We start from the raw sequence: 111,977 nt of genomic DNA, 5'->3' as shown, positions 1-111,977 counted from the left end.
CATAAACCACTTTACAATGTAGATTTTAAGCAAACAACACCTAGTTCTTGTTCCAAAAACCAATCTAATCTTAACTAAACATATTACAAACATTAGAGCACCTTAAACAAAAAAAAAAAACAACTGATTGTTCAGTTACCGTTTCTCAGACACCTATTTTAGCAAGAATCCTCTTTCTGCAGTATTCACTATTCTGCAGGATTCCTTCTCCTCGTTCAAATCCATTTAAGACATCAACGCTCTTCATTGTAGTTTTAACGTTTGAAATTTTGGCATAACATAAAAATGATCTGAGAAAGTCTTCAAGGTGATGGCGAAGGAGTTGGATCCGAGTCGTCTATTTTAAAGTCTCACTACAACAGCGTGAAACTCCTGCTCAAGAATTACCTCCAGTACTCATTTAAAATATGAAGTTAGGGCTGTTCGTCTCCTTCAATTCATAATATGGATTAGACAAAGTTATTCAAACAAAGTTCGATTCTATTTTGTTCATTTGGTTGTAAACTGTTGTATCTATAAGATTCAGTAAAAAGTCTTTTCCGACAAATTTATATGATTTCTTGATATTAGGTCTAAAGTAGGATGCATACATCCCAAATATCTGATTCTGATACTAATAAGACCCAGTAGGAGGTCATTACATAAGAAGAATACATAATATTCTGGATTATTTTCTGCCTCCGATAAAATTAAGAAGGATGTTCCCGTGCCATATATATCGGTTTCCAATGCTTACTAACGCTAAGCAAGCTCTTTCAGATATTGGAAAAATCATTCTTTGAGCTTAGATGCAAAAATGTCGCACTACATATTTTATGAATAAAAATTTTCGCCATGGATCTAAATAAATAGTGATCCTAGAGTACGAGATGCGTACTAAATGCTGGATGGGATTGTATGGATGATGTAGTTAATAAACAGATAGAAAATGATTGAAAGAAAGAGAAGCGATTGCATTCTACAAACAGTTAGAGATGTTTAAATTGAGACGTAGGATTTTTCGCATATAAAAACTGAAAGAACCCTCTACGTACATTTCTTTCTCGTTTTTTCACTTTCATATTCTTAGTGGTGTAGACAAAGATGTGTAAAGTATTTTCCTTACATTGTTGGAGGCCTAATCATCATCATCTTAAGAATCAGGATATAATTTTATTTCAACTTTCGTAATCTCATTGCCTCTTCAATATATCAATATTTCAGAATTTCCTGTTAGATTTTTTTATCAAAATAATTGCATGATTTTTGCCATTGGATATTATTAATATTACCCACATGGTACCGCTTTATCAGGATCAAACCTAGATTATAAAATTCAAAAAGGAAATAAGCTTGTTATTTGATAATTGCGGATTTTTTGATAGTATATAAATAGACTTTGTATCCACATTTTTCGTTTACCCTAGCTCTTCAATATGAAATGAAAAAGGCGGTAATTATACACTTTCACGGTCACCTGGTTTTTTGGCTCTAGAAAATCGAAAAATGGATGGATTTTAATGATCTTGGTCTCAAAATGTTCCATTTTACGGCGGATTTATAAAAAAAAATACGAAAATTAAAAAAAAATAAATATTTTTTACAGTTTCATGACTTTAAATGCAAAAAAATGACTTTCTACATATAATCCTTCGTAACGGTTTCTGACGTCGTGGATTCAAGATCGTATATTTTTTTTCGCAATTTACATAAAAAAATGAATATTTTGAAAAAAAAATTTCAAAAAAGTTAATTTTTTTGAATAATTGTGAGTTGTGGGATTTTGTTAATAATAAATTGAAATATATTGACAATGAGTTGCAACAATTGTGAATTGAATACATTTGAAGCACTTACAATATTCAGTGATACAAAACAACTTAACCTAACCTAACCTAACCTAACCTAACCTAACCTAACCTAACCTAACCTAACCAAAATTATAAAATTTATCTATTTTTCGATTTTTAATGGTCCAAAAACTATTAACATTGAAGAATATAGTACGAAACTATTCACGAAAATTGATTGTTTTTCATCGATTTTATTTTAAGCTATAAAAACTGAAAAAATCATTCTTTTTGGATTTTTTTAAAATCGTTTATTAATTTATGTAGAATACAAAAAAAAATATAAGAACTTTATTTGATAATGAGATAATTTTTTATAAGGGATTATTTTGCAAAACCGTTTTTTTTACGATTTAAAACAGTAAAACTATGAGAAATTTTCATTTCAGCTATTTCTACCATTTTTTTTTATAAATCCGCCGTAAAATGGAACATTTTGAGACCAATATCATTAAAATCCATCCATTTTTCGATTTTCTAGAACCAAAAAACGAGGTGACGGTGAAAGTGTATAATTACCAAAAAGGCTTCCAATGATAAAAACAAAAAATTATAGTGGAATAGTATATTGAAATAGGGAAATTACATCGCAACGTAGGTCGGTTGGTAGCACTTATTCACGTTTGACAATTGACTTTGGAAATATTTTGTGAATCTAAAGTTTGCTTTAGTCGGATTAACCCTGTAAGCGGAATTTTGGGTGAAGAACTTTAAGTTACAACCATAAAAAAGTTACTAACTGTTAAATAAAAAACGATATGAAAAATTTATGGCTTGGTGTTCGGACAAAGAGGCCTCTATTGTCATAGAAAATGTGTTAATCGGTTTTTTTGATGCCATGAGTAAAAATTATAAATTCTGAACAATGCGGAAGGCTTATCCCATGTTAACGTTAAAAATTCATCAAAATATCATGCATCGTCCACTCAGCTGTCAAAATGAAACTGTTCTTCAGGGGCACCAACTCACTACAGTAAATTACCAAAAATCGTTTAAGAACGGAACCCACTACCCTCAAAACATCGATGTTGAAGCTCTGACCGGTACTTTTGACAAGACCTGCTCAAACGCTACAACATGAGTGGTATGGAGAAAAAAAAGTCCTGGATCCTAAGGTTGCCTCGACCTCCAACCTTCTTCACCCAGGGCTTCCAACCTGGAGGTTCAGGTAAGTTCTGTTAAGAGACAAAGAACCCTTGGTTCTACCCCTATCGAACAACGAGTTGGCTTCAATTATTGGCTCTAATTCGTCTAAAGCTTCAAGCTGAAGCACCTCATCGGCTTTGGTAATTATAATAATAAAGATGATAAATCTATAAAAAAAAATTTATTTAGGGTTGCAATTGGAGACGTTGTATTCCATATTATGCACACATTTCCGTAATATCTTTCAAATAGGGTGATTGGGTGCATTTTCAACGCAGCTTTCTCAGAATTATAAATCACGATCTGTTGTGATTAATCCTACAGAATACTATGAATAAACAAATGGTACAACTGGTAATAATCCGCTGACCCCGTTCAATGAAAACAATAAGCATGATATATAGTTGCTATTATTATAATTCTGTAAGTAATAAAGTATAGTTTATTATTTTATGACCTTGACCATAAATTAAAGCTTTAAAGATACTTTTTTTCTGGAAATTCCGTTACGATTATTAGTTATCTCTTTGAAGTACAGTGATAAAATTAAAAAAAAAACAGTGTAAACACTCTGGGGAAAACCCTAACGTAATTTCCATGCGTCTTTGAATTAACTTAAGATTATGCATATTTTCTCATTTTTGATGGTAATACATGGATAAAAAATCTCAAGAATGGGCTGAAGAGGGAGAATCTGGTCTAAAGAAAGCAAAGGCCGTTCCATCTGCAGGCAAGGTCATGACGGCGGTTTTTTGGGATACGCGTGGGATAATTTTCATTGAATATTTTGAAAAACTATCGACGACAAGTTATTATGTAAACTCATTTCAACGTGTGAGCGAAGAAATCAAGCATTTGGTTAAGAAGAAAGTGTTTTTTCATCAAGACAATGCACACACATCTGTTATTGCAATCACCAAAATTAATGAATTTAAGTTTGGATTGCTTTTAATTGCGTTTAATGCACCCTATTCGCCGGATTTAGCACTCTCGGATTATTTTCTGTTCCCAGATTGAGAAAATGACGGCTATTTTGAGAAGCTTGACGATTTTTATTATAAAAAGGACATTGAAACATCGCTGAGAAAAGTGTATGGAGCTAAAAGGAGATTTTTTTCCAAAATTTTCGTGTTTTTTATCTCGTATAACAAAATTTCACTATTAGATGATATCCCATTAAGAAGATTTATTATTGCAACAAAAGACGACGTTACTAATTTCTTAGTTATGCTTAAAATGTTGATAGTTGCTTGGCTAGGTCGTCGTCTTGCAATAAAATGGTCGCGGGTTCAAAGGAAATGCTCAATTTTGCGTTTTATCATTCTACATTTGTTGTTTTTATCAAATATATATATTTAAAATGGTGTTACGTGAAATAAATCATTTATACGATCATACTTGATGTTAAAACTATGTTCATTTAACGTTCAACTATTTTTTTGAACTATTTTTAATAATTCTGACGTTGTACTTTAGTAGTATCATTAACATTTCATATCTTTACCTATATTTACAATATACTTTTTCAATTTTGTCATCATCAGCATCAGTTTGTGCATGAAAGTTCATATTTAAAATTTTTATCGATAATAGATAATCGGTCAATATTGTTACATATTATTTATAATTATTAATAGATTACAATGTTCGTTGCAATTTTACGACTATACATTCATACCAATTATTTTAGTTTATATGATAAAACAATAATAACAAGTCGATATTATGGAAAATTTTCAATTCACTTCTATGTTTATATACTTTTTATACCATGATAGATTGTACTTGTTGATATTTCTATTATTTTTTTGCGGTAGCGTTGTCCAACTGGCGGCCCGCGGGCCGCATCCGGCCCGCGATGCCATTCGTTGTGGCCCGCGAAATGTTTTACGGAGAGGATTATATTTTCTTTATCCTTGCATACCTTACAACATGAAAATGCCGTGTCGCTTGAGCTAGCAAAGGCAAAAAAACCTTTTACTGATGGCAATTTAATTGAAAAGTGTGCCGTTGAAATGGCCAAAGCTTTTGAAGATTCTAAAATGGCGGAGAAATATCAATCAGTGCCACTTTCACATCAAACCATACAAAGAAGGATAGTTGATATGGGTGAGCAAGTAGAAAAGTCTATGCTTAGCCTAGTTTTAAAAAGTTTTCTAACTTTGTCTGGATGAAAGCACTGATCAATCAGATGTTAGTCAGCTCCTACTTTTGACGATTTTACCGGTAAAGAGGAGTTATTTGATATCTGCCCTCTTTATGGAACGACTAAAGGAAACGACATCTATGAGGCTGTGAAGAAAGAGTTGATAGAATTGGAGGTTTCGATCAATGTTCAGCCATAGCAACAGACGGGTCCCGATCAATGACAGGTAAAAAAACTGGATTAGTGGTTCTGCATTAATTATACACTTTCACGGTCACCTGGTTTTTTGGCTCTAGTAAATCGAAAAATGGATGGATTTTAATGATCTTGGTTTCAAAATGTTCCATTTTACGGCGGATTTATAAAAAAAATTAGTAGAAATAGCTGGAATAAAAATTTGTCATAGTTTTACTGTTTTAAATCGTAAAAAAACGGTTTTGCAAAATAATCCTTTACAAAAAATTATGGTAATTATACACTTTCGCGGTCACCTGGTTTTTTGGTTAGGTTAGGTTAGGTTAGGTTAGGTTAGGTTAGGTTAGGTTAGGTTAGGTTGGCTCTAGAAAGTCGAAAAATGGATGGATTTTAATGATCTTGGTCTCAAAATGTTCCATTTTACGGCGGATTTATAAAAAAAAATAAATATTTTTTACAGTTTCATGACTTTAAATGCAAAAAAATGTCTTTCTACATATAATCCTTCGTAACGGTTTCTGACGTCGTGGAATCAAGTTCGTATATTTTTTTTCGCAATTTACATAAAAAAATGAATATTTTGAAAAAAAAAGTTTTTCTACTATTTAGGGTTTAAAACTATTAAAAGCCGCAAATTCAGCCACTACCCCCGTGTTTTTCAGAAATTCGTCGAAAAATGGAACATTTTGAGACCAAAATTATAAAATTTATCTATTTTTCGATTTTTAATGGTCTAAAAACTATTAACATTGAAGAATATAGTACGAAACTATTCACGAAAATTGATTGTTTTTCATCGATTTCATTTTAAGCTATAGAAACTGAAAAAACCATTCTTTTTGGATTTTTTTTTTAAATTGTTTATTAATTTATGTAGAATACAAAAAAAAATATAAGAACTTTATCTGATAATGAGATAATTTTTTGTAAAGGATTATTTTGCAAAACCGTTTTTTTACGATTTAAAACAGTAAAACTATGAGAAATTTTCATTCCAGCTATTTCTACTAATTTTTTTTTATAAATCCGCCGTAAAATGAAACATTTTGAGACCAAGATCATTAAAATCCATCCATTTTTCGATTTTCTAGAGCCAAAAAACCAGGTGACCGTGACCGTATAAATACCGGGTCTGCTTCGAGAGAATGGTGTTACTTGTCCCGCAATCCATTGTATTATACATCAGGGAGCTTTATGTGGAAAATCAGTCAAGCAAATTTTTCAAACCGCGAGTAAGATTATAAATAAGATTAGAGGTGGAAATCGATCCCACACAGGCAGTTTTTAGTGGAAACAGAGGCTGAGTACGGAGACTTGCTAATGTACAACCATGTAAGGTGGCTGAGTGCAGGTTTTTTGCCATAAGGAAGGAAATCCCTGCATTCCTCAATGATTACGTTTCATCGGACACAACTGAACTGGAAAGAAAGCTTAAGGATCCAGAATTCTTAAGACAGTTAGCTTTTTTAACAGATCTGACTAACCATCTTAACAGTTTATACTTCAAGGAAGAAACCAGACGGTTTCAGATTTAATCGGAAAAATAAACGGATTTCGGAATAAGCTGAGCGTGTTTAAACGTGCTTTGGAAAAGAACTACCTGACATACTTCCCTAGCTGTCTGCAACTAGCAGAAGAATTCAATAGTGAGGAAAATATTGAGTCTTCATGCTGCAGTTCACAAATTCAACAAGCTATTGATGAATTCAATATAAGATTTGAAGAAATCGAAAGTCTCAAAAGCAGTTTACTGCTTTATAATAATTCTTTTGGAGCAATCATTGAAGATCAACCACCCGACTTGAATTTTTCAAATTACTGTCTAAAGAGAAATTTCCAAATCTGCGAGATTTTGGTCTGAAGATTACATCAATGTTCGGAAGCACATATACACGTCAAAGTGCCTTTTCCTCCATGAAGTACATTAAAAACCACAACAGAAGCAACCTCGCCGATTCTTCCTTACGTCATCTCATGAGACTGTCTACAACTGAACTGGAGGTGGACATTTCCTCATTGGTGGATGAAGCCGATCGACCACAGTCTTCACATTAGATATAACTTTTTATTATTATTGCAATGTTTCTCTTAGCTCTCAAAAATTATTATATGGCCCGCAACCATATCAAAGGTGTTAGTTTTGGCCCTTGGTGCCGTGCAAGTTGGACACCCCTGCCATAGACGGTTTATACAACAAGAGAAACTTTTATTTCCAGTTTTATAAATGTTCTTAGTGAAAATTTGGTACTAAAAACCAAGAAAATTACTTATATTCGAAAAGAAATTATCAACAATACAATATTTTATAGACCCTTTACGACAATTATCATTATATTTAGATTTGATAGTGTCCAAGGATTTATATTCAACAGACTCATTGGGAAGCAAAATATTTTACTATATAAACGAAAACTTTAATTAAAATCTAATACGTAATTAGTAGAAAAGTTACAAGTCACTCGCTTATCAAAACTTAACTTTTCTGCAATAATACAAACATACATTTTGCGCAAGGAATGATAATTTCAGATATTATCATCAAAATTATATAAAATTTGTTATTCATTCTTTCTAAATCTACAAATTCATTGCATACTTTCTCAAGGGAAAGAAAAATCATATTTTTCATAGTTAATAACCTTATAAAAAGATTATATAACAAGTTTTGTCACAAATTTACAAGAATCAATATTCGATAATAGTCGTAGATATAATTTGACTCGATTCATGTAATACAACGCGCATAAGGTAACATATGATTAACGTTGCCAGACTTTCAAGTATGGATATCGAGAAATAGGTTATGTTTGTACGCTTTGTACAATTTTCGTGTGTTTGTGGAATTGACAAAATGCACAGTGATGAAATAAAAGACGTTTTAGAGTTAAATATTTTATTGTAAAACAAAATGTTACAAATAAACATAGGTGAAGTATAATGCTCTTTGACAAAGCGAAAAAATATAATTTTCATCTAACGTTGTAAATATAAATTAGAGAGTAAACAATAACAACAGAAAAAATGGCAACATAGCTGAATCTATAACGTAATTTACAATTTTACATGATCTTTTACAAATACTAGCCTTGTTGCCACTTTATCTCAAAAAATATTACTACTTTGAAAGTCAGTATTGTATTCAAAAGGCACTCCTATAATTTAAGTCTTATACAGGTGGGGGTTAGAAACTAGAAAACACGGTCAATCTACAGAAGGTACATTATATATTATTTGGGGAAAAAATTAATCGACCGACATCTCGGTAGATTATTCACACATTTATATAAGTAGATAATAATTCAATTTTTCATGTATACATATATATAATATCTATATCTACAATTACGGAAGAACAATGTTCAAATATTGTCCAGAAATGACTATTTTCTTGTGTATTTATCCCACACTACTTACCCTCTATTTCAAAATCTACCCTGTGCCGAGGGCTGGTGAAACATTTTTCATTGGAAATAAGTTCGTAAATCCATAAATTGATTTATTCTAAGTAACTTATTCTATGAAGTTTTTTCTGCAAGTCAATACTTTTCGAGTAATTTTCAGGTGAGAAAAACACGTTTCCGAACGATTGTTCGCGAGTAATTGGCGAAATATACATTTAATCGAACAATTTGTAGATAATAAGATTATAGTTTATATAAAAAAAATGCTTATTTATGATATTTGCAGACCCAATACAAACGGAATTATTGTTTGTTAAAAGTTGATTGGCATTTTCAAACGCCAAAATGAAAAGTTTCTATGCAAAATAACTAAAAACCAATGCATTTTTCGTGGAAAACTTATGAGACTTTTTTAAAGTACTTTGACAACCTTTATTTTTATTTATTACAGAAGTTCCTAGCATCAAAACTAAACGAGTTATGTAGAGAATAATTTCTATTTTTTCGTTGGAAAAAAATCGTTGCCACTTTACAATTCACTTTCTTTATGTCCTTCTAATATGTTCTTAGTGTTTAAGTAGATTAAAATACTTATTTTTGGGAAAAATTGAGCTTGAAGTGAGAAAATCATTTACGTAATTTAGAGAAAAATCGCATTTTCTTCAAAATAACTCAAAAACTGTTAATGGTACGTAAAATTTTGTATACTACAAAAAGTTTTATTTTCTGAAAATTTTGGCGTTTAATTTTTTTTTATATGGTCAAAATTGAATTAGATATGGCCGTTTAAAGTTTACGTGAGTTTGCGCAGAGTACCTTTAAACATGAACCTTTTCAAAAATCTAAAAAAAAAAATAATTTATATGACCTTATAGCTCTAAAAACCACCTACAAAATGCTTTTTGTTAAGAATTGATTGCTTAAAAACTAAGCGAGTTATGGGGAAAAACCAAAAGCACATTTTTGTAGAAACTAGAACATGCATATTTGTATATTGATGAATAGTTTTTTGTACGACGTTAATTTGAGGTATTTACAGATAATTACACGCTAAAAATTAGTATTTTATGAATTTTTTCGAATGGGGGGAAGTTTTCACCCCTAATAAATAAAAATCAACCCCCGGCATAAGCTTAACTTTAAAAGAGAGAGTACATAGAACCTAAATCCAAATTTTGATGCAAATCGATATTATTTAATCATTTAAATAATTGTTTAATAACATGATAATTATTTTTTAATAATAATTATTATAAGGGGTGGTTGTTAAGGACCGAAAGTGGTTATAAATTATAATATAAGATAAATACACTTTTTCCAGTCATTCACTGGACAAGTAAGACTCATAAGCGCTTTTTGGTGCAGGGTAAAATATTATAAAATTTAAGCTCTTTTCGAGACGCCTCGTATATACTACGCTAACAAATTACCTTTTGGCTAGTGACTAGAATGCATCTTTATGAAAACTAAGATTTTTATTAGTTAACCAAACTGTTAGTTACCTAAAAACTAAGTTAGTAATTTTTAGTTATTATTGTGATAATATCAAGAAAATATGACTTTTACTTAAATTCTAATGATATACGTAAAATTTTATATTTTTTTCTCTGAAAAGGTAACGCTTTTCTTTGGCGGAAATATTAAAAATTGTGCTCAAATCATTACAGAATCCAACGTATTAGTTACTCACAAATCCAACTAAAACTCATTCCATCATAAAATTAAAAAAAAAATCTACACCTCTACTTTCATTAAGAACCACTAATTGACATACTTGTTAAGATGTAGAAGTTATTAGGAATAAACAAATATATAAATAAAACAGCGCTTCTAATCAAAATTATTAAAACAACTCTGCCATGCCCCTTGGTACGTTCCTTATAACGAAAAATTACACAAAGAACTTCGAATTACAATGATAAGTTGCTTGTGAAGTATCAGAATAGATTATAAAACTATCCCAATACACTAGCAAACGATCTGTACCTGGATGATTACAATAAATGTCTAAATTATTTCAAGTAGTGCTTATGGACCCACCTTGTAGATAAGCCACTGAATGTACGACTATGACAATAATCAAATTAATATATTTGTATGCAACAGAGTACGGTAATAAAGGATATACAAAAAAATGGATTTTTTGTGTGTATAAATGTATTTCAAGTTTTGTACATCTAACAAATGATAAAATGTTTCGATTTTCTAGGTTATGTTTAAGGTGTTACTGTTTTTTTACACTTATTTCCTTAAATATCGTTTTGGAATAGTTTTCGATGGAATAATATCATAAAAGGCTTTTGTACTTTGGTAAAATTAGATTGTATAATATGATAATTATGAGATTTGATTGTTTCTAGGTATTATTTGTTGCAAAACTATACAAAACGTATATCAATTGACTACTCGATGTATAATGTGCATTTTATTTCATTTTAGTGTTTTATTCTACCAGAGCTCTCTAAAGTAACTTCGGATAAAGTTGGATTCATCGCTTTTTAACTGTTTTTTCAAATATTTCAACTGTTTTTTGATAATTTCTAAAACTATACTTGTAGTATATTGAAAGGAGCTCCAGTACAAGCTTATTGATGAATATGAAAGTTTAAAATTACAACTAGGTTCAAATTCTCTGTAAATATGAATAGTGAATTGAAAATTTTAAGTAAACAGAAACAATGAAGACACACAATAGTAGTTCAGCGGATCGTCATTAACCATAGACATAATATAACTAGACTGGGTATCGATAAAAGTCGCGTTCCAAAATTATAATGACACACAAAGAAGGTTTCAGTATAGTTATTTCTATCAAATGTTATAGATGTTTTCTCTAACTTCTATTTATCTATTCTTTCATCTCATTTTACCAGTAGAACAGAGGTAGTTACTTTCTTGGCACACCTTTTCAATACAGAAAGTGCACGAATAACGTATGTCTATGTCATTACTATGTCTATGTTATTGTCGCCAAACGTCATTTTAGGGAAGACGGTCGAAATAATAACATAGGCGTTCAGATATATTTTCCAGAGGGTTAAATTATGTCTTTTTGCTGTGGAAATTTTGGTAATTTTTCGTAATTTGAAGATTCTTTGAATATGATGGTGTAAATTATAACGTGTTGGATTTTTTATGAAAAATTTGGCAGTTGATACACACATTACGTCAATAGTGTTATAACTTTGATTAAAGTGATATGATTGTACTGGAAAACAAAATGGAAGAAAATTTCGTTCATATGAACGAAATAAATTCAAAAGAATGTTATTTATATGTGATGTACTGAAAATTCAATTCTATGTTTTGAAACTGTTCTTAACTAAAAGATTAATTGAGAACAATCATAATTATTTTAATCAAATGATTGATAATTGAGGCACCACATATGGTAGCTTATTACATTTACACGAGATAGATTAAAGGTTTCTTCTGCTATATTTTTTCTACGTAGTTTCCTGGGAAGGTACCAAAAGCTCCTGTTCTTTCACTAGAACCGACGTACCAACCGTCGTCGCATTTTTCTAAAACGTAAACCGTATCTCCTTCATTCAGTTCTAATTCGTCATCGTTTTGAGGTTTGTACTTATATAAAGCTCGATATCTACAACAAAAATTTTCATCTATCAAATTTTTCGTGGAGACAAAAAAAATGACGATAGGATTAAAGTTATGGAAGTGGTAAGCGCTGGTGAGGCATATAAAATGTTTTTATAAGGGTAAAATGAATTGAAAATGTGAATGGTTGCAATAATGCTGTATGAATGGTTGCCTACCAAATAGGCTCGGTTACCAGGCGTTGATTTAAAAGTAAAAAAAGGAGCGACAGATATTTAATTAGTTGACAAGGATGGCTAATGCATATGGCGGACGGCAATATCCGTTTTACCATAGGCGTGCTGTATAAACATTATTTTGTATATAAAAAATAAAAAAAAAACAGTGAAAGTTGAAATAACTATGCGAAAAAATGGAAAGAATTCTAATACCATATGAATTACAGTTATGTTTTAAAATAAAATTCAATCTACTTACGGTGTTGGTTCACTTGGAGTTTCTATATGGAGCGCTTGACTGAGTAAGGAATTTTTGTTGGTATTCAAATTTCCATACGAACTGTTGCTAAGAACTTGAACCGGTTTAGCGTGATAGCTAGAGCTTAATTGTGTTCCCGATAACGAAGGAGTATAGCTGTGAGAACCCATCGATTCCTTACCGCCTAAAGAACCATTATGTAGAAGAGAATGGGCCGCTGGAGACGCTACTGGTTTCGTATTGGAAGGAGGTGGCGTTTGAGGGTCGATCAGAACCTCAACGTAGTTAGCAGGGAAGATACCTGTAAAATAAAGTTATAAGACTATTAGTTGTTGAATTTTACATTGGAATCAACGTTTTTTTTTTAATTTATAATATAAGAAAATTAATTTTTCCACCGACTGCCGCTTTGCCCGAAAAAGTAGTAAAACATCTGAGAAAACTGACGTCGAAATGATTTTGTACGATTGTATATTCCTTTGTATGCTTTTGATGATTCCAAAAGAAACGAAAAGCGTTTTTATAGTACAAATATTGTTATTAATTTGTTTTGGGGGACGTTATCTGTTAAGGCATCATGTATAATTTCCAAAAACCCAAATATTTTCAGCTTGATAAAACTCACCTTTCCTTCCACCAATTTTACCTTCAAACCAATTATCATCTATTTTTCTCGTTATCACTACCAGTTCACCTTTTGCAAGTGACAGTTCCAAGTGGGTTTGAGCGACGAAATTATATTTAGCTCGGGCTTGTCCTTCGTGTGCCTTTCGAAGAGTAGATTTCGCCTTTAAACCTTCAAATGGTATAATCTAGAAAAAATTAATTACCATTATTATTAATTTAATATTTTTATCATTGTTGTAACATTGAGAATTGCCCTTTGGTCATGTGGGACTTATACGACGATGATGATTATGATAATGATGAAAGCTCAATAAAATTTTTAATCGATAAAAAAGTGGAGGATTAAACTTTGTCAATAGAACGTAAAAACGTATACCTACAAATGAATTCTATTCACAAATACAACAAAATACTTAGTTATGCTCACTGGAAATCTCAAAGTTAACTGTGGGGCTGTGCTAGTGAAAATCAAAGATTTCAAAACAAAGTAAGTGGACGCACCTTGGTACATTCAAACCAGTAGCTTCCATAAGGATCTGAATATAGATACTGTTGACCAAACTAAGACGAAAACTAACCTTCCTTGCTCTGTGATACATCTAACCAGAAAGGAGTACATAGTTAAGAAAATGATCTGGAAGTCTGGAAGATCTAACTTAACTCATGAAAGTTTAAACTCTATAGTTTAACCATGACAGAATGGAAAATCATCCAAACGCCTTAATACAACCACTATTTCAATCAAACAACACTAGGAGACTAAAAAAGAAGTTGGGAATAATCCACCAATAGATGGAATCTTATCACTCCAATCATCACTTTTTGACTGCTGTAGTAATCGAAAGGAAGTTTGTATTTGCAAGGATAAATCTAGTAACGAAATTACGGTCAAATCAGCTGGAATTATATTTTTACTTACTTCTACATAATTAGCTGGAAAAAGTCCAACCATGGCGTTCAGTTCACCTTCATACCAATTCTTGTCGATTTGTCTTCTGAGATAAATGACGTCACCTTTTCGGAAAGTTAGTTCTCTAGACGACTGACCGACGAAATTGTAAAGGGCTCTAGCGCAAATACGAGGATCTGGAAACGAAATTTTTGTTTATAGAACATATTGTGATCGATAGATTTCATTGAGGTGGTTTATGGTCTATTCCACTGCAATATTTTTAAATCTATATTAAGTTCTTCATTATTCTTATGCACTCTATCAACTTTGACAATTTGAGTGACTGTCCATGAATATAAACCATATAAATGAAATAAAAACCATTAAAAAAGTTAAATTTCTTTTTTAACTACCAATTCTTAAATGGTCGACCTTTGGAATCTGCTCCTAAGTCTTCTATTATGAACAACTGGTGGACAAAAATAATTTTTTTTTTAAATGATAACCTTGAAGACTTACCTGGAGATCGAGGTCTTTGTTTCAACGAAGGGCTAAGATCGTCGAAGTCGTCGTATCTATTTAGGGATATTGGAGATTTTTGGGAGGGAATAAAATTGTCTGTGTGTCGTCTGGAATTCATGTCTTGAAGTTCCTGTCGAAAGATTTGTTATTAATAATATTTGGAAAATAACACAAAAAAAGTTGAAGCAAGTATTTTTTTTATTATCTGATAATTTAAGTTGTGGCAGATTGACATTCGAATAAAATATAAATCGACAAATATAAATTAAAATATTTTGTTACGTGAAGTGATTCATTACATACCATTTTCGAATTATTATCAACACAGCGTTAGCTTTCTCTGCTTCGGTTTGTTATTCCAAAGCATTCAGCCGCCACACCCGCCAAATTTAAAACCTATTTACGATAACTTACTTGAAGTGACTTGCTAACCTGCAGATATTTCTTCCGCCTCTCTTCTTGATAGATTTTCTTCATGGCCTCTGCTTGTCGATGCGCCAGCTCGTCTTCGCTTACGTATTCTTTGATTTCTTGACGAACGGGCGTCTTGTAATGGATCGTTACTTCGTTTTCCACATATTTCCTTGGCGATTCTGTAAGAATCAAACACATTTTTATAATCACAATATTAATTGCGCACAATATTTTTGATTTTCTCAGTTAAATTTCCTCAAACCGGGCCTGGCATAAATCGAGAAGGTCGCGCGAGCTTCCTGTTCAAGTAAATAGATAGGAAATTACACTACAAGCAATTAATTTGTGAAAGTATCGTCTTTAGTTACTAATGATAATGAGACAATGAACTAATAATAAATTAGTAAACAATACATTGAACGTGATGAATGAAAAAATATGCAGAGCTGTCAAACTCAATTTTGTAGAGGGCCGTATATTAAATTTTGAATTCTTAGGTGGGCCAGATTGAAAATAAAAAAAAAAAATGAAGAACTGAATTATTATAACATATATAAACATCCATAGACTTGAGAGCCGGAATATTTGAAACATCCGTAGAGGAAACCAAGTCTATAAGCTCTAAAAAACATGATTTTTCTTTTTGTGACACATTGAGATCGCGGGCTTTATTGATAATGGGGCCGGAAACGGCCCGCGGGCCTTAACTTTGACATGAGTGTCTTAGAACATAAACTCCTTAATCAACAAGTTAACGACGTAAAAATCTAATTTGATTATCTATAAAATCTCTTCACACTCCTGGTATTATATAATAGATGAAGGTATGTTTACTACTATAACACTTCCGACGTTTCGATAACCAAATTTTCGTCTTCAGACATCGTCAGACAATTAATAGTGAATGTTGTTGGTGTAGGATATTATAAAATTAACAGATATGAAATAAATACTTTTTTTAGCGCATACTTAATCTGATTGGACACTTTTAGTTATCTTCGTGTTTGATTTGTCATCAGAATACTAATGGAGTACTTTGTATACATATTAATGAGGTTATTATGTAGGTTAACAATGTTAACTTAAAACTTAAAATATTTCTATTTGTATCACATTTATTTAATGGTTTTTTCTGTAGTCTGTTTGGATAATATAAGTTTCTTTTGATCTTCGAGGGAAAGATACGGGGCTGTCTAAGAAAATAACGAGTGGAGACATAGATATAACTCGGTTATGCTTCGGGTATAATGACGCGCAGGCCAAAAATTCAACTTTTGGCCTTTACAGTGAGTAAATATTGAATCTTATCTTAACAATTTGTCTAGGTCAGCATTTTAATATTTAATTTTCAGAATCAGTGAATCATTTGAAAGTATAGATCGACAACAACAAATAAAACCGGTCGAACTAAATCGAATATTACCGAGAAAATAATGAACGTGAATATTTTTTCATCTTTGTATTTAATTTTACTGAAATTATCTTCGCTTGTTATATTAAGTACAACATCTATTTGTAGTACGTACGTACTTTCTAGCGAGGTATGAAATAAAAATATTCGTAATACATCCGGTACTAAACGGGTAATTTAAACAGAAAAAATATGACCACAGCTGGCAATAGTAAATGAATTTTTAGTCCTCTGCAACAACTGAATTCATATGGTAATGTTTACATAAAACTACCTCCTACTTTTGAAGCCGAAATGCGCGGAAAGTAACTTTATTTTATTCATGTAAAGATTCATAATCCCCAAAAATAGTTATTAATTTCTAGACTAAATAGTTTTTGAATTATATCTTTGACAAATCAATAATCATAATCGACATTAGGAAGATGTAAATTGTTTATACCAAAATTGCAAAGTAAATCTCAAAGTAGTAGTTAATCTGTGTATATATCGCTTATGTTAATCAGAAAATGAAGCAACGAAAGCGATTTTTGGTACACTGTTGACGTCAATCTCAAATAATAGCGGATAGTCCGTCTTTTGAACCAAGAACAGAGAAATCATGCTGTTCCTAAAATCCATTGTAGAAACTAAAGTATTCTGAACATACTAGCTGACCCGGCGAACTCTGTTCCGCCTTAAAGGCAATAAATAAGCAGATTTTCGAATTTATTGAGTTAATTTTTTTATTATATCCGCTCCTAGTTCCTCTCCAACTTAACCGATTTAAATGGTCAAAAACTCAAAAGAAAGAAGGTGTTTCAGCGAGTGTTCTTACACCAAAACGAACTCTGTAACTATATTAGAACCTGAGATATAGATCTTTGAATGTAGAAAAATTGCCAAAAACCTACAAAAATCCAAAGTCCGCGCCTAGCTCCTCTCCAACTCAACCGATTTAAGTGTTCAAAAACTCAAAAGAAAGAAGGTGTTTCAGCGAGTGTTCTTAAACCAAATCGAACTCTGTAGCTATATTAGAACCTGAGATATAGATCTTTGAATGTAGAAAAATTGCCAAAAACCTACAAAAATCCCCAACTCCACATTGAATGTCCGCGCCTAGCTACTGTCCAACTCAACCGATTTAAGTGTTCAAAAACTCAAAAGAAAGAAGGTGTTTCAGTGAGTGTTCTTAAACCAAAACAAACTCTGTAGCTATATTAGAACCTGAGATATAGATCTTTGAATGTAGAAAAATTGCCAAAAATCTACAAAAATCCATAACTCCACATTGAATGTCCGCGCCTAACTCCTCTCCAACTAAACCGATTTAAGAGTTCAAAAACTCAAAAGAAAGAAGGTGTTTCAGCGAGTGTTCTTAAACCAAAACCAACTCTGTAGCTATATTAAAACCTGAGATATAGATCTTTGAATGTAGAAAAATTGCCAAAAATCTACAAAAATCCATAACTCCACATTGAATGTCCGCGCCTAGCTCCTCTCCAACTCAACCGATTTAAGAGTTCAAAGACTCAAAAGAAAGAAGGTGTTTCAGCGAGTGTTCTTACACCAAAACGAACTCTGTAACTATATTAGAACCTGAGATATAGATCTTTGAATGTAGAAAAATTGCCAAAAATCCATAACTCCACATTGAATGTCCGCGCCTAGCTCCTCTCCAACTCAACCGATTTAAGAGTTCAAAGACTCAAAAGAAAGAAGGTGTTTCAGCGAGTGTTCTTACACCAAAACGAACTCTGTAACTATATTAGAACCTGAGATATAGATCTTTGAATGTAGAAAAATTGCCAAAAATCTACAAAAATCCATAACTCCACATTGAATGTCCGCGCCTAGCTCCTCTCCAACTCAACCGATTTAAGAGTTCAAAGACTCAAAAGAAAGAAGGTGTTTCAGCGAGTGTTCTTACACCAAAACGAACTCTGTAACTATATTAGAACCTGAGATATAGATCTTTGAATGTAGAAAAATTGCCAAAAACTTACAAAAATCCATAACTCCACATTGAATGTCCGCGCCTAACTCCTCTCCAACTCAACCGATTTAAGAGTTCAAAAACTCAAAAGAAAGAAGGTGTTTCAGCGAGTGTTCTTAAACCAAAACAAACTCTGTAGCTATATTAAAACCTGAGATATAGATCTTTGAATGTAGAAAAATTGCCAAAAACTTACAAAAATCCATAACTCCACATTGAATGTCCGCGCCTAGCTCCTCTCCAACTAAACCGATTTAAGAGTTCAAAAACTCAAAAGAAAGAAGGTGTTTCAGCGAGTGTTCTTAAATCAAAACGAACTCTGTAGCTATATTAGAACCTGAAATATTGAGGATAGAACGTGTGTATGTGAAAAACTCCCATAAGTAATGTACAGGGGGAAATCGCATTTGAGTATAACTTGAGAATGGTGAAAATTATATGAAATCCGACGGTTGATGGCTGATCTGTGCATCAATACCTTTCATTGAAAAAAAAATGAAGCAAATCGGTTGGGTAGAACGCCTGAACGGACTCGGAATAGAAATCATCAATTTTTTTACGTGCAAAGTGTCAGTTGAAATTGACTGGTCTTATATTTTTTTCGATTTCTACTCAAATGAATTAATTTTAATAGCAAAACTCGGGTCAAAAACACGTCATATGTAACAAAAACTGTGCCTTTAATGGAGGTTCAACAGCCTTGATTGAATTTGAATATGAAGCAGTGATTTATTATACAATTTTTGAACAAAAACGTACCTTTTAAAAATCTAATAGCGTTTCTAACCATCATTTTCCTTTCAACTTTCCATCAACACACTTTTATTACCAATTCACACACATTTTCTTTAACGCAAACTTTTCTTTTATAAAATATAATTGATCGAACGAACAACCATTGACTATGACCGACGAAGAAAGTATCATAGTTTTAAGTTTCCCCATTTACAAATGAAAGAAATGTCTATAAAAGTGTCACGTACTTTTTCTTTAAATGCCCAGCGTCGTCAGCTGCTCATTTTAAACTATTCGTGACTGTGCACACTACGCCAACAGCAACATTAATAAAACGAGGAACATTTAAATATGTAATCTTATGAAATCAACCGCATAGTACAAGGAGAAATGACAAGCAAAACAAAACGCTTAGTGAAAATATCAAAATAAATAAAAAAATACTCGGTATAAGTGATGTTTTCTTATTAATTACACACACAACAGAGTTGTCTTAAAATACTGGCTATTTATAAAGTTTCAATTTGATATTGACAGACACACACAGTTATGATACAGCCTGTTAATCAATTTAAAGCTTTCTGGTAAATCATATTTTTTGTTTTGTTGTGACGCGATGTATAATTCTTCATAGGCGAAACAGGTAAACTCCAAGTTGATTCCGCAAACTTCCACCGACTAGCCTTGCGATTTATTTATGGTCAACGCAAAGGCCAGACGTATGGAATCATCTGTATACGCGGGATATAAGTCATCCTTTCCTTTGTATTTTCCTTTTATGATTGTTGCCTCATTCATATTATTCATCACCTATTTCACAGTCAGTCTTGTTCCATTGCACAGTCGAGGTTGATTGATGTTACGTAGCATGATAACAACTGATCCTACTTTTAACTGCAAATTGTGAGGTGGTAATCCAGGCAATTTCTACGTCATCTTGGGTCATAACGATCTCGACTGATTTGAAGGAAAGCAACTGTTCCGGAAGAAAATTCTGAATGGTCGCATTGAGATCCTTGACTACATCATTTTGGGTCTGTGGGTAATGTCATGAATCAGATCGAGGTGTCCACTGCGACTTTGTTATTTCCAATGTCTAACAACTGCTTTGCAAACACATTTGCAGTTTCATATTGTTGCAAAATACTTTCATGTTAACAGTAAAGTGTCACGATAACAAAAGATCAACAAAAAAACAGCACATAACTTGAAATGACACTACCATAAATGATCATCGAAGTAAAAAAGTTCTCGCGCACACTTTGTCTGAGGTATCGATCGACATATTAGTTGATTGTCAAATGTCAAATGTCAAATGGTGGGGTTCAGAAATCTAAGTTCGGAAGGAAATCATACTACTTATTTTAATCACTTCGTAATGTATGATTGAACGGTACGTAAAATTCCGTCCTGCACTTCAGTGACGGCTTTTTTGCATGGAGTTTATCAAAATAGTGATATTGGAATAAGAAACCAGTATTCAATTGTTTGACAGTGCTATTGTTGTTTTTATATTCGTTGTAACTTCTAGAATTCTTTGTTAACCAACAGCTGAGGTACTCGAACGGTTTGGTTTGGAAATTATGGATTAAACGTCACCAATAATCATTTATTATTTTACATATAGATACAAAATAATTTTATGTGTACTCTAACTATGAGGTTACTATCATCTGTCACTGGATTTTATCAATTACCCAAAAAATTTGGCCAGTAATTTGTTTGAGGGCTTAAAAATAAGTATTAACACTGAAAGTAATAAAAATAAAATGTACAACAGAAGATTTAAGATAGTTCCGTTTAACTATTTCTTATATATATGTTAAAAAGTTTTTATAAATTAAAGAAAATACAGTCGATGTCATGTTTATGTTTGTATAAAACAAAAAGGAAAGTTAACATATTTTGCTGAAGGCTAAATCCACTTTTACTTTCTTGAATAAAACATGTGATAATTTAGAATTTTGATTATACTAAGTATCTTATTATACAAAAAATAAGTGTTGTTGAAATCTATTTATGAGAAAATTTGAGGCGACTATAAAGAAATTTCTCGAAAACCTGACGAAAAATTTTCAAAACCTACGGAACAGTATTGAAAACATTCACAGGACGGAACTGTCTAATGTGAGAAAAAAAATATGAAAAAATTAATGAAATGAATGATAATAATTCAAAGCTTTGGAAGATTAAACAGCTAAAAATAAATTCAAAACAAACTAAAAAAATGATTTACTTACTAAAAATTATATTATTGACTTGTTTTTTCTTGTTACGAACTTCCAAATAACAATTTTACGACTTAATAATTTTTTTGAATCTACTGGTTATAAATTTTTGAATAAACGCGCGAAAAATTTAGTGACTGTGCTATATGTTAGACTGGTCTGTTAGGAAGCGTAGAGAACAGCCGCGACCACGTGAGCACACATTTTAGAGTACTTATAGCAATGAGCAAGAAGGATTTACCAGTGTCTATTGCGCGACGCATCGTTTTTCTTTTTTGATCAAAGATAATATAAAATCCGCGCAAATTTATCGGAAATTACTTGAGTAATTCGGGGATGAGTGCCACTCCTAGACTCAATTGTATAATTGGCTTTCCAAAGAGGATAACTTGCCATATGCGTGCCATATGCCCAGAACAAGTTATACCGATGAGATCGTCAGCGCTGCGCTATAGAAAACTCGTTTTGGGGAAACCAAGGCAGTACTGACCGCGATATGGCTCAAGAATTGGGGATCAGTGTTGGTAGTATTTAACTAATGATTCACGAACGGCTGAGTTAACGCAAAATTTCAATAATGTGGAGTAGAAATTCGCACGCGATATTCCAATCTGTGGTGTTACAAGACAACGCCAGACCACGTTTAGGTTTGTCCACGATGGAAACGATGATCGAGTTCGGTTGGGAAACACTTGAACACCCCCCTTTATAGTCCAGATTTATCGCAATGCGACTATTATTAATTTGTTTCATTGAAAGAGGCACTTGACGGACAGCGATTCGAAAGCAATGCGTAGAATATTACGTGTGTGAATGGTTACGTAAAAAACCGAGAGATTTTTACGAAAAAGGCATCTGAAAGCTTCTGGAGAAGTGGTTTAAGTATGTGAGAAACTGTAACAAAATTTCAGCCCTCTAACTTAATAATCAAATTTTTTAAAGCAAAAATCCGGTTTATACTTGAACCACCCTCGTATTATTATATATTTATATTTTCCAAATTTTCAAAAGTTTGTTTTGTGTGTATATATAAAATGGGCTCAACATAACGACAAAATTTTTCGACAATTATTTGAATATCCTTATAGTTTGGAACGATGAAGCAAGTTTGGGAAATTTGTTAATTAATAATCGTCAAGTTTGTTACAAAATTGATTTAAATGAAAAATTCTAACGGTAATAAATTCTCTAAAGTGTTTAGATTGTACCTTAATTTTTTTAGATATTCCAATTTACTTCAAGTACGTTAAAAAAATTTATTTAATTGAGCGACGTTATTTTCAGCAGTAAATTCAAATTATTAATAATGGAAGTATAGTTCTAATAATTGGAATTTTTCTTAGTTAATTTTCTCGTCTTTAAGGCACTTTTCTTTACATAAAAATATGTATAATCTCAATGATTTAGTGCTCAATTTACCACCTGGTACAACGTTGATAAATTGTTATCATCCCCATGTATGTAACGTAATAATCTGACGTCATAATTTTTTTTTTGGTATTTTTTAATTGATATTCTCAATTGTAGTACGAAAACGATTCCTCAAGACCAACCCGTCTTTTAAAAAAGAGAGAGATAAGGGAAATTTGTGTTAAGAGGAAGGTTTGTTGAAGTTGGACCCGATATAGGAGTTGCTCCTCTGCAGAGCTGGGATTTTGGTGGTTGCGTGGGTTTGTGCTTCGCTAATTTAGGCCGTTTTATACCGTATGTAGTCTGAGAAAGATTCCTCAAACCAACACGTTATTTGAAACCATTCTTTCAGATACTTTAAGACGTTTTATACGGGATGTAGTCTAAAAAAGATTCCTCAAAACCAACCCGTCTTTTAAAAAAGAGAGAGATAAGGGAAATTTGTGATAAGAGGAAGGTTTGTTGAAGTTGGACCCGATATAGGAGTTGCTCCTCTGCAGAGGTGGGATTTTGGTGGTTGCGTGGGTTTGTGCTTCGCAAATTTAGGCCGTTTTATACCGTATGTAGTCTGAAAAAGATTCCTCAAACCAACACGTTATTTGGATTCATTCTTTCAGATACTTTAAGACGTTTTATACGGGATTTAGTCTAAAAAAGATTCCTCAAAACCAACCCGTCTTTTAAAAAAGAGAGAGATAAGGGAAATTTGTGATAAGAGGAAGGTTTGTTGAAGTTGGACCCGATATAGGAGTTGCTCCTCTGCAGAGGTGGGATTTTGGTGGTTGCGTGGGTTTGTGCTTCGCAAATTTAGGCCGTTTTATACCGTATGTAGTCTGAGAAAAATTCCTCAAACCAACACGTCATTTGGATTCATTCTTTCAGATACTTTAAGACGTTTTATACGGGATGTAGTCTAAAAAAGATTCCTCAAACCAACCCGTCTTTTAAAAAAGAGAGAGATAAGGGAAATTTGTGTTAAGAGGAAGGTTTGTTGCAGTTGGCGCTGATATAGGAGTTGCTCCTCTGCAGAGCTGGGATTTTGGTGGTTGCGTGGGTTTGTGCTTCGCTAATTTAGGCCGTTTTATACCGTATGTAGTCTGAAAAAGATTCCTCAAACCAACACGTTATTTGGATTCATTCTTTCAGATACTTTAAGACGTTTTATACGGGATTTAGTCTAAAAAAGATTCTTCAAACCAACCCGTCTTTTAAAAAAGAGAGAGATAAGGGAAATTTGTGTTAAGAGGAAGGTTTGTTGAAGTTGGACCCGATATAGGAGTTGCTCCTCTGCAGAGCTGGGATTTTGGTGGTTGCGTGGGTTTGTGCTTCGCAAATTTAGGCCGTTTTATACCGTATGTAGTCTGAAAAAGATTCCTCAAACCAACACGTCATTTGGATTCATTCTTTCAGATACTTTAAGACGTTTTATACGAGATGTAGTCTAAAAAAGATTCCTCAAACCAACCCGTCTTTTAAAAAAGAGAGAGATAAGGGAAATTTGTGTTAAGAGGAAGGTTTGTTGCAGTTGGCGCTGATATAGGAGTTGCTCCTCTGCAGAGCTGGGATTTTGGTGGTTGCGTGGGTTTGTGCTTCGCTAATTTAGTCCGTTTTATACCGTATGTAGTCTGAGAAAGATTCCTCAAACCAACACGTTATTTGAAACCATTCTTTCAGATACTTTAAGACGTTTTATACGGGATTTAGTCTAAAAAAGATTCCTCAAAACCAACCCGTCTTTTAAAAAAGAGAGAGATAAGGGAAATTTGTGATAAGAGGAAGGTTTGTTGCAATTGGCCCTGATATAGGAGTTGCTCCTCTGCAGAGCTGAGATTTTGGTGGTTGCGTGGGTTTGTGCTTCGCTAATTTAGACCGTTTTATACCGTATGTAGTATGAGAAAAATTCCTCAAACCAACACGTCATTTGGATTCATTCTTTCAGATACTTTAAGACGTTTTATACGAGATGTAGTCTAAAAAAGATTCCTCAAACCAACCCGTCTTTTAAAAAAGAGAGAGATAAGGGAAATTTGTGTTAAGAGGAAGGTTTGTTGAAGTTGGACCCGATATAGGAGTTGCTCCTCTGCAGAGCTGAGATTTTGGTGGTTGCGTGGGTTTGTGCTTCGCTAATTTAGACCGTTTTATACCGTATGTAGTATGAGAAAAATTCCTCAAACCAACACGTCATTTGGATTCATTCTTTCAGATACTTTAAGACGTTTTATACGAGATGTAGTCTAAAAAAGATTCCTCAAACCAACCCGTCTTTTAAAAAAGAGAGAGATAAGGGAAATTTGTGATAAGAGGAAGGTTTGTTGCAGTTTGCCCTGATATAGGAGTTGCTCCTCTGCAGGGTTGGGATTTTGGTGGTTGCGTGGGTTTGTGCTTCGCTAATTTAGGCCGTTTTATACCGTATGTAGTATGAGAAAAATTCCTCAAACCAACACGTCATTTGGATTCATTCTTTCAGATACTTTAAGACGTTTTATACGAGATGTAGTCTAAAAAAGATTCCTCAAACCAACCCGTCTTTTAAAAAAGAGAGAGATAAGGGAAATTTGTGTTAAGAGGAAGGTTTGTTGAAGTTGGACCCGATATAGGAGTTGCTCCTCTGCAGAGCTGGGATTTTGGTGGTTGCGTGGGTTTGTGCTTCGCAAATTTAGGCCGTTTTATACCGTATGTAGTCTGAAAAAGATTCCTCAAACCAACACGTTATTTGAAACCATTCTTTCAGATACTTTAAGACGTTTTATACGAGATGTAGTCTAAAAAAGATTCCTCAAACCAACCCGTCTTTTAAAAAAGAGAGAGATAAGGGAAATTTGTGATAAGAGGAAGGTTTGTTGCAGTTTGCCCTGATATAGGAGTTGCTCCTCTGCAGAGCTGGGATTTTGGTGGTTGCGTGGGTTTGTGCTTCGCTAATTTAGGCCGTTTTATACCGTATGTAGTATGAGAAAAATTCCTCAAACCAACACGTCATTTGGATTCATTCTTTCAGATACTTTAAGACGTTTTATACGAGATGTAGTCTAAAAAAGATTCCTCAAACCAACCCGTCTTTTAAAAAAGAGAGAGATAAGGGAAATTTGTGTTAAGAGGAAGGTTTGTTGAAGTTGGACCCGATATAGGAGTTGCTCCTCTGCAGAGCTGGGATTTTGGTGGTTGCGTGGGTTTGTGCTTCGCTAATTTAGGCCGTTTTATACCGTATGTAGTATGAGAAAAATTCCTCAAACCAACACGTCATTTGGATTCATTCTTTCAGATACTTTAAGACGTTTTATACGAGATGTAGTCTAAAAAAGATTCCTCAAACCAACCCGTCTTTTAAAAAAGAGAGAGATAAGGGAAATTTGTGTTAAGAGGAAGGTTTGTTGAAGTTGGACCCGATATAGGAGTTGCTCCTCTGCAGAGCTGGGATTTTGGTGGTTGCGTGGGTTTGTGCTTCGCAAATTTAGGCCGTTTTATACCGTATGTAGTCTGAGAAAGATTCCTCAAACCAACACGTCATTTGGATTCATTCTTTCAGATACTTTAAGACGTTTTATACGGGATGTAGTCTGAAAAAGATTCCTCAAAGCAACCCGACTTTTAAGACTGTTTTCTGGGGTGTTAATTTTAGGCTAATTAACTTTTTATCTATCATTCCAGATCGAATGAGATAATCAGTAATAGTATATCGAATTAACACTGATTGTCGTCAATATTCTCACTCGCGGAATTTATAACTTTCTTATTTAATTATTTATTATACTATTGAAAATAATTGTTCAACTAAATCAATAATAGATTTGTTCTACTTTCTTGTAAAATATTTTTATTCATTTCAAAAGAATTTGATTGTTTTGATAGTAATATTTTTATGATAAAAAATACTGACTGTAAGGCATTGGTCCGTAAACCAAAGGATTGGCGATGGTATGTCTATAATATCCATTCTGTTTCTGCTTCGCTATTTGTTCCGGTTGTTTTGTCCTCAACTTCACATCCATCACAATGAAAATCTCACAAGTATCACTTCACTAAAATTGTCACACAACATACGACGACGTTTCAGTAAAACACACCTTCGTACAATGTTCGTTTATTATTATTTTTTCAATTCGAGTATTCAAAGTAAATATTTTGTTACATAAAAAATTATATTTAACTTTTGATGGAATTATGTTATTTGAACCAATTTAAATCGCGTTAAAAACCGTATTACTTTTTTCGAGTTTATCGTATCAGATTAGATACGACTATTGATTTGCCATCAATGAAATAATCGTATAAAGTTTATTTATTACCTGTAAGGACATAATTATTATTATATAACTAACAATATTATCTTACGGTAGTAATGGCAAAGGTCGCAAAACGTATTGGAGAAAAAATTTATACAGGCAATCAATTATCAGTTCGTTTTTTTTTGATTCCTCTTCAACAGTTTATATAAAAATTCTTTTAATATTTTAGACTAGTCTTGCACAAACGAAGTCGTTTTGGCTGGATCCCTAAAAGATTGACCCTTGAAACTTGAAACCTTTCCCACAAAAACCTAGCAGAGTGTTTCTAAACTGTGTAAAATAGAAAGAAGTCAGCTGTTGATACAGAAGCAACAATTCGCGCAGTACAGCCGCACTGATAACCAAAGAAACGTAAAAGAATGCTTACATTCACTGCTCTGGAAATAGATGATATTTCTAGTGTTTGCTATGTGTTTTTTCTGTTCTATTTGAACTTACTCAATCTCGATGTTTACCAGCTAGTATATTACGTAGAACTTTGTTTTTACCAAACCTTGCACACAAGTGCAAGTGTTTTCTAAACTTAAAATAGCCAAAAATCAACTTCGACGAGTTAGTTGATAGCGCTAGGGTCAATTAATCCCCTTCTATTCCAGAATGAAGGATAGAGAAGAAAAACCAGCAAGCACAACATTCCAAAAATCCAAAAATGATATATGGAATTAACCGTTCACTAAGAAAACACAGTTTGAAAATAATATTCAAGCCAACTAGAAAAATCTGTGAAAATCTAAAGGAGTTTACCGCATTCCGTGCTCATGTAGGCACTACAAAACGGTCTCTAAATACCAGAACTAAAGAGCACAAAGACAATTGCCGCCTGGAAGACATTAGCAGTAGTAGAGGATGCGTTAACAAAAAACGACCATCAAATCAAATTTGTTGTTGTCACAATTTACCGCAGTAGACTGTACAAAGAAGTTATTGGAATTTATAAATACCAAAACAACTTTAACAGTATAGGAGGTGGCAAAATAAACTTTAGGTGGATACCGATGTTATGGGATACAAAAATCGCGCATCAAGCGACGAATCTTCCCCAAAGTATCCCTCATCCCACATAAGTAATGTCCACAGTCCAAACCCAAACAAGCCAACGAACCTCATTCTCTCGATCTTTCACGCACAGCTCAGAATCGGTCGGAGCAACAGGTAAATTTTGAAGATGAGAAAAAGTCAAGTAGCAGTAATTTTATCCATTACAATTTTACAGATTGAGTTTTGTATTGTTTCGATAACTTAAAAACACTAAAAATTTCTTATGTTCTTAAATTATAGAGTCATAAATTCGAAGTGTACAAAACTAGCTGATTTTCTTCTTTATATATGCCGTAATAGTTCGTTTTCAAACAATTAATTTTAAAAAATTTATCGTGTCCCCTCTACAGTTTTAAGGGCTCCAAATGGTCCGAGTCCGGACCTACTTTTGAAATTAATTCTTTGAATTTGAATTCTATTTCTACTTCGCTGGTTTTGATAATGATATATATCAGATATCAAAATCTACCTGACTTTATATATATTTGGTTTCAACCAAGATATTGAATTCAAATAACAGAAATTATGGAAGATATTTTTTGTAAAATCGTTGTTAATAACTATTTTCGAGAATTCAAACTTTATGTTGGTATAAATCAATTTTTTAATGTGTAGATTTTGCTACGGAAGTTTCCTTTTTTCTTTCTGTCTTTTTCTTTTTTAGGCATTAGATTCAGACCTCGTGTTACACTCAACCCAGTTTTTCCCTACTTGTAAAGTACCCTAATTTCTTCTAGAGTGTTCAATTTACTTCGTCCAATTTTCTCTATCTCCCAAATAAATTATATTTTTGCTATTCCTCTTTGTTTGTTTCTTTATCGTTCAAATTGATTTCTCTATCTGTTATCTACATCATCTTCTTGATATTCCTCTTTCCTTTTTGTCCTACTGTTCAAATTGATTTCATTCAATTTTCTCAATCTGTTCAATCCGTTATTTCTTAGTATTCCTTTTTGTTTTGGTGTTCGGATCGATTTCGTCCAATTTCCTCCACCTGTTCAATACATTATTTCTTGGTATTCCTTTTTGCTTTGGTGTTCAAATTGATTTCGTCCAATGTCCTCCATCTGTTTAATCCGTTATTTCTTTGTACTCCTTTTTGCTTTGGTGGTCAAATTGATTTCGTCCAATGTCCTCCATCTGTTCAATACATTATTTCTTGGTATTCCTTTTTGCTTTGGTGTTCAAATTGATTTCGTCCAATGTCCTCCATCTGTTCAATCCGTTATTTCTTTGTACTCCTTTTTGCTTTGGTGGTCAAATTGATTTCATTCAATTTCCTCAATCTCTTCAATCCGTTATTTCTTAGTATTCCTTTTTGTTTTGGTGTTCAAATTGATTTCGTCCAATGTCCTCCATCTGTTCAATCCGTTATTTCTTTGTACTCCTTTTTGCTTTGGTGGTCAAATTTATTTCATTCAATTTCCTCAATCTGTTCAATCCGTTATTTCTTAGTATTCCTTTTTGTTTTGGTGTTCGGATCGATTTCGTCCAATTTCCTCTATCTTTTCAATATATTACTTCTTGATATTCCTCTTTGCCTGTTGCCTTGGTGTTCAAATTAATTTCGTCCAATTTTCTCAATCTGCTCACTAAATTATCTTCTTGATATTCCTCTTTCCTTTTTGCCCTAGTATTCAAATTGATTTCGTCCAATGTCCTCCATCTGTTCAATACATTATTTCTTGGTATTCCTTTTTGCTTTGGTGTTCAAAATGATTTCGTCCAATTTCCTCCACCTGTTCAATACATTATTTCTTAGTATTCCTTTTTGTTTTGGTGTTCGGATCGATTTCGTCCAATTTCCTCTATCTTTTCAATATATTACTTCTTGATATTCCTCTTTGCCTGTTGCCTTGGTGTTCAAATTAATTTCGTCCAATTTTCTCAATCTGTTCACTAAATTATCTTCTTGATATTCCTCTTTCCTTTTTGCCCTAGTATTCAAATTGATTTCATTCAATTTCCTCTATCTGTTCAATACATTATGTCTTGGTATTCCTTTTTGCTTTGGCGTTCAAAATGATTTCGTCCAATGTCCTACATCTGTTCAATACATTGTCTTTTAGGTATTCCTCTTTGCTTCTTTCCGGATGTTCAAGATTCATAATGACCACATTGGTAAAAATAATTTGAAAAACTAGAAACTGTTTGATGAATGATATATTTCGGTTTCAAAACATTGTTCCATATTTTTTTCCACTTGGTAAGTAATGTAGTTAATTTTAGTTCTCCGAAGGTATGTGCCACTAGCCCTACGGAATGAAGAATCGTCCATAAATGTTAAGAAATTGATATTCAGATAAGGAATCAAAAAAAAAATGAGATATTCATAGTTTGAAACGCAAAAACTTCTGCAAGGTTTTAATATATAATAAATAAAAGAACAATCATCAGTATCACCCACATACTACAAAACAATAGTTATTAATATCCAAAACAAATGATCGTCATAATTGTAAATAAAAACTAAACAATTTCGCGCGCCTCGTGGGCGAGGCTTACCACGATCCGAGCTTAACTAAAGTGCGATTAAAATGTGTCGGGGATCTAGATTCTTTTTTATAATTTTAGGCCAGTAAGTTACATATCAAGAAAAAAAGAAACAATTTAAATAAAAAATTAGTAGAGGAATTAAATATTAAGAATGTCACGTAGAAAAATAATTAGCATAATGACACGATTCGAAAATTGAAGGTTACCAGACGAGATAAAAAAATTGGCTTGATGATTTATTTTTATACGGTATAAAAAAATTAGTTTTTGACTAACAATTGAAAAATATATTTAATATTGTTTCTTAATCCAAAACAACAAATAAAAAATGTAATTTTTGATCTATCTCCGAATAGAAGTTTATTTTCATTTAATTGTCTTTGTACCGGTCTATTATTTAATTATGTGGTTCAAGGAGTTCCACTTATTACCGCGATTAAAAATTTCATTAATTATTCTTAAGGTGCGAGATGAAACAATAGTGAATTTATTATATTCATAAGGTAGAAGGAAGTGGATATTGTTCGCATCCTTTTACGAGGGGCCTAGAAAGTGTTCTCTTTTACTCGGACATAATATTGGAAGAAGGCAAGTACAAATATTAAAGGTTATTTAGAACGAACCGAAAATATACAAAATTGCACTGCAATTTTTGTGTCCACAAAAATATTTCTAAAGAAATGGTATGTTCCGAGAGATCAACAAATCAAGAGGACCATGTGATTGAGGAAACTGATACATATTATGTTATTAAGCTTAAATAGTATGGACTAGAGGTTTGTTTAAGTCATTGAACAAGTGGCGTTACTTAGGGTGGTATAGAATGTAGATTGTTCAATGACTGGATTAAGACGAAACAAATTAGAAATAGGACACTACGAGAATGTAAAAGAGAGACCCAATTACATTGAAAATGAAATAGGATGCCTATATAGATCGCGAGTTAACTGTTCTCTAATTACTAAACTTGGTATTGACTATAGATTTGTTCAACGAATGGAATGAGGTCAAAAAAATTGAGAATTGGACACTAGAGGATGTGAAAAAGAAGCAGAACTACATTGACAAGGAGCAAAGAAGACGATAAAGATCCAGGGTAAACTATTATGGGTTGTAGATTATAGATTTGTTCAACGAATGGAATGAGATCGAAAAAATTGAGAATTGGACACTAGAGGATGTGAAAAAGAATCAGAACTACATTGACAAGGAACAAAGAAGACGATAAATATCCAGGGTAAACTATTATGGGTTTTAGATTATAGATTTGTTCAACGAATGGAATGGGGTCAAAAAAATTGAGAATTGGACACTAGAGGATGTGAAAAAGAAGCAGAACTACATTGACAAGGAACAAAGAAGACGATAAAGATCCAGGATAAACTGTTATGGATGGTAGACTATAGATTTGTTCAAAGATTGGAAGAAGAACAAACAAAATGGAGATTGGACACTGTGAGAACATAAATAAGAGACAGAACAACATTGAATAGAAGATAGGATGCGGATAAAGGGCGAAAGCGAACTTTTTTCGGCTATTTAAAGTGGTACAGACTATAGATTCTGAGAAAACACTGTAGATTATGATTCGGAAGATATCAAAAACTATAAATATGAATAAAACTGAGTCACAAAACAAAAATTTTATTACAATTTGAACCTATAGGCAAATATATTAATACTCACTATATTTTATTATTAATGATGTCACTTTATATTATATTTATTGCTCTTTTTATATGAGAAGTCAAGTTTTTTGAGTATACGTACATCTAAACGTTACCCGATAAACTAACAAAACGACATCCAGAATAAAATTAGGATCGATTGCGTTTCGAGGGATCTTTGTAATGAAAATTGGAGACTGGCACGAAACGCATATAATTGAATTGAATTTGTAAACCATGTATATTTTATATACCGTTCACAAAATTTATATGCATACACCTATTTTCGGATATCTCTAACACAGGTTGTTTATTCCACTTTTAATATAAAAAGCTGCATATATAATTTAGTCGATAATTTGAGCTGAATATAAGTTTTATTTGTTCAATATCATTCGAATTCATTTGACTTGATCAACAGTGTGAATACCCCATTAGAATTTTTCCAGTGACGTTAAAAGGTTCAATCTAAGATACCATGATTAGATATTCAAAGGATATGGGTCTTTGGTAGTTTCAAGTGGGACCAACGGGCCTGTTAGAAGGCCTATGTCTGAAACTATAATTGAGATGTATACATATTATACTTACGATGATATTTCTTCGGTGATTTTGACCAATGAATATTTAGAATAAAATTTTACTCACCTGGTGCCAGACTTCTTGAGGATACTCCTTTGGGTGGCGGAACGGGAGGTTCTGGGTCTATTGAATACGTAAAAATTTTATGCTAATTGATAAAAAATTGTATCTATCTATCGTTATTAAAGCAAACGATTGCAATGTTAAAAGCGATTCAGGCGTGCATTATAAACTTGATACATTTATTCGAACATTTAGAGTTAAGGAAAAGATGATAAAAAGGTTACAGAAAATGTTTTAATGTCAGACTCAGTGTACGAATGGTTTAAAAATTGCGACGTGTCAATTGATAACAAACCTCGTTGTGAACACCCATCAATTATCCGAATCAACTAAAATATTTAAAAAAGTTCGAGATCTTCCGCTCACAGAAAGTCAAGAGGCAGTGTGAATGAGCCTTTCTAATTTCTCACTGAACCTAGTGATTTTCACAAGCCTCTGCCCCGCTGCTTTTTGAAAGAACTGTTCACTTTGAACTTTGAACGAAACCGTCGGTTTCGAGCAACCACTCCACACATTTCTGAACCTGGATACATCTTTCGATTTGAATCTAGTTACTGATGCTTGTATCTTCGACGATGTTACAGGATTGAGGATTCTAATCTAATCTAACTCAACCAGATTTCTTCCTTTGTAGAACTTTTGAAATTTTTTATTGAACCTAGTGATTTTTACAAGCCTCTGCACCGCAGCTTTTTGAAAGAACCGTACACTTTGAACTTTGAACGAAACCGTCGGTTTCGAGCAACCACTCCACCCATTTGTGAACCTGGATACATCTTTCGGCTTGAATCTAGTTACTGATGCTTGTATCTTCGACGATGTCACAGGATTGAGGATTCTAACCTAATCTAACTCAACCAGATTTCTTCCTTTGTAGAACTTTTGAAATTTTTTACTGAACCTAGTGATTTTTACAAGCCTCTGCACCGCAGCTTTTTGAAAGAACCGTTCACTTTGAACTTTGAACGAAACCGTCGGTTCGAGCAACCACTCCACCATTTTGTGGACCTGGATACATCTTTCGGCTTGAATCTAGTTACTGATGCTTGTATCTTCGACGATGTTACAGGATTGAGGATTCTAATCTAACCTAACTCAACCAGATTTCTTCCTTTGTAGAACTTTTGAAATTTTTTACTGAACCTAGTGATTTTTACAAGCCTCTGCACCGCAGCTTTTTGAAAGAACCGTTCACTTTGAACTTTGAACGAAACCGTCGGTTCGAGCAACCACTCCACCATTTTGTGGACCTGGATACATCTTTCGGCTTGAATCTAGTTACTGATGCTTGTATCTTCGACGATGTTACAGGATTGAGGATTCTAATCTAACCTAACTCAACCAGATTTCTTCCTTTGTAGAACTTTTGAAATTTTTTACTGAACCTAGTGATTTTTACAAGCCTCTGCACCGCAGCTTTTTGAAAGAACCGTTCACTTTGAACTTTGAACGAAACCGTCGGTTCGAGCAACCACTCCACCATTTTGTGGACCTGGATACATCTTTCGGCTTGAATCTAGTTACTGATGCTTGTATCTTCGACGATGTTACAGGATTGAGGATTCTAATCTAACCTAACTCAACCAGATTTCTTCCTTTGTAGAACTTTTGAAATTTTTTACTGAACCTAGTGATTTTTACAAGCCTCTGCACCGCAGCTTTTTGAAAGAACCGTTCACTTTGAACTTTGAACGAAACCGTCGGTTTCGAGCAACCACTCCACACATTTCTGAACCTGGATACATCTTTCGATTTGAATCTAGTTACTGATGCTTGTATCTTCGACGATGTTACAGGATTGAGGATTCTAATCTAATCTAACTCAACCAGATTTCTTCCTTTGTAGAACTTTTGAAATTTTTTACTGAACCTAGTGATTTTTACAAGCCTCTGCACCGCAGCTTTTTGAAAGAACCGTTCACTTTGAACTTTGAACGAAACCGTCGGTTTCGAGCAACCACTCCACCATTTTGTGGACCTGGATACATCTTTCGGCTTGAATCTAGTTACTGATGCTTGTATCTTCGACGATGTCACAGGATTGAGGATTCTAACCTAACCTAACTCAACCAGATTTCTTCCTTTGTAGAACTTTTGAAATTTTTTACTGAACCTAGTGATTTTTACAAGCCTCTGCACCGCAGCTTTTTGAAAGAACCGTTCACTTTGAACTATGAACGAAACCGTCGGTTTCCAGCAACCACTCCACCCATTTGTGAACCTGGATACATCTTTAGGCTTGAATCTAGTTACTGATGCTTGTATCTTCGACGATGTCACAGGATTGAGGATTCTAACCTAACCTAACTCAACCAGATTTCTTCCTTTGTAGAACTTTTGAAATTTTTTACTGAACCCAGTGATTTTTACAAGCCTCTGCACCGCAGCTTTTTGAAAGAACCGTTCACTTTGAACTTTGAACGAAACCGTCGGTTTCGAGCAACCACTCCACCATTTTGTGGACCTGGATACATCTTTAGGCTTGAATCTAGTTACTGATGCTTGTATCTTCGACGATGTCACAGGATTGAGGATTCTAACCTAACCTAACTCAACCAGATTTCTTCCTTTGTAGAACTTTTGAAATTTTTTACTGAACCCAGTGATTTTTACAAGCCTCTGCACCGCAGCTTTTTGAAAGAACCGTTCACTTTGAACTTTGAACGAAACCGTCGGTTTCGAGCAACCACTCCACACATTTCTGAACCTGGATACATCTTTCGATTTGAATCTAGTTACTGATGCTTGTATCTTCGACGATGTTACAGGATTGAGGATTCTAATCTAATCTAACTCAACCAGATTTCTTCCTTTGTAGAACTTTTGAAATTTTTTACTGAACCTAGTGATTTTTACAAGCCTATGCACCGCAGCTTTTTGAAAGAACCGTTCACTTTGAACTTTGAACGAAACCGTCGGTTTCGAGCAACCACTCCACCCATTTGTGAACCTGGATACATCTTTAGGCTTGAATCTAGTTACTGATGCTTGTATCTTCGACGATGTCACAGGATTGAGGATTCTAACCTAACCTAACTCAACCAGATTTCTTCCTTTGTAGAACTTTTGAAATTTTTTACTGAACCTAGTGATTTTTACAAGCCTCTGCACCGCAGCTTTTTGAAAGAACCGTTCACTTTGAACTATGAACGAAACCGTCGGTTTCCAGCAACCACTCCACCCATTTGTGAACCTGGATACATCTTTAGGCTTGAATCTAGTTACTGATGCTTGTATCTTCGACGATGTCACAGGATTGAGGATTCTAACCTAACCTAACTCAACCAGATTTCTTCCTTTGTAGAACTTTTGAAATTTTTTACTGAACCCAGTGTTTTTTACAAGCCTCTGCACCGCAGCTTTTTGTAAGAACCGTTCACTTTGAACTTTGAACGAAACCGTCGGTTTCGAGCAACCACTCCACCATTTTGTGGACCTGGATACATCTTTAGGCTTGAATCTAGTTACTGATGCTTGTATCTTCGACGATGTCACAGGATTGAGGATTCTAACCTAACCTAACTCAACCAGATTTCTTCCTTTGTAGAACTTTTGAAATTTTTTACTGAACCCAGTGATTTTTACAAGCCTCTGCACCGCAGCTTTTTGAAAGAACCGTTCACTTTGAACTTTGAACGAAACCGTCGGTTTCGAGCAACCACTCCACACATTTCTGAACCTGGATACATCTTTCGATTTGAATCTAGTTACTGATGCTTGTATCTTCGACGATGTTACAGGATTGAGGATTCTAATCTAATCTAACTCAACCAGATTTCTTCCTTTGTAGAACTTTTGAAATTTTTTACTGAACCTAGTGATTTTTACAAGCCTATGCACCGCAGCTTTTTGAAAGAACCGTTCACTTTGAACTTTGAACGAAACCGTCGGTTTCGAGCAACCACTCCACACATTTCTGAACCTGGATACATCTTTCGATTTGAATCTAGTTACTGATGCTTGTATCTTCGACGATGTTACAGGATTGAGGATTCTAATCTAATCTAACTCAACCAGATTTCTTCCTTTGTAGAACTTTTGAAATTTTTTACTGAACCTAGTGATTTTTACAAGCCTATGCACCGCAGCTTTTTGAAAGAACCGTTCACTTTGAACTTTGAACGAAACCGTCGGTTTCGAGCAACCACTCCACCCATTTGTGAACCTGGATACATCTTTCGGCTTGAATCTAGTTACTGATGCTTGTATCTTCGACGATGTTACAGGATTGAGGATTCTAATCTAACCTAACTCAACCAGATTTCTTCCTTTGTAGAACTTTTGAAATTTTTTACTGAACCTAGTGATTTTTACAAGCCTCTGCACCGCAGCTTTTTGAAAGAACCGTTCACTTTGAACTTTGAACGAAACCGTCGGTTTCGAGCAACCACTCCACTATTTTGTGGACCTGGATACATCTTTCGACTTGAATCCAGCTACTGATGCTTGTATGTCACAGGATTCATCAATCTAATCTAACCATATTTCTTCCTTCGTAGAACTTTTGAAATTTCTCACCGAATCTAGTGATTTTCAAAGGACCTCAGCGCTGCATCTGTTTCTCCTCGAAAGTAAAAGGGGGAGTGAAACGTTCTAGAAACTTCATTTTCAAAGCAGAGTGATTTTTGAGTGAAATTTCCTACGGAGTGCAAATTACTAAATACCTTATAGCAAGACTTTATTCAATAAGTATTATGCAGTTATTAAAAAGAAACTAAATTATTTTTTTCCCAACCTATCATATTTATTGGTACATTTTCTACGACTGATGTTGAACGTGGAGGGAATGCCGGGTTGGTCTAAATTTAAGAGCTTAAATAAGAAATATCTCAGATAAAACTATACCATATGTGAAAATACTGCACAACATCGGGGTGCGTCTGATGATATTCACATCTAAAATTTATGTACTTTATCATGCTCTATAAACGAAAAATGAAACGTGCAAAGTGAAAGAACCTTTCTATTGTTTGCTTGGTGCTATTGTTTCGTGTAGTTTTTAACCTAAATACAACACCTTTGAACGAAACCGTCGGTTTCGAGCAAACACTCCACCCATTTTTGTACCTGGCTACATCTTTCGGTTGAAATCGAGCTACCGATGCTTGTATCTTCGGATCGTACTTCTGATTTCTAAAAAAATCCGTAGACCGACGATGTTGTTGAAGAGGTTTCAGAATTGAGGAAGATTTGATTGGTTTCGGAGTGGGTGAGGTCGATTTAGGTCTACGTTTGTCTTTTCGAACTAATGATGTATCTCGGGATGCTACTGAATGCTCCGGAGACGATAAAGATCTTGTGTTATCTTCTATTCTCGGGTATCTATGAGCCGTCCAATCGGCTGTTAAATAAGGAGCTATATCTTTTAGTTCGTGTATAGTTGGGGAAGACGTGTACATGTGACCCATTAAAGATATATCTTCTTGACTATCGAATTTCTCACGTAGTTTTTCTACTTCTCCTAAGGGACAACCGAGAATTTCGGCAAATTCTTCCATGCTTTTTTTATACTTTTCATTTCCGTTTTTGGTATTTTTTCTGGTATAAAGACTCGCTATTTTACTTATAATGTTGATGTGAGGCATGAATCTATCTTCGGCTCTTAAAAATAACGGGGATACAACGCCACCTTTTCTTGTTCGACTCCTACCTCTTCCCGAATACGCAGGAAACTCGTATTTCCTTCTTAAAGTATCTACGTAACCGAAATTGTAATTTGATCGCATATTATGCATATCTGATTCACTTTTCGATCTTCTTAGGATAACGTTGCCGTAAATATCTTCGTATTCGAATTTGTTTCGAAGACGCGATACTTCGCCTGTTTTGATTGGGGGTTTTTCATTTATTTCATTCGAATAAGGTGAAATCGACCTACTTCTACAAAGACTATCATTGCTTATGGTGTCGATTGAAACTTCCGAACGAATCGGGCTGATTTCGATAGCTCGGAGTTCGGGTTTTTTCGGAGAAAATTTTTGTTTTCTACTAGCCGATAACGGTATTGTCGCAAATTTCATTAAATTTCTTTCGCCGAAATATTCTTTAAAACTCTGTACCGACTTTGATTGGGATAAAGGTTTATTTTGTGGCATTTCCGTTGGGGAATGGTTAGAGCAATCATCAGCAGGTTTATAAACAGTTGGGATGTATGGTTGGTGTTCTTTTGCTTGTTCGAAATATTCTACTTTCTTTTTAACGTCCTTATTTTGTTCTGTACAAATAACTGTTTTTGTACTTTCATCTGTGCTTCCGCTTTCAGTTTCACTAAAAGATATTTTAGCGTTAGAAAGAGCATTTGTTTTTACTATAGGTTGTTTGGGTTGTTTTTCTACTTCTACTTCTTTTATATTTGCGTCTGCTGTTGCGACTGCCCCTAAAACTTCTTTTCCAACAACTAATGGTAAGGACGTTTCTTTGCGTTTACCAATTTTTTCTAAAATCTCTCTACTTAAAGTATACGAAATCATCTTTTTATCATTTTCTGTTATACTGTTATTTTTATTAATATTAGTTTTGTAGATACGATCGGATGAATCTGAGTTTCTTCTAACTGTTAATGTAGGTACATACGATGTTTTCTTTTCTTTTGGAACGTGGATGATGTAATCGTCGCTGTTTTTCGGGGAGTTATTGTAAATTTCGGCTAATTGATTTTTTAAAATATTAATTTGTTCCATGGAAAGACTACTCCACAGTTTAGTGCCTATTCCATGCGGAAATATATTTTCCGAATCGTTCGAGTTTTGTTTGGTTGATTTAATTCTTCCTTCGGAATGCGATCGACGATCTGTTATATTATTAACCATATTTACAACCGAATATCCTCTCCATAGAGGTTTATATGTGTCTTTTATTAGGGCCATTTCTTTTCTTTTTGCATTTTCTCGTGTGGATTCTTCATTTTTTATTTTTTCAAATTCTTCCTTTATATCATCGACTGATTTTTCTTTAATTCTAAGTCCTCTATCGCATTCTTTTTTCCATTTGTAACGTGCGACGTCTTTGGGAATATATAAAAATCCTTTTTCTTTTTCTTCTTGCTTTATTTGGTTGTAGAGTGAATCTAATTCTTGTTCGGCACGTTCGCGCGTTCTTACTTCTTTCCATCTATCGAAATCAATGATTTCGGATTCACACCTTCTTCTCGGTTTAACGTTGAAAATCTTTTCCAATTCACCGACTTTTTCTATTTCCGAATAAAAATGATTTAAATCTCTGAATTTATCGTGAGATTTTGGATTTTGTTCGGGAAAATATTTATTGAAATCCTCACTTTTGAACGAATCTAGTGAGGTATTACTGTAATTTAAACTCGGACACATATACAGTGAAAGATCCGAATTTTTGTTATCAGTTTGTTGACTCTTATATTGCATTATTTTTCTACAAGATGGCGATCTACATAATTTTGGAGATGGAGGTGGAGACAGTAATTTCTTGTGCTGTATTACAGGAGATATTGGTCTACTAGTTTCCGAAAATATCATTTTTTTTCTCGGACTATCTAATTTGACCGGTAAACTCGAACTTCTTTTGGGAATTTCTCTATTTGCACCCTTAGAGGTGTCGCTAAATGTAACGGATTTAGGACTGACTGATCTAGAGCGTATCGCAGCCATATCTAGACTCACAAATTTAGATTCACTAACTGGTTTAGTGTGTTTAAGATATACTTTCATAGCACTGATACTCGGTTCTGGAAATGAGGATCTTCTTCGGTGCAATTGGTTTGTTTTTTCCACAATCCACGAACTTTTGGTGAGGTACGAAGGTGTTGGGGAGGAATCTCTTAAAAATAGATTCTGGAAGAAATGATGGCTTTCAATACATTTCTTTTGTTTACGAATATCATTCAGTATTGACGTAGAGGCATCTTCTTCTTTGGTTTTATTCTTTTTTTGACTTTGTATTATTTTTGGTTTAGCAGATTTTGTATCTTTTTTTATTTCTCCGTTCATTTTTTCCTTTTTAAATTTTTGATGTTCTTTAGAGTCTTTTACTTTCGCCGGTTTTGTGGTAAGCTTCTTTTTTTGTAGTTTTGGAGATAATACTGTTTTTGTCGATGACGAAGGTGACGAAGAAGGTGATGCTCTTTTTACTTTGGAAGAAGACGTGATACTTGTTTTTAATATATTTCTTCCTCTTTCAGATACTCCCACCTTTATAGGTATATATTCTTTGGTTTTACCATTCGTCTTGGACGAAGAAAGAGGCGCGTTCGTTTTTTTGTAAATAGTTCCTTGAGTTAAATTCATCAAGGAAGCTTTTTTGACTTCAGTAGGTGAAACGAGATCGGGGGATTTAGCTAATTTAGTTGTTTGTAAATTGAGATTAAATTTCTTCTTTTCAGTTCCGAAAGTTTTTGTAGTACCTCTCGAAGCGTTTAAACTTTCCATCGATGAGGTTAGAGGACTTCTTTTGGTTGAAGTATTTCTCGGGTAATCGGATGATTTTGATCTACCAGTTTGAATATTTGTTTTACTGTGAATTCGTCTTATTGAATTCGTCGAATCTCTAGAAGTTGTAACAGTAGATGTAATTTTATTCTTGAGATCTGATGGAGCTGTAATTTTTTTGATAACCCTCAATTTTGGACTTGGGCTTCTTTTATTAGGAGTTGGAGATAATTTGCAAGTTATTTTATCTCTGAGATAGTTAATTTTGGATTTGTCGATGTTTGAGTTTGTTGTAAAACAAGTTTCGTGCCTTTTACAAATCGGCGATTTTTCAGATTTAACTTTCAATGTGGATACCAATCTTAAAGTCGGATTATTTCTGGAAGATTTCCTTCGAGGTGGAGATGGAGGTGGAATTGGAGGAGGAGTAGGTATAGCGGTTGAAGGAGCTGTTCTTTTATAATTGGAAAACGTATTTTGCGTTCTATGTTGAACAGTAATCGGATAGCAAAGTACTTCTTTTTGAGGTATTATGTTTTTATGGAGTCTCACTCTGGTTAATGTCGATGATATTGGGAAAAACTCCACAAAATCGGTTTCTGCGAAGAACGTTTTTATTAAAATTTGTTTTTTTGATTTAATATTGTGCTTTGGTGTTCTGGAAAAATATAAAGTGATAGCTACTGTGACAGTTATAATGTAGATAACAGATTTTATTACAAACAAGAGGAATATTCGATTTTATTAGTATCGTTACTGAAATGAAATGAATAAGAACAAAATTAAAACAAACCTTTTTATTAGCTTCCATCACCGCTGGCGCACAATGTCACAGAACAATCACATATCAATGAATATGTACCAAATAATGAGAATTGATACAAAATAATAAAGAAAAATTACTCAACGCACTAAATAAAATCTTTTTCTATTAATTCCAATATTTTTTCTTGTAAAATTCAATCTATCAGTAATTATTTTGCGACATCTTGTATATTTGACCATAGCAAATAATTCATGCATTACCTTCACCAATATTTTTAGTAAATTTAGATGAAAAAAAAAAAAAAAAAGTATTTCGTTTCAAATCGTACCTTTTGGTCGTTCAGGAGCAGGTTTACGAAGACCTTGCAAAGGAACATCGCCGCCTTTTTGAATCACCTTGTAGGCTTCTTTTTGTTGGTTAGGATTAAGTTGCTGCATCGCTTCTTCTCTTCTTTTAAATACCAACGTCGAGTCACTTTCATATCCAGATTCTTTAAGGGCTCTGTAATAAAATACGTAAGCAATCACATGTGGAGATCTCATCAACCAATATGGCGAATTAATTTTTATTGCAGCTACATCTTTTCGAACTAGTTTCACTCGTTTAACGAGATTGTTTTAGCAGTTGATGGATCTTGAAATTCGACTTGAAGTGCTAAAGAAACGTCACGAAATGTTGAAGAAATCTGTCTACAATATGTTTACGAGAGGTATGAGGGATTCAAAAGTGAGTTGGGTCCCGTGTTCAAATTTTAATCCAGATTACTGTAAGGGTCGTATATGAATTGCGTCCAGAAGACCTTCCAAGAAATGTGGTATTAAATACTTCTGTAAGCTGATTATATTTCCCAGGATTATCTATATCTAAGGATAAGGAATAAATTTGAAGCGATTGGTTAAAATTTTATGACGAAAAACATAACCTAACCTCACTGTACAGGTTTGTTTCTTTATAACAACATCCGTACAACAAGTAACTTTGTATCCCGGCGTTTTTGTCTGATTAAAGTTGTACTATTGTTGATTTGTTGTTCAATTCCACCTTACACAACAGAATGAATCAAAAGACAAACGTTTTGAGTCCATCTTGAGGTCCACGATGAACCTAATCCGAAAAAAGGATTCCAGTTATGGATTCCATGTACATTGCTAAGTCAAGGGTGGAAGAAGAGTTGAAGGAGACTGATTTAAGGTTAATATTAGCTTTTTATTTGGTTTCGATCATACCTCGTATTATTAAATTGTTTCTAATAAAATGATTAAATAAAAGATTGTCCAGGATTTGAACACGAGTCGCTTGGATATTGGATGGATCCCATAATTTACTATAAGAACCACCAAATAAGTGTTTTATGGTTAATTTTCGATCATCTTTCGAAATATTTTTCATAGATTCAAATAAATAGATATCAGTCGTTGTTTCTGTATACTTACTGATTAATGAAGCTCCTCGGATGAGACTGGATTCTTGACTGTTGTTCTAAATGCTAAAAAAAACTATCCGTTAATACTTTATTCACCTACAAACTTGATTAATTCGAAGCAGTTGTGTATAAATCCAAATTCATGCAAGTGTTGTAATCTGGTACCATTTAACCACTTCCTTCATGCTGGAAAACATGCTATGGAACGATTTAAATATCAAAGTATCATTTCAAAGGAATCGTGTAGGTGTAAGTAATTCACAGAAAGTATATAATAAAACATTTAATAATGTGAAATACACATTTCTTATCAATAAATTTTCTACCTCTTCAAGTATTTGACGGGGATTTCGTTTCTCTTTTACTTAATGTTCCTAATCTTTCCTATCTCTTGTTAATACTTTCAGTTTATATAGAATTTTTCCTTCCTTATCTCTCATTATTCTATTTGGTCTATCTGCGTTCTTCTCGGTATAGTATTTCTTCTATGGACAGTCTTCGCCTCTTCTGCTTTCATTGGTTTTTGGTTTTTTTATTTCCGCATTTATTTCATTTTGTTCCTTCTCTATTCTTCTTAGGTGTTCAATTTTTTTATTGTATTCATCTTAGCTTTATTCTACTGCCTCAATATCGACTTTTATCTTAGATATTTTATTATTTGTATCTTCATCGTCATTTCAGTCATCCCACATTTGTTATTTTGTCTCTATCTGACAATTTAGTTCTTACTTTTTCCCGTATCTCTTACCTGACTTATTTCGTTAGTATTTTCATTTTGTTTTCAAATTTATGATCATCATCTGGTTTTGTTTCCTAATATAATAAAACAGACACAAGTTTTATTTCTTTCTTAATCAATATCTCTTTCGATTTCAGCGTACCATGGTAAGTGTTTTCTACCTTTGTTTGTTTTAGTATTCACGAACAACTTTCTACCAACGTTTTTGTTATATAGTACCTGGAACTGGCGTAAATTCGTTTTTACAAGCCGTTGGTTAATTTTGTATTATTTTTAACATCGTTTATACGTTTTAAAATAATTCTTAAGACGATTCCGTAAGAACAATTAAGTGAACTTTTTATTAGTGAGTAGTTTTTATCAATTTAATATGTTTTATTTTCTACTTTCTGTAAATTGAGTGATAATAATCTACTCAAAATAATTTATTCATTAAATCACACATTCTGAGGTCAAGAATGATTCTACTGATTTTAATTTATCTGAATAAATATTTACTTTTGTTAAAAATCGATTTCTAATTATTTTCATCTGAAAATATCAATTTTTAAAGACATGTTTAAGGGGGTCCTCTTGTTTGAGAACTGTTTTTTACGGATTTTTAAATTTTTTTACGGACAAACCATTGAAATATTCTATCTCATTGTTTTTGCATAATCTTTATTAACATTTAAATAATGTTCACAAATTTTTTGAAGTCAAAATGTATTATAGAATAAAAGTTATAGTGATCAACAGGAAGACATCCAGTATAAGTGCTTGATGGTGATCAAATTGCGGCTGTTGTGGTTATTCGAAATCAAAAAACTAAACGACATTTTAATCTTCATATTTTTGACTAGCGATGAATTCTAAATTACGAAAATTGACTTTTTTATATACTTTTGAAAATTACATTCTGTTTTTTACTAATTTTTCGCTCTCTAAGATATCTGCGACCCAAAACTCGAAATGACATCAAGAATTGAGCAAGCGCGAAAAACTCTGAACAACATAAGGACATTTCTGGCAAAACGCAACCTCATCCTGGAACTCCGGACCAGAATGCTTCGCTGTTACATCTTTCCTTTCTTCTGTACGGATGTGAAAGTTGGATGCGGCCACAGAGAAGAAAATTGATGCGTTCGAAATGTACGCCTACCTGCGAATGCTGCGGATATCTTGGACGGAACATAAAACAAACATACAGATCCTACAGCAAAACCTCCTCTTGATTATAAAAGGGAAGATCAAAGGAAAACGGTTGGTCGGCCGTAGACAAAATTCGTGACTGAAAGACTTGCGCAGATGGCTGAGACAGACGTCTACAGAAATTTTTAGAGCTGCGGTTTTTCGTGCGACAATAGCCATTTGTAACGCTAGCCTCCGTAGGGAGATGGATCCAGTAGTTTCTGGTCACCGTTTAGAGAAAAACGCATGCGATTTATACTAAAACTTTTCATATAGCACGCTTCGCAACTGCCACACCAAAACTGCACGAACCGACACTTCCTGGCGTCTAGGTCAATATTCGAAAGCGTCTGTGAACGGTCTCGGTTCCCCTTCACAAAAAGTTCAGGCAGTAGTTAGATTTAGGGATATCAATACAATGATCAGCGCCGCTTGGCTTTTAGAGCAGCCCAGCGCACGCTCTGTATACCTGCTTTGTTCCAACGCCGATTTATGATAAAAAATCGATTTTTTTCGACCCCCTTAAGTTATTGTTTCTTCTTTTTCTAAGAACTTAATTTTTGTGATAGTTCATTCTTTAAACCTTTAGGAATTATTTCATTTGAGTATTTATAGAGTGCTAGAAGTTTATACTGTTCAAATTTCATATTTTCTTTTGTTTTTTAATACTTTTGATCTACAATTTCGAATTATTAAACATAAAATGTGAAATATCTTCATATTATTTTGAATAGACGAAATAAAAACTGCATAAAATGTATCGGAGCATGCTTCTTTTGCCTTACAGATCTCGACAGCGCCCTTGCGAACATGACTTCATAACTGGGAAGAGCCGTGTTATCGTCTAGCCACTTTTTGCGAAAAAATAAGTGTTAGTATTAAAAAAAAACCCTTCTCCGCGTTATATAAAGAATGTGTAAATTCATCTAGAATTTCTTCAGATAATCTCGAATAAAAACCGGTTATGTTCCAGGAATAAAATGAATCCAAAACATACATCAGAATATTTTTGATATTGTCGTTTGTGACCTATTGAACTACACTAGAATTTTACAGTGAAATGTATAAGGAATTGAGGTTTTAAATCGGGCAGTCTCCTATTTTTCCCCCATAATGAAAATAGAAGCGTTCGATCAATAATTTTTTGTTTTAAATAATAGTTTTTATATCTGAAGAAGTTTCTATATTTGTTAATAAAAAAGTGTGATGTAAAATTTATTCAAAAATATCGTACCCCGTCAAATATGTCCATGACCTCGTCCCACCACTACAAAAAAATTCAGTATAAAAAAAAGTATTTTGGAACCAGTTTTACGGATGAAAACTTTATCTAAGCTATTTCCATTCCACCAGTGTTAATTTCAATCGAACCTCGCGATTATTATATCTGTTTCACTGGATTTCCACTCCCTTTACTTTGTTACGAAAACCTAGATTCATCTGCAATCAACATTCTATTCGTTTGATATTGTTTTAGGTAAATATAGTTGATTGTACTTAAAAGAAACGATAACCATTTCATTTCAATACAACCCGAGCACTTGTGTTAAAACTAATCGATTTTTATACTAATAATTGAAGTTCTATTGGAATTAACACTGGGAAATTGCGAGCGAATTGGTGGAAGTTCCTATGTTCCGTAAGATTTCAAAAATAGAATTTTTTATGTAAAAAAATGTATTCGATTACTCAATCTCCTTATTTTTAATTTTATTTATTTATTTTATTTAAGTTTATCACATTCACTACAGGTACTAAGCTTACTTTAACATTTTTTTAACGAAATTTCATGGGCAGATGTTATTGTTATTATCAGTATAATAAGTGAATATTTTGTTGTAAGACTTTTCACTATTAATAATATATTCTTTACGATTTTTTTGCAAAATATACAAATTTTCCCGTATTTATTGTTCTTAATGGATATTAGATTAGAAACACCTCTTCATATAGTTGTAATTCTCCTCATATTTCTGTCCCACTAAAAAGAAAACAAGAATTTATAATAGAAACTAGTTGAATTATTCTCCTTTTAAGATTAATACACTTTTCCAACCAATTTTCCAAGTTCTTTTTTCGATTACGATATGCAAAAAGCACCTTTGTACAGCCAATGATAAATCAATCTTCTAGCTGGATTAAAATTAAATTATTTCAGCAACATTTGTCATGTTGAAGAATTATTCATCTCGTTTTCAACAACTTTTGGCAGGCAATTTGTTATCTAGTATTCCACTGACGCAACTGTTGTTACATGACGGGTAATTCCAAAGATACAATACAAAGTATTGGACTAACTTTAACAAATGTTTTTCATTGCTTTCAATGGTAGGTTAGTGTTTGCATTTACCTAACACTTTTCATGTAAACACACCTTTAGTTATATTTACATTTTACAGTTTCCTTGTGAACTTACGTTTGTAGTTGTATTATTGGCCGATAGGTGGCGTATGCTTTAAATTTATTAATAATTTTAACTTTCGTTCAGGAATTTTGTTAGGTTAGAGTAGTCTAGAAAAATTGAAATTTTATAATGTCGTTGTAATATTGTCAGTTGTGCAATTACATAATTTCGAAAACGAAATGTGTTTAATTATGCCTTAAATACTTTAAAAGATGTCAGTCACATTAACGTTCAAAGATGCCTCATTCTCAGGTCTAATTTTAATAACTTCAATCACTATCTCGATGTTTTCAGACTTAAGGAACTTTTGGAAAGCATTTTACACTGGAAAAGTCAGTGATCGCGCTAACGAGAAATCATATCGCATTACATAATAATGAGAGAGAGGTATGCATAAAATATAATAATAAAATTGAATTTAGGGCCTCATAATTTTTCCATTTGGTTTCTCCAATATTTAAATCATTGAGATACTCAATCTAATAACATCTGCTCATGTAACACATGCCTACATTTACAATTGATTAGTACATACATTGTTTTGTGCCAATTTAATCATAATTATACCAATTTCTATCATTTTTTTTAATTCAATACATCAAAAATAAAACAAATCTTTAAATTTTGAATTGAGATTGACACTTGGAGAAAAAGCTATAAAATGTCGTGACTACAACTCAAAATAACTTTCGTTTTATATTTTGATGCATAAATATAATTATTTATTGTTATATACTTGCCTGTTTTGCTTCTTTATCTGATATAGAGGAATGCCCTGGAGTATAGTTTTCTATCTTACCCGGCAGATTTTTATAATCTGAACTTGTATTTCTAACAATGTCGGAGGAAATCGATCTAAAATAAATGATATATTTATAGGAAAAACTTTTTTTAGTGAATAAAAAGGTAGAAAATAATAGAACTGTTCTTGAAATCAATAAGAAAGTATTAAGATTTGAATCTTTATAAAAGTATTTACATAACTGGTATTTAGATGATTCAAAACAGATTTAAATCCTTTAATGTTGATTTAAAACAACAATAAACTTCGAATCATGTAGTTTTTGTTTATTCCTCAATGATTCAAATTCTTTTATGATACAATTTTTGTAAAAGATATTAAGTAAACAATAATGAGACTCCTAGACCATTCAGTTATTATTATTATTACTACTGTTTCTTGTACTTATTATTTATTATTAGATGAAAATAATTCAAATACCAGAAAGAAAACGCAGTTTCCAAAAAAAAAACACGCCTGCGATAAGATAACAAATGTAGTCTGATGGGTTCATAGGAGAAGTCAGATCGGCCGACGACAAAAGCATTCAAAGAGAAGCGAACAAGAAGTGAACCACTACAAGAGAATCATCGACCTCGACATCGAGAAGCGAACCTCTAGAAGATCAGCAGGTAAACCTCCATATAGATGAGCCGAATCATCGACCTCGACATCGAGAAGTGAACCACTAGAAGACCAGAAGGTAAACCTTCATATACATGAGCCGAATCATGGACCTCGACATCAAGAAGCGAACCACTAGAACCATTAATTTCGATTCTATAGAATCCATCAAAACAATGATATGTAGTACCCAAAAAAACTCCTGTTCTTAGGTGACCAGCTATACTGTATAACTGATATTTTCCAAAAAATATTGATTCACTTAATTGTTTTTGAAAATTTTAAATCATCTAAAAGGGTTCAAATTCTTTCGATATTATTGAATTAGTTTTAGAATATTTACATCGCTTTGAAACGAATTAAATGTATTAAAAAATTTCCTAAAAGATTCAAAAATCGTAAATTATCGATGAAAAAAAAAATCGATATCAAATGCTTTAAAGAGGAAAGGTATTTAAATAATTTGGAAAGTTTATTGAGAATCTCGGCTCTGGTAAGCTACAGGCACAGATTAAATACTACGGATGTCTTAAACGATAGAAAAGATACAAAAGGTAATGGCTTAGCAAAGCGCACGCGTACGAATATCAATTGAAAACAGCTGTGGGATTTAATTTCACGGCCGGCTAGTGAGGCAACTACTAACACGTTAAATAATTAATTTTATCTGGCCTGCTATATAATAATAATAAATGTAGAGTAATGCTTGATTTATATAATTGTGGTGAGATTCATTTGGAAACTAAAAAGCAATCTGTATATTTAGTGACAATAGAAATGAGATGTTTGTGAATCCCATGGAGAGGTTTCGGTTATTGTACATCTGGACATAACCAATTTAAATGACCAGAGAAGCGGTGGCGTTTCAAGAGAAAATAAATCAATGATATATCTGTAGTATTTAATCTTGGCTACAGGGTAGATAACTGTTATTATTACAAATTATTTAGCCCCGATTATGAAAGGTAGAGGTAACGTGGACTCTATTTGTGCGTTTGTGAAACTTCCAAGATGGCGTGTGGAGGTTAGACGCGCCATTTTTAGAGCATTTCTTTTTTAAATCAACCTCGAACTACTTCCAATAACAGAGAGTTATATTTACCCCTTATCTCCATAGCTTTTATAGAAAATAATAAACGAACCTATTTACAGTTGGCCTTGGCATTGTTGAGGATATGTAGTTTGCAGATTTATCTTGTGGTGGAGGTCGTCTTCTATCAAGTGTTTGATATTTGTAGTCTGCGAAGTCGCTGTCGTATGCTCCTGGCTCCGGCTCGGAAAGGTAACCAGAAGTATAAGGGTATTGTGCTACAGAAAAATTAAATAAAAACGGAATATTGTTAATTGTTTACAGCATATTAATTATTAGTATTGTGCATTAAGCATTTTTAAGCAGTTATTATACGCTTCTCCAATTAAAGAAAGAAGGAACGCGGAGCACGACCTTTATCTACCTACTCAACGTTCACAATTAGTTAAAGGCTCAATATTTTACAATGTAAAACAATGCACAATCACTTGCTAATTGAAATCAAACCGATATCATATTTTGCCGTATTCCGCAATAATTTTAGGGCGGACGTGGTCACAAAATGCGGTATAATCATAAAGAATATGTGTTAGTTGTGGAAAATTAATAGATTATTGGAGAAAAAGTTTGTAAAGATATCTATAATTGTTTTAGTTATATTTGACGATCTTCCAACGCTCTGATTTTCACGGTTTTTTTTTGTACAATTTTTACTTCAATTGGGTGTTTCTGGAAACCTTCCCTATCGATAAGGGTGTTGTGTGAAGTCTACCACAAAATGGAAAAACAAAAATTTCAGTACTTGATTTATAAATAATCAGATTCACTACAATTGTACTACTTGATGAAATAATTGTTTAGCCATAATATGAAAAGAAAACTATTCTGGATGAAAAGGATGTGTGAAAAACTAATGTAGAAATAGAAAATATTTATAATGATATAATATATTACGGGAAATAATAATATTTACTTTAGAAAAATAGCCTCACCTTAAAAACTTTACTGATAATTCCAATGTTATTTTTAATGTCATTCACCATAACAAAAACATTCAATGATTGCATTGTTTATAAATAAACTATATATATATATATATGTTAAAACTGAATAATGGCATTACACAATAGTGTGATAACAAGCTTTACTTTAAATACATTTTTAGTAAAAAGGTCAATGTTTATCTAATCATTTTTAAATTATACAAAAAAAAACGTAATATACAATATTTTCTTCTAAGATAATAAACTTGAATCCAATGGCGGATACTATTAAATATTAAAAAGGGGTTTTTTCGAATTAAAATATATAAAATTAATTATTTCATTTACAATATACAGTCTAATGGCTAGGCCCCTCAACTTTTTGGAGAAGATATTGATTAAATTTTCTTTTTATACAAAATACAGATCACTGAGTCAACGAAACATTTGTGTAAACTTATGAAAAATGACAGTACACTTGGATGTTGCATTCTGAATTCTAATTGAATGAAATTTCTTTAATTTCTTATTTTTTTAGACCTTTTTAATATGTTTAAGTTTTTCAATGAATCTATTTTGTTATAGAGTTAGTTTTTTAAATAATTTTTGAAAGATAGATGAAAATTTTGACGTTTCAGCTTGTATCAAAATATAAAGCCGCGTCCACACCGCGTCGACATAGTGTAGACGTGTCGATCGACTTAGTCGATCGACATTTGTCGAGTCGAATGTAACCCGAATGAAGTGCATTTTTATTTTCAGTCGAATGGAAATAATTGCCAAGTTTGGACCTGTTGAGCGTGATAATAAAGTTTTAAATCATTAGTTTTGTTAAAACCTGTGTGCGCAACGGGAGAAGTGCTTCTATAATTGTGTTTTACCAAAGTTAATTGTTTTATCAAAATGAATTTCACAGAAGAACAAACATTAAATTTAAATATGGCAGTAGCAGCAGCAACAAGAGCATCTGCATCACTCATTTTGTTTCTTGTTTCACTAAAGCACAGCACTCAACTACTCACAATCGACTGATGAAATACGTCCACATAGCAGTTTATGTGTGGACGAGACGAATGTCGCCTATGTCGTTCGACATTGTCGATCGGCATAGTGTGGACGCGGCTTAATATTGACATTGACAATTTGCTTATTTGTATTAATCAATAGATCATGGATATCGAAATAAAAATAAAATTAAAATTGAATTATTTGTAGTTGTACTAAATTTACAAAATGGGGTTATAAATTTTACATAATGTATTTAGGTCATCTTTGACAATTTTCTCGCTGTTATGAATGTGTACTATTTCTATAAATTATTTTTTTCGTGTTCAATTCCAAAGAATAGAAAAGCTATAAATGATTAAAAAGACCCAAATAATTTAAGTTATATTTGTAGCCCCATTTTGTAAATTCTAATACAACTACAAATAATTCAATTTTGATTTTATTTTAATTTCGATATTCATGATCTATTTATTAATATAAATAAACAAATTGTCAGTGTCAATATTTTGATAAAAAGGAAAGTAGTCGAGTAATTATTAAAAAAAAAACTAATTTTATAACAGAAGAAGAGATCTAAAAACAAGCCGATTTAAAAAAAATATAGAATGAAATTTTAGTTGTTGAATATGGAAATTACTTGTGATTTTTACTGTAATAAATATACAGGGGTTAACTATATTTTAAATTGAAGTTTTGTTATAATTTTTAATTATGAATCTAAACAAGTTAAACAGTTTTTTTTAGAAAAACTGTTTAGATCCCAATTGAAAGCAATGTATGTGATTGAATTAATACTTTTTCATTGTGCATTTATGATTATGATCTAGTTTGTTATCGGTTGGCATCAAAACGTGAATTTTTTTCAAAATCATCATTTTCTTGTTGTATTTTTGTAACGATATTTCGATTATTCCTCCAAGAATATTTGATTCCAACACTGGATGGACACTTTAAATAATTCCCAACTAAATTTCGTACCTCTGCAAGTTCAAATACATTTCCATTTTTATGCTATATAATTTATATTTTATTATTTTATAATATTTGCAGAGAAATCTCAAATCGCTATTTGAACACCCACAGTGCCGATAAACTGTTCTACCAGACTGTTAAGTCGTTTCCTAGCAATACCAATAAATAAATTTTTGTTCAAAGGATTTCAAGTGACTCAACCTTTCTATGTTAAGTGATTGGTTGTCACACAAAATATATTTTTGTGAACAGAAAACTGATAATTAGGTCAATAAATCTTCTAAATTGAAAAGAAACTGCCTGCAATATAAACGATTTGTTTTCTATAGTGTTTAATATCGAAATTTCACGCGAAAAAATAATTTCGCAAAAAAGGACGTTGATTTAATAGACTTTTTCTTATTTCCTGATAACCGAACATCTAATTTCGAGTTATTAACTTGTTCCTCATCGATACGTGATCTTTACTTTGTTTTATTGCTTCCAATTTATTTATCAGAAAGTTAATATTGAATTGATCTAGCTGAAAGCGTTGTGTTAGCTGTGGCAGTTATAAGAAAGCGAAGCAATCGATATATATTTTTAAAAATTGTACCTCTTTTTTGTTTATATCGAATTGTAACATATTCGTCTGCAAAAAAAAAACAAAAACAGTGTTAATACGTGAATGAATGTAAGTGCGGGGAAATTATAACTGTAAGCACATATATAATGTTTCAATTTTACTTAATCTATCAAATGAAATCAACAATTCGCTGCCATTTCGAACGTGAAACATTAAAAACCTTAAAAGAGCAAAAACATCAAGTATTCTATTATTGAAATAAACTATAAAACTCATAACAATTAGTTAATTACATTATTTTTATCTAATATAATTAACTATTAAGCCTGAGTGTTTCTAGTCACATGATTAATTATTACCAACTCGTCTACTGACTTAGATATTTTTTTATAGTATCTAGCCATCGTTTTCGATGTTCCTTAGACAGTTGGACCATTTATAATCAGTATCTGAAGACGGTAACTCGGCTATCGAAACGGTGTGTTCAAATAAATTGGTATGTTAAAAATAGTGACATGAATACAGCTAAGAGACTAGGTGACATGAAAGTGTCAGTACTAAATGCCAAATTGGAGAATGGAGAGTTGGAGAAGACTCAAAGTGGCACTGGTAAGTGACTGTTTGGATCCAGGAACATTTCTGTTCAAAATTCAACCATGGAGAAGTCTTCCACCTTGACCTTGTCAATTTCTGAAATGAAGAACGATATTTTTACTGAAATAGACGAGAAGATTTCAAGTATGAAGAACGAAATTTCGGCTAATATTAACAACAAGATTTTAGCGATGAAGAACGATATTTCCACCATGAAAAAGTGGTATTTTTACTGATTTTTACATCACTTATGTCATCCGCCAAACTTTAAATTCTATTATCATAATAAAACAGGACTGGTTTCACAATCTAGGTCAGTAGAAGAGTTCGTAACGCATCCATCATCATGATATCGTATTTTGAAACCTCATTTCTGCATTTTCTTCAAAATTCATTCAACTCCATTCAACGTTGGCTGGTATCTACATCTAAAGATATATCATTGTACAACCTTCCCGATTGTAATATGGATAACTAAATCCTAGCAGCTCAGCTATAAAATTCGCATTCTTAATTCAGGCACTAAGTTCAGCTACTTTATGACTCGTACACGAGTGTCACTTTATGAATCACAGAGAAATTATTCGAGTATCGAACATTTACTTACCATTATGGGGTTTTTGTTTGTGAATGGTATCGTACATCCGTTTGTACCATTTCGATTGATTTTGATCTTTCACCTCCTTAAAAAATATCAATTAAATGGATAACAAAATACTTACGATTCATTTTATATAAGTAAACATTACAGATGTTGAATTTATACTTACAGATCTAAGAACCAAGGGCATGCCGTCTCTACTGACAGGTCCAATTCCTTGGAATTTCCTAGATCCTACATCCGTCATTTTACGAGGTTTTTCGGTATCGGATTCGCTCGTATGTTCGTTTTTAATTTGGTATACTATAAATGTTAAAAAAGTACAATTCCACATCACAAATTATGTTCCATTATTAAATTTTCGATTTTTAAGTTTAAAAAAACTACTTACATATTTCACTGGGTCCAGCTACGGGTGGCCTATCACTTTTCGGTCTAAGCTGAAATTGTCTTTGTTCTTGATCAATATAATGAGCCCCTTTGGGTAGCTGGCCTTCTAAAATCGAAAAAAATATTGTTATCATCAAATTAACGATTAGTATTTATAAAATCCTTGTACAAATACTTTTTATATATACCTCGTATCTATATCACCCGATTACATGATGCAGTCGCAGCTGTGCCCTCCCTCATCCCATTTAAATTGATAATAAATAAAAAAACAAAAATAAAAAACAAAATATATTCCCAAACCGAGAATCATACCAACATTTTTTTTTTTTGGAGAAAATTATTTACGGTTCTAATTCAAAAATGGTTTTTTTAATGATTGTAATTACCTCTAGCTTTCTGAAGTAAAGTTATAGTAGGATTTTGTGCTTTAGGGAGACGAGTGGTACCAGAAAAGTCGCTAAATCCGGTCGCGGGAGTGGAATAGCTGGTGGTTAATTTTCGATCTAAAATTGAAGACGCCGATCCTGTGTCGCTGTTATAATCCAAGTTATTCCAAGGTGGTACCTGAGCTTGTGACTTCGATCCTAGGCTCTAAATACAATATAAATAATATTTATTATAAACAATTCAATTAGTATTGTTAATAGGGGGTATTTCTAACTGAATACGTCGTTTTAATCATTAATTTATTCTTAGCAATAGTTTTATTCCTAAATTAAAACAGTCCAACATTGAATTTGTTGACTTTCGTGAACAAAGATCCCCAAAGTTATCGTATTTCTTGTTATTAGTTTCAATACATATCAAACACTGGCACACCTCAATCGATTCTGTGTATACAGATTTGATAAAGATAATAAAGTTTTTACCTCTGATGAAGTTCTGTTTCTTCTATTTAGCACAGGAGACTGGAAACTAATTGGGCGAAACTCTTTTCGTTCGGCAACTGGACTAGAATTAGCACTCTTCGGAGTCCAAACCGGTGGAATAGATTCATCCTGTCTGTCGTATTCTTTGTGATTTGATTCTTTAATTGGAGAGAAATCTATTTTTTGCCCCGGCGACCAGATACCTATAATAATATAACAAAATATTTTTTTTAAATGGGAAAACAATAATGGATAGTGATGACGTTCATCATGCAATGAAAATAACACAAAACAAATGTTTTTAATACATTTTCAGGAAAAGAATCCATTTGTAAAACATAAATTAATTGTTTTTTTACTTTTGGACACTTTGCTTGATACCCAATTTATTAGAAACGAAAACAATACAATTTTAATCGACTGGTAAAGGAAACCAATAAGTTCTGGAAGAACATAACTTTCATACGTATCATGCATGGCAATCAAATGTTGAACGTATATCTGAGTATCTTCATCAAAACATTCTACCTGCGAGAAGTTTGAAGACTGTAAAATTCGCGGCGAAAAACTGAAATTATATTCATCGTTTTTCTTTATGAAACTCCAAAAACAAATGAGTAAAGTTTATCCTTGATATTCGTATTTATATTGGTGAAGAATCAAACAAGTTGATGCAAGATTGCAACCACATACAACCCAAGTATTAATTTGCACGTCTGAACAAAACGTTGCGGAAGGGACGGCGGCCAGCGCGGCAACGGTAAGTCCCGACGCGTTGTACTGAATAGGAGGTAACAGAGAATTTTAAAATATTATCTGTCTTTATTGAACTCTAGACCAAATAGTTGGTAATTATTGGAGAGGAAAGTAGTGCAGCTTTACCAAGAAAATAATGATAGTGAAACATAATATTATTTACTTGAGTACAAAGTTGTGAATTTTAATATACTTCTCATGGTGTTTGGCGTTGAAATGTATAGTTAGATTCATAAATTGTTTGCGCAACCATTCTAAAAATTGTCACCAAATATTGAAGAATTAATCCAGGAAGGACATGCAATAGAAGCTGCCTTATAGCCGGAGTAAACATTATCTTATATTGAAAATATATAAATTTTCTTGATTCTGAAAATTATTAGCGAATATTCTTTCTTTAATTGACAGTTAAAAAACTTATTTATAATGAAAAATTTGTTAATTTTATTGAATTGTAACTATGATATCCGATTGAAATATATTTCCTTTTCTATCACCTCAATAGTTGGTAATTAATTAAATACCACTTTGCACGATTGTGTTTGGTTTTTATAAATACCTAATATAAGTTTTTATTATTCGTTTCCATGTTTATTAACAAATACACTAAATCAAGAAATTTCGGTAGATTTGACAACGTTTTTCAATACAATCTAACTGTACCTGACTATTTTATGACTTAATCAGTTCAAACTTTCATTTCGTACCCAGTTTTCGTTTTGTTTGCATAATTCCAATCCGGCATTCCATACGGTATATTATTTTATTTATAATGATTCACGAAAATTGTTAGTCAAAACATCTCATTTCCAAGATGTATATATATACGTTTTTAATAGGTTACAAACACCCACAAACCATTCAATTTCGTATGAGATTTAATATAAACATGTCGATAAAATTAGACAACTCATAAATGTATCATTAAATGATTAAATTTAGTCGAAACTGTTGACATTGAAGCTGAAAGGTATTCATTGATAAGACTCTGTATTATATTGTTATGAACAAGTTCGCAAAATGGTTCCTTACGTCCATCTACTATACTTTTTATTATAGCGGGCGGTTTATTCACAGCATTTCTTTCAAATAATTTCTAGGAAAGTCTATTTGTTTATTTATTTTTGCTCTAGAACTTTGTAGAATTTTATTTAGGTGTATAAATGATTTGTGTAAACGCAGTTAGTTAGTTTTAAATAAATAGTCGTAGTGAAAAGATTGAATTAGTAAAAGCAATCGCAGAAATTGTTCAAGTGATATTTATAAATAAATTATTGTAAGTTAAGTGTATTGTATAGCTTGTAAATAAATTAAGAACGTAAAAGATAGAATAGAAGGAGTGTCAATGAAGCGAAAGCTTTTCTAGAAACCACCACAATCTCAGCCCTGCAGAGGAAAAGCTTTCCTATATCTGGGTTTCTTGTGCTACGTGGTTCTCGCAACAAGTGTTTTCTTAATTTTTTTTGTGAAAAAATGGCAGTTGAGAAGTCGATAGAGGCAGAAAAGGAACACAAGGAACTTTACGATACAAAACATGCTAAATTAAATTTTCCATTTTTCTTTCTCCAATATTGGTAACAATTTTGAATACTTGTATTATATGAAAATTATAGTTCAAATTTTTAAGTTTTGGTGACAATAATTGAACAAAGCATAATCAACTCAGTTTTTTGAAAATTCTCGCTATGAAAACGTTTTGTTAGGTTATAAAAAACTCTGGGTTGTGTCAATCGTTTCGGAAAGAAATAAAAACAAATCCAAATAATCGATCGTAACGTTCTATTTTAGCATCAAAAACGTTTGTTTTCAAAAACATAAAAATAATCACACATCCTTAGTTTAATGTTTTTTGAAACTGTCACATTTTAAGGGATACTTAATTATGCGAATAGTTTACTTTAGACACGTATGGAAGTGGGTAAAAATTCAATTATGAGTTGAGGCTATTTTCATCTCAACTATGATTCATTTGAAGGGAACATTGATAAAAATAACTGGCGTAGAAATGTCGGTGTAATAATAAAATCAAAGTTAATTTTAGGAAAGGTATATCACGATAGGTGAATTTAGAAGTCGATATTTTAAATCAATCACTAGTTTGTTAGTAATGACAGTTTTACCACATTTTTAGATAGTTATAATTTCGAAAAACTTTTGTGTGTAACCAGAGAGGTCCAAGAAAAGTTCAGGTCAGAAGAATTACCAAAAAAAAACTATAAGTACCGATTTAAACTTTAAGGAACAGAAAAAACCCTAAACCGGTGAGCCACCACGTCGAGTCGTAGAGAAAAGTGCATAAATATACCGATTGTCCCTACTTATCGTAGTGATATCAATTTTTTTAAATTAAACTAATCATTAACTCAGTGTTTTAATTTGTTACTTCGATAAAATACCATGAACGTGCTGTATTGATTAAATATAAAATAATTTTTAATTTAAAGGTCGAAACTCACTAGCAACACGCCACGCCACGCCATGCGACGTCGGTTCACAAATGTTTCTCTTCGCATATATATTGAAATCATCTCTGCGTCAGATTTATATAAAATTTTGACATAAGTTGTGATCTGAGCTTTTATTACTAAGTATATTTGCAACAAATAAGCCTATTTTTATTTAATTCTCATTTTTCTACGAAAAATCTGCTAATTTTATTATGTTTATAAAGTTCAAAAGCGATATTCTTGATGAAACAAATTCAACTTTTAATCTATCACTCGTCAGATATTTTTTAAGTTTATTTTTTTCATTTCTGGAGTAGAAGTTATAGACGTCAATCATTTACTTTAGTTGAAAAGCTATAATTAGATACATTTCCAAAAATAAATTATATTTATTTATAATTGTGCGGAAAGAAACATTTTTACACAATTTACCTTGTGGAAAATCCCTTTTTATCACTTCACCTTGACATTCCTGTTATATATGACAATAATTATGTTGACAATACTTTAGCTATAATGACTATAGTGTTTTTAATACTTAGTCATATAAAGAAAACTGTTTCCGTTGTAGTAAATATTTAAAAATGTGCTTAACAACAATTAAAGAAACCAAGAAAAAGTTACGTAAATATCGTGTGTCATGAAATGATTTTGTGAATGGTTTTCTAGGTGTCAACTTTTGAAATTTCTGCCACATATCAAGTTTGTGTTAGCCACACAATTATTCATTGCTCTTTTAGCAACAATTTTTCGTCAATTTTCGTTTTGCTAACGGGCGTATGCAGCATCTCTTTCTTTCCACTAATTGTCAAAAAAAATATTCAAAAAACTGTTATTTCAAAGTGGCAGAAATAGATATTCCCATCTCTACACCTCGAAGTGAATATTACTTGTAGAATAATTTGAAGTATTCAAATATTTAACTTTAGATAATCGGTTTTGAAATTATGCCGCAAATTGGTTTACGAGGCTGTGTATTAATTTGCGTCATAAAAAATATTTTAAAAATACATAATTTTGTTGTTTGTATTGAAAATTCTGATTTGGTGAATCGTTTTTCGAATTAAAAAATGATATTTCGTTCCTAATAAGTCAAAATACCATGATAATATGTATATATACGCATTAACAAAATCTGTGGACTTTATCAACAAATAATATTAATTTGAAATGTCTACATATAATTTAACAAATTTTTATATGGGCATTCGTGAGCTATTAAATCCAAAAGACTATTGAAACCAACTATTAGAAAATGATCTTTTTATACAGATGATACGAAAAATATATTTTACGAAATCACATTCGACCTAAACTGTTAATTATTTCTATCGATGTATCCGCATTTACGTAAGACAACATCCTTTCACGATACGAAGCTATTTATGAGTTTTGTTAAAAACTGAGCCATATAATTTATGAATATGTGCCAACTTTCTAGTATTTATTTATATAATTTTGATGTTACGGGAGCCAATACCTAGATCATTTGTCACCGGAAGCTTAAGTTTAAATTATAAATTTGCACACTTTACTTCTTCATTGACTTCGAAGTGTAGCGAATCAAAAAGTCTATGGGAAAAATGCTAATGATTACTGGAATCTTTCACAATGATCTGGGATATTCGACAAAGATCTGTAAAGTTCCACAACGATCTGGAATCTTTCACAAATGTGGGATATTCGAAAATGATCTGTAAAGTTCCACAATGATCTGGAATCTTTCGAATATCTGGGATATTCGACAATGATCTGTAAAGTTCCACAATGACCTGGAATCTTTCGCAAATCTGGGATATTCGACAAAGATCTGTAAAGTTCCACAATAATCTGGAATCTTTCGAAAATCTGGGATATTCGACAATGATCTGTAAAGTTCCACAATGATCTGGAATCTTTCGAATATTTGGGATATTCGACAATGATCTGTAAAGTTCCACAATGACCTGGAATCTTTCACAAATGTGGGATATTCGACAATGATCTGTAAAGTTCCACAATGATCTGGAATCTTTCCAAAATCTGGGATATTCGAAAATGATCTGTAAAGTTCCACAATGATCTGGAATCTTTCACAAATATGGGATATTCAACAATGATCTGTAAAGTTCCACAATGATCTGGAATCTTTCACAAATATGGGATATTCGACAATGATCTGTAAAGTTCCACAATGATCTGGAATCTTTCGAATATCTGGGATATTCGACAATGATCTGTAAAGTTCCACAATGATCTGGAATCTTTCACAAATGTGGGATATTCGACAATGATCTGTAAAGTTCCACAATGATCTGGAATCTTTCACAAATATGGGATATTCGACAATGATCTGTAAAGTTCCACAATGATCTGGAATCTTTCACAAATATGGGATATTCGACAATGATCTGTAAAGTTCCACAATGATCTGGAATCTTTCGAATATCTGGGATATTCGACAATGATCTGTAAAGTTCCACAATGATCTGGAATCTTTCACAAATGTGGGATATTCGACAATGATCTGTAAAGTTCCACAATGATCTGGAATCTTTCACAAATATGGGATATTCAACAATGATCTGTAAAGTTCCACAATGATCTGGAATCTTTCACAAATATGGGATATTCGACAATGATCTGTAAAGTTCCACAATGATCTGGAATCTTTCGAATATCTGGGATATTCGATAATGATCTGTAAAGTTCCACAATGATCTGGAATCTTTCACAAATGTGGGATATTCGACAATGATCTGTAAAGTTCCACAATGATCTGGAATCTTTCACAAATATGGGATATTCAACAATGATCTGTAAAGTTCCACAATGATCTGGAATCTTTCACAAATATGGGATATTCGACAATGATCTGTAAAGTTCCACAATGATCTGGAATCTTTCGAATATCTGGGATATTCGACAATGATCTGTAAAGTTCCACAATGATCTGGAATCTTTCACAAATGTGGGATATTCGACAATGATCTGTAAAGTTCCACAATGATCTGGAATCTTTCCAAAATCTGGGATATTCGAAAATGATCTGTAAAGTTCCACAATGATCTGGAATCTTTCACAAATGTGGGATATTCGACAATGATCTGTAAAGTTCCACAATGATCTGGAATCTTTCACAAATATGGGATATTCGACAATGATCTGTAAAGTTCCACAATGATCTGGAATCTTTCGAATATCTGGGATATTCGACAATAATCTGTAAAGTTCCACAATGATCTGGAATCTTTCACAAATGTGGGATATTCGACAATGATCTGTAAAGTTCCACAATGATCTGGAATCTTTCCAAAATCTGGGATATTCGAAAATGATCTGTAAAGTTCCACAATGATCTGGAATCTTTCACAAATATGGCATATTCGACAATGATCTGTAAAATTCCACAATGATCTGGAATCTTTCGAATATCTGGGATATTCGACAATGATCTGTAAAGTTCCACAATAATCTGGAATCTTTCGAATATCTGGGATATTCGACAATGATCTGTAAAGTTCCACAATGATCTGGAATCTTTCGAAAATCTGGGATATTCGACAATGATCTGTAAAGTTCCACAATGATCTGGAATCTTTCGAATATCTGGGATATTCGACAATGATCTGTAAAGTTCCACAATGACCTGGAATCTTTCGCAAATCTGGGATATTCGACAAAGATCTGTAAAGTTCCACAATAATCTGGAATCTTTCGAAAATCGGAGATATTCCACAATGATCTGGAATCTTTCGCAAATCTGGGATATTCGACAATGATCTGTAAAGTTCCACAATGATCTGGAATCTTTCGAATATCTGGGATATTCGACAATGATCTGTAAAGTTCCACAATGATCTGGAATCTTTCGAATATCTGGGATATTCGACAATGATCTGTAAAGTTCCACAATGACCTGGAATCTTTCGCAAATCTGGGATATTCGACAAAGATCTGTAAAGTTCCACAATAATCTGGAATCTTTCGAAAATCGGAGATATTCCACAATGATCTGGAATCTTTCGCAAATCTGGGATATTCGACAATGATCTGTAAAGTTCCACAATGATCTGGAATCTTTCGAATATCTGGGATATTCGACAATGATCTGTAAAGTTCCACAATGATCTGGAATCTTTCGAATATCTGGGATATTCGACAATGATCTGTAAAGTTCCACAATGATCTGGAATCTTTCACAAATGTGGGATATTCGACAATGATCTGTAAAGTTCCACAATGATCTGGAATCTTTCGAATATCTGGGATATTCGACAATGATCTGTAAAGTTCCACAATGATCTGGAATCTTTCGCAAATCTGAGATATTCGACAATGATATGGGATATTCGAGATAAAAATCTGTATAGTTCCACAATGATCTGGAATTTTCCACAATTATCGAATAATATTTAGTAGTAATTAAATTAGTTTGGTATTGAATCTTGAATCCATATCATCCAGTAATGATTCAGCCAAAATACTTGATTTTCGTAAACCCTTGTTTTTTTCAGTTAATATAAAATAAATATTATGAACTATTTGTAACTAAAAATATCGATAATTATAATAAAGAAAAAATATGAAGATTAGGAACAGATTAGACAGATTTTAATGTCAAGAAAAATGCCTAAACGATTCGGTTCTGATGAGATATTACGAACTAATTTTGCACAATCTCTATGATTCGCTGCCAACTATCGTTGCTTTTCTGAGGAGTTGTAGGTAATTACCTGGAGAACCGAACGAGTTTCTCACATTTATGTTAGACAAAGTTCACGAAATTAGATTTTATATATTTAGTAAAGAGAGAGGTTTTCAGAACTGGGTTAATTGATAACGTGAAGAAATATCTATTCGACAGAGGCATGAAAAGTTGTATTACGACAAATTCATTCACAATTTCGATTTTTTTCTGACAATAAATCGATTTTAAAGTATTTTAAATATTAGATTTGTCAACTACAGAAAATTGGATACTTGGTACGTTAGATGAGATGAAAATATTCGCAATGAAAATGAAATATCCAAGAAAAATAGCTAACAAGGAAATTAATGGGATAATACTCAAAACTAAGACATTTGAAACTTATCAAAACAGAAATCAGTGGTAGAAAAAATGAACAAAAAACAGCTAAATTATGGGCAATTTTACAAGATTTTCCACGGTTTATAGATGACTTCCATCGAAAAATGTTGATTTAAACGTCTCCAGCGGTCTTGGGGAAGTTTAAGGTCCAAATCCACTAGCAACACGTCTTGCCAATTCACGCCACGCCACGCCACGCCATGCGTCGGTTCAAGTGGTACATTGTTGTATACAAATTTATAACAAGCCACGTGATGACACTCTCATTGTATTCTAATAATTTAAACAGAAGCATTTCCAGTTTCATTGATTATGTTAGTTTGTCTAGTGACTTAGAGCTTTCACAAGAATTTGCTGCTGCAGCTGTGGTTTTACACAGAAATAGAAAAAGAAGATTTCGACTTAGTAAAATCAACAAAAATCGTGCGAAACATGGTGCTTTTCACGGATTAATCTGAGAACTTGAAGCAGATCTTAATCGTATGTACATACATACGATTTTTATCTATCTTCCAATCTTTTCCCATGCTATAAGGCGTATATTCTGATCTCTATATTGTACAGAATGTATTTTATATAAAAAATCAAATTGCCGCATCTCTTCAATTAAAGGCAAAAAGCAAGAGATGACAACATTCAGAACAGCTTTCGAAAATGGCATAGTTTCTAGTTTTTCTGGTCTCCTTTATAGGAATTCATTTGAGATCGATATTCAAATTGAGGCGTATTGAGGAGGAGTATTGAGGCAAAAAGGTTTCTGAACGACTAAGGGGGCTACACGATAAGTTTATAAGTTTCATTGATGAGATTTGCTGTTACCAGATATAATAATCCGCAAACCAATAAACAAAACAATCCTTTCTTAAAGCAACTGCAGTCACTGATGCCCAAATAGCACAAGGGTGTGTGTGTGTGTGTGTGTGAGAGGAAAATCGTTAGGGAATCATTACCTCCTCGAGATAACTCTATATATTTCTCAGTGTTTACAAACTCCTGGACTAGGTGCTATGTGTTGGAATGTTTTGTGTTGTGAATTCTCTTTTCAAATTGTTCTCTCATAGGTTCGTGGAACCAAATATGCCTGTATAATTAGGTGTCACTGTGATTTCTTTTATACTTTATACATCGAAAAATTACTTTTTGAGAACGTATTTCCTAATAATTAAAAAACTAAGGAATCACTGTTCTTTAAGGCGTGGTAGTAAATATTTCAAAGATTTATTTTTTCTGTCATGTCATTATGAAAACGATACCATTAAAAAAAGTCCTAAAATAATTCAATGCAACTCAACAAGTATCTGTAGTTTTTCTTTCAACATCATATAATTTACGCACGGTTTTCCGGAGAGTGATTAAATAATGAACTTTATTTACACTATCATTTCCTCAGTAGAACGTTGTGTTTTTTTAGTGCATTAAATGTTTACAGGACGTACTACTTATAATCTTTATCGCTTTGGCGATTAGAAAAACAGAATTACAGAAAACTAAGAAATATTTGACGTCATTTCAAAATCTATTATAAATCGTTTGATTCCAAATTTATGGGACTGTTAAAATTTTATTAGATTGTTATAAAAAAAAATTAGAAGCGCTGTAATCAAAAATTAATTAATTTTAAGCATAACAATCTCATATTATAAAGAAATTTTAGTCTGTAATAACACTCAATAACAGTAGAGAAAAACTAACACACTCTCTTCCCCTTTTTTGATCTGATCAACACATTTTCTAGTTCTAGTCTCTGAAATATTCTAAATATGTAATTTTAGTTATTACGACATTCTTTTCCTTCTTGGTCTTTATTATTTCTCATGATAATCCCCGTTCCTTTCGTATGTTAAGTAAGACGAAATTCCTGGTTAAGACTTTTTATGTCCATCGACCATTTTAGTTTGATATTTATCAGTTTTTGTTTCGTAGGATAACTTGGTGAAGTCTTAATTTTCCTCTTAGGTCGCTATAAACAAATAATGTTTTCTATTTCTGTTTTATTGAAATATTTTTATTATTTACCGTATATTTCTCACATAATAATACATTTGACCAGTTATAGTCAAATGTATTACTTCGAATTTTCGATTTAGATTAGATTAGATTATCAATAAATGGATATAAGCCGTTCCTTCTAATTTTTGTACCGTTTTTTTAATAGAAAATCAAATTTTCGAAAAAAATCTTTATACACAGTTTCGAAATAATATATAGACATTTGGAAAAACCTAAAAATAGTTTATTGTTCATACGTACTAGGGCTAGAAGGCACTGAAGTGGCCTTAAACGTTGGCACAGGCGCCATCATTTTAAGCTCTTTCATTTTCACGAATTATTTCAAATTAATATCACCATATTTATTTAAAAAAAACATCACTTTTCTTTATCGGTAATGATGACGTGATTATGATGAAAAGTTCACGTGTTGGGACGCGTGCGACGCCGCTTCAACGACGCGGTAAACTGACGCCAGCATCGGGACGCTTTGCAACCACTAGCTCGGCGCATATGAGTCGAAATTAGAATTTGTGTGAGTTAGTACGTTGAACGATATTGAATGTGATTGCCTTTTCGTACGAATTCATATTAAGTAATAAATTACAAATGTTTTTAAGCAGGTTGCTTATATTCATTTTAATAATGTAAGAAGTCAAAGACGTCTAAAAAACGCGCGCGATTAATTTTGAAATTCAACAAGGTTGAGAAAAATAATGCGCGAAACTATTTGACGATTTACTGTGCTAGTCCATTGATAGATCAACATCCCGAATGTACAGATCTAACAATCTTAGACGTCTTTCTTTGTGTACATACAAAGTTTGCCCAATGAACTGAAATAAATTTTGAGAAAAAACGACTTAGATGGTTGGCTGATAGAGAAATCTATGATCTAAAATAAAATATTAATGTAGTTTTTGGTACAGTTAAGTTACTTGATCAGTTTACTAGAAGAGTTAGAGCTGCAGTTGAATCGGTACTTTGAAGAAACGTGTGTGGATTCAATAGCACCAACAAGGGGGAAAGAGGTCCGTGAAGAAAGTTCAGTACTTTCAAAGTACAGGATTAGTGAAAGCAATTGGTACATTGAGTTGAGTTAATCAAAATTGACGGGTTAATTTTATTTGACGATGATGTACAGTCTCATAATGCAAAGTGACATATTGCACGATTACTTTTATGTAAAAATAATGTAACAGTCTTTGAACATCTGTCCTATTAGCCTGATTTAGCCTCATGAGATTTTTGGTTATTCTTACTACGAGCTTTAAAGCTGTGGAAGCTTTAATTACAAAATTGTATTGATGTAGGTGGAGATTACTAACAATTTGTAGATTTCTTATACCTCAAAATATATAGCTTGAGGAATCTACTAAAATTCATCGTTTTTTCATCAACTACAAAGCTTCATACGGTTTTATCCAGTTAGATTGATCTCAAATTATCTCATTTCGATTGAGTACACATAATTGAAACTCGTAGGTTTAATAGAAAACATTTTTATGAAGAAAATCATCGTATGATTCATTGAGTTGCTGTTATGGTAAATTAGTTTTAATCACTCGGTATGTTTGTTCAATAAACCTTTAAGATCTCTTGGATTCTATCCAAAAGTTAATTATATCCAACCAATTTCACAATTTTTTTATTAATGGCGGTGAAATGTACTCTAACGCCAGACAACGAAATGTTATGTCATTGTTTTCGGTATACAGTTTCAGAATAACTTGGCCGAAATATTGTATAGATCAGAAAATTTGTAGTGACCAAATATACCTAATGAAAAAATAATTTTTTCAGTTTTTCAGATATAAAATGAGATAAAATGCAGAAGAAGAAATATAACCGTATTTTTAAAACACACTGTATTTTGATCACTTCTCTAGCTAAATTTATTTTGAACAATTTATGGGAAAAAATGGGTTCCGAAATCGTGTCGTTTGACGTAGTATACACTGAGAGAAAAATATTCGTGCTTCAATTATATTGTTAAGAAAAAACTAACAAAGACGGTTCTGGGTAAGTATTTCGTCGATTTATAAAGTTTCACATTGAAAATTAGATATTTCTTACATATACGTTGTATTGAAAACTTTTCTCAGTGTGCCTAACCTAAACATTTTTTCGTGATAATATAGATATATAGATAGTTAATAATAAATACATATAGTTACGTCAATGAATACATAAAAAAGCGATTTTCACAGGACTTCAGAAAGAATTTTGATGTTTTTTTTTCAATTTTGTGTTTCTATATTATCAAAAATCAGAAAACTTTTAAACGGAAACGAAATTATGTACAGTAAATTCTATATGGTCTCTTTTTTTTTGAAAAATATTTATTTTAATCAGTTTGGTGTGGCAAATAAATCTCAAAAAATGTATATAGTACGTGTAAGTGTATTTTTATTGCTAGTTTCAGTTATATTATACGAGGAATATCAGAATTTATCTCAATCGCTTGTAAGTTTTATTTTGCTGTCTTCTGACTGTATGTGATTTCAACTTTCTAAATTGTAATTATCAATCCCATCTTCTTAGACTCACGAACATTGCTTACTGAACAGAAACTGAAATTAACTCAAAATTAAGTTCTAAATTTCGGTGTTTTCATATTACTTGAGAGTAACTAGTTTTCCTTTTGAAAAGTTATGGTTTTTAATAAGTTTTGTAATTCAACTTTTGCTTGCCTAATCAGAAAATGAAATTAACTCAAAATTAAGTTCAAAATTTCGGTGTTTTCATATTACTTTAGAGTAACTGGTTTTCCTTTTGCAAAGTTACGGTTTTTAATGAGTTTTGTAATTCAACTTTTGCTTGCCTAGTCAGAAAATGGAATAAATTCAAAATTAAGTTCAAAATTTCGGTGTACTCATTACTTGAGAATAACTGGTTTTCCTTTTGAAAAGTTACGGTTTTTAATAAGTTTTGTAATTCAACTTTTGCTTGCCTAATCAGAAAATGAAATTAACTCAAAATTAAGTTCAAAATTTCGGTGTTTTCATATTACTTGAGAGTAACTTGATTTCCTTTTGAAAAGTTACGATTTTTAATGAGTTTTGTAATTCAACTTTTGCTTGCCTAGTCAGAAAATGAAATAAATTCAAAATTAAGTTCAAAATTTCGGTGTTTTCATATTACTTGAGAGTAACTGGATTTCCTTTTGAAAATTTACGATTTTTAATGAGTTTTGTAATTCAACTTTTGCTTGCCTAATCAGGAAATGAAATTAACTCAAAATTAAGTTCAAAATTTCGGTGTTTTCATATTACTTGAGAGTAACTAGTTTTCCTTTTGAAAAGTTACGGTTTTTAATAAGTTTTGTAATTCAACTTTTGCTTGCCTAATCAGAAAATGAAACTAACTCAAAATTAAGTTCAAAATTTCGGTGTTTTCATATTACTTGAGAGTAACTGGATTTCCTTTTGAAAAGTTACGATTTTTAATGAGTTTTGTAATTCAACTTTTGCTTGCCTAGTCAGAAAATGAAATAAATTCAAAATTAAGTTCAAAATTTCGGTGTTTTCATAGTACTTGAGAGTAACTAGTTTTCCTTTTGAAAAGTTATGGTTTTTAATAAGTTTTGTAATTCAACTTTTGCTTGCCTAATCAGAAAATGAAATTAACTCAAAATTAAGTTCAAAATTTCGGTGTTTTCATATTACTTTAGAGTAACTGGTTTTCCTTTTGCAAAGTTACGGTTTTTAATGAGTTTTGTAATTCAACTTTTGCTTGCCTAGTCAGAAAATGGAATAAATTCAAAATTAAGTTCAAAATTTCGGTGTACTCATTACTTGAGAATAACTGGTTTTCCTTTTGAAAAGTTACGGTTTTTAATAAGTTTTGTAATTCAACTTTTGCTTGCCTAATCAGAAAATGAAATTAACTCAAAATTAAGTTCAAAATTTCGGTGTTTTCATATTACTTGAGAGTAACTTGATTTCCTTTTGAAAAGTTACGATTTTTAATGAGTTTTGTAATTCAACTTTTGCTTGCCTAGTCAGAAAATGAAATAAATTCAAAATTAAGTTCAAAATTTCGGTGTTTTCATATTACTTGAGAGTAACTGGTTTTCCTTTTGAAAAGTTACGGTTTTTAATGAGTTTTGTAATTCAACTTTTACTTGCCTAGTCAGAAAATGAAATAAATTCAAAATTAAGTTCAAAATTTCGGTGTTTTCATATTACTTGAGAGTAACTAGTTTTCCTTTTGAAAAGTTATGGTTTTTAATAAGTTTTGTAATTCAACTTTTGCTTGCAAAGTTGTGGTTTTTGATATGTCTTGTAATTTATCTTTTACTTTCTTGAAGTTAATTTTTATCTTTGGTCAAAAATTGTTTAGTGTAATTCGGTAATTGTAAGAAATCTGCTGATTTTACGTATTAGACACTGTATGCTTCAATAGATGAATACAGTAGTGTGTTATATTCAATGTTGTCAAATTTCCCAGCTATTCTGTTGACTTCTAACTAGAATTTTGGACATGCTGTATATTGCGGTAGATGAAAAAGTTTGATAGTTCCACTCAGTTAAACGGTGGAATGTTTTAATTCAAAATATAGACGCATAAAGAATATTGGAGGAACTATTCTTTGACTTTTTTAACTTTTATTAGAATCGCGATAACTGTACGATATGTTTTTTCGACAAAACTCACATTTCACCATAAATATCCAAAAATACGAATATTTTGATTCATTTCTAATGATAAACTCAATCTTTCTACCAAATTTCAGCTCCGCGAGAACTTTTTTTTTTGTTTACTACATTATTTGACTGTACTATTATCGTATTAGTAAATCTAAGCGGTTCTATCTTCTCTACTTCACTCTTTAATTCATGTAACTCCTTTTTATTAGGATCAACCGGCCAGCAACAAGCAAATTTGTGGCTTTGAAATTATAATTCACTTCGTAGCCACGTTAGTATCAAACTTTAATGTCATCTAGATTTCTATTTCGCATAATTAACATTATGCTTATAAGTATAATTATGTTGTTAGTATTCAAAGTAAGAACAGTTGAAATTTATTAAATAATAGCTCAATAAATTATAATAAGTGAGTACTAACAACTTTCAACAGCAGACAAATGTTTGATACTTGATAGTAACATTATTTCCTTTATTAATACATCCGATATAGGTTGATCCATACTTTAAATGTTTGTCATATTTATATAAAAACACACCATTTCATATATTTATTGTTTAGGGGCTGTATGTTCTCAGATGACTGAGAGAACTAAACATCCGAAGTAGCCTACGTGACGTCGCCACGAAGCTTGTTGGCATTTCAGAAGTTGCTATCAGTTTGAACCTTGGTGAATCGCTAGCAGCCAAATAATATAATGGATATAAAGTAAAATATTAAGTTTCTATTGGAGCAAAAGAATGTAATGATGATTGTTGATGTTGTAAACAGTGCTAGATCAAGTTTATTTACTTTTTAAAAAGAGGTTTATTAAGGAAAATTCAAATTTATAACTTCCAAATCTTTATCAACCCGTTTTTAAGATAACACAGTATTTAATGAGGATGCGTGTTAGCACAAAAAGTTAAATTTTTTTGTACGTTAGATCCACAAATTGACAAACCTTTTTGCAGTAAAAAGCCTTTGGCCAGTACAAGGGAAGAATCAATTTCATGCAATAAGCTAATTTTAGTACGGCTTCTATTTTTGCTCAGTGCTCTATTAACTCTTCTAGCATATCTACATCCATATCTTCTGCACAAATTAGTTTTTCTATCACCTACGTTATCAAAAAAGTTTAGAAAAAAATAGAGGAAGCTCAGCTATATCAAGAAAAACAATAAATAATTTTATATTGAGTATGAGACTTTTTTTTTATCTTTTCTCATTTTCTTATGATCTCTATAAGAATGATATATTTTGTCAAACGAATTAACAGCTCGGATCTATTCGACAATATTTTCATGCTTTGAAATATTCGGTAGAACCCTAAGAAAATAACCAACAATGACTTCCAAATTTCCTTCATATGCAGAGTAATGCGTCGCTTTGAGTCGCAAAACGTAACTCCATGGTACCAAATTTTACAGTAGACTCAAAAAACTTGACGATAAGAAAAATAGAATGAAGACTCAACCTCTTTATTTGACAAAGGATAGAAATAATGGTCAGGTAGTGCGGTTAGCTCGAACACAATGACGGTCTCCAGTTGCCAGTTTTTCTATTAAGACTTTTAAATTACTCTTCAAGAGTTTTCCTTCAAGATGCCCACAGGAATGATCTATAGAATGGCATCAAAATGTTAATATAAGAAATAAATGGAGTTACGTGGTTTGCGATTAGGCTTTTGTCTACGGTCCTATCCGAACTCACAGTTACGTCCTATGTAGAAAGTATGAAACGGAAGATGCCTGTCCACTTTTCTCCTGTTTTCGGACCAGTAATAACCATTGTGCAATTGAAATAACATTGTCATGTCTCCTAAAGTTATTTCATTTTCTTCTAAAGAAAAAATATTCAATTGGGACATTTGATGTATTGTATGAAAATATGCGACAGGACGATATAGTTTTCTTCAATTACTTTCTTATGTCCACAAGTCCATTTTTTTGCTGTGTCGCTTAGTAATGAGTCAAGGAATGATTAAAAGAAGAGGACTAGAAGTCAGAGCAGAAACAAAGAAAAACCAAGGAAGACCTGGATGAAATAAATCGAAAAAGTGATTGAGAATGGAGGGAAGAATGCATGAGGTACTACCAAAAACAAAAGATGGAAAGAGATGGAAATGGTAAAGAAAAACAACTGCATGAGACAGACTCTGTCGTCTTAGAAGCTTAAGGGTAGATAGACATAAGGGTTAAGTTAAAAATAGGGGTTTTTATAAGGTTATATATGAAATTTTCTAGTTTAATTGAAGTAGAAAAACGGTACATGGCAGAAAGTCGGTTCATACCACCTCTTTCAGAATGTAATGATTTTCCTTTTATATTCTAACATTTGCTTGAAAATTTATATTAATTTTTCAAAAAGATAAATAAACTGTAAAAACAAAAACTAATTATTTTCTCGACATAATAATTTTGGCACTCTGCCTTATATTTATTTCAAATCTTCGTATATACAATTAATATTTATACAGGGTATTTCTAATTTTCCAAAGGAGGTGAGAGACTAAACAATTAGGATAATGATCAAGATTATTCTAAGTGAAAATTCCAGATGGGACGAGTACCCATATAAGGCTGTGACGCATTTAGTTAATCAGTCACCCTTATCAAGTGAAAAGAGTGAGAATTTTTCGCAGAGTGCATCCAACATTAAATTTCGATATTCTTCGATCAAATATGAGAAAAAAGAGAGTAGAAATTTTGTTATACTAAAGACTCGCCGTTATTTCGTACGATCAATAATAATCTCCTGAGTTTTGTTGCACCTATTTATACACCCTGTATTTATATACCCTTCGTCTATTCAACTTACTTTTGATAAGTTTGATAGAAATCGATATTTATTATTGAGATAAACCACTTTACAGTCAAAACATTCGTAATATATGGAAAATAAAAAAAAAATATTTTATTTGGTGGTTTAAATTTAGAGCAGAATTTAAAGTTTACGTCAATGTTAGAAAAACCAGAACAGAACACATGTTCGTTATCGATAAAAAATAAACGCAGATGTCTCTTGATTCACGTATTTATTAGTGCTTCAAACAAAATTCGTTAAAAATCAAACAAACACATAAACACTTACCGTCAGGTCCAACGAACTCTTGTAAATGTTTCGGTAATGCCTTGGCCTCCTTCAGTTTTTCACCGTCCATAATTAGTACCGGCGGTTCGTTTTGCTCTTGTTCTACAATCTCTTTTTCTTTATCTAAACTTTTCACTTTTTCCAATTTTCCTTCTTGTTGTTTTTGTTTAACTTTATTCATAAATTCGTCTTCTATTTGAATCGGGTGTATAATTTCTTTTTTCGGCGTTGTTTTTTTTTCTTCATTAATATCTTTGGAAGAAGTGACTTTGATTATTTTGTGCTGTTTTCTATCCTCCCTTTCGGCGAATTTATCCATATATTCTTCAAACATTTGTTGACGGAAATATTCCGTCGGTATTAAAGGCATCGATGTTGGTCGTTTTTTGGATTCTGCGTAATCGCCTTTACGCGAAAAATTGTAATCTTCGACATGAAACTCTTTAGAGGAAATCATCTCGGAGTTTAATTTCCTTTTTTCTTCCTCCAACGCCTCTAATTGTCCCTGAATTTCTCTCTCTTTTTCTTGTATATACAGCATTTGTTTTTCGTAAATATCGTGAGGAAGCGACGTACGTCTCCTAGGCGCCGCTGGTATATTGAGATAATTTCTTAAGTTATTTTCGGGAATATCCGGAGCTGTGGTCAAATTGCTTTCACTCATACTTTTGTTCCGCGCTAAATTAAGCCATTCAGTTAAATCCTTAGCATTCAGTCGGGATTTAATCGCGTTTCGAGGTAAAGTAGCCAGGTGGCCGTCTTTGGGATCTTTTTCTACGAAATATATATAATCTTTATCGTTATTTGATGCAATTGGTTCTTCTCGAATTATCGAAAGAAGTCTACTGGAATTGTCCGATTGCTTTGTAGTGACAGTTATCTTTTTTTCTTCTTCACGAGAATTTATTCTGTTTACGAATTTTTCGTGGAGTTCTAATAGCTTTCCAGCTTCGTTTGATATTTGTTTAGTTTTATTTAAAACATCTTTTTGTTTAGGCGATACGCAAAGTAGCAAAGAAGGATCGTTCTCAGTTGGTATGCCGACCCAATCTTTGATAATTGGTATATTGATTGCTTTTCGACTCCCTTTATTTTCTTTATTCCTTCCGCTTTCCCAATCGATTTCTTGTTGAATTGGTATTATTCTTTCTTTAGTACCTTCTTTGTTATTAGATTTATCGCCGTTAATAATTTTAATTGGAATATTAATCTCTTTAATAGATTTTTTCATATTGACCTCTTGTTTATTCACGGCTTCTTCAGCTGTTCTACTTTCGTTTTCTTCGCCAACTTTTTTTATTGGTATTATCCTTTCTTTGGTATCTCCTTTTTTAATTAATTCATCATCAACAATAATTTCACTTGAAATATTAATTTCCTCACTAAATTTCTTCATATACATTTCTTTTCCACTCATTTTATTTCCGCTTTCCTGTTCCCTACTTATTTCTTGTTGAATCGGTATTATTCTTTCTTTAGGTTCTATTTTTTCACAAAACTTATCACTATTAATAATATCAATTGGAATAATAATTTCTTTACTACATTTCACCTCAGTACTTTTTATACATTGTTGTTCTATCGGTATTATCCTTTCTATTTTCTGCGATTTATCTCTATCAACTTCTTTATCGTTTTTTATAATAATATCTTCGACGTTGATTATATCTTCTGGTAATTTTTTGGGAGGTAAATGGACTGAAAGGTTATAAGAAAAAATATTATTGTTTGTTTGTTTTTTATCATCACACTGTGCTAAGTTAGGAGCTAATTTAGGTAAGACATAACTGGGTAAGGATTTGGTATAGGATTCTATGTATTTAGAGACGTCAGCTAGTTCTTCCAGTACTTCTTTTCCAAACGGTAATGCTAACAGGACTTTCAAACATATTTCTCTGAGTGTTAGAGCTTGGTAGTATTGTTTTTCTTCATTTTTAGATAATGAAATTACATCTGTTATTGAAGAATTTGATGGATTATATTTAGCTGTACATTGGGAGCTTTCTCTACTTGAACTACCGCTTCTAGAAGAAGAACTTGATCTAGATGGTGGTGGTGGGGTTATACTATTGGTATAGATAGTATTTTCATCGGGAAAGGACGAATGGTGTTTCTCTTGTAATAATTCCGAGGATTCCTCCTTCCTTGTTATATCAGTTATATGTATCGGAATAATATTTTTGGTAACTTTTGGAGATACGTTATCTGGTGTCGGTGGTGGTGTAAGTTGTGATGATAAATCGATAGTTATAGAAGATTCATTGTTATCGTTGAAAGTTTTGTTGCTTTTCAAGATAAATTGACAATGTGAAGATGATCGAGTTTCTAATCTTTCGTTTGGTGAATTTATTTCTTTATTTTCTTTTATTTCTACGTTATCGGTGTAATGAATACACTCGAGTTTCTGATCAGTTTCTTCATTTATTATAGTCTTTTCACTTAAATCTTCAACGCTACTATTATCATCAGATCCGATTACGTAACTATCACTACTGGCACTATCAATTTCCTCTGTAGAATCTGTTTCGGATGAAGTCAAATATACAATTTCAACTTCTTCAGCAGTTGCTTTTTCTTCAGTTTTAAATGAAGTGCTGCAAACCGATTCTGTTGCTGCAGGTATAGTTACCAATTTGGTATCAACTAATACTGCAGGTGCTTGTTCTATTGGAGGTAGATATTTCTTTCTCTCTCTATTTAATCGTGGTGGGACTTTTGGAGGTAGAACAGGTGTATCTTGTTCTGGAGTACCTTTTCTTAGGATGTGAGTTTTATTATTTTGCTCTTTATCACTGTCACGATCGCTAGATTCTTCGCTAATCACATCGAGATATCGCGGATTTTGATAAATTGGTAGAAAATATTCTTGTAGTTCAGCTTTCTTTTTGGCTTTTCGTTGTTTTAAAGAATCTATCGATTTTTTATCTATAACTTGATTTGCTGCTTCTAGAGGACCGTTTATCAAATTTAGACCTTCGAGGAAATCTCTGAGATTTTTTTCTTCTTCGGGAGACATGAGCGTTACTTGTTCGCTACTACAAACTTCCAAAGGTATTGTAGAACTACTTAGAGAACCGTGAATAGGCGGATCAGTATTTAAATCGGATATTTCTTCCCATTCGACTTCACTTTCAGATGCTTCTGATACTACTGCTTGGGTATCTTTATCTTCATTTTCGCTAACTTCAGATACTTCTTGTATTTTAACCATGTCGTCATCGTCTAAACTTCTACTTTTTATTGGTTTTGGGTTACTATTAATTGTATTTGTTTTATTTTCGGTAAGTTCAACAGGTGATTGAACGATATAATCTTGTTGAACAACATTTTTTATCTGATTACTTTCAGATTCGGTGGTTTCACTAATTGTACAATTTTGCTTATTTTTTTCAAGAGATTCTGTCTGTTTACGATTATTTTTTCGCCTTTGTCTTCGTCTTTTCGACTTTGAATTAACGTGACTATCCATGTTAGTATCTAAGTTTTGTTTGTCTATGTTGTCTTGGCTCGGGATACAGCTACATTTGCCTAGATACGTGAATTTCAAGTTCATAAATGGAGTGGAGGAGGAGGAAATGAAGATATACATTCTCGAAAGGTGCTTTCAAAATTCGTTTGGTGGTAAATTTTTATATAGAGTACTAACCAAAATATCGTAAACTTTAATATTTTCTGCAAAATTTTCATCGATAAAATATTTTAAAACTAATATCAAACGATCAATGGCACCAAAAAAATAGCTAAGTTATTTCTGGAGAATTGATATTATCGATACGAGGTATGACTAGTAAATAATGCGCTACAAATAATTGCAGCGTCTCTCTCTGATATAAACAAATCAGTATAGCCGTGGCATAAGAGTTTTTGTCTCATCGCAAGAACAATATATTAAAGAATTATGAAATTTCACTTGAAACTTGAAAAAATATGTAACTGAAACTCATTATTTACAAAGAGAAGCGTATGGCAGTTGTTTATCAGTCGTGGTTTGTCGGAAAAACGTTAATATATCAAAGAATTGTTGTGATATTTCTCTTGAAACTTGAGTCACCGAAACTTATAATTTATTGGGGGGCAGTGTTGCTAGCACGCAGATGTTTTACAGCATTTTAAGCGACGTACCAATTATAGAAAAGAAGTTATAAATGATTTAAAATTCATTCACGAGAAATTTTAGAATTTTAACATGTAAAAAGCCGTGTTCCAAAGTTTCAAACCAAGTTCACCATCTTGAAAGAGTTGACAGAAGACTTCCAGATTGTATGGATAGAAAATTAGTATACATAATCTAATAAAATCTATAAATTTGAAATAAAATATTTAATAGTCACAACTCGTATTGAATTGAATTTTATTTAAAAGAGAAATTGTATAAAAATATCGTGTTCTCTTGGTATGAAATTAGCAGCTTGGCAAACGAAATTTTTGACTATTATGTAATTTTAACTAATCCGCAAAAATGTTCATGTATATATCTGGAGTTATTATAAATAAAATCTACCAAAATACAATCATAATGTACAACCTTGAATCGATAGTATCAAACAATATTTCTATTTATAGTAGTTATTCACAAAACGTTGAAGCACCGTTCGAACTATTTAATAAAAAGGTGTAAGGACACAGCTGGTTAGCGATATATTGTTAAAATATTTGCGCACACTTATTTTTGCCACTAAATCACTTGTCACAAGCCACTAATAACACTCGGTATACGAGTAAATATGTGTTAAAGACCGGCGATTCAACAACTTGCCCGCAAAGTATTAGACGGAATCAATTGGAACGTGCAAATAAGTTGTCAAAAGTAATTTTTTTTAAAACATAGGCGTCGCAATAACGATTTTTACGTATTTAGTTACAATATTCCACGTGAGTTCGAGCTTGAAATTCAAATAGTACTAATATGGTTTCAGTTATACCGAATATGTTTCTCAATCGTTCAGTTGATTATCTGAACGCGATATACAATGTGTAGATTAAAAAAACAAATTCAGGGTTTGAGGAAAGGAAGTAAAATTAAGGATAGTTCACATGCGTTCTCTGTAGGGGAAAGTTTGGTGTTTTGAATTTGCCTCTAACAAGATTTAGTACGGTGAGTTCGATTACAGCGTCTATAATTTTCAACTGATTATAAATTTGTCCTTCCAAATATTTCTTCACAAATCCGTAAGTTAGATATTTGACGTTAAAGTCCTTTTTTTATTCAAAAATTAAATTCTTTACCGGGAAATTCGATCCCACTATGTTAGATGATGACTAACGTTTTTATTATACCAAATATATTTTTGATAATTTTTTGACTGTCCACTAAACCGTCGCTGCAGCTGTAATAGAACCTAGATTTTTCAAATATCCTGCCAGGAGGTTTTAACATGAGATGACTCTCGAAAGACTTCAAGAAGAAAGATTACCTGGGTTCAAAAAACACAAATCTTAACTATTATAAACAAAGTTGCTGGTTAGGTTAGGTCTTTTCCATATAAGCCGATTTTACGAACTTCCCTACGAGTTTGTTGTTGCGAATAAAAAGAAAATTCCTGCTTTATGGAAAAAAACTATCAGGTCTTTTGGAAATCGTGAGTCTACTAGTTTTTATAGCTTTTAAATGCGCTTTCTCGAGAAAAACTGAGACAGAAACCATCGGTTTGCAGCCGAAACAATTTAGAAAGTTTTTAAATAAAAAAAAAAAAAAACAAGTTGCCAAAAAAACTGCTAGAGAACGTATAAAACTGCTTGGGAAGTTATTGGGAACTGTTTATTCGATGTCGGAGCTTTCGCAGATATCGATGAATCCGATGAAGATTGTATTTCAAAAGTAAAAGATTTTGTATTGGTTCAAGTTAACACAAAAAGAGAAAATTTATTTTGTAAGTCAAGTAACGGAATTTGAAGAGATAAATTTTATGTAATTGGTTCACTTTTTAAGGAAGTACAAGGTTCAAGGTATTAGGGACAAAATTGTGAAGTTAATGTGAAGTAAATCCTTCCTACCATCCGTGGGTACCACAATTTCCGATAAATAGAATTGGTTAAATTTTTTTCCGCTATTTTGTATTGTTTTGAATGAATAGTTAAACATGAAAATAGAAAGAATCATATTAAGTCCTGTAACAATAAAAAAACTCTTTCTAAAGAAGGTATATATGACACCATCTCAGATCATTTCTTGCTAAATTAAAAAACAAAACAGTTCGGAAATATATGTTAGCATCTACTGCGTGCGATGGTTTAGTATTATCGTTTCAAATAGTCCATTTCTTTTTTTAAACTAAGTTTATAAAAAGATCAAAAAAAGATCGAATAAACAATGCTCTTGATACTTTGATATTAGGTTCCTTCCAACCATATCTGTAATACTATGTATGGACAGAAGCTGTTCCGACTAAGTAAGACAGAATGATAACGCTTTCTCTATCCTCCGAGGTTCCAGCTCGGTTCTGCGCATTCTCAAGCATGCGCAGTATACATAAAGAGTCTCGAACGAGAGAGAAAATACCAAATGTCCACATAGGTGCCTTCCTGTATAAGGTTAAGTGTAATCTTATCTTTCGAAAGTTGATAATGAACTGTATAAAACGCTTATCTGATATTTTCTCGACGATAATTTACTCACGTGGACAAACACAATATATTTTTTAGGTTTTTCATTAATTTTCATTCAAAATGTTGATCTTAAACTTGACATTAATTCCAGTAAAACTTTGAAGAAATGATTTTTTGTTTGAGGTATTGAAATATTTTATTGTTTACTTTGTTATCTTTTTTGTGTTTAAATAATACGTGAAATGGAATGTGAGATATCAATATTACTCTTCAAAACTCGTGAATGTTTATTTATACGTCTGCTGTATATTATTTATACAGGGTAATTCGTAAATGTACAATCATCATCATTATTGTGACGCCAATGTTTTATTTGATGTGGAAATAAAAACGGAAGTAAGCGATACTTTTAAGCCTTATATAAATATTATCACCACGTGTCTCGTATATAAAGTTTTCGTAAAATTTTACTAGTTACGAGGGTATAAGATAGTTAAGTATTACAACTTACCGTCTTCGGATAATACAGATGGACTGGACGGACTTATGGTACAGTTTGTATATGAAGATCTTTGTGAAGCTAGTGCATGATCTGACGATGTGTACTTCAGATCTTGAAAAGAAAATAAAGTTGATTTTCTAACGAGTAATTTTAAGCTACGATTCTTGGAAACGTAATTTTTAATATTAATTAGTAGTTAAACAGATAATATTATCTAATACTCGATTTATTGGTCAAACTCATTGACAACTTTCAAAATTTTCGGGTAGCCCCGCTTAAGATTGTGGATCCCCATATTTTGTGACCCCTGTCGAGTCTCCCATGGACCCCTGCTGGTCTAACTGGATCACGATATTAGACCTAGTTTTCCAATTTTCTCAACTCAACATTAGCTTCTTACATATATTTTAATTTAGTAATAAATATAAAATATGAAGAATTTCAACGTGATATAGTTTTTTGAATACGATATATAGTTTCAGGTTCCTAAAAACAAAAGAAAAAGATATTTTCATGACCAAATTTCAGTCACATAATGCGGAAATTAGCTGTTTGCTTCAATCAAGTAAATCATTTTTAGTAATGCATTTTGTAAAGTGCGAGCACACCCTTCGTAGGTTCTCAACCCTTATTTGAAACTACAGGACAATATAGAAAACACTAGAAAAAGAGAAAATTATTTCACCAATTTATGGAGAGAATACAACGTGAAATTTCTGCTCTATCCACTTTCTTTTGAGGATTACACTTTGAAGCTTAGTGAATCGAAGAAAAAGATTTTTGGTAGCTAGTACGATCCTACATACTGAAGGAGTGGGATCGATATTGAGCATCCTCATTGATCTTTGCGTCTTACTCACAATTTTACATACATCCATGCATCCACTTTTAAATAACAATAATTCGTTGTTGTTGATTACCTTCTTTTGTTAGAGTTGGTGATGATGAACTTGAAGAAGTCGATTTTTTTGTCACTAATAAGTCGCTGTGTGGTATGATGGTGGAGTCTGAAAAGAAAACAATCATGAAAACGTTAAATAAGTACTGTCCAGTTTTAATATATCATTTAAAGCTCCTTTTTATCTTTAACAAAAAGATTTTTTCTTCATTTTAAATATAATCACAACTATTCCTCACTTTGTTCAATTTATTATGTGTATTTGTAATAATATATTTCTCTAAATATTTACTGATCATTTGGATCTACTCTTTTGAATAATTCATATTAGTGACCTTCCAGCAAATGTATTCAAAGTATATGCAATTCACATTCTATCTTTATGAATAATATATTTTTATAAACTATATTAAATTAACTAATAACCGGTTAGAATTTTTACCAGTAAAAAGTGAAAGAATATTGAAAATAAAACTCTTTTCATTGAATCACTTTCTCATTATCGTTTCGCTAGTCTTGTATTCTCGTAGTTCTCACATTTCAAAATACTTTGGGTATTTAAATCGGTCTCAGAAGTACCCGCCCTGACCTACAGATAGCGGTAATTGCTTGAAAAATACCGATGTCTTAGAAAGTATACAGCATATGTTTCAAGTTTGAAGACGCCACGTTGTTTAGTATTTGTTTGGCAGCCATCAACAGTGAACGTTTCCAGAGAATTTGTAAACATGGAAAAAATTGGTCATTGTTGATACAATACTTTCATTTGAAAGGACTTTGCCCCGCCAATATAAAAGCTGAATTAGATTCTACTCTGGGTGAGGCTGGTTCTTCATTATCAATAGTAAAATATTGGATAGCAGAGTTTGAAAGAAACCGAACAATCGGCGAAGACCAGAAATGTTGAGGAAAATCCACAAAGCGATAGGCATTTTCAAGTTTTCGAGAAGGTTTAAAGATATGGGTCAATGCAATAAGCATCTCGATTTCAAAACATTCGTGAAACATTCGGGAAATTTGTGGGAATGTCCAGTCGCTAATCATAACCTTTCGGTTTACAGACCACAACTTGACGAAATCTGCATCGTAACTTGTAGACATACAAAAGTCAACGACTATAAACAATAACTAGACTAGAACAGCGATGATGCGCATTTCTAAACGAATGGGTGTGCAAAAAACAAACTATACTAATCTATATCAGATCTAAAAGAGCTCAATACCTACTGAAAAACTTTAGCTTGGATTTAGGATATGGTGGGCGCTGTAATAGGTCAATAATAATCAATTTCTTTTAGTCTTAATTTGATAATATTGAGACTAATATGTGGTCTTGAGAGGACGGCGCTAGGTGCTACTAAGCTCGTGCTACATTGGATATTCTGCACGGGCGATTTGAATCATTTTACGTGGAGATGATGTGGGGATTGAACCACAAACCCCAGCGACGTTCAAAGCCAGCATAACTTATGCTATCGGTCACAATCAAGAGAAATTGGAGACATCCAGAGAAGGCGCGATGTAATATTTCATCTATAGGTTTTTAAAACGATTCATATAACTGATACAGCTTTGTTTTCATTTTAAATTTGATGATAGAAAGTGATAATGAAAGATCCTGAACCATTTTTATATCTAACATGACCTCCGATTAAGAAAAAATAGCAACAATTCCAAAACTCTTTTATGTAATTCCAAATATTATCACCACTTGAGTTTGACGCGGTTCGTTAATTAATAAAAGCAAGTTTTTATAAAATTCTGAATGACATAATGAAATATTTTGTTGATTTATTATTACATAAAACGTGTTATTAAATTTTATCGCGTTTGTTTAGTAATTTTTATATTAGTAGCAAAGTATTCACTTTTATTACTAAAATACACAATTTCTTAATTTGACATTAATTACAACAAAACTAACATTGGGTAGCTATCACCAAATCGAAGATTCGGTTTAGGATATAACAGTTTTTATAGCACTAACCTTCATTTAAGTTTAATCTCAAATAACCATCACTGATCGCTTATACTTTACGCAAACAACAAACAGAAACTAATAGAAAATTGCATAAAGTCTTAACTGCGTTACAGCCTACGCGAAATTCCTTACAATGGCACCAATAAAATTAATTATGAAAATAATTGAACGAGGAAACGTGGAAACGCAAACCGCGGTTTTAGCAAAAACTAGTGATGGACTAACGTTTCGAAAAAGAATCAAAGGATGTCCTCTCGTGCAGTTGTACCGCGTTTCCGGATCCGGACCAAGGCAGGCCCTCGAATTATCATTAGAGGGAGTGTAATCAGAGGCGTAACAATATTTATTTTTATTACAATACATAGAATATAGCACAGCATGAGTTCATACTTCAATAAAAGCAATCTTCAAGGCGGACAATTTTATAATTAGGAAAAAGTCACAGAATACCAAATCCGGGTACACAAAGTATGGTAATTTGACAATACTGAACACACTGTTAACTAAGTTGTCGTCTTCGGGTGAATTGTTCACTTCAATCTCTGAAGACGATAAATTCGTTGATAAAAATGCTTCTGTGTTGAAAACGGCTTAAGCAGATGACGCTTTGGAACAAATTTAAGTGTTTTGCACGGTTTAAAAATGTCGGTGCACCTCTGGATACCTATCAATTGTCCTAATCAACAGTTCTTTCGCAATGACGATGCACTTAGACACACAGACATGCATGTTCAACACTTTTTGGTTAAAAAACGGTTATGCTGGCTTCGTATAACACATAAGAGGACATCGATTCTATAACATTGAAGGAAACACGATAAAGACGAGGAGAGAGCTGTTAGTCTACAGATAAGAACGTACAAAAAATAATTCGAACAGGGGAAGGGCCAAAAGGACAAATCTATTATTTTTAAGAGTATTTTAAATGTTCAAAATCCGCCTATTTTTGCCTCCTCTTTCTAGTAGTGATTTTTTAGTCAGTCATTTATTATTTTTTAATTTGTTCAACTATGAAAGTAGAAAATGTTCTTTAATAGTGAAAAAATTCTTTTCACTACAAAATTAGTCGTTGTTTCTATATTATATGAAAAATTAGCTGATTTTTTGGATTAAAACACGAAAAAGAAACTTATACTGAAGAAAATTATCTGAGAGTAAAATGATTGGGCTTTTTAATGATTATTTTTAACAAAACTTTTGTTCGGGTGCTAGAACAACCAAAGCATCACGTTAAAAGCGTACATTTAACAACTAAATTTTACTACATTCAACTTTTATACTATGGATGATTTCGTAGAGTTGTTAATCTTTTCTAGCCCTGTTTTTATATATTTATGATTCTTCTTCTCGCCTTTCCACGGCTTGCTTCAGCTTCAAGCGCTTCCTCTAGGCCTTCTTGTATAACTTAGCTTCGCTAATTCTGGTTTTCAAGCGTCTTTTAAGACGCGATGATTTGATTTAATGTACAGAAAACTCCCTCACTTCTCGTTTGTTCAAAGTTTTCTCAGCATTCCTCATTAAAGACTCACAATTTCCAGAAATCAACGTATAACCACCAACGTGTACGGTGGGAAACTTAAGGCTACTACCACACTTGAATACTAGTCACTGTGATCTGTAGTTTTTGTTGCAAAGCCTATTTTTATACATACAGTTAATGAAACACTCACCTATACCCATGGCGTATTAATCCTTTATCACTATTACGTTAATTTTCACAAAAAACGGATTGATTTAGAGGATGTTTTTCATCTGTTAGATTAGATAAGATACTAAGCGATTGTATATGAGTTCGAAATCAAGTTAATCTCAATATTAACGTTAAATATTTAGGATAACATGTTTAGTTGGTTAATTTCCAAATATAATATTGACCTTCAACTTTGATCAAATATTTAACGGCTTCTTTATTGCTATAGAAGAAGTTCCGTACGTTCCAAAGTATCTTCGTAAAAATGCATCGGCAAGAATCGCAAGAATATGAAAATGTTAATGCACTACTGAATGTGGTTCAAGAAAAGCATAATCCACATAAAGTTCACAGTACTGGGTTAATAAATAGTTCATAGTTATAACAGAAAACTGTCACAAGTCCATTGAGCCCTACTTAAAACTACCAAAAGCTGATTCTCTTGTAAAAACCAAACAGGCACCTTGATATTATGTTTGAGCCATCTCAACAACGTGAGACTAAGACTTTTAACACCTGGTGCTTTAGGAAGAGAGCCTCGATAGCCGCATGAATCGAATATAGAGCAAACACTTATTGCACTCTACCCAATGAGCTCTTCAAAAGGCTTTTGTTTTGCAAGTAGACAAACCTCAGATATTGCCAATACAAGCGCCGATTCAGCCCACAGCTGAACAGTGTTTGGGTTTATATAAACTAAAATTTTAATCAGTCTAAACGATCTGCAAGCCCAATACACGATTCGGACAATCAGATGACTATTGTTACTTGATGAGGAAGGCGTCATATTACTCGAAACAAGTACTCATAAACGAGAATGTTTACAAGAAGCCACTAATTGAGTCACACTGTTAAATATATATAAAACAAAAATAAATGTTAATCATTCTTAATAAATATGTAATAGAAAACGTAAAATATTGTGAAACGAAACCACGTAGTATCGGTCAGGGAGGAGAGGTCATGGAAAAGGCTACTTAAGGTTACGTGCAGGGAGGGAGGGTAGGTTTTTGGCACTCCCTTATTACAACTATTCTCTACAGCCTGACAACAGTTTGTTTCGGAGAGCCATTATCGTTTCTCTAATTCCAAAATTTTATTTCGCCACCGAAGACTACCCCAAATCGAAATCAACACCTAAAAGCAATCATCCTAATGCCAGCCCCGCGGAGGAAAATTTTTTCTACATCAGTGTCCTCAATATATTTTTATTAATAGTTGAAAATTTATTGATACGCCACTGTTTGTAAAAGTATTAGATGCTTTCATGTGTAACAACAATCCACTCCTCTTTTTTCGATAATGAATCTGTGTGATTTTGCATAATCAATTGAAAATTGGAATCATATATTATCATTACATAATCGTAAATAAAGAGCCATGGATTGATTGATTTTTCCAAGTATGCGTAGTAAAAATACTATGAAAACAAGCCCGTTATTGTCCGTATTTAGACCAAACAAATGATGTCACTTCTTGTACTCATTCAATGGCAGTGAATTTATTTTCTTCATTTCATAATAATTTAAAACGGTCCATTTAAAAACGGGACCGGATTTAGCAGCACCTGGGCATCTACAATGGAGCTCCAGCAATAGAAATTTTTCGGTTTCTAATCGTTAATATTGAAATTTGATTTCAAATAATTATCGTTTTAGATAGATTTACTAAATGCTACAAGAATCTATTGAGTACCATGAAAATTTCCTTATTCCAGACCTCTAAATTCGGCTACTCATTCTATTTTTCCACTCACAACAATCACATTGCTTTTATTATCATTAAAGTCATCGTTTCAATGATTACAACAGATGACTGCAAACAACACGAACTAATGTGTTAAGTATATCCTCTACTTAATTAAAAATGTTTGACGTTTATGAAGTACAAGATGTCAAAAGACTACGTATCAAATTTCATGACTTTTCGATTAGTCAGAAAAAAGTACCAGCCATATAAGTGACGTTGCTTTTGTTATTTGCAAATTTCAATTTCGTGTGTTAATTTATCATTGCTTCTGGATGAAAAAAAAAATACTGTACAAGCTCTGCAATGGCTTCAAAAGTGTTATCTTGACTCTGTTCCAACGAAAAGAATCATTTGTTTGTGGTTTGATGAATTTAAACGTGGTCGTACAGACACCGATGATGGTGACCGTTCTGGTCGTCCAATTGAGGTGGTTACTCCAGAAAACATCAACAAGGTCCACAAACTGGTTATATCTAATCGTAAATTGAGATTACGAGAGATGGCAGATGCCGTAAAGATATTAGAAGGCAATTTGAGCCTGAAAAAGCTTTTTTCAAAGTGGGTGCCGCGTTTACTCACAATCGATCAAAACCAACAACGTATGGATGGTTCAGAGCAGTCTTTGGCCATGTTCATACGTAATAAATCTCGAAAAATATCTTCTATTGGGCAATATTAAGAGCTTATTTGTTCATGAATAATGAGTTTTGAAAAAAATTTATTTATTTAATATTTCCTATAGTTTACTCTAATTGTAACAATGCTTTAGTCAATGACACTCGAACAAAAATAAATAAACAATAATGTTTACTGGATATACGGTAATTCGTTCTAAAGTATGATTACGGTTGCATGCATATCGGAAGTTGGTGTCAAGTTCGATTACGACAAAATTATTTAACAATGCGCGAATGAAAGAATAGTACAAATTGATATTCATGAATAATTAAGGAAATATGAAAAATTGTACTTAAACCGAACTTAGCGTGATCTGTAATTTCTCTGATTATTGCGGGGACGTTTCCAAGATGGCTTCTATTGTCCGTCGAAATGAATAACTGTACACTGGTGCCTTGAACCATAAAATTACATGTATTTCTGTTTTCACCTGGAAAGCGGCAAAAATCTAAAAGGGTTAACTTCCTATTGGAATGTCTCTATCTTCAACCTGGTGTAACTGTTTGTGTTGTATGTACTGGTTGATCCTACTTCCTTTTAAAATCCTCGTATGTTTCAAACTCAGGAAGCTGGTGTCTGCTTATCCTGGTAATTATATTCCTGTGACCGTGAAGACGTGAAGGTAAAATCCATCATCTGATGAAGAATAGGTTGGACTCGTACAAAATATCAACTTTGTCAAGTAGTCAATATTGGGCATTGGTTGAAAGCATGCTGCTCGTTTGAATTAGCATTTATTACATTCAAATTAGCTTCGGTAAAAATGTGTTTTTATTAAAAGAGATATATGGAGCGTTTCTTGCAGTACTTGAAAACTGATGCTTTCGAACAACGAGACAAACTTTTACTGTTACAATAATTTCTCAAATACTTACGTTTACTGCTTCGAAATGGATTGAACGCAATCCAAACACGGCCTTTTTTCCTCTTGTCTCCGCTTTTAGAAAACGTTCGAAAGTCTTTCAAACACTCCAACCACGGTACTTTCATTCTTTATAATTCCATAAAAAATGATATTCTAAATTTTGATTCACTCAATTTTATTTAATCCGATCTCAAGGCAAATAAAGATGCATTTTGAAAATTAGCGGCATCTTCATGGAAATGTGTATACGTGGTTTATGAAGCATGGAAAGTTAACAGGCTAGATTTAACAGATGATAGTTTTTAGAAGATTTTATGGATATTTAGAGACGATTACCGGATTTAGTCTCGATGCAGAATAACTAAATACAGAAATACATTACGCCCATAAAGAATTTTGAAATTTGTGCCAAGAATATATCCAAGAAAACTGGCAATGGAAAGACCAAATAAAAGACTAAACATATACTGTTTACTTTGGAGGAAAAAACAGTATTAAAATGAAAGATTTACTTACGTAATTTTTAATATAAAAATTAAGAAATGCAGAGTATTCAAAGAAGTTCAGAGAAATCTAGAATTTCAATATATATCATTAGTAATATGAAAGTAAATTCATGAAAATTACAAATATAAAAGACGTTAGGATCATTTTTTACATTACAACAATAATTTTGTATACCGTATGATAATTTTTTTTAGACAACTTTCTGAAATAGACAATATTGTTTTTACTCCATTAGATATATTTCGTTTATAGTTGATTCAAGTTCGGTTCTGCTCAATCGATGTTTGCATGCTATCGGAATCAATTTTTTCCGAAAATACTGCAGCTTAAAGCACAGAGTAAAAAATATGAAAAAGTAGATAAAACGCAACCCTATCAGTATAAAAGGGAAGTTATTCAATATTAAACATCTCGATTTACGTTAAATTGAAATTTGTTGGTCCAAACATGTGATAGTTCACGTAAATACAAAAAGAATTATGGTGATTTAAAAGTAATTAAACACATTTTTGTTATGGAAACTTCTGAAAAAAAAAACAACTTGGACACGCAGTCGATGGGATTTTTCATCACATAACCACAAAAAACTATTTTTATTAACTGCGGTTATGTGTTTTTAGTTTTAAAAGATCAAGAATTGGCGGATGGTGGATGATTGTCAATAGTTTTTGACAAAAACCTTAGCACATACATAAATTATAACACAAAAAAAAAACATCACTTTTATACCATATCGATCGCGCCTACGCTACGTTGAAATCTAATAACGCCACGAAAACCAGCTTCAGACTAACTAAACTAAAAGAGGTGCGGAAGGAAAAAGTAAACAACGACGAAGATTAAAACGGGAGACACGGTTTTGAGCAATGACACTTTTGATTGAATGAATCGAAAAAAAAATTGATATGGATTATGAGGGTAGCGGAACAAATCGATGTCTCAGGACGCACCTAAGTAATATTGACTGTGAATTTTTATCATATGTAATTTATCATCCATCATATCAAGTTATTAATAGTTAATCAACATAATTTTATCCTTAACGGTTAGCAATCAATCTTAAATGGTACAGTTTAATACAGTATAAAATAAAAATAAAGCGAAAACAATTAAATCGCAGTGGAATTTAATAAATAATAGACGTTAGAGCTGTTAAATTAGTGGTTCTTTCTGTTTTTTTTTAAATAAATTTTAGTTCATATATCGGCTTCAATGCAGCAATTCAATCTTCCTGTTCTGTCCAGTATGCTACCAGCTGTTGACCACTGAAATTTGCAATCATTGTTTCTCCAAGTCCATTCAGGCGACATATTTTAAACTTCTGATATTATCTGGACGCAGTTTCTCAGTATCAAATTCAATCTTTTACACATTCCTTCCAATATTGTATCAGGGCTGTATCCACAAATTTGTCATTAATCGCAATATTTGCCAATACAAGAGAAGAACTAATAAAAGCAATTAACAACATGGAAGCAGAAACAAAAAAAGTCGTTCTGGATATAAACCAAATATAGAAGAAGAAAGATGGACATAGAAATAGGTATTTACGTTATCTAGGACAAACTTCTAAAGAAAGAATCAGAGAGAAAATACAAAAAAGTTATCGAACATTTGGAAAAAATAAAAAGTTACTCAAAAGTAAGAATATTAGTGAAAAAAAAACAAAATAAAAATATATAAAACATACCAATGATTACGTACGCCAAGGAAACAACTGTTATAAATAAAAAGGAAGAAGAAGATTTGAAGATACTCGAGAGAATATACCAGGACCAAATATTACAGTAAAAGGAAGAAGAAGATTGTAGAAAAAATAAGAAATAGAAGAACTGGGAGGAGAAAATATAATAAGGTATATAAAAACACAGAAACTAAATTGTAAAGGACACATTATGAGAAGGAAATGGTGAAGAGGATAACAAGAAGGTAGGCCAAGAAATACCTGGAGAAAAGAAATTGAAGAAGATACCAGATTCCTAGAACTAGTAGATTGAAAAGCAAAATGTATTATGTAATAAATTTCTTCAAGCTAATCTTTTTCCTGATTCCATCCTGAGGCATGTTACAGAATTCCTGTTCACTGACTAAATAGGCTGAAGATTCCTTCCACCCATTCTTTCTACACTTCGTGTGGTTTAGAATTGCTTCCATAGTTTCTGCAGACATGTCTCCATTCTCATGTTATATACACATCCTTGGTAGTCTGGTTCTAGTATTTCAAGCAACAGCTTCGTACTTAGATCTGACGATAGCAATGTACATCTTCATCCTTTAGATAAAAGTAATCTGAAGAGAAAGTTCTAATTGGGTTTTTCTAGTAGTTTATCGAGCCAAAGATAAAGAATGATGGAAGTAATGATAAATAAATATAACCTGGATAAACTGGATATTGGGTTTTTGTGTATCAGATGTTTCTTTTTTCTAATAAACTCGTTAATGGATCATCCACTTACCATCTAAGTAAGATTGTCCTGTTTTGTGAGAAGATTCAGTTGGTGAATTAGTAGCTTCGGGTGTTCTAGAAACTGAGTATGTCGTCAAACTGGATCCTGTTGATTATAGTAATTATGTTAATAACAATAATCCTAGAAACTTAAATCTTAATTCTCCTACTATTTCACATATACTATTGGAGATGTACAAAACAAAAAGAAGATGAATTACTCACTTTTCACGGTTTCTTCTAATGTTTCTTGATGTACGGTTCTATACTGTCTTCTTTTTGGTGATCCGCATGGGTCTCTGAAATATTAAAAATTTGATCTACAATCCACTAGGTGCTTCATGATCAAGTTAATTCCCAAGAAGCCATATCGGGTCTTAAAAACTAGTGTGTTTTGTATAGGTTTGATTTATCTACGAAGTTCTCGTCGGAGTTTTATTATTGTTTCCAATTATTCTAGATCAAGAATCGTATTTCTAAGCTGCAATAAGCCACGTACAACGTCACGGCAACTGTTGATAATTTGTGTTAGTATTAAAAGAAGAAACCAACATGAAGAGTATTGGTTTTAAAGAGAAGCACAGGAGCAAGTGTCTTAGTTCACTTGAATGTAAATGGAAAGCTGATAATGACTCTTTTAGTGATAATTATGGCGAATGAAGCGTTTGGAAAGTTATTTCCATATTATTCGAAATAATTTGTTCTAAATAGGTACGAGGTCTTCAAAAATGTCAATTAATCTTTGTATTTGTCATATATCCGTAGTCTCTGTCCCGAAATTCACGAGATAACTTCTCATATTGGAGTCTCAGAAGGATGTTTTCCGCACGGAAAAAAACTTTTGAGGTTACGTTCTGAAATAGCCTATTGGAGTACTTTGTTTGCGGAAAATGTTAAGTAGAAGAAAAGAAAAGGGTTGCCTTGTTCTTTAAAGACGCTTGAAATGATGCAATACAACGTGCAACGAAATGCAAGACGCAATATTGATCAAAAGCATGCGCAGATTAAGTTATGTTTCATGCAAGATCTCGCACTTGCAACATTAGCCATTTTTATTGCATGCATTATTGCCAGATTTTCACTGACCATTTTTTTTCTTGTTCGTTTCAGTTAGCTTTGTTATTTTCAATTTTAAACCGTATATAAAATTGTATACATTCTATTTAATTCTATATTTTTGACAATTAAATCGATATAATATTTTGAAAAAATTGTATATAGATATATAAATTATATACCTAGTGAAAAATTAAAGTACGTATTAAATACTTGTATAATAGTGTAGTTCATTAATATATATATATATATATATATATATATATATATATATATATATATATATATATATATATATATATATATATATATATATATATATATATATATATATATAGTATTCCAGAAGGTTTATCAATTTTCCATAAGATATTCCTTATTTTCGGTCAATTGCAGTGACCTATTATATTTTTTTAAGCTTCCCATACTAGTATAATAGCAAAATATAATTTCTGTGCACGGAAATGTGAAAAATTCAACTCAAATTTGAATGAAAACCCGTCTGTATCATTACCTCTGATTTACTATTCACATATTCATGATATATTTAAAAATTATTTTCCAACTAATAACAACATACTAATGTAACAGTATAAGCTGCAAATTTATGGGAATTGCACTAAAAAATAAACGTTTAAGTGTATTGTCATGTCGTTTCCATAGGATTTATGCATGAAATGTTAGGTGCGATGTTACGATGAACGGTCTTCATACAGGAAGACGAGGCACAAATAGGTTAGTTATGGATATGCTTAGTTCATTGTTGACGTAATTACAAATAATTTCGAATCTAATTACAATTGGAATGTAATACACTCCAACTGTCTCTTAATTTTAACATTATTATCGATATCTGTGTAACAAATTTGAGATTTACTTCTATTTCTGTACCATGACTGAATTCCGAATTGAAATATTTAAAAAATGTGATAATTTTTCAAAACAATATGCTAAAAAAGTCACTTCAAGACACATAATGTATTGGAAAAAATTGTTCATAATGATACGTGGCGGTATTGTGTGTTGCCAGACTAGAAGGGTATAAATATTCATACTCTGTATAGATCATAGACAAAATAAAAGCTATAGAGAGTAGCATACAAGTGAAATTGTTTGATTGGACGATAAATAAATAGCATCAGTTCACCACTATCTTTTATCCTCTACTTGCCAATTAATTCAAAACTTTTCTTGTGCCAATTCTTCTCCTTGAAACTTCGACGTCATTTCGATCCAATCCCAGCAGTTCGGCCCCAATTAAACAATATTTTTAACGGCAACGGTCCTAATTTTACAATGAATTATGCTAACAATATTGCCTAATTGGCTTCGGTATCATGTTAATAATAAAATAGACAAATACCCATAATATGAACAGCATAAAACTTCACAATCCATATGACTGATGATAACTTAAAATAGACAACGCTGCGCCTTCTTCCAGCTGATTTATATCACGTGATTATGGCTGTGTAAGGTCCTAGTGAAGTGACATGTATATAACGTTAAGAATACCATTTTAATTTAATTATTATAATCCATACATTTTTTATAATTTTATTTAGAATGCCTTGTAAATTTTGATTGAATTTGTTTTTTTTGCGTTCTCATTAATAAACATAATTCCATTGCTTTAACAACATACTCAGGAAGAAGACAAATTTATATACTTAATCTTGTAGATATATGGAAAAGCTGCTGCAATAAATAAATGCTCATTCTTTTGTATTTTCTTTTTATACCTTCAGTTTTACAACTACCATTTTATAAAGAAATATTTGAGCTTTGTATTTCTCAATATTATATCGTCTGTGAAAGTTAGTGAAAGAAATGCAACAAATACTTTAAAAAAAGTCAGTTTCGATGTTTAAAAACAAAAAGACAAAACGATAAAATACTAACAGAATACCAATAAGGATAATATAAGTTTTAATTTCAATGCTAGTACTTTAAATTTTCAAATATTATTCTTATTTTTTTTTTAAGAAATAAACTGAAATATTATATAACGGACACATCTCAAACTTTAAATTGAACTTGTACGAAAAAAGTATTTGTATACTTGTTGTACTTGTAGTATAATCATGACTCACTCATTCAATCCTAATTTGAGTATTTCTCCTGCATTTTTCAAAAATCCGTGGGCTTCTGAATTCGTTACGTATTTCGTGGATTGTCCGTTAATTGACGAGATCAAATCTCCTTCTCTAATTCCTTTTAGTGCGGCTTTACTTCCCGGGTTGACCTGTAACCAACAGAGCAGACTTGTATTATACGTTGCATACCGTCTAGGTATCGTTAAATTGGTATACTAGATGTTAAAAAGTGATTAAAAAGTTTGTTCAACGCAGTCATGAGGTGATTTAGAAAACAAAAAAACTTTTGAATTCAATGGTGATACTACTCAAAAATGATTTATAATAAAGATTACAAATATATATAGCGATACATATAGTCCTGTAATTGAAACAAAAATTGTAGATATACATCTTTGACTCGACTTGACTTGACACTTCACAAATATCTGGCTCGTATACTAAAATTCCTGCAACTATAAAATGAAAAGATATATCAACCCGACATTCTAATTCGGAGTCTAATACTGATGAAATCATGAATTTCGATTGTTAAATTTGTCATAAACCACAACTGTAATTTAATTTTTTGATAATGTCACCAAATGCTTTTAAAATTTCGAAATCTCGTTCCAGAGAAATGTAAAACTTTTTAAGAGCGAAGTTTGAATCATTGTTATTGAAAGGAAACGGTTGGAACGTGATTTAATGTCCATTTGTTATTTTTACTACAAATTATGCAACAGATTGAAAGCGCTGGTCGAATAAAGGAGATGCCAGACATGAATGTAAAGTTTGTACTTGGAGTTAGACATCAAAACTAATTATCGATAATAGTTTTGGAGTACTACATTAAATTATCGACAATTTCGTTGTTATTATTATTGTTTTTAAATTTCCTAACCTAACCAAATAGTTTAAACACCCAATACAATTTATCAGACAGATTCTTGTCATTTTTCGTTACATTAATTGCTTTGATCCATCCTGCAAGGCAAAATATTTAGAAAAAGAGTTCCAGGAAGAAGTCGAACATTCTAGTTTTAGAGACTTGGAATCTGATTTAAGAAAACCTCTCTCGTATTACTACTAACAGAATAAAGATTGTTATGATGGGCTTTGATTCCTTGAGAGTCTTCATTTTTTTAACTAATTAGAAATAATTCGGTACTTCATCATTTTATTACGCTCTCATTCATAAAAATAGATTGTAATACAAAATATTTAATCAGACCGTTATGGCAGTTTCATTTTTTGCGTTGACTTTAAATATAGTATAACTCAATCTTTCAAAACTGTGTTAATTTATATAATCTGGATTCTTAGAGAGTATTGATTGATTTATATTTGGATAAATGCTAAAATGACGTTAATTTTATGTATAAATACATATTTTAGAAAAATTATTTATAATCGAGTTCATTACTGTGGAATAATATTAACAAATCACTTATGGATTATTATCTTGAAAGTGCGAGTTACGATAAACTTTTACTCATGAGATAAACAATATCAGAAAAGTAATAAAAAAATTATACCAGATATTCCCTACGTCTTCCATGTGGTGAACAGAACTTCAACATAATGTAAAACTCAGAGCCGCAATTACGATGTCTTACACGTTTTCAAAAGGCACTATTCACTACCAAGTCACTTGACACAATACGAATATTGTCTCGTAGGTCACTGAATAGAAAAATTTCTTCATTCAGACGCGGGAGTACCTACATACGCAAGTTCTTCAATATTATATTAGAATATATTGACTTAACTACATTGGTGTAGCATGGGTTAATATGCTTCGTGTTAACGAAAAAAACGGGGTTTGCGTCATTGTTTTGTGTTTAGGATGATGTAAATTAATTGAAAATGTACCAAAGTTAATTATAGACTTTAATATTACTGAATATAAATGAAAATAGAATTTTTTTTGACGCTTCGACAGTATTTTATCAAAATATTGACATTGACATGTGTGGTAACTTGAAATATTTCGAAATTGATTTTTATTTTTATCAAAAATTCATGAGATTTTCATATAAATGACATTTTTTTATAGGTACTTATTTTTTACATTATTTTTTACACTGATGGGCTTTCAATCTATTTTCAAAATATTGTGATGTTTGTCCCATGTAAATTTTGTCAGTTGTAAGGTAAATAACTAACAAAAATTGTATAACACTAGTATTAATTGTTCAATGAAGTCATTCTGTAGGATGTTTAGTAGTTTACAATATACGAGGTATGGCTATTAAGTAGCGAAACTAGTGATGCTACAGAAAAAAGATTTACGAATATCTACCGTGTCTGTAGACAAACCAGTATAGCCGCGGCCTTCGTTTGTATAGAGACTGTTTTTTGTTTTGCCATAAAAACAAGCGAAGTAAAAATTTCACTTAAAACTTGGAAAAATTTCAAATGAAACGCATAATTTATTGAAACAAGTGTATGGCAATGAATTTTTGTCGCGTCCACGTGTTTTTGAGTGGTTCAAGATGACCGAGAATATGTTGAAGATGAATCACATTCGGGTCGAGTCCAAAACGGTTGAAAATATCAAAAAAGTATTTATTCTTGTTCGATCTGATCATCCATAAAGATTGAATTGCTATCTCTTGCACCCTATTCGCCAGATTTAGCCCCCTAGGATTATTTTTTGTTCCCAGACTTGAAGAAAAGGCTCGGTGGTCAAAGATTTTTTTAGCAATGAAGAGATGATGTCGGCAGTTAATGGCTATTTTGAAGAGCTGGACGATTTTTATTATAAAAAGGATATTGAAACATCGCTGAAAAAATAGCTAAGAGGACGATACGTTGAATAATAAATATATTTCGTTCCAAAATTTTAGTATTTTTTTATGTTGGGCCAAGTACTTCTGTAAGTATCTGTTCTATAAATGTTTTTTAACTAGGATTAAGATTGAGTAATCATTGAAATTCAATGGGTGTACCTACTTTAACACACTTGAGTTACAGTGGGGTATGTAATGTAAAAAAAATCAACACTTGAATGCGTAAGCAGTCCGAAGAATACAAATTACATTTAACAAAATGCCTCTTAATGCATACTAATGGATTAGAATAAAAATTCGAACGCTATTATATAAAATTTAGTTGGATAAACAACAAGAAGTTATATTTTGTACCAAAAATGATATTATCTCAATTCAGATGATTCAAATTCAATCAAAAATAACTGTAGTTGAAAATGCTTCATTCAATTGTTTCCTAAACGACTTCAAATGTTCTTAATACAATTCTGAAAACAATCGTAGGACCAAAAATCAGGGCCGGTTTAAGATTTATAAGGCCCGGGGCTAAAATAATGACGGGGCCCCCTTAAGGAATTTGAAAACCCGGAAAAATTCACAAAATAATATCAATACGTTAGATTTGTGGTATCAACACATCAAAAAATACAGAATGATTTCCAAATGATGGGGCCCTCTTGGACCTGCGGCCCGGGGCTATAGCCCCCCAAGCCACTAGCTTAATCCGGCCCTGCCAAAAACTACAAGAAATTGAACATCTAACAATTAAGAACCATAGAATGAAAGGAGAAGACAAAGTAAAGTAGTAATTAAGTAGTAATTAAGATAGGAATTAGAAAATAAAAGTGAGAGACAAAACAAATATGATGTTGTGTATCAATATTTACCAGTGAAAAAATTATAATAAAACAAAATTTGAAAATAACAACAAAGATTCTTTTTCACTTATGCACCATATTCCGATCGAAAATTGAATTGTAAAACTTCATCGGCGGTTCTTTGGTAACTAAAGAATACTCAAAATGTCTGTTGACATCTTCGCTCCGCTGAAATTCAATACAAGCTTCAATAAAACGCTACTCGATCCGCTTTAACATACGCCTCCGGAAAATATCGAGTTCCACAACGTCGAACGTGTTTTTTTTTATTTTTTCAATAAAACATCAAAACCATAAGTCGATGTTTATATATTAGATATTATATTATTCAGAGTGTTTCTGGACTCGATGAAAAAACTTCTGGAGTGAACAGATGATGTGAAAATGAAGCCGTGAAATTAAAACAAATTTCTGGCGCCTTTAGATAGTAGTGTAGAATTATTTATTCTGTCAAACACACTACATGGACATACGTAATCATCCATTAAAAATTCGTTATTTAGAAAATACGAGGGGTCGTCGTATGATAAATTTTTTTATGCCACAGTATTATTTTCACATCGGAGCACCTTGTATACAGCCTACGATCAATCATTTCCTAGACATGTTTAGTTGGAGATGTGGTATTGATCCATGAAGGCTGTAATGTGGAGGTTATCTTTGTTTTAATGAAAAGTAGGGTCTTGTATGATGGGAAGATTCGGAATAATAAAAGTTTCCACTTAGGTAGTGCCATGTTACCATATTTGTGTTTTTTTTTAAATCGTTTTCTTCTCTTTTTCCTATTATCATGTATCCCCGGAGGAAAACAAGATTCGTTATTAAAGATAACCTGATTGTATTGTTGTTCTTACACCAGATCAATTCGTTACGACAATGTCTGCTGGAAAAAAAAAACACCAACCGAAAGGAAAACGTCGTATTTGCTCCTAAGTTGGTTTAGAAGAACCAAAAGACGTAAGTTTAAGGAAGAATTTATAATAATATATTAATTTTAAAGCAGACAGCAATTTATATAAAGAGGAATAAACAAATAGGTAATAGATTAACCATTAGAACAATTTTAATAATCAGCTGTTGACTTATCTTTTGGTTTCCTCAATCTATTAGATAAAATTTAACATGTTATGATTAAAAATGTTTTTTATATAATTTTTGTTACTTCTTTCGAACTGGTAAATATAAACAATTTGTGTTTTTCTCCCCAAAAAAGTCTCTCTTATTTAAAGAATTTATTTTCTATTTATTTTTCAAAATTAACTATTTCCAAGTCATTAATTTTATCATTCTTAGTTTCACTAATCGATTTTGATTTTAATCGTTTACAATTTCTATCAATAAGTATATTCATAGATATCAATTTGTGTGGTAAATATTTTTTTTAGTTACGTTTATGCAAATAAGAACTATCCCACATTAATTATTATAGTGTACATTTTTTCACTAGAAATAAGTCAAGGCCGTTTTACTTGATTGAGACAATAAAAGTAATTTATTTATTTAAAAATACCAACTCAGCCAAGCCACTCAATTTCATTCTAAAACTAATATATCAATCTTTCTAACCTAAATTCTATTTTCTCTCATGGTGTGATCGTAATATATTTTCATGAAATCTTTGTTTTCATAAAAAAAATAATGTGATAGAATTGAAGTCTCATTTCACATACAATTGTTTATTGTTTTCAAAAACTAAGGTTAGAATCAAATTTATTTCGGCCAAATCATTTCTACAATTTGAAATCACGCGTACAAAACGTTTTCTGTATTTGTACGGCTACAATAAAATTGTACACGTTGTTTTAATTGATGTTATAGAATTTCCATCGTATTTATTAAGCTCAATTTTGCTTTTAGTGATTAATCCCTTTCATAAAATGCTCAAGAATCATTCATTTTTTTCTATTTATCTACAAATCAAGATATTATATGCTATCAACAGGAATGAAATGACAGATGGACATTTCAAATAAATGAGAAGTTTTGAAAGTCATAGACCAACCCTCGTATTATCATTGCAAATATTTAAACGAGTTCAAAGTATTTAAATATTAAATAAAGAAATTCATAAAACGATCTATAAGGAAATCGAGTCCAGAATAAAGAAGTTACTAAATTTTTCTTTGTAATTATTTACTTTGAAACTTTTATTGTAATTCTTTGTTTCAGTTTAAACGGTTACATTTTGGTCCAAGTTGCAATAATAGTCTTACAAACACATATAATAAACAATAAAAGAATAGATATAAGAAAGATTTTGACTGAATTATCGACCTTAAACATCTAAATTAATCTAAAAAAATATCCAACAATGTTAGGTTATCGTGTACGTAGTAATAAGCATGCGCCGAAGGTGTAGAATTTAGTATTTAATGGCTCATAAAAAATTCGCAAACAATACTCACCCTAGAAATTCTCAACGGCTGATTATGTTCAACTCCACCGTGCATGCGAAAACCCCACGGAGCACCACCTTCCAGCACGACTTCTCGCGCCGTCATAACCTGCTCGATGTAAAGATAAGACGCTACGGTGCTAACTGTTACTTTTTACCAGTTTCGAATATACGATATTTTACACATTTAGTAAGTTTTGGAAGTCCTCGAGGTGACCGTGGTTAGTTATTCGTTGTTCTGAAAGTTGATAGAATGAAAAAATAAATATAACACATTTCAAGACTTCCAGCTTTATTAATTTGAGGAATATAACGTTGCTTTCTTAATTTCTGACAAGTAGTGATTACCATCAATCATATTTCTATATTTTTCTCTTGAAGAAATATTTTCCAAACGACCAAAATTCTCTTTAATAGTTTGTTCGAATTTTGCAAGTGATTAACCTTCGATGGAAATATTTCAGTTAGTTTTCGTGATGGAAAATCATAAAATTAGTTTGAGAGAGATGGTGGATATCATGGTATGTTTTGACCATTTTAGAGTATTTGATTACGGCGAAGTTTTTCCAAATGGAATGAAAAACAATGATTTACCTGCAATCATCAATTAATAACAAAACCAAAACGGCTTGGCAGTTACATCGCCCAAACTAAGTAAAAAAGCAGTTTGCAAGGTTATTTTTTCACTATGTACATGGTAAAATGTTTGTTAAAAGAATGAAAAAGAAGAAAAACAATGGAGGCTGTAAATTATCGAACTGATTCTATAAGATAATCATAAATCTATATGCAGAAGCAAAAACAATGGCCTAATTGAAATTCGATAGCTCAATAGAATGATGAAGTAATCGTTAAAACAGAACTCAATTTCGAAGTTAAAAACATTTTTTTTCTTTCTAAAAGGAAATTTGATGGGTATAACGAAATTTGGGCAAAAACCTTTGCACTGATGATTGTTTTGGTAAATACGTGGATTGTTAATATCGTGAGATGCTTTTTAAATTCATTTCTATATATGATGAAATATTTTATAAAATTATGTCGACTAATAAGTCATAATAAGAAGTTAATTTTTTAATTCTAAGAAAAATAAGATATGGTAGATATTTCAAACTTTTCCAATTAGAATTGATTTACTAAAAACCTTCTCGATAATCTATTTGATTTGCTATATATTATTTTTATAATTAGCATTATAATTTCATCTTCCAGAACCGTAATAGGATGATTATTATTTATTCCTAAATATTCTTCTATAATAAATGGAATCTATCGACACGAATTTACCTAAAATGATTTGGATCTTTATTTCAAATCAACATTGTTGACAAAACGCAACTATAAGGAATAAGTTTCCCAACTCTAGCCGGTCGACGGCGACATACGACGTCGACGTTGGGACGCTGCCAACTGGATGAATTTCTCAAAACACGGCAGGCATAAATCCGTGCGTTCCGATTGTCTGTTGACCGATGATCGGTTTGGCGCACCATGCTATGTCTGATTTTACATCGAGGTTCATCTTAACGGTCATCGATCAAAATAGAAGTTTCGTGATGACTAGTTACATCGATATTAATTTCAACTTCCTATTTGCTTGTTTATAGGTCAGTCAGATGCTGTAACAAAAAAAGGGAAGTTTTTATTAGTTTGTAATATAGATGTAGTAAATATTTTCCTGAAAAAAACAAGAAAGATTTACAAATAAAGATACAATATAGAAAGTATTTCGGAAATTCCCTATATATATATAAGAAAGCTAGTTTTGAGATATGGCAACAATGATGTGATTTTGTCAAATTTGACAGTGCAATATTGAAGTTTGACATTTTGAATGGTTTACATATAATTGCAACAATCATCTTTGTTCAAAATTTGAAAATGGAACATTTTTGTGCGATGATTTTCAATCAATTACGATGTGGATTAAACCAAAAGTATTGTGCACCATCTCGAGACAGGTTTTCCGAATTCAACGATGGTCGCCCTTTGTTACAGGATGAATTTCGCGAAGGTGGTCCAGAATAGGCCGTTGTGCCAGAAAACATCGATGCTGTGCGTAAACTTATATTGCAAAATCGTCGTGAGACATACCGTGAGATTGAGGTATATTTGGGCATACATTCGATATCCCATTTGTCTATCATTGGATAACGCATATTTTGAAAATCGCTAAAAAAAACTCGTGTTGATTGGTGCGAAGAAATAAATAAAACATTCACGATGGTTCACAATAAGTCTATAAATCATGTGAATATGAAACTAAACAACAACCGATTTTATGGGTCTTTCAAAACGAACCAAATCCAAAAAAAGTTGTACGCGCACGTAGCAAATAGATGCTTCACACTGCTGTTTGCTCTGACTACAACACACGCCATCTACACGTGAAAACTTTAACTGCTAATTTCACATACGTCACAAAAATATTGTATCATAGAAAATGTACAAATTATTATAACTAACTACCAGATTCATAGTCTATTTTAAATGCTGATGAGAACTAGAATCATCAATGTAGTACCAATATATTAGAATTTACGTAACAAATCTGGAAAGTACTGTTTTATCAGACAATAATACAAGATTCTAGTGCGAGCTATAGGCGAAATCGAAAAAACAGTTTCTGGTTGTGTTAAGTATATAATTTTTTCGGAAAACGTATAGATTAGTTATTAAACATTGATATAAAAATGATTAAAATATATTTCTCATATGTTTCAAGTTTGAAGACGCGACGTTATTTATTATTTGTTTGGCAGCCATCAATAGTGAACGTTTCCAGAACGTTATGTGATACAAAACTTTTATTTGAAAGGCATTAGTCCAACCAATATAAAAGCTGAACTAGATTCTACTCTGGGTTAGATTGCTTCTTCGTTATCAGCTGTAAAATATTGGGTAAATGAGATTAAACGAGGTCGTACGACCTGCGAAGACTCTCATCGCAATGGTCAACCAAATTAGGTGACAATTCCAGAATTGTCGAGAAAAATCCACGGTACTGGATGAAAGCCTATAGAAAGTGCGAGAGCTAGCAGAAAAGGTAGGCATTTCAAAAAGTGGGGTACATTGCACATTAATTAAAACATGAGACATGAGATAGCTGTACGCAAGATGTCTCCATCGAGTGTTTGGCAATTTTTCACAGAATAAATCTTTTCATCACTCGAAACAAGAGAATAATGAAAAAATGGACTCAAAAGGGAGTACCAGCTCCAAAGAAGGCAAAAACCGTTCCATCTGCAAACAAACTCATGGCGTCGGTCTTTTAGGATGCGAACTTATTGCAACGTTTGAGCAAAGAAATCAAGCCAAAAGGCCTTCGTAAAAAAACTTTTAATCTTTAATCTTTTAATAATAAGAAAAAATATTTATTTATCCTTATATTTGTATTATTTTTTACAACAAATCAGATAATATACATACATATGTATATGGAATTATTCGATAATTACCTATTATTTAAGTGAAAAAATTGAAAACAAACGTATACTTCAATAAAAAATAATTGCGCAAACAAATTTGATGGGTTTGATGACTTTTCATGATTATTCAACTAGAAAGTTTAAACTTTAAGAAACAATTTAACATGTACTTACATTTTCTACTCTCTAAAGCTATGAATACTATAGAGATTTTGTTGGTTCTGATTGCTGAAATTTATCAGCAAATTCATCCTCAATTTTTTTAATGAATGTGCTGTAATAATTTATGTTAACACTTGTACTGGTTTTATCGATATTGCTTTGAAAATTAACCAAAACCCTGGCTGGGTTTTCCTTTAATTCAGGGTGATTAATGCCTTTTCGAAATAACTGGACTTCACGATACAGTTTTTATGTCCGACAAAATGAGGGCAACCAATCGCACAACGACAATACACACATCGGTTCCAACAAAAACGAGTTGCGATTCAGAAGATGAAAAACTGATTGTACGAAATTTGGCCATAAGAAAGGACCAAAAGTGGATTGGATACAATGAGTGCGTTGCCATTACTGGAATCATGAATCCACTAAACCCGATGTTTGGGACGATTGTCTGAATTAATCTTTTCCAAACTTATTCAGAATTTTGATTAGTTTTTAGTCAAAGCTAGATTTTCTATTGGTGTTGTTTATTATACGCGATATTGGTTTTGTTTAGTTTAGGTAAAGTGTAAATTATCAATCGCGTGGTCCAATTAGTTTTGGTTAAATTCATCCAAATATCTGATCTCATAAAATGATAATTATCTCAAGTTTTACTATAATTATGATGATTTTTATTAATTATATGTGGAGCCAAATAAATATAGTGTCATTTAATACAGTTATGGTATGTACTATTTTCAAAGAAGCATTTCAAAATCTCATATTTCTAAAAATGGTTCAAAATAAATGACTTTATCCTATATATCATATGTATAATATGAAACTGCGTATTTTTTGAATTCATAATAAATATTTTCTCTCTTATATCTTATACCAGAGGTTATTTTTCATATACAATTACATTATTTGAATATTTGATGGAAGCTGTACAGATGGTAGTTATTATCATAAATTCCATTTTGAAGGAAATAAATTGCTCCGGGGTTCTGACCTTCTACATTTCTGTAAGTTTGAACAATCAATTCGTGACACATTCCTATTTGTTGACATTCATATTTTATTACTATAAGCTATGAATATTCAATTTCTGATAGGAAGTCGATATAAATATGAAATAATCGTAGTAGAATATAATTTTTTTTATTTATCATAATATCGCGTATTGATTTGAGATTTCTCAAAAATCTCAAACATTCATAAACAAAATAAATAATATTATGTATCAAGTACCACGTAACGATTGTGACGCGGTTTACATAGGGCAGACATCTCAGTATTTAGAAAATGTATCAAAAGATCATAAAAAACATGAATTTTGAAAATTGGAACGCAATTATAAAAAAGATTTAAGCAATGAAGTAAAATCTATGATATTTTTGAAATGTTACAACTGTAGAAAAATTATTTTTTATGGTTAAAACAGCAACAAAGACGAGGAAATATTTATACCGACAATCTAAAATTATATATTAAAATGTAAATAACAAAAGCAAAAAGTTTTTATCCACTGTATACTTCGAGAATTGTTCTAAATGCAAAATATCATATCATAAACATCACAGTCATAGAAAGTGATAATTATTTCAGACCTATGAACGTTATAGAGTTTTTTTCTGTCAACAAAAGTACAATTTTCTAGAGATTTGTGAATAAATTATGAGATTTTTCATACATTACCTTCTCGTGAATAAATTATCTCGATTTTAGGTCTCTTTATTTATTAAAAGAGACCCAAAAACAAGATCATTTATTTACGCTATTACAAATTATAGAGAAATGGCTTCGGATGATTCTTATTTTTTTATAATTCTGTTTTTGTAGGATGAAATGAAGTTAAAAACGTATTTGAACATCATCAAGTAATCCTCCTAAGCCAAATATCAATCCATAGATATTTGCTATCACTAAACAGTTTCCAAACTTTCTCATAACCTTGTAGACTTGACATTGCAAATATTTTTCCTAATAATTACCACACGTGTTGGAGATAGACCAAACAATATCCACCGAAATGGTCCGTAGAAAAAGAAATTTTATTGCTAATAAAATTTAATTGCCTCAATTAGCAAATGCCTCCATTAGTCACTAATAAAGATTAATAATTATGTACAGTTATTATTTTTTAGAATGTAAACTAACCTTGTAATGAAAATGTCAAATCAAAACACACGTTCGGAAATATCCAATCTGGTTTTCTATTTTCCCAATGAACTATAGATCTTTTTCGTATTTTCACTATTTTCCGGTCTCGACGACCTTTACGTTGGCGTGCGCGTTTTACGAGTATGTATTTCAAAGCATCACGATCTATTAGGATTACGACCATCAAGAGTGCTGTTTAGCGGCGACGACGCCGAGATTCAGGTCCTGTTCTCAGTTAAATGGAACAGGATAATAAGCCTTTTGAAAGTTGACGAGGAAAATTAATTGATAATTGTACAAAGAACGACGATTATTCTATATTAATTTGTTGGGAAAGATTTTTAATAACAAAAATATACAGTGTGATCATTTTAATTGAAAATCGGATATAGTAAGTTACAATTTCTAATACATTGGTGATTTATCAAGAGATCTTTTTGTTTATCAACAAATTATGACGCTCGGGTGGACATCTATGGCTAACTGACCTTGATGACTTGACACAGAGAAACATAAGCAAGCGAAAGAAAGCAGATGAAGACGTACTAGATAGAAGGGAAAGAAGAAGAAAAAAACCATAGGAGTTATGAAGTTATGAAGGAAAAATCTTGAAGGAACGCTAGAAAAGCAGAATTGTTTTGTAGAAAAAACATGGATTCAATTGAAGAAACAATATTATATTGGGAAATGGATTAAATTATAACTCAAAGTAATATTTTATATAAATATTGCTCTGTTTATAATCATTTTATGTTCATGTTTACACAGTTTCCAAGAAGGAAATCTAATCTGAAGATCGTATTTGGTCAAAACTTTTTTGAATTGCTACTAACCACGTTTCGCTTTTGCCAATTTTTATATTTGCTTTTTCTCGAAACTAAATCTCTAAACTGTCATATAAAAAAATAAAAAACATCAATAAAATTGACTTATTTAATCATGTAAATTATGAAACGAAAGCATACGGGTTAAAAATATCGCTTGGAAATGAAATTAAGATAAGACTAATTGATTTCAACTTCGTCGACCTGCTTGGAATTTTATTTATTATTCTAATACTATTTATAATTTCTACAAAGATATTCTTGCGATAGTTGTATCAATTTATGTGTTTTCATAGTACATATTTAACCTATATACGAGGAATTAACAAAAAATACGGTAAATTAATTTTTTTAGCAGGAATTACTAATGCTGAATATGTCTTCTTGATATCTAGAGACAAGTTTGAGACTAGATCTTACGCGAAACATGGGCAAGTTCTTTAACTGTGAACGTTGGTCTAAAATACAGCTACACTGGTATAGAAGGGTAAATTTATAGAGTTATGAGGCTATTTTGTCCTATTTTCATTATAGTCCGGGGAAGAGTCAAGGATTTAGTTTACACCACAGTTGTCACAAGCAGTGGAGAATTGATTCATCGGATTTACGCTGCATGTGGGGCGCCAATTCGAACAAAATTTAAATTAAATGATGACTTTAAAATAAATAATTCAAGTTTTGATACGTTTTTTTCATTATTTTGTATTTATTTTAGAAAAAATCTGTAACTTCACATGAAGTCGAATTTAGGCGAAATGGTCCAACTACGTAAAAAAAATTACAACTCCGGTTAGGAAAAAGATATCGAAACAAATTACATACCGTTAGAAAGCCTACACTCTAGTAATGTTTTTAAAAAATCAGAAGTTTCCTATCACATTTACTTTGTTTTTAAACGTAACGCAAAGTTGAAGTTTAAAATCTTTTTTAACTTTGTAGTTCGGCGGTCCACAAGTTAGTTTCTAGCAATAATTCGCGACCAATATTAATTTTTATTGGGCATGCCATTCACCAAGATTCTAATAAAGAAAAAAAATTGGGTCTAGCTATAAAAATGGAAAAGTTACAGGGGGGTCAGATGGACGAAACTGACAAAATTTCTAGAAAACAAAAAAAAATTCTATAAAAAGTTTTTTGAACACCTGGATTTTTTTTATTACCTGAATAGATAGAAAATGACCCCGCCTGACTTCCCATGTTCAACAATCTGCCGAACACCCGTTATATGTAATAAAAAGGCAAAAAAATACATTAAGAAAACCGTTATTTTGTGAAAAATTCTATAGGATTTTCATAGACAATAAAATAAAGTTCATATCGCCAGATTATGTTTTTTTATACTATATCATCGGATCAAATATGTTGGGAATTTTCCAATATGTTTATTTAGAACGTGTATTTTCTGAGTAGCCTGTTTTCGGTCGACTGTGTGTTGTATTTTTGAATACTTGGCATCGATTTCAATTTTTTTTAAAAATATTTCTGCATCTTAGTAGTTATACATGTATGTCAAGGTTACCAAATGTAAACTGCACGTAACTTTTTCGTAATATATTTTTCTCATCAAAACATACTGTATTTTTATTAAAAAATTTGAAACTCAACCAAAGTATTTTTCGAATAAAACAATTTTTTGTGATTATCTGAATTCCAGTAGAAACAAGAACGCATGTTTTAAGCACGGATTTTTGTAAGTGAGAATTCACAACAAAAAGGTTATGACTGTTTTAAAGGTTACGCTTTATTGTGAACAAAAATACACAATAACCCGAATGACTCCAATCCAACTACCAATATTGTACGTATTATGTACCTGGTATATTAAAAAACCTTTTTGTATACTTTCAAATTACGTTTGAATCAATTCACTTATCTATATATTTTATCTAAACCAAATAAACTTTATTCTGTTTGTTATGTGAGGTTATGTAAGTCTAATAATGGTTACTACGTGTATTAAATCCTTATGATTTCCAATTAGTTCTAACCTTCAAAATGCAGTCTATAAATTTGACAGTTGACAGTTGTGTGTAAAGACGAAGCAAGCAGTGACCACCCCAAAGAAATAAAATGTCGGACATATTTGGGTATGGTTCAAACTATACAATTAATAATTGATGATTCAGGGCAGTGTTTGGAGCTGTTCAATCATTTCATACGAGAGTCTAATCGACAGTAAGCCGTGAAACACCGATTCAAAGTGTGGAAAAACGTAAAAATCGGCTGTCAAGGTTATGACATCAATTAAATAGCGTTATTGAAGCGTTTGAAAAAATAAATCGCGAAAAAATGGCTCCGTTTGAAGAAGTGAGTGCTGTTTCATCAATATCGGCTCGCAAATCAATTAAAACGACGTAAAATTAAATTAATTCGACTTCGAATTGCCTCCACCATATTCTCCAGAGCTGGCTTTCAGCGATTTATCCTATGCTAGACTTCGAGCTTGCTATGTAGACTTAATCAATACGAAAGATTCATGTCGAATACAGAATTCATAATTATTTTGACACACGTTTTGGAAATCCCTGTATGTACTATTTAATTCCTCGTGTTTATTTGTTTAGAAACTGTAATAGTTTTATGTTATTGAATTTTCGCAGAACGAAATTGTTTATTATTACCGACGATACTTTTATCGGCGCCTAAATTTGCTACGCTCAAATGAAAGAAATCATTCGATTTGCTTATTAAATGTATTTCTAACTATGAATGTATCTTTTATTCCGATGCTAGAATTAATTAAGCTGTTGATAAAGATAAACAGAGCTTCATTAGTAATTACTGAGGCATTTTGTAATCAATTAAGTAACATTCAACTGTTTACGTTTGAATTAAAAAAATACGTGGAGTGATAGTTTGAAAACCATTGAAAATATTTCTATTCATAGTGCACCCAGAGTCAAGATAGACTAATTGAAAAAACTAAAAAAAAAAAATTAACAAGATAAAACGAGTTATTGTGTGTACTATACCCACTTCATTGAGATCTTGTTTGTAGTGTCTATCTCAATACGTAACTGAACTTAATTGTCAAAATTGTTGTTACTGATGAAAACTATGTCTATAAATAACTCTGAGGTATCTCAATGTACGATTAGCTACACACCTCGCCCTTAAAAGGTTCGTTAATCAACGTCGAATATTATATTTTATAATCTATGTTTTTTTATTCTATTTTACAAATATTGAAAAGTCTGTCCTATGTAAACATCATATACAATATTATTTCTTTTGTTTTTAATCTTTTTAGTTTTTAGGTTATTGATAAATTTCGTATTTTTAGTTTCTATTCAATTTCAAATGTTTTATTTTCATGCAAACTGTAAAAAAATCTACGTACGACTACGTTTGTTTCTATTTTTCTAATAAAATGTATGTCTCTTATATTTATAATTAATTAATTATGAATCAAAAACTAGAAATTATACTACACAAAATTAAAAAAATAAAAGTAAAACGAAATGAAACGCTTACCAAATATTTTAATGTAGATATAAAAATTATCAAAAAACTGTTAATATTTAATGAACACAATTACACTCTATAATTTTAAATTGAACACATTTTGTAGATGTTTAGAAAACGAAATAGAATTATTAACATCAATGTTTACTGAAGTTTCGTTGTCTTCACTGTTTTTAAAGGAAATATTTGGGTTAACGCTCATATGTCACCCGCCATATTTATTACAACTTTTAAAAATCGATAATATCAAGAAACCACTACAAATAAGTTTTTTAGAACAATAAACTTTCACAAATCATTGTTAAGGATCAAATTATAAATAAATTATTTCTGTTCAAGTCTACAAAATTCTCGGAATTCCCGATATATCAATAGATTATTTCAAAATTTAAATTATAGCTACTATTTATATAGTGCCAAACTTTGACCATAGATGTCAGAAGTAAAATAAATTTTAATTCTATATGACATTTTTTGGTACACAATGTAAAAGATCCAACATAGTT

At 32.0% G+C, this 111,977-nt stretch overlaps 1 protein-coding gene across 16 annotated transcripts; it reads right to left on the bottom strand.

Moving 5' to 3' along the window:
- Nucleotides 1–8,192: 8,192 nt before the first annotated feature.
- LOC130444871 (uncharacterized) lies at nucleotides 8,193–111,682 on the bottom strand. Of its 16 annotated transcripts, none has more exons than XM_056780196.1 (28): nucleotides 111,481–111,682; nucleotides 102,732–103,063; nucleotides 101,455–101,682; nucleotides 95,416–95,567; nucleotides 92,492–92,565; nucleotides 92,277–92,372; nucleotides 82,373–82,459; nucleotides 81,462–81,563; nucleotides 74,405–77,932; nucleotides 56,417–56,619; nucleotides 55,934–56,138; nucleotides 55,546–55,650; nucleotides 55,324–55,457; nucleotides 55,161–55,236; nucleotides 53,990–54,025; nucleotides 50,544–50,709; nucleotides 48,737–48,851; nucleotides 46,827–46,859; nucleotides 46,378–46,443; nucleotides 43,694–43,746; nucleotides 42,589–42,761; nucleotides 33,099–33,155; nucleotides 15,208–15,386; nucleotides 14,791–14,923; nucleotides 14,299–14,465; nucleotides 13,378–13,564; nucleotides 12,753–13,053; nucleotides 8,193–12,321 (listed from the first exon to the last, which is right to left on the bottom strand). In XM_056780196.1, exons 3-28 carry the CDS (start codon nucleotides 101,548–101,550, stop codon nucleotides 12,153–12,155), a joined length of 6,693 nt encoding a protein of 2,230 aa, XP_056636174.1. In that variant the 5' UTR covers nucleotides 101,551–101,682; nucleotides 102,732–103,063; nucleotides 111,481–111,682; the 3' UTR covers nucleotides 8,193–12,152. The 16 variants fall into 16 exon arrangements, with proteins under 16 accessions (XP_056636174.1, XP_056636173.1, XP_056636187.1 ...); XM_056780195.1 differs by lacking the exon at nucleotides 111,481–111,682 and adding an exon at nucleotides 107,180–107,350; XM_056780209.1 differs by lacking the exon at nucleotides 111,481–111,682 and adding an exon at nucleotides 107,180–107,350 and having other exon boundaries at nucleotides 74,405–76,102.
- Nucleotides 111,683–111,977: the final 295 nt, after the last annotated feature.

The sequence above is a fragment of the Diorhabda sublineata genome, chromosome 6 (genome assembly GCF_026230105.1).
Source record: "Diorhabda sublineata isolate icDioSubl1.1 chromosome 6, icDioSubl1.1, whole genome shotgun sequence".
NCBI lineage: Eukaryota > Metazoa > Arthropoda > Insecta > Coleoptera > Chrysomelidae > Diorhabda > Diorhabda sublineata.
This window is presented reverse-complemented; position numbering and strand designations above follow the sequence as displayed.

Excerpts from the sequence above, each read along its gene's own strand:
- LOC130444871 (XM_056780196.1), bottom strand. The coding sequence starts at position 101,550 with ATGACGGCGCGAGAAGTCGTGCTGGAAGGTGGTGCTCCGTGGGGTTTT. Across the intron at positions 56,139-56,416 it reads GAAACAGAACTTCATCAGAG|AGCCTAGGATCGAAGTCACA; the intron begins GTAAAAACTTTA and ends TATTGTATTTAG. Across the intron at positions 55,651-55,933 it reads TTTACTTCAGAAAGCTAGAG|AAGGCCAGCTACCCAAAGGG; the intron begins GTAATTACAATC and ends TTTCGATTTTAG.